General features: G+C 41.3%; 1 protein-coding gene and 1 long non-coding RNA gene across 2 annotated transcripts; one reads left to right on the forward strand and one right to left on the reverse strand.

The window, feature by feature from the left end:
* The first annotated feature begins 4,796 nt into the window (after window positions 1-4,796).
* On the forward strand, window positions 4,797-18,369 carry LOC113975958. The gene is made up of 7 exons (XR_003536966.1): window positions 4,797-4,958; window positions 5,556-5,660; window positions 12,195-12,292; window positions 13,204-13,327; window positions 14,927-14,983; window positions 17,629-17,764; window positions 18,294-18,369. It is a non-coding gene; the product is annotated as an uncharacterized LOC113975958 (long non-coding RNA).
* CNTN3 (contactin 3) lies at window positions 15,514-119,866 on the reverse strand. Its single transcript, XM_027700633.1, has 21 exons — window positions 119,750-119,866; window positions 93,788-93,920; window positions 66,614-66,709; window positions 53,431-53,634; window positions 52,481-52,583; window positions 51,313-51,497; window positions 43,381-43,517; window positions 41,155-41,284; window positions 40,171-40,321; window positions 31,584-31,711; window positions 30,041-30,216; window positions 27,430-27,547; window positions 26,115-26,273; window positions 25,869-26,018; window positions 24,924-24,994; window positions 23,821-24,055; window positions 23,551-23,666; window positions 22,712-22,898; window positions 19,416-19,528; window positions 18,325-18,493; window positions 15,514-17,746 (listed from the first exon to the last, which is right to left on the reverse strand). The coding sequence occupies exons 2-21, from the start codon at window positions 93,840-93,842 to the stop codon at window positions 17,646-17,648; spliced, it is 2,784 nt and encodes a 927-aa protein (XP_027556434.1). The 5' UTR covers window positions 93,843-93,920; window positions 119,750-119,866; the 3' UTR covers window positions 15,514-17,645.
* Window positions 119,867-144,179: the final 24,313 nt, after the last annotated feature.

The following is a 144,179-nucleotide window of genomic DNA, read 5'->3' on the forward strand; positions in this document are numbered from 1 at the left end:
GGCTTCAGAAAGAGCCTTTGATGAATTAGTTATTTATCCTGTCTCATCGCCCCTGTGCGCCGCTGCAATGTATCACCTCCCCGGACTGTGGGAATGCACCTTCCGAGCCGGATCCCGGCGCCTTTCATCACCGAGAGCTGAACTTGATTCTGGGAAGGTTCCCAGTGAAATCAATTAGGTTTTGTGCAGATCAAGGTGCTGCTGAACATGATTGCAGGTCCCAGAGCCTGGCTCTGGGTGACCACGGCATCTGCTCCGACCCTGCCGGAGCTTCGTGGCACCGGGCGAGGAAAACAGGCTGGCACTGCACTGACGTGGGATGGCAAAATAGCTCCAGTTTTTGGAGCTGCCAACTATCAGGCCTATAATATATGTCCTAAAGCAGTGAAAAGAGTTTTTATGAGTGCAAAAATATTAACAAATCGTTGGTTATTTAAAGGGAATCATTTAGGGCTCATCTGGCTAATGAGGAAGAAAAAACGGAGCTGAACGCTTCTTCTCAGTTGTAGGGAGACGTATGAGATCAGCTGTTGTAGGAAGCTATCAGTGAACACACCTCGTTAGCTCCCTTGTGTAAAACTCCTTATCTGCCTCTTATTAGTCTTTCATTAATTAAAGCTACAGAATTCAGTATTTTTTGTTGGCTGTTCCCTCAGCATGAAACTCGGCTAATTCTTCTACTGTTGGAAACAAAGCTCCGAGATTGAAGTTTATTCTTATAGTGTTCTTTCAATTATTTATTTCACATTGCTGTCATGCATGGATGAATTTATATGATGCTCTGATGACCTTTAGAAATTCCTCTGATTAAATGCTGTTCTACTTCATTATGACATTTCTGTACTTGTACTACCCGATTTGATGTGTACAGCTTAATAACACAACCAGACATGAATGCTAATAACTTTACAATTCATTGCATTGCTATTTTTTAATGTAGATGAATTTTAAAACAAGTTTCTCTTGCTGCAGGCTTACATGAATCATATAAATTAGAAGGTAACAAAAGAACATATTAGCATTTGTTAGCCTGGATGCACAAATTTTGTAGTAACCATTTTAATATGTACTACAACTTTTCCAGCCTCAAGTTTAATATGTACTACAACTTTTCACCCTCGATTTTTCAACCAACATCATAATTGAATTGGTTTCCTTCTTGCCTAAGGATAATGATTTTACACTGATGGAATCATTATTAGATTCTAAGGATTATACTGATGATGCCTGTTTTACATAGAGCTAAAAAAATTAAAATTATTCAACTGTAAAATACTGCTTTACACAAAGGCTATGTAAGTTGCAGATAAATGAACTAATTATTGTGTTTAGAGTTGTTGTTAATATCCAGCATCCATAACTGGAGCCAACTTCTTGCTGTAGCTCTGTGCAGGGGGTGCAGGGGGCTTTTGAAACCCCCACCCCATCGCTTGTCCTTGAAGTCTGGCAGGTGGTGAGTTGCTGTCGTGGAGCTGATGCTGTGCAAGCATGTGTTCATCGAGGCAGGAGATGGATTCCTGCAGATCTCCACAGAAACTGCTCAAAAAGCTCCTCATCTACAGGCACAGCCTCCAGCAGTGGGATGAGAAGCAGAAGAAAAGGTGAAAGGTGGGGAAAGAGAAGGTATTACTTAGGGAAGAAGCATCTTTACCGGTGTGGATCTGGTTATCAGTTCAGTCTGGGTTTGGAAGACACGTCCATGTTCCACCAGACCTTCCTAAGGGGTAAAACAGAGTTTGAACTGGTCCAGAGTAAGTGAGAACCAGCTCACCTGCATCTGCCACTTCTGTCTGAACATCCGAGCACTGCTCCCGGGATGGAGGGAGGGAAGAATAGCCCAGGTTAAGCATAAATGATGAATTTCTGCTATCCTGAAAACCGTCAACATTTCATGGGTAATTACACTTCAGGCTGCAGAAATAGCTGTTGAATTAATTGATTTTACAGTCACATCCTGAGGTGCTGAGTGGGTGTTGGTCTGTGTGGACGTGTCAAAATAACACCTTCAGAAGTCTCAGGGGTAAAAGACATTTACCTCTGTCTGTTGGGTAATCAGCAATTAGAATACAATATAAATATCTGCAACATTTCAGCTGAAAAAACAGGAAGAAAGACTTTATTATTGCCTTTAAATATTTTAAACTTTTTGCAATTTTTACTTGTCAAATATAGAAGTATCTGGAGCTGAAATTAAGCAAGTATAGCCCTTCTTGCTCTGACTTCTTCAAGCTGGAGGTTAACCTCAATTAAAAAAAAATTAAAATCACGTTTCTTTAAGCATCTATTTAAAATCATTTTAAGTCATAGGTGAGAGACCAGTCAGCATAAGTACAATGGACTGCTCTTGTGCATGATTTTTAAAAGCCTTTGTGCTTCATTACTGCAGCTGGGTGTCACCTCTGAGGTCAGGGAACATGATTGCTTCCCCACACTTAAGCTTCAGTCAGTTTTATTCACTACAAAAACAAGAGTAAGGAGCTGCACCAGTTGTAAACTTGCACTTACTCCACTAATTGTGTATAGAGTGATCAATATATGGAATCAAATTCCATGTCCGTGGTGCATTAAGACATTATCAAACTCCTGTGCTTCTCAGCTGCTTTAATATGGCTCGAGGTACAGCACAGAGCTCCCCTTGTATGCGGTTCAATAGTTTCTTTAATCTGAGATGTAAACTTGTCTTTGAAAGTGAAAAACAAGCTGACCTGAAGGTAATAGAGCTGCATTGAATTCATCTCAAACACATGTTAAATTTTCCTGACACCATTACCCTTTTCCTTGGGAAACTTCAGAGTGTTCTTGATTAATAATAAAAGTAAGGAAAAACAACCTGTAAAAGCAAACCAGGAGCACTTGGTGGCCCATCTACTTTCAACCTTTTGCTCTTTGTCCTGGGTATTCTCAGCAAAAGAAACAAAATCCCATCAAGCTCTTTTCAGCACTGCACAAGGATTTAGACTATTTCCTATGCTCAGCTCTTTGTAACAACAAAACAAAATAATTAAGGTGGTTCTAGCGATGTTAAATCAAGATGAGAGCAGGAGACAAGATCTCTGGATTCCAAGCCAGGCTCTCTGACTCAATTATTGAACAACTTGTGCTAAATTGTTTAACCTATTTGCTGCTGCTTCCCTGTCTTTAAGGTGAGGGCACATTAAGTTTTACTTCCCCATGGCATGACTTGCTGTGATTGTTGGTTTGTATTTGTGGGGTGCTTTTGGGACACAACACTCTGTAACATGGTAGTAAAGTGTGGCTCTGGCATCCACTTTGGGGTTTCCTTTCTCCCTGAAGCTTGAATTCTGCTAAAACTTGGCCAAATTTCTGTAGCTCTCTAGAGGAAGAGTAAAATTTGTTGTTGCAGTAAAGCTTCATTATAGATGTTTCACCAGGGATCAGTTTGTGAAGCAGCTGTCATTGCTCTGTTGGAGAAGGTGGAGCTGCAGAGAGGCTTTAACTTGAGTTTGGGGGATGATGATGAGGGAGTTGCTGAAGACTTGCCATGTGCTGTAATTAAAGGGCTGCTGTCAGAGGCCAAGCAGGCATAAAAATGTTCCTTCCTCGGCTGCTCTTCCCTCTGGTGAGTTCATCTTAATTTTCAACATTTGATGGAGAATTGAATTTTGAGGTGGTAAAGGGAATGTTTTATCTCAGGGATGCTGTGGTGACTCTTGATGCTGTTTTATGTGTGTCCAGTGTGTGCAGGTGTGGGGGAAAGGATCTGGGTCCTTGGTCTATCGCCCAATCTCCCAAATTATTGTAAGGCCTCTCCGGGGAATGTGCTACCAGCAGAGAGGGCAGGCTGTGCCCCAGTTGTTTGACTTGAACAACCAACCACACTGCATCACCACCAAGGAAATCTTGGACCACAGGCTCAGGCTTGGAGACAGCCCTGTCCCTGGCACAGCTTATCCCAACGGGGCTGTATCAGGTGTGTCCAATGGACAGAGCTGTTCCTGAGAACACGTGTCAGCATCGGGCAGACCGAGCTCTGGAGGTGTTTCTGTGTTGCTGGGGCTGTGGTTTGGACATGGATCAGCTGAGCAGGAGCTGGCTGGGATCCTGGGAGCAGCACTTGCAGAGTCCATCCGAGGAGCTGAGAGGAATGGCAATGTTTTAGCAATCTCTCCGTCCTGCAGGTGTGTGCTCGGGCAGAGAGAGGGCCACCACCAGCCAAAACTCATTTAAATCTGTGTAGAGCTGACACCAATTGCTCTCACAGGAGTGACTACAAATAGATATCTCCTGGAGCTCTCTCCCCACCAGGTCAGACCATGCCTTGAATAATCTGGGTGCGTTCTGGTGGACTTGGGGTCTCTCTCTTTCCAAAGAACAGGAGCAGGGTTCAGCATTTACACGAAGACAGACAGAAGAAAAGATTTATTCTCCTGTTGTTTCTGTCTAAACATTTCCTTTGGTGCAAGTGTTAATATTGACAAGTGTGTTTTATAATTTGGGAGCTCACTTTAGGCTGAGATGGTGCACTGGTATTTAATGCACAATGCACATAGTTTAGATGGCATGCATTAATCATATTCCTATTGTCTTTGTTATGGTAATGGGAGTAACAAGCTCTTGAGGTTTTTTTTTAATTTAAAAAAAAAGGAAAACGGGCTTGACTTTTTTTTTTTTAAGATACATTATATTTCAGCAGCTAATGAAGAGGAAATAATGATGAGTCTGCACTGTTATATGTATTAGAGCACTAATTAGACTGTAGCAGAACTGCTTACGGATGTCTTTGAAACACCTGCTTGGTAATTTTCAGCCCCATTTTCCTCCCTTTACCCGGGCAGGCATGATGGGAAGACAGAGTTAAGACTGAAATATGAAACAGAGACCTCAGCACCCTCCAGTTTTGTGTTTTGTTCACCCAGCTTCATATATGTTTAAGAAAAGGATAATGAGGATGGTCACTGCAGTGCCCTTTTTGTGGGCTGGGATTTCCATTGCCCGTGGTAGGTATAGGGAAAAGACTCCTATAGGTTGTTTTCTAACTTCCTTGTGACCATACAAAGGCAATATGGTTTCAAAACAAGAATTCCCAATTCAGGCTTTGGTCTTGCATGTTTATTAATCCAGAATATGTATTGCATCTCCAATATTTGCTTATCATTGCTTTAGTTTGGAGTGTGTTTTTGAGACCATTAAAAGCTGTAAATCTAGAAATAATGTTGGCCTTCATTTTTAAGCTGTTTTGAAGTTGTCTTCTTTTACTGTCATAAGAAACCACAAATATTCCCACTCTATATCTTATTTGCTTTTACATTTCTGTCAACTATGTAAATAATTGAATTCTAAACATGAATTGCAAATGTGCCCAAAATTACATACCAAGCAGGCTGAGTTCCTAACTCAACCATGTCTCCCAGCTTACACTGCAGCCAAGCTGGTTGTACAAAATTCACCTGTATTTTATAAGATGCAAACATTGGCTACATATTTTGTAGCCTCTAAACATGATTGTGTTGCCCACACTAATGAGACTGACAGTGACTGCTCAGTATTCCCCCATACTGAGTCTCTATGATGATTCAGCTTCTTTTTTCTCACAGCTTTTTCCAAAGGAAACTTTTCCTGGCTGCACCATTCGTGTGTCGGAGGATGTGGAGCTGCTTGTGCCTGAGAGCCTGAGCAGAGCCCAAGTGAGAATTCTAAAGGTGAGCAACTCTGATTCAAAGCTGGTCTGATTTTTCTTATTTTGATGATGAAAATTTTCAATGGGTGCACTAAATCCTGAGAGAGTCACATGTTTAAATGCAGTAGGACAACATTGCTCACGGAATAATGCATTTAAAAGTAAGAGGCAATATTTTCATTTATGGGTATATCAGAATTTTTTCTCTGTTTTGAAATGTTTGGTGCTGCTTGCAGTTTCATAAAACCCCATTTCAGGTGGTCACTGACAGCTACAGCTGATTTCATCCCACATGTAAGATCATAGATTGCAACCCACACAGAGAGGACAGAGTTGAAAAGAATTCTGGGGAGGTTCAGTTGTACTTGGTAGCATTTGAGTTCCAGAATAGGAACAGATTTATCACCTGCCTGAGGATGAGGTGAGAGGTAAGAGGTGAATGTAGAGGGGTGAAAAGTAGCATCAGATGCCATAAGCAGGTGTGGATTTGTCTGTTTTGGATCAGACCTCAGCAGATCCAGCCCATGGTGCTGTGCTATATGGTAGATGTGTAACTTGGAGGGAGACACATGGAATCTCTCAAGGTCCTTTGGGGCTGGAGCTCTTGGGTGGCAGAGCAAAACCCTGAGATTTCACAGTGCCCAGTGTTGTCCCGAACAGATGCCCCAGGCACTGCAGGAATGGAAGATGCTGCCTTTCAGTAGGAGGTTTACAGGCAGAGATAACAAAAAATTTACTCCAGCATAAGAAAAGGGGTTTATCTAGATACATCAAGTGTTTAAAAAACTAAACCAAAGCCCCAGGCAGTTTTGTGACGTTCCTCACCAGGATGAGTGGTGTTCTCTCAGCACACCAGGTGCCTCAGCACCGTCAGTGCTTGTGGAGGCAGCAGAGCAAAGCACAAGTGCATTCGTGCAAGGGAGCTGGGAGGCCAAAACCTGAGCCTGCCAAAGCCCCAGGTGGATGTTCTGCCTTGGTAAGCAAGTCTTGTGGCTCAGTGATGCCACTGAAAGTCCCCAGTGCCCTGTGTGACGCTGGTGACACCCCTGAGAGCTGCTGCTGTCAAACCTGAGCTCGCCTGTCAGTGAAGTGCTGAACAAGTACCTGGAGGATTTCTGAGTGAGGCACAGTTGTCTTTAAAAATTATATGCTTCTGAAGTTAGGGGCTTTCCTTCAGTTATGTGAGAAACCATGCCAGTACCATGAGGGGAAGGCAGGCGTCTGGAAACAGGTCTTTTTAAATCCCACTACGTGCAGTTGTGCTGGGAAGTCTGGGGGGGGTTTGCCTCTGCTCCCAGTGTTGGGGGGTGTGTCTCTGTTTGGGAGGATGTGAGGCAAATCTGTCCCCATTTCCTTCTCCCTCGTGGCTTCAGAAATTGTGCTGCACCTTCAGAGGGGATGGGACCATGTGCCATCTCGCCAGCATGAGATAAATGACCAGTCCAGAAGGACTGAAATAATCCTCTGGAGGGGTATCCACTGCTTTCTGGGGTTGGATCAGTCTCTCCAGGGGTCCTTCCTACCAGCTCCCCAGTGTATTTCAGGTCAGTCCAAGGATCTTGGCTTCTATTTCTGTTTAACTGCTCACCCACATCATGAGTATAGTAAGACATGAGCCATATCAATCTGATCATAAACCCAAACAAACCAGCAGCTGTTCGAGTCCTTTATCTCTTGGCAGGCAACAGCAAGCCCTCACCTCTTATCCACTCTGCACACACACAATTTTTCTGCAGCCTTCATCAGCACCAGGAATTCAACAGCTGAGACCAACATTTATCTCAGTAAATCCAGCGTGTAGGTCTGCCCCTCTGCTGAATATTCAGATATGCAGCCACATCAGTGCTGCTCGTTTGAAGGCAATGACAAGGGTCATCATTTTATTCTTTATCTCCCGCTTCACCTGCTCCTGAATGCTGAAGGGAAGGAGGAAACAGCATCCTGGGGAGCTCAGTGGTGTGCATGACAACCTTCCAATGCTGGACTGTTCATCAGGGTGCCATGGGAGGATGAGGAGGAGCAAAGGCACCACTTGAGCATCCGTGCCCACAGCCCTGGTGGTGCCAGTGAGGTGGTGCTGGTGGGAGGGAGATGACGGGTGTTAGCCCTGCCAGCCCCTCCAGCCACGTGGCACGAAGCCAAAGGGCACAGAAGTGCCTTGTCAGGTAGGAAACCTTCAGGCTGGTCACAAATAAGCTTGATTTCTGAAGATGAGAAAGGTTAAAATTGAGTTTGAACGTCTCGAACTTCCCTCAGGGCTGTGTTTTCTGAAAAGACTGGGTCTTGTTCAGCTGCTTTTCACTTACATGCCTAAAAAGATTCAGCTGTCATAGCCCTGACGAGCACTAAAAAGCTCTTGTTAAGGTCACGGGCATCAGAGAAGTGTCTCTCCTACAACATCCCAGTGAACCAGGGCCACTGGCACTGGGAATGGGGGCTGGCGTCAAGACACTGTTTGGTACAAACAGGACTGTGACCCGGTGTCCCGGCACGGCAGAGCTGCTGCTGTTCCCACTGCTCTTCCCGAGGGGAGCCGTGGAACACCGCTCCAGCTAAGTGCAAAAAAAAAAAACAACCACCCAACAAAAAAACCCTCTAAACATCCCTGACCTTTAAATTCAGGCTGCAGCGAATAGATCTGCTGCTAACCAAAAATCTGAGGTTGCTTTCATGTGTCTCGAGCGTTCAGGGAATAGATGTAGCTTAACATGCAAATGCTGGGCTTCCTGCAGCACGCCGCTGCTTTTCAAGCTCTCTCATTTCATGCTGTTACCTCCATCCCTGCTGTGTCTGTGAAAAGAGCCTCTCTGAGGAAAAGTTTCCCACAGACAGAAATCTGACTGATGTGGTAAAAAAAAAAAAAACAACCCCACAACCAACCACTTATAGTTTAATTTCTAAAATGTGTGGTGTCCGTCTGCAACCTGGCAACCAGCATCTTCTCTGCTGCTGGTGTGGAGAGACCAGCCCCTCGCTGCCTCAGGGGATGTGTTTTATAGATTTGTCCTCATCTGTTTAAGTGAGTAGGTTCTGAAGTTGGGAAGCAGGAGTCCTGTCCTAGCATAGGTGTTCAGAGGATTATTTTCCCCCAGTGAGCAGTGATGCTCCAGTGCCCTTTGGTGTGTTTACCTGTGCACCCATTTTCTCTGTGTTCAAGTTACTGTGCTCACAAAACTTCAGCGTTCTGCACAGATAGAGAAATGCATGTCTCTTCTTCCAGGTAACAAGGGGAAATGGCCTCAAGTTGTGCCAGGGAGGGTTGTCAAACCTTGAAACAGGCTGCCCAGGGGTCACCATCCCTGGGGGGGATTTAAAAGATGTATACATGTGGCACTTGGGAAACATGGTTTGTTGTTGGCTTTGGCACTGCTGGGTTAATGGTTGGACTCAAAGACCTTGAAAGTCTTTTCCAAACCAAATGATTCCATGATTCTCTTTCCAAACACTTCTTTTATCACTCATAAAGAATGCCTGTAAAGCCCATATACAGCAGCTGTTGGGCAGGTCCCTGCCCTGGAGGGTACAGGGGGAACTCACCAACAAATAATGTTTATTTGGCACTTCAGATATCTTCCTTGAACCACCTGGGCACCATCATCCTCTTCTGCCTTTAAAGCAAAGCACAATGGATTATTGATGGCTGAAATGCAGTAAATGTGTGGCATTTCTCTAACATCTTACATTTTTTGTTCTAATTTCAAGTATTTCCCATTCTATGCCACTACCATATAATTCAACATTTTAAGCATATTGTCCCTCATCGTGCCTGCTTATATTTTTAAGCTTGTCTGGCTATTTTGGCAGCAAGAGGCATCATGAATTATGTAAACAATTCCTCTTTTTAGGAGCTGGTCTCAGCCCTGTGCTGCCCCGATAAGAGCAGGAGCTGCTTTGGGAACAGCAGGACTTGTGTGCCTGCACCTCAGCTGGGCTGGGACCAAAGAACAGAGCACATGGCATGTTGGAAATTAATTGAAACCACAGAGAATTGGGGTAAAAAAATGAGATCCAAGCCTGATTTGCAGTAATTCAGTCTTGGAGCTGTGGCTGTGACCATGCCATGGGCTGGGTGTGATGGAGCCCACTTAGTCCATTATCTGAGACTAGAAATCACGGTTTCTTCATCTCTAAAAGCTGGGCTTTCATCCCAAATATACAGCTGGGTGTTCAGGTAGGTGTAAGGGAGGATTCTAATCCACGAGGCTTCATGAAAATCAAGAGATATTGGGTTAAAACCCCTTGGGGAGGGACCTGAATCTGACCTAGCACAAACTCTAGTTAAATAGAAAAGTAGCCACAAGCAGCAGCATCTTGGTTCTTTCTTGAACTCAAGAGCCCTGTGATGTCCTTGGAGGAAAGGGAGGTGCTGGGAAGCAAAGCCTCACTCCCCATCTCCTTACCTGGGCTTTTATTAGACTCCACCATGATGTTCCTGTTCAGATTTCAGCACTCTGACCCCTCAGTCACCTTTTTCATACAAACAATCATTACAGACCAGAATCCTGATGACTGGCAGCAGTTAGTCAGGACAGATGGCCTCTGCCTCTGACAGCTCCAAAACATCACATAAGCCTCATCTTTTCAAGAAGGCCTTTACCAGATGGGTCTAATTTAAAGCATGGCCTTTCTCATTTCTTCCTAAAGGACAGCTAATTAAGTGCAGAATGGATGTCTCTGCTATTCCCAGGGCAGGAACAAGTGGGTGTTTGATATGGAAACATTTATGGTTTGGTTCCAGCACATCAGTGAGGGGAGATGATGAACTCATTAGAATAAATATCGACAAGTGTATTGAACTTCCCATTTTTTCTGAGTTTACTGGAGCTGCCCCAAGAGAGGCCAATTCTTCAGCAGCATCTTGGGAAAAAATGTCTCTAATTTTTTATTGCTCTGCAGTGACCAACCCCAATTCAAACTGTATTATCTCTTATCAGTCCTGTTTTTAGTCTGCTGCCAAAATTTGTGGTCATGGCTGAGGAGCTCAGAGAGCAGCTCAGAAGAGGTTGAAACAAAGCTCTTATCGTGTTTTCCAGGAGCTCCAATCCAGTTGTTTCTGGCTGTTGTTTCCCACTCGGTTGTCTGTGGTGGGAAACTTTATTCTCTTTTCCTCTTGTGCATCAAAACAGCTCTGAGAGATTCTTCTCCTCCAGGCAGGAAACCCTGAAAACTCTGGATCTGTTCAATTAGCTGCATTACAAACTGATTTCCAGCCTTGTCTCTTCTTCTCTTACATGAGCTATAAAATCCCTCCTCTCCTCACCTCCCCAGTTAAACTAAAAATGGCTTAATTTTTTTACATCCTTTTTACAAGCGTGTCTACATGGTAGAAATGAGGAGTTCTGGCTTATCTTGTTATTATGTAAATATTTTTGTGCTTCTAGAATAAAGTTTTTCTTTCCCTTTGATCCAGCTTTCTTGTAGTCAGTTTAACCTCCAGAAAGAGTCAAGAGATTGGTGGAGATTGCCACTGGCATTATTCCTGAGGAAAACTGGAGAGAGAAAAGAAAACTCAAAATTACAGCTCATTTAGAAATGGAAGCAAATGAAAGGAAGAGATTGTCTTTCAGTCTTTTTAAAGCAACTTTTGCTTAAAATATCTGGGACCAGTGTAAAAATAGCATTTATATTGTATAACAAGATGAAAGTGGTTCTTTTCCAGGAGCCTGGGAGGTTGCTGTGCCCCAAACTTGTGCTGTGGGCAGGATCTCCAAATTACTGGAATTATTTTTATCCTGCCATACTTCTGGAGTTTTAGCTGATTGCTTTGGACTGTGCTGGCAGCAGGGGTGAACAGTCTTCCAAAAAGAAAATTTTAGGACAACTTCAAACTCCCACAAAAAGAAGTTGATTCTAGTTTCACCAATTCCAGAGAGTTACTTATTGTTAGAGTTATTTCATGGAGTTATTGTACAGAGTTATATTTCCCAATTATAAAACCAGGACCAAAGAACGAGTGACTAATGGGAGGAAAAGCAGCAAACACTCTGTAGTTAAAAATGTTTAATTACACTTAAAAGTGATTGTACAGAAGATATTATAATAGTAGAGACTATTTTGGCAGTCTTTGGGGTAGAAAGAATGACAGCAGAAGGTCTGGCTGAACTCAGGGTTCTGTGCCAGTGACCAGGACTGTCAGCTTGGTTTCCAATCTGGAGAAAATATATGTATATGGGATTTATATACAGGTCTTGTATGTGTGTTTGCCTGGATGTTTATTAGTTCAGCTGTTAGTACCTCTTCAAAAAAAGAGGGCACATATTTAAAAAAAAAAACAAACAGCTGAAGATGTTTTCAAAGTCATGGGTATGAAGGGAAGAGGAGCCACTGCACTCAGAGTTTCTGCCTGGAGCCTTCTGGAATTGCAGCCAGAAGTAAAACTTGGCAGAGCTTTGTTCTGCCTCGGTCCTCCCCTTGCTCAGAAGAGCTGATTGATCAGTCCAAGTGTGCTGAAATTGGGGTGAGGGTTTCATTAGCCTTGGATCAGGCCCTCAGCACTGGATACACTGGTTGCTTGAAAATAGGTAATTAATGGTGCTTTATTTTTCATGTTTCCAAGGCAACACAAGCCCCCAGGACATTGTTTTCCAGTCCATGAGCAGAAGCTTTTGGCTGCTGCAGAAGTTCCCCTCTGTCTCATCTGAAGCTGCTGTAAAGGTACCAAAGCCATATTTCCTGTCATTATAGTCTATATCCAAAAAGTCATGACAATCAGATGCTGCTGATGAAATGATCTCACTGCAGAACTCATTCAATCAGTGGAGCTCTGCTGTTCAAATAGATAATTAGTGTTGTGACAAGTGTGACTGTAAATGCCTCAGTTTGGTGGCAATGTTAGGAAGTGTGACAAAATTAAATTATTTGTCTGCCTTAAGCATGGCCCTCCTTGGACTGCTAATGAGGGAAATTCTTGTTAAACACATGTCCTTTTCTCATCAACTGCTTTACAGGCCCTCAGCTGGGAAAATGATTTATTATTTGGATCATAAGGGGCACGAAAGGCTGGACTTTCCCTTGTTTTCTCTGACTTGTTTCTTTTCATGTCTTTAGCTGGTGTAACAGGTCATTGCTTGTGTTCCAGCATAAAATGATCCCCTAAAATGGAATCACCAGGGAGAGAAATCCCAATGGACACCTTTCCTGCCTGTCAAAATCCCCTCTTTGGAAGGAATGGACACAGGGAGTGCTCCCATCTCAGGGGAACATTTGCAGCACCTTTCCTAGAGGTGACAAAAATTTCAGTCTGTTCTTCTACAAGGGCACACAAACCCTCCCTGTGCGCTGCTGGGGGACTCCAATCCTGCACCCTCGGCTGGGAATGGAGAGGGGAAGCAACTCCATGTCCCTCCTCTCATTCTGCATCCCAGGGAGTGTGGGATTTGGGAGGCTGAGGGCAGCAAGGACCAGGACACTCCAAAGTTTCTCTTTCTGATGGGTAATTTTGGATGTCCCGCTGTCCCAGGAGCTGCTTTGAGTTTAAATTATCATGGGCTGAATTAATGAGCATCTTAAAGCTGCACCCTTTCCCATGGCTCCTAACAGGATGCCTTTGATCCTTCCTTTTTCAGCATTTGCCAATGCCCTGATGTTCCCCCCACCCAAAGGGAATTAATGGCTGAGCTGGAATGAAGAGCACAGCACAGAGAGCAGGCATGGCCCAGACCTCACAGCACTAATTATGCCCTTAAAAGGGTAAGAAAATAATCTTGGGTACATTGGGAAGAAAGTGTCTTAGAAATGCTGCATGGGGTTACTGGCACGTCTCCTGTATTTGTGCATTTGAAAGGGGAAAAAAAAAAAAAAAGACTTTCAAAGATACTTCCTGACCTCAAAAAGATCAGCAGGGAGCTCAAGAAAGGAAATTTAATTCCAAGTGAGTTTATCAAGTTTTCCTGACCCTTAAGGATGGAAAAAGCAAAGGAAGGATGCACATGAAGGTCCTGCGAAATTCTAATACTGAAACACTCTCATGCACAAACTGTGAAGTCTCAAACCAGAGAGTTTAAACCCAAAGCAAGGAAAGAGCAGGGGATGAATTACAACAAGGGCCAGTGCAGACACTGCAGTGTGGCAGTTCAGGTGATGAAGAGGATCCATTAAAGGAAAGGTGAGTGTCTGTCAAAATATCAGAAGTTTTGGGGAGGGGAACTTGGTGATGCAACGAGGAGGATGCCAACGAGGTGCCCACACCCTCAGCTGACCTTGGGAAACGCTTCCAAGGCAAAGGTGAGACATTAACAGCACTTCTGAGAAGCAGAGCTTTGCTGAAGCCTCTTGGAGTAGCTTGGAAAAAGAGGAATTCTTGTTCTCTTTCCAGGCTGTACCTCCTGCTTCCCAGGGAGACTCAAGCTGTGCCCATGCCAGCTGTGAGCTGTGGAGACCCACCTCAGAAAATCCCTTTTCCAAGAGGGCAGACTGACCTCCAGAGCTGCAGTGAGGGGTGCCCCACATCCCCCATCCCCTGGCAGCTCCCACTGTGGAGGCCCCACATTTAAAGTGCCTCTTTTTATCAAGCAGCCTCGCTAAAAACCAGAGCAACGTGCACTCAGTTCTATCCCTGCTAAACATACCCCTTTTTATTGCTTTTCAGGAGTTCAAAACATTAGCATAAAACAATCCAGGTGGCTGTTTTCCCTAAGAGAGCGAGGGCCTGTTTACAAACTCGTTTTATTTTCACAATATTCCATTGTTATTTATTTCAGACAGAGAGCTGTCAGACTAATGCACTCCCTCATGCAGGACAGCTTGCTTTATTGCCTGTTATTAAGACATAACATATATAACCTGACAGGCACTGCCCACGTCTGCGTTCCACCACTGAAAGGCAAATTAAGTTGAAAATGGAGATCTCCAATATTTCTTTGGGCTGAAGTGATATTAGTTTTTAACTCATTTTGTATTCATGGAGGATCCTGCATATTTGTAACATATCCAACAGTAAGCTGTCCAAAGAAAAAGTTGTGGGTTTTTTTGTTTTTTTTTTAATTCTTATTCCAGCTACCTCTGAGAAATTCAGGCTTTAGAATACAGCTCTGCTTTTGGATAGGGAATTGAAAATAATTGAATTTACAGTAGTGCTTTACTAAAGACTGTGACTGAAATCTATCCTTCTTTCTTACTAGATTTCAAATAATAGTTGTGCCAAAGTGCTGTTGGTTTTGGTGGAAGTACAAGTCAGAGTGGAATGGCAGAACTACCTTCCCCACCATCCACACTTCCTGTTGTATAAGCAATGTTATTCATATTTTTCATTATTATTGATTCGTTTTCTTTCTTTTTTTTTCACCCCAGGACTGAATTGCTAATTTTGGACAGTCACAGGAGCTGCTCTGGAAATGCTTGCTAGAGGTAGGCTTATCCCTTTCCTTTTCCCTTTACTGCCTCTTCACCTTTTCCTCCTGTTCTTTCCCAATGACAACTTATTTTGTTCCAACTCACTGGAGAATCAAGTCAATTTTATTAATGCAAATAACCATTAACTAAATTAGGATGATATAAGAAACAGAGATCAGTTTAAAGAAGACTTATATGGACACTGGGGGAAGCAGAGCAAGGCAGGTGTGTCCACCTACAACCACCTGAAAGGGAAAACCCCATTTATTCAATACACTTGTGTTGGCATCATTATTAATCCTTATGGCAGCACCTGTTATGCAGGTAGAATCCATGCTTTAAAAGCTTAATCTGTGGTGCCAGGAAGAAGGTTTTTAGTGCTGAAAAGTCTGGGCTTTACAAGAAAGTGCAGCTATGTAGGGAACAGGAAAATGCAGTGGAAAACAGGATGTGCAGCTTAATGCTAAATAGTGATACACTGAATAAATTACTATAAAGAACTAACTCTTCTTCAACATAATTACATTGGGTTTTTTTTTTTTTTACCATTTCAAAAGAGAGGAAACAGCCTAATTGGATAGATGGGAAATGAAGCCAGGGAAAGGGAAGTGGCTTTTTGTCCACTCTGCTGTAAACCTGTGGACAGAGGCAGAACTCATCAGCTCAAGCACAACCATTTTTAGATACATTAAACCCCCCAAATATATAATAGGAACAAGCAATAATACTTTCAAATATTCTATTATCCCTCAATGTAATAAATATTTTATTAGAGCAATAGAAAAAAATGCATACAGATAACCATAGGATACACACACAACTGGAAATTTTAAGGATAAATTCTGAACTTTTCAATATGAAACAAGGTACCTGGTACATATCTCATGGAGATATATAACTAGAAATTAAATAATACAATGTAATTGCATGAGAATGGCAGTACAGGAACATGGACTAGAATTGTGTGAAACAACAGAGTCACCCTTTGTTGCATGAAACATAACTATATACTTACTAGGAACACCTGTATTTCCATCTCCCACCCACCCACCCCCCTTTGCATGTGTCTGAAAACAACACTGGTTTGCCACATGGAAAAGCAACTAGTCATTTATAGCTCTATATGTACAGTATATACAGCTCTTGCTCACTTCAACAGTTAGCACATAGTGTCAGCTGGAGCTAATCAGGTAATTTGCTATCTGAATGCATATCAAGGTATTTTTTTTTCTACAGTGCTACCATAATTTCATTAATCCTGGTTCTCCCTTTGTAGTTCTGTGTGTTGTAATAATGCTGTGAAATTAAAAGGAACAGTCTTTGAAAGGATATGCTTTATGCCACGTGAACATGTGCTGTTACAGGGATGTTGTGAGCTCCCTAAAAGGTGTCTAAAAGGCTGATTTGACTAAATTCACAAATACAGAAGTCAAATGGACCAGGTTTAATGTATCTTTAATATACTGCTATGAAAGCAAGCACAGACTTCTCTATAATAGCAAGCCTGAAGTGCTGTTGTGTAATTTTTTTATTATCTCCTACAGTATTGCCATAAACTTACCAGAATGATGTGACAGTGGTGGGGTGTGTCTGAGTGCCAGACCAGGTGAGATAGTTTTGAATGGGTTAAAGAGCAGCTGGAAGGAGAGTTCTGACTGTAACACTGAATTAAGGATGTTTACAGTGCAGTGTGGTAGGTAAAAGAGCAGGATAATTTGGGGCTGCATATCTGGAAGCACCACATCTCAAGGTAGGGAGGTGGTGGTCGTCCCTTTTCATAAGTCCATGGTGCCACTGAATTCCAACAGTGCTTCCAGCTGGGAACTCCTGTTAGTGGAACACTGACAGGAGTCCAGGGAGGGCAATAAAAATGAGCCTGAAGGTGGGAGAATTTGGTTATGAATGAAGAACCTGGTTAAGAAACATAAGGTGGGGATTTGAGGAAATGAACTTCAAAATTTACGGATGGAGAGGAAGGGCAGGTGTTTGAAAAGGTGCATAAACATCTGTGATAAAACAGAGAGGCCTCTCTGAAACACAGCTGTGAGATCATTTCTTAGGAGCAGCAGTGGAGGCCCCTCTTGGACACCCCAGCGTGGACTGGGCAAAACTAACACCCAATATTGAGACTTTTCCCTCCCTTCCACCTGGGATTTCTCGCTGGATTTAGAATAACTGACACAAAGGGCACTAGGAAAACTGATCCAAACCTCCTGGGCTGTGACACTGCCTTAAGAACAGCCACTTGGTCCCTGTGTTATCATCTGATTGACAACACCCTTGTCTCTGATTCCATCTTCTCTCTGTAGAACAGTATTGTGAAAATGGAGAACATCCCCAGAACAGTTCGGTGTCGCTGCAAAAATGGAGTTTCTCACTGAGCTAAGCTCTTCCTCTGACCATAGTGCCACTGCTCTCCCTCTCTCTTACACTGTATCTGAAGTATGTAATATGTAAACTCCTTTGGTTCAAGTATTAAGGCATTTCAGATTCCTTTTTAAAGGATTTGCTAAACTTTACATGGTATTTTTACTTCAACTTACAGTGAAATATAAAGAATTTAAAAACACGTCAGGATAGAAGAAAAACATGCATTAACCACTGCAGTTTTTTTTTTAAAAAAGCACTTTAGTAACCAATTCTTTTTTTTTTTCTTGCAGCAAATGCAAATGTATCATTACAACACTGAATTAAGGGTCAAGGAAAATACTGTTGCCAAGAAGCTGGACACACTGAAGATATTCAAGACTGATGGACCAGAACCTCTTGCATCCATACCTGTGACAAATGGAAAAGGTCAGGATTAAATGAAAGCATGACTGTGTGCTGTGCCAAACTATTACCCTTCCCAGATGCTAAACAAAAATTATTGTTTATTGTTTTTTTTTTTTTTACTTCTTACAAACAGCAGAAATTTACAAAAACACAGTAAATATTTTTAAACTACAGAAATGCCTTGCAAAATACTGAAACTGTATGAATGGTTTCAGTGCCCTGGTTTAGCTGACAAAAGGTGGTATTTGGTCAAAGGTTGGACTCGGTGACCTTGGAGGTCTTTTCCAACCTTAATGATTCTGTGTTTCTATGACTCTACTTTCAAGGTAATAATTTAAAAAAAAGAAAAAAAAAAAAAAGGAGAGAAAGCAAAAAAAGTTAACATTTTTAATACTAATTTACATGGTAATTTACCAGTTCAGCAGGATGGAGTTTGCCAAGCATAAGGGCGTGAAGACTCTTAATTGCTTTCCTTTTTATGACCTTGTTAACACCCGACGTATAAGTATTAATCTTTTTTTTTTTTTTTTTTGTTTTTGTTCCTGAAAAGACAAAGTTGAAGGGAATCAGCTTGAACTTACTGGCTAGTCTGGGGATGAGGATCTGCTCGCTGCTGGTGCCATCCCCCCCCTCAGTGGTGGCCTTCACCTCGATGATATAATCGTCGTTGGACTGGAGCCAGAGCTCGGCCGTCGTCTGCTCCGTGCTCAGCACGTTCACGCTGCTCTGGCTGCTGGTCCTGTACAAAACCTGCAACACAGGCAACATCCTCCTCTAGCACCTGCCCTGCCAGCTTTAGCTGGGCCTCTCAGAATCAAGGTTTCGGTCTTTTTTAAAAAGATCTGATTTTTTTTTTTAGGTTAATATTCTCGTGCGGAATTACATTTTAAGGAAGAAGGTAACATCAATCAACGGGTTTAATTAGAAATGGCACAGTGCAGAATGATAACACATATTATATATTGTTTTGATTACAATTATTATTATAGGTAATAACATAATTGGTGGTGGGATATTGGAACAAGCTGTAAACACGAATTTCTTGCCAATACAACTCAGATCTTCAGCCTAAATCTTTTAAGCGGGAATACATTGTGTGGGATCCAGCTACACAGAGCTTATCAAGAACATCCTCAGCTATTCTTTTACACACACTTATATGACAGATTTAAATACTTGTACATTTGTGTGCTGATCAGATTTAGAGCTGATGTAATTTCTATCAGGAAAATGAGCAAGTCCCACAGTAAGTAAGAAGAAAAAAGGGTTTAAAAGTATCAGTTTGATACATGTGGTACTAATACATACACCTGGCCATGAAGGGAAGCTGTGTCCACCAGGCTAAATCTTGGATTATATGGTTTCTTCTGAAGTGTTATATATTTAGGTATTACATATTTTTAGTAAGTGTTATAGATGTGATAAGTGTCCTGCAGGTTCTAAGATCCAAGTGTTACACGTGTGGTAAGTGGGATCCCAAGAGAAGGCACAAGGAGAAGGCATTAGTGTACATTAATGGTAATTAATTAGTGGTAGAAGGACCGTGGTTATGAGACATTGTTAGAATGTGATTAAAATCTGTAAGAAGGCTGTGAGATTGTGCATCCTCTGAACATGCAAATAGGCAAGAAAAAGCCAACTGTGGATTGCTTTCAGCTCTGTTTTCACTGACCTTATACCCAGTCACCTCGGACTCGTTCCCCAGAGCTGTCACCTCCTCCCAGCTCAGGATAACTCTGGAGTCAGTGACATTCCACACGACGTTTCCTGGAGGTTGACTGGGTGCTTCAAATACATAATAAAAGTATGACTTTAATTTAATTGGCATTAAGTGATTTATTCAACAGTAGGAAATAGTTCAGGTAATTGACTGTCATTACATTTTGGATGCAAAAGCAACTCAAATGCAGGTTCCTCGTTTGTACATGTTATGGTTCAGAGGCTAAATTGGAAAAATAGAAGGAAGGAAAAAACAGAATGCCACATAAATGTTATTTCTGAAGCTGAATTATCTGTTGATTGTCCTTCATTAAATGCAGCCAGATAGAAGCACATGTATTAGGACGTGGGTGATCAATTAGAACAAACTCTGAGGAAAACAATGGTGGTAACAGAAAATTTCCAGTTTTAGTGCAGTGCCAAGAACAAGAAAATTCTTCCCAAGAGATTGTTAGATAAATTTAGTCTTACTGACTATTCAAATCTACACACTACCTTGATTCACTTTAACGTTTGTAATATAGAAATACTTCACAGGCTTATTTTTTTTGTTCTCTTAAGATTCTGACCTGCAGCCCCTGCTCATGTCTGAGCTGAACAACAGTGGGTTTGGCCAAGGCAATCTACTGGTTTTTTGTTCATTAGCAACCTGAGCCTGTTATTTCCAAAGGAGCTGCATCCTTTGGGCTGTGCTTTCATATATCTTGGAACTGCCAAGCTCTCAGGGCAGGCAAAGGAAGAACAAACCTCTTACAATACCTCAAGTTGGTCTCCCAGAAAATGGGCCACGCAGTGACACAATCAATGATTAAAATCTTTTCTAAATGTATTAAGGAAAACAATTTACTGCTGCTGTCACCTAGTGGAGGCAACTGCTGCTTAGGTGGACTGGGCTGTGCTTTGATGCTGGAGGTTCAAGTACCAAGCACTAACAGTGGTTTTGAACACTTGTTTCCATGTGCTTCTGGTTTTTTTTTTTCCCTCTTTTCTTCTCCTCATTTCAATTCCTTCCCACAGGTGACTCCCTACCTTCTTTCCATGAGCAGTCAGATCAAAACTCATCTGATTATACTTCAAAAATAGACACAAAAATGTAAGAGCGAGACTTAAAGAAATTATTCTGAAGTCAAACAACCACTCACAGGTATTTTTTGCAGCATTTGCCTTGTTCTATGCACTGAGTAAGATTTAACCTGATGTACTAATAATAACCACATTTTGGAAATGTAAAAGGAGATTGTTTCACTCCTGAGAATGAAGTGTTACAGCATATATGAGTAGTTTTCACACTGGGATATTAAAGCTGAATTTCAGAAGAAATGAGTCATTCTTGAAATCCACAACAAAATATTAAGATGACATGTGAAAAAAGGAAGAATAATTATATATAAAAACTGTAAGCCTCTATCTATCACTTGGCTTATGGAAGGGATTCAGAAGGCTCCAATTTGCTTCAGACACCAAAATCTCCAATAATCTTCAGTGTTCAGAACTGCAGAGCTTCATCTGCACCAGGTCAGATCCTGATCCATCATGTCATGGAAACACATGTCCAGGGCTAAGGATGCAAATAGCTGCATGGATTTCTGAGACTCCTCAGATGCTTAAAGCTGGTCATGGACATGAATATTTCTCTGAATTAGAACTGACTGACAGAACACATTTGGTCGTACTTTAAGACTTTCTAAATATGAAATAATTGTGACACCTTGTCTTATAAACTTAGGCAAGTCTTCCCCAGTCACTTGCCATTTTATATAGCATATTTTATAAAAAACCTCCACCTTTTATTTTGGGCTTGCAAACAGGAATATTTCAAATATAAAAGCAAAGATACTTTATTTGTCAAAGACTCAATTTTCAGTCTTGAAATTTACTGCCAATTGAACTGAAGTATTTGTATTTCTTGATATGGCTGGAGTTACTGAGAGGTACCTTGTAGGCCCTGTGGGGGAATGTAAATCCTTCACGGCGAAAAACACATCCATCACAAATATTCAAGTTAAAGTAGAAATTGGGATTGATTAAAAATTACACCTTTGAATGAAAAATCAGCTGCTGCTGTAGCAGCAGAGAGAATTATTTGTCTTAGTCAATTCAACTGGTAGTTAGCAAGATCCTTCAGAGTGACATTGGACTGTAGTGCAATGGTTTTGCTCTCTTTAGTCACATGCAATTAATTTTTCCTATTTAATTATTCCAAACAGCAGCAATCTTGACCAAGGGCCTGATCCAGATCTGTTCAAACCAGTGTCCAGTTCTCACACATCCCAAAGGCAAGTGGCCACTAAAAAAGGACTGAAAATCCCTGAGCTAACCAGGCTGGCACCAGCCACAAAGATGATTAATTAGAGGAAAAAATTACTTATCACATGTCCTGTCCAGGCTACAGGCAGTGAATTACTTCAGATCAGCAATTCAGGGTAATTCTGCATACAATATATCTAAACTCTGGCAAATCTGAGTTGGTTTAGTCCTCAGTGACAGCCTGACACTCGTTTTTGCCTAAAATAATTTCTGATAAATTAGCTTATTTCATAATATTAATGACACAACTATTTCTGGTAGAAGGATGTTAATGACTATTCCAGGGAATCTGACCTTTCAGATATATTTAATTGTATGTTCTTGTGCCTCTGACAGAAATCCTTCGAGAGTGATGACCCTGACTCGGGGTTGTGTTACAATGCAGGAGCCCACTAAAAATATTTCCACTGTAGAAAAATTAGTGCAGCCTCTGACAATCTGTTCTCCAGCTTAATTTCTCCTTTGTAACAGCAAAGTGGCCTCTTGTGCAATTTGTTCAAGGGGAAACACTGGACATGAAGGATTGTTTTGCATGAACTGTATGAGGATCATTGCATTTCAAAAGCCATGCCCTAGAGAACTTATAAATATGTTACAGAACGCTGAAAAATTCAACAAGTCTCTTTTTTTTCCCACCCTTCTGAAGAACAGAGATTTTTCTTTTCAATTTCTTCCAGTCATTAGAAGCATAATAAAGGTTCTGTGGCAGAAATTACACATCTTTTCTTGGGTTCCACTGGCACGGCCGAGTTTTTGCTCGTCCTGCTGGAGCCACGCAGGGAGGAAGCTCCGAGCTTGATTTAATTGTGCTTAGAACTAAACCCCTGCCCTGGACTGCAGGAAAATTCAGGTCACTCACTCAATTACTGTGATTCCCAGTAATGCCACTGTTTTTCCTGCACACCATTAAGTCTCTCCCCACTTTAAATTCCAGATACTCACGTGGCTTTTTAGTGGTGGCATTGACGGTGGCACTGAAGGGCCCAGCCCCAGCACTGTTGTAGGCACGGACAGCTGTGTAATAAGCCAAGTTGCTCCTCAAACCCGTGATTCTTATTGATGTTTCATTCCCTGCAGCTTTTACTCTGTTTGAAGATTCTTCTTTTTGACCATTATTCCAGTACCTAACCTAGGAGATGTAAAAGCAAAACCATTTAAATCTTGCATGGAATGGACTGTTCACCCACAGCAATGCACTTGACTCTTTTAAGTGCGTTTTTTTTTTCTTTTCCCCCTCAGCTGAAAAAGGTAGAAATACATTAAAGTTTCAGAAATGTGTTTACTGTGCAAAAATAAAATATTCTTATCCATCTGCTTCTCACGCCTGCTGCTCTTTTTAGTGTGACTGTAGGAAAAAGAAAATTGAAATATTAGATCTCGCTTGAATTAAAGAATGACAAGAGGAAAACCATTACTTCATTAAAGAGAAAACAAGTTAAACTCAGGAAAATGTACCCTATGAAAAAGTTTCTCTGAAAGTAAATGTAATTCTGAAAAAATATGTCAGTTTGAAGATATGTTAGACACGTGACTATCCATCAGCACAAGAAGAAAAACACGATTTCCGTCTGTGATCTTTTTTGCAATAATAGAAGAAATTATCCTTCCTCTGGGTGTGAGGGGGCAGGAAGATTAAGATTTGGGGCAATCTTTTGTAAATCTGTGTGGCTGTCCCGCAGCCTGCACGACCCTTCTGGCCCATGGCCACTTACAAAGGGGAGTGTATTTTATTTAAATCAATGGGGGGAGTTATTTGAATATTTTTAGTTAAATAAACTCACCTCATAGCCCAGTAACCTCCCATTGCTCATCTTCCAGGGAATGGGTGCCCAGGAGACCTCGATGGCCGAGGAGGACAGGCTGGTGGCAGACACTCCAGAGGGGGCTGTGCTGGGCTCTGCATTGGGAAACCAAGGAAGGAGAGGTGACAAACAGAACTGGGGACTGTGCAAATAAACATGTGAACAGAAGATCTCATTTCTGTGAACTGTTGCTGTGTTCTCTGATGGAACAGCTCACAGTAAATATCTGGAAGCAACTCAATCCTGTACCTTCTTCAGCTGAAAAAACCGTGGTGACTGAACTGAAGGGCCCCTCTCCTTTATTGTTATAGACACCGACTTTGACTTCATAGGGTGAAAAGGGCAAGATGCTTTCGTTCCTGAACACGTATTTTGGGGTGTCAGGGGAGGTGACCACAGTCTGTATCCACGTTGTGGTGCCAGAGGGGCGGAAAGCAACGACGTAGCCAAAGCCTTCTCCGTTCTGCAATTCCTCAGGGATGGGCTGTGAGAAAAGCAACAGACAGAAATCTGTGATGCCACACACAGCACTGGGTATGTTTTGCAGGAATAAAGTGCCAACAGGCTTATGTACATGACTGCAACCAGGTTCTGGCACTGCCTTTGGCATCGTTCCATCAGCCAATTAACTGGTACAGCAGAGTAAAAAATGTGTTCCCCTGAACCTATTCTGAGGTCTGCACTTCAAGAAGAGAACAACTTTCAGGTATAATCTTTGTCTTCCACTAAGTCTTCTGCTTTAAGACACTCTTCAGTAAATACATTTTTTTTCATCAATCCACAGTTCATAAAAAATGAATAATTGCTCAGTCAGCTGTTACACAATCCAATACTACCTGAGTACAGCGGCTTAAAGCTTCCTCTGATGTGATTATGATTAGATAACCACACAGAGTAAGCACTGTAACTTACAGAATATTAACATTTTTTTAAATCATGAAGAAGGGGATATATAATATAAAGGAGTAGGTGAGTGTGTTGGTTAGCACATGCATCCAGAGTTAATGGTAGGAAAGCAAGAACTGCAAATTCGCACTGTAAAGCCTTAATTCTTCGGCTTAACCTTTCTCCCTCCTCTTGCCCTGTTCTCCTGGCCCTTTTTAGCACTAACATTTGTTTCAGAACAGGAGCAACCCCAGCCAAACTAACTAAATTTCCTAGGCATTGCCACCCAGCACAGCGACACGTGGCAGTGAGGGAGGGAAGGCAAACGTGCAGAGCTCACATCACACACGGCACCAAGCACAGACACATCCCAGAGGAGAAGCTGCTGCAGCCAGGGAAATTCAGCTCTGAAGAGTTTGAATGGGAACAATCACTCTCTGAAGAAAACTGCTTGCCAGCAAACTTACATCCCACGTTATGACCAGCTCAGACCTGCTGCCTCCTCCCCCACTGACCTCAGAGGGGGGAATTTCGGGAACTGTGGAAAGGAAACGTAGAGCTGTCTGCACAGTGTAGAGACAAGAGACCACGTCACATTAACCTCATGCTCTGAGTTCAACCCAGTTGTATTCATATTCCTTGTGCAATCAGGGTAAATGCTTTTGGGACAGGATGGGCAGTCCTGGAAAGCCCCAGCCCTGTCCCACATTCACCCTCCTGCTTCCCATCCCTGGGTTTTCTCTGAGCACCTAAAGAGCTCACAGACTACAGCATGTTTGCTGTGTTTATGAATTCTAAAAACTGCAGACATGCTTCATTTCTTTAACAGGGTTAACTTATAGAATCAAAGAATGGCCTGAGTTGGAAGGGACCTTAAAGACCATCTTGTTCCAACCACACTTCTGTGGACAGGGCACCTTCCACTAGACCAGGTTGCACAGAGCTCCATCCAGCCTGGCCATGAACAGTTTTAGGGATGTTATCCAGATAAATTGGGCAATGGCCATATTCCAAGTTAACTGGGGTTTTAATTGATGGGTTCTTCTGAGCCTTGTGCTCGTTACATGGAAGGTGTACACTGATCAAACACCATGAATGAAAAATCCCTGTCAAAATTAAACTCTTTCCATCCATTAATACCTTCAGACTCTGCAGCACTGCCTGAACTGGCAGCTTTTGGCATACTAAATACAGTTTAAATGGATTTAGATGTTAGGCTTCTGTGATGTTCAGTAATGCAACACAAATTGTCCCACAGCTAAATGAAAAAAATATGGACAAACTAGTTATAGGTTTTTATATCCGATGGCAATTCCAAGCTTGTCTGCAAAGAGCCAAAGATATGAACCCTCCTTTTTTTTTGCTAACATTCAAGATTCTTGAATTAAAAACAAATAGAAGAACCCACTAACCTGCCTCTTCAGTTCTTACTTTTTCTGAGGGTAAACTAGGTTCTCCACCTCCTATTTTGTTAGTGGCAACTACACGGAATTCATATTCAACCCAAGGATTTAAATCCACTACTGTGGTTGTGAACGTTTTCCCGTCGATCACATCTGGAACTATTAAATAGAAAGAAAAAAAAAAAAGGAAACTGAGGACATGGTGTCCCTGGTCAGAAACATTCCAGCAGAGCCTGTCACAAGAACTGTGTTTACCTGTTGTGGCTCTCTGCCATCCCACTGAGAAGGGTGTCCTGGCCTGGATGGTGTAGGTGGTCACTGGGCTGTGATTATCTGTCCCTTCCTGCCAGGAGATCTGAGCTGTGGTATCAGTTATTTCATCCACCCTCACGTGTTCAGGGGGCCCAGGTGAGCCTACAATCAGAATGAAAAAACCAGGCAGTGTTTTGTGAAGCCAGAGCCCTGGAAGTCACTACCAGCAGTATGGATTCCCACTCTGTCAGCGCCGTGGGAGGAAGGAAATAATTGAGCTTGGAATAGGAACACTTGTAATTATTGTTTTACCTTCACTAAACTTAACTCTGATCGTTTCAACCTGAAATACTCTCCACTGCAGAACAGATGACTGGGGTTTGGTTTTTCACCAAGAACCTTTGTTCAGCACCATTCCTTTATCTTTCCAATGTCTTTTCCTTTAGTCCTAAATGTCCTCCTTTAATCTACTAATACATCTCTGTAGTCTGCCAATTTGTTACCTACAGCTGTTTTACTGTACAGCACACTGGAGCAATTTTTCAGCCCAACATCTGACCAGCAATCCAAGCAGCAATTCAGTCAGACAAGCTTTCTGCTGCCTTCTGGAAAATCCTCATTCTGGGCATCCTGGCAAAAATGCCGGGTTTTGTCTCATCTGCACCAGCAAAGGGGGTTGAAATGACTAACAGTACACTGACAAGGAGAAAATATATGACATATTTTAAAATATATTGAGTAAGTGCTGATCACATAATGTGCTTTCCTAGATCAAAGCTCTCTCCCTGTAATAAATGTAGCTGTAACACCAGCAAAGAAAGCTACAGTTCTGGCTCAACTGTGAACATTCCAGCTCTGAATGAAAAGGAATAAGCCTCCATTATATGCTTTAAACTCCAGCATGTCCCTAGGAGAAAGCCTCTCCTGGGCTCTGCCAGAGGTTGCCCATTTCACAGGAAGGATTCTGGAGTCCCCAACGCTTCAGTTTGCAGAGGCATCAACTCACAACTGGCTCACAGCTGCCAGTGAGTTCCCTCTTGTCAGTGGCTCGAAGGACTGTCAGTGAGAGAAGATGTGAAGTCAATATTATAACCTCCAGCTCTTAATTTCTCTGGGAAAAATTAGGCTCCATCCCAAAATTGAGCTATAATTCTCCCTGACTGCATGGCAGAATGACATAATTCAAGCCACAGCCATTCATCACCTAATTCAAGTCATGGATTGGGTTTGTAATCTACAGCACCAGTTGTTTCTGTAATCTGCAGTATAAAAAAAAAGGAAGAAAATACGATTAATAGCAGCTGAAGCTGGAACGTACCTCGGACGATCAGGTCGGCTGCGGATGCCACACTGTCCACCTCTGTCTTCACCATACAAACATACTTCCCACTGTGTTTCAGCTGGATGTTTCTGATCATTAAATCCCCTGATGCACTCTGTGGAAACACAAAGTTCTTGTAGTTTGATATTAAGATTGTATTTGTAAAGGGAAATCAACGAAAAACGTCAAATTGCTCAAGAAGTGCAATTTGCTGTCCAGGACAGCAAGTTATTGCTCCATGCTCGTTGTCTGTGAGCATTTTCCTAGCAAACATGAGGTGATGTCCCTCTTTTTGGGAGAATTAACCTACACCATGGTGAGCTCGGACTGGGAACACACCTCAGGAACCATCAATAACATCAGTGCCCTGTGACCAACCAACCATTTGTCTCAAAGCCCCAAGAAAGAGAAAAACATGCTTTCTATGGCCATTAACCAATCTGACTTCTAGACAGGCTTTATGGAATTTATATCTAGACTTTATAAGCCAAGTTATGACAGATTTTTAAGGAACGTGTAAATGACAAAGCTGAATTTGGGCCATTCTACAGGTTATTGTGAGCACATTTTCATTTAAAGCTTGGGCTAAATCTCCCATTTTACAAGCCTAAGGTCTATTCTTTCTTCTTCACTGAATATTTAATCTTTAGGGGTTTTTTCCCCCATTGTTCTCTCTTATCATAGCATGTGGTTGATCTCCTGAGTCACAGGAAACAGACACAGAACTTGAGTGGTAACTGTAACTTCATCTCAGGGCTCCTTGTAAAATATTTGTTTTCTACATCACTGAGCACAGAACTTGATACCAAACCACTGGCAGTGTCCCTTAAAAAAAAAAAAATCTCCTCTTTGTGTCAGCTGAATTACTGCTTTAACCTCATTCACAAGGTATTTTCCATGTGAAAAACCTCTTAGTCAGATTTTGATTTCTGAAAGTTTTATATTTAAATTTTCTGGAGAAGCAGCATTTTTTTTGAGGACAGAACCCTACTTTGTGTGTATTTGCAGCTACTCTGGCCACATGACTGATTCCTGGGCACACAGCACTTTGGGAGAAAGGGAAAGACATGATTTTTAAGTTTATTTTAATCTCAGGAAAAAAAAAATTAATCTTTCCAAATGTTTGATTATTTTTCTTTGTTTCAGCATTACAATGTCTCAATTCTTTATTCAACAGAAGATGAAACCAATTGCCTGATTCCCTTCCATGTGTGTGCCTGGTCTTCTGTGAAAGCACAGATGGAAGTTGTTTGCAGGACAATTCAGTGCTGATTGCTTACAATAAATTAAAAGTTGGGTTAAAAGCAATCTAAAATCCATCTACTTGATTGGAAGTGGATATTCAGGGAATGCCCAACATCAGCAATGAATACAAGCAAATCACGTTCTGCACAAACTTATTTTAGCAAACTCAATTTAAGGCACCTCAACAAAGGGGGCTGTCAAATAGAACAGTTTTGCTTGAAATGAAAGCCACCGAAATATTAACGCTGCATTTAAAATACCTGTGGATATTTTGGGGAAGAATCTCAAGGTACCAGGGGAAACATGGAAATCTGCAGCAGGAAAAAGCTCCCCCCATTTCCATTGGGGTATCTGCATTCCTCCCTGCTCAGATTAAACCTTTATCAGTGGAGACAAGCCCAGGTCACCTTCCTTTCCCCCTAATACATGGAATATTAGAAATAAAGAGTATCCCATGCAGGAGGAACAACTTCTGGAATTGCCTTTGCTTCTCCCAGCTGCAGAACAGCCCCAGCCATTGCTGGGTGATACCCAGTTTAGAGGCAAGTCTGCTCAAAATTTGGGCATCTGCTTGGTCTGCCATGCTCTCTGTATAAATCACCTAACAAAAACAAAAACCCAGCAGTCAGCCAGCCTTGCATCCCATAGTTTTCTAACCATCTGGAAGACCAGGTGGTGATCCCGTAACATCCCACTGACTACAACGCTGGAGGCCTCAGGCAGGTGGGACAGGGACCTCCCAGACATCATTACATAGAAATCTATCTATTAAAAAATTATTTTCCAACCAAGAAAGCTGAAGTTATTTTTTGCAATGATATTTTCATCCAGCAAATACACACTGCGACTATTGGAAGGCTCAGACATATTTAGGCTTATTTATTTACCATGACCTGCATGTAACTCCAGATGAAATTATTCCACTGACCTTAATGTGATACAAAGTCCATAAAATATTCCTGAGGATCTCCTGGATATCTATGAAGTTTTCTATTGAAGAGCTTAAATCCCTCTTTACACAAACAAAAACTTTAAAAAACCCCACCCTAAATGTCTCTACTCCATAAAAACCACTATGTCCTTTATGACAAATTTCCAAATATAACATTCTAGATTCAGAATTCTGAGTTAGGCAATACTCACCCTGGATTTTTCTTCAGCACTGACAGAGCACGTTTTGTGAAAAAAACCTATTTTTTAATGCTTTATTTCCTCAGACATTAAAGCAAGGCTTTGATTTGGAATTATGCCTGTGCAAGAGAAGGAACTTCCTATTTTTATACGTTGAAAAAAGACAATAACTAAGTCAGTCTGTGCTGGATACACCTGTAAGGCAAATGAAGAGAAGGTGTTCTCAGCTTACCCCTCCAACCTTCTCAAAGTGGGAAGCATCTCTCTTGAAGTCAGTGAGGGTTCCATTGAAGTACCAGGTGAAGGTGATGTCCAGGATGGGATCGTGCTGAACCTGGCACGGCAGCACCACGCTCTCCCCAACGGTGACATCCATGTTGGAAGGTGCCAAGGTGATCCTCGTTGGCTCTGTGGGGAGCAGGAATATTGGGTTATTGGATTCCTGTGCTGCTGAGCTTTGCTTGCTCCTGATATTCCACCTGGTTCCTGACGGTGCAGCCGGGCTGGAAACGCCGCTGTCGGAGCGTTGTGTCCTCACACACTGGTGAGTGGGAGCTGCCTGACACTGGAAAGGGGAATTTGAACCTGCTGTGTGCAAACCAACACACTTCACAAAGCCAAACCACTGCAACCCACGGCCATTCAAGACGTGTGTGTCTCTCAGCTCTGTGTCTCTCAGCTTCGTGCCTCCAAAACATTCCTGTTTTGGAGCAAGAAGCAGCAGCCACAGGGAAGATGAAGAGGTGGGAATAATAAGGGAGCTAATAAAGTCCAGAAACCAGGGTAAATCCAGATAAGGTTGGATATTTAGGTCCATACATCATATAAAATGTAAACAGTGCCATTAAGAATAGCTGCTTGCTATTCCAGATTCATATTATTGGAAAAAAATGTCAACTACTGTAAATACCGTAAAAATAATATTTAATTCTAGGAATTTTGTATATAATTCTATTACTTCTATATAAAGGGACATGAATCACTTAGAATTATCTGATATCCCAGTGCATTACATATCCTGTATATCTCCTAGGTCCAAACAGAATTATTGTGTTCAGTGAATTAACAGCTTCACATTTCCAGTCTGTGCTCCTGAGTTTGGAAAATTTTTCAGATATTCAAATCTTTGAAAAAGAACGTTATGAGAAAACACATTCTTCAGATAAACTTCACAAACCACTGGTTCTTTTAATACATTCTCTCAGCCAGCAATGGATGACTTGGAAGAAGGGGCAAGACCCCTTTTAACAATTCTGTGTGCAATTTGCTTTTGACTTTATATTTTATTTGCTTGTGGAGTCCCTGAATGCTCCCCTGAAGCTGGAGTTTCTACCACATCTTTTTCCATAAGCAAACAGCACACAGACTTCCTTTGGGCTAAACAGATTTTCAACCGGAATATAAAATTACCTCAAACATTTTTTGATTAACATTTTTTTTCATAACAGATTTAAAAAAGCCCATGAACTTAAAAGCATAATTGCACTGTTTAGTATTTAGACAAGTGAGAGAAGGGAGGAAAGCGTTGAGAACTCCCTCACATCTGAAAATATCTTTGCCAAAGACAGAAAATCCCTCAGTCTCTTTCCTCTCTATAAAAGAGCTATCACAAATATCCTTTTATCTTTACAGACTGTTAAATGTAAAACTTCTCATACTCTTTACATTCCACGACATTTAGTAATTTGTCAATAAGCAAACTCAAGACTCCTGTCACAGAGTTTGCAATTCCAAGTCCATCCCTTCCCACAGACCCTCCATCCCAGTTCACCCACCAGTAACTATTAAGTTTGTTGAGCCACTGGCTGTTCCAAACTGGTTTGCTGCCAGGCACGTGTAGGTTCCAGCATCCACTTTGGTCACATTGGCTATTCTTAGTCCTCCATCCTTTAACAGCACGATTCTAAAGAATTATGAAGAGATTTTAAAATTTTAAAATACTCTACTGTTACCTCAGGTATATTAAATTGCATCAGAAGAAAATGAACTCTATTCCAGCTGAAACCAATCTGGTGCTTGAAAGCTTTATGACTATTCACTGACAATATACAACAAATTTGAACCCATTCATGTATTACTGGTTTTGGACATCAGCAAAAACAGTATTTTAGAGATGTATGTAGGGGGCTGTGTGTGTGTGTCTGTGAGAGAGACAGAAATCCCACACTAACTCCATCTTTTTCAGCTGCACCAATTGAAACTAGAATAATCTTCCACTGTTAAGTTTTTTACCTTGTGCAGTCTTGAACAGCAACTTTGAAATATGTCTCTCACTACCACGATGACACAATAGGATTTTTCAGAAGATTCCTCCATGGAAGGACTTGAAGGAAAGAAAATTCCCTTCACCCCACACAACCTCCACCAGTGAGAGCCGTGCCCAATGGACAGACACATGGAACAAGCAAAAAGGTGCTCAGAAAAGATGTGGACAAAAGAAGATCCACAGTAATGCACTGACAAGAGCAGAGATGACTTCCTTGACAGCAGCACTGGAGGGGTGCACAGGTAGGGATGATTTGCCTCCCTCTTTCCCCATTTCTAGTCCTCCCATCTATCACATCCTCAGCTGCAGGGGCTTCTACCAAGGTCCTGAAGACAACCTGAAGCACATGTACAACAAACTGCATATAAAATGTCCAGAATAATTAACAAAAGGTTCCTGATACATCCCAGTCAAGAGCTTCAGAGCTTCTCTCTCAGATCCCACCAACCCATTTCAGAGGCACCAGATGAACCACAGTGAGACCATTCTGTTGGCTCCCTAAGCACCTCAGCAAGATGGTGTTCGGAAATGCCCCAAATATCCACATGGAGCTACAGAAAATCAACAGAACAGCAAACAACAACCCTCCAGGCACCTCTCACTGCAGCAGTTGGAGTCTTGCACAGTTGTCAGTGTAAGTATCAGCTGAGAAGGCAGCAAATGTCATGAAACTCAGCACAGAAGAGTTGTGAGGACTTTGCCTGCAAGTGCTTCATTATTAACCTGCTTCTTCATTCAGTACAAAATTAATTAATTACACATGCCTGCTGCTCTTTTTATTTTTAACACACTTGAGGTAAAACGGTATCAATGGATCTCTGTAATTTCTCCCAGCTGAGTTCAGTTCTCTGTGGTTAAATACCTCTTACAGAGAGATGGGGAATTCTGCTGTGTTAAGTGGAAACTGGGATCACTGCTGTTCCTCATGAACTTTGTCCCGAGCATGGGATAAGCCCTCTACAACTACCTCAAAGGGGGTTGTAGTGAAGTGAGTGTCAGCCTCTTCTCCAAGGTAACAAACGACAGGATGAGAGGAAACAGCTTCAAGTTAGGCCAGGGAAGGTTTAGATTGTATATTAGGGAAATTTTCTTCATGGAAAGGGTTGTGCCCATGTGCCCTGGGCACAGGCAGCCCAGGGAAGTGGTGAAATCACCATCCTTGGAAGCTTTAAACCACGTGGATGTGGCACTTGGGGACATGGCTGAGTGGTGAACAAGGTGGTGGTTTGACAGTTGGACTTTTTGATCTTAGAGGTCTTTTCCAGCTCCACAATCCTATGATTCTGTAAGCAGGATGCTCACTTGAGCAAACAGGTTCCTGTCTCTCCTGGCGTTCACACCAACAGCTCAGTGAGAGCAATTCTCCCTGTGCAGCCCCACACGTGGGACAGCAGCTGAGGAAGGGCAATCCAAGCTGGAAACCACAGCTCTGACTCCAGGCAAACCTGTCCAGGCTTTCAGCACTGAGGGCAGGCACAGCTAAGACACTCCTTGGATTTAATTATGCTGCCAAAATAAACGCTGGCCCCTAAAAGGTGTAGCTTCAGTGAGCTGCACCATCATTCATTATTTATAGTGATTTATAGTATAAATAATACACAGCTACAATGGTATTTTTAAAAAGAGCGATTCAGCTGAATCTGTATTTCAGAGAATAATTCAGTGGGTAAACAAGGGCAACAGAACATGACTGGAGTCTCATGGGTTCAGTGATCTTACTCTTCACCCTTATCTTGTCTGACCCCCAAAACCACACTCCCAGTCCCAGATCATGAGGTGTCACCCCACCAGGGCTCTGTGGTTACACTGCCCCTCTCCTTTAACAGCAAGTTCACTTAATCCTCAAAGCCATGTGGAGACTGTATTTTAAACGTCTGAAAGCAGAAACCTGGATCCTTCCACAGCTGCACTGCTCTAACATAATTTTAGAAATCATAACATAGAAATAAGCGCAACTTTTAATTGTTGTTTTTTTTCTTAATTATTTTGAATTGCATTTTAGATTTCCTTAAAAACCGGAGCTGCAACACCCGGCGCTGCAGCTGAGACACTTCCTTTGGGCAAAGGTGGGACAATAATGAAATCAGCAGATGCAAATTACAGGAGACAACAAGTCACCCTGTCAGAAGGACAGACACAAGCATCTTACTGAGGTGAGAAAGGGACTTATAAATAGACCAGTTTAATCTTCTTCCGTTTGGAAGTAAAGAACTTTGAATCCTCCAAAGCATCCCGAGGTACCTCAGCCAGTGTGGTGGCATTTGGAGCACATTCCTGAGGAGGATGGGCTCCATCCACTGACCTCCCTGAGGCTTATTAACTTGTTTTGCAAAATTCCCAAGTCATATTTGGCTGCACTTTATGTTGGATGGAACATTTTAAATTAATTAAATTGGACCATATGGTTTATAGGTGTTTTAAATGTGTTAAAGACATGAGTAATACATTTTATAGGTAATTAGAATGACATTAAAAAAAAGGTGTTAAAATATATCAATTATGGTTGCAAGCAAACCAGTGAGTTGCATTTTCTAGCTAAGGCTTGTGTTGCTTCATCTACTTTGAAGCACTTTCCAGTAGAAAAAATACAACTAAATAAAACCCAAGTGTTGACAAAGCCTAAGATCAAACAAAGGAAAAAGCAGGATCAGGGAATAAACCTGAGAATGTCTATTGTTTAATTAAAACAAATCACTTTTAGAGTGCTCTGAGCTATTTGCAAGTCTAGCCTGCCTAAAATAATTAAGCAGTAGGCTTATTAAAACCCAGATATAATTAAGAATCAAGTTTTTTTCCCAGAGTTAAAAAAAAAAGAAAAAGGCAAACAACACACCAAAAAATCAATTTGAGAAAGATATGATAGTCAAAATAAAATCTTTAGCTGGTAATTTAGAAAAGAGAAACTTTTCACTTTTTCAATGACAAAACAGTAAATGCAGTGCAGAGCCTGTGGAAACCCTAAATCTAAAAACAGCTCAACCACTTCAGGACTTGGGGTTCCTGACCTGAGAGCCTCATGTTGGTAAAATTATTGCCACTAAAACTCGCTGTCATTAACGAAACTGTTAATGAATGCAAATTAGTTCATCTTCCCAAGACAATGCTTTATTACTAAAATAACAGACATAATCAAACTAAGGAATCACTGCCTTTTTCATTTGTCAGATTATTCAGGAAAAAAGCCAACTATTTTAGATCCTCATTGATATGATAATAAACATGAACATACTCCTTTCCAGTTCATAACACTTCAGTACAAAGGAACAGTGGAAAAGTGGGTCAGAACTGTCTTTTTATATATCAATCAAATTCCAACTAAATTAAACCAGATTAATTAACAGGAAAGTCAGCAGAAAAAAAATTCTATTTAAGTACTAGTAAGTAAATGCTTTACTTTCCACATCACGGCATTTCAAACTGTAACACAAAATGAAATAAAAATACTTAATTCAAAATTGTAGGGAAGATAAACTGAGTAACTGATACTTCTGAGAATCATGTAACTTTTTATCAGGAATTATTTCTTTCCTCCCTTAATTTGACATCACTCTGCCACAATTAAAGATGCTAAAACTGGAGTTTTCTTTGGAGAATTGCACTGTCAAGTCTCTTAGCTAAGTTTTTGCAGCATCTTCTCATCTTTTCCTTGTCTTGTTAAGTCTAGAAACTTCTAGGAATAAAGGTGGATTTGTTTACAGGTGAAACCTTGTTCTGCATGATCTCAAAATCCATTCCAGTAACCCATTCCTGGTCAGGTATTTGAGCACAGGATCCTCTATGGCCAATATGCAGCAACTTGTCTAGTACTATCTGACAATTAAAAATCATATACATACATAAAATATTAAGGAAATCTTTGAAGGGATTATGTCTGGGTCGCAGCATATTTTACTATGTCCTGTGTTTTGATGAGTTAAACCAGCATCAAGAGCACTTAACCCTGGTTAAACATCTAATCCTCCTTTTCTGGAGGATAAAAGAAAAACAGAAAGTTCACTCTTGTGGAGATGGAGATGTCTCAGGCCAGTTTTTCAATACACAGAGGAATCTGAAGGCAACTCTGGTTTGCAACCTCTGCTCTCTCTGCCTTGGTGACCCCGGGGACTGTGGTCTGCCCTCAGCAGAAGCTGCTCCAGGTAATTTGGAATAAACAAAACCTAGTTGTGGGCTTAATGACATCATTAAGTTTTTTAAAGGCCTTGGTAATGTCAGACGGTTGGCAAAGAACAGCCTGAGGAAGCACAAGCTGCTGGTGCAAACTGTGACCATAACATGGGGTGAGAATTGGCCTGTGCCAGGCAATGGGGGCACCCTCAGTGCCTGGTCTGGCAGCCATAAAGAGAATTCTTGCTAATTCTAAATTATTATACTCATTACATCACCCAAAGTTATTTATTTCGAGGGTCCAGTTCTGGTGGGAGACATTTCTTCCTTTGGCACCCGATTTCCGTCTTTCCTTTTGCATGTTACCCTATGCTTTCACTTCTCTCTGCATTCCACTGCTCTTTACTGTTTAGCTCTCTTTATTCAAGATATTTAAAAAAAAAAAATCACATACTTTGCAAAATTAACAAGAAACAAGATTGAATTCTTCAACGCTGAGCGACTTCTCAGCCCAGAGCTCATGAATCCATTTTGAATTATATTTTCTTCCCTCCACAAGACAGATCATATTCAGCTCATTTAATTAAAATTTACTGAGTCATTATCCAAATCTTTTACACACTGAAAACGCAGCACCATTTAAAAATAAATTAAGAATACAAGCAACAGTGCCATCAAAATGAAACTCTCTCAGGCTTTACTAAAGTAATGTGGTCAAAACCTCCAGCAAAACCTAAGATCTCTGACGACAGAATACACTGAATTAATGGAGTATTTGTGCTTTGTTTTTATCATTTAAATAGGAGTTTTATTAAAACACATCAACTCTATCCCTGCTGCTGCATCAGTGAAAACATTTCACTGCCCCCATTCTCGGACAGCACTGAGTAACTTCACACACCTCCAGCAAACTTACCAAAACCAACATGAGTATGGATTTAACTACTTGAGGGCACATGAATTTGGGAAAAAATACATGTATTTATCCAGGTGGGATATAGTCCCAGAGCTGTGCCCTTGCAGGAACTGACTTATGGAGATGAAATAACCTGCTGCACTTGCTCTTCAGAAGTAAATCGTAATAGCTGACATTACAGTTGACAACATTTGATAAGGGATGGGAGTCAGTCTCTGTCTCACCATTGATTTCTGGCTGTGTCTCCTCAGGAGGGCTCTGTGAGCTTGAACCCTTCTGTAGGGCTGAGCTCCAAATGCAATTAAGCTCCTTCTGCCCCTCCACCTCTCCCAGGGGCAGTGCCTGCTGGATCTCCATGACCAGCATTCCCCTTCTAGGAACTCATTCCTCCTGTTTTCTGCCAAGTAAATAAAAAGAAACCCTCCCCAACAGACTTCTCCACTGGAAATGTAGTTAATGGCTGAAAAACGTACTGCTAATTGGAAACCCTTTCCTGAATTGCAGGAATTGTAGAACTGCAAGAAATCCATGAATTGCAATTATTCACAGCAGACAGCAATGAACTCCAGTGCTTTCTGCAAAGAATTCCACTTCTGCTTTTCTCTGAAGGCGAGTAGACTTCATTTAGATTAATTTAGGATTACTGGCTTGTTATTGTGCTTCCTCTGGAAGCCATTTACAGTAGGTTGTCAAAAACATAGTGGGAGACACTCTGGGTCATATGTTGGAATTACCTGCACTTTTCAGAACTAAAAGCTGTAATTTATGTTCATAAATCTAAGTGGGCAGCGTCGTGTATGTTCAATTCATTTTTAGAAACTGAGCATTACTGCCTTTAGCCTGGTACCATCACTCCAATGAAACTGGTGGGCAGTGCTTTGGAAGGGCAATTCAAAGCAAGCATTAAGACCAGACAGGATGCTCAGCCAGAGAGAAAGCTCAAGGAAAGACACAATGTGGCTGAAACTCTTCTCCTGGAGATGTGAGGAGTCCTGCAAGGTCCAGCAGTGCCTGGAAGCTTTGACTTGTCATGACTTGAACCTACACAAGCTGATGATGGGCAGCTCCAACAACAGGGACAGGCAGGATTGGGAGGGATACCATTCCACTTGCCTGCCTTATTATAGAAGTGGTACAGGGACAAAACCTAGGAATTTTCCTAAATGGAGAAAATCAGGTGCTACGCATTTTTTGCACACGCTTCACAAAAGCAATCATAAAAATAAACCCCACTGAGAATCATCAAAAAGTGACAGGTATCACATAAATTTTAGAGATCATTGTGGTTCTGTGTTATTGACTTCTTTATTAATATGATATTATTTAATTAAAGGACGATGGGAGGTCTCACATAGAAAGGAGAACCAACCAGTGCTTTTGGAATGAGGTTTTGCTCTCCTGCAGGCCTGCAGCCAGTGAGTGAGGCTGTGGCACCGTGTCAAGCTCTGCCACAACAGATGCCCCATCCTCTGCCAAACTGCCACATTTGACAACACTTAACACCAGAGCACAAGAAAACTACTGTGATCCCTGTGAACAGAGAGCCAGGGCTGCACAGGCCAAGATGACAGTGCCCAAAGCTTCTGGGTACAAGGAGAGAGCTCCAGCCTTATGATGGAGCAAAGAAAGGTCTCCACTGCAGCCTCTGTGAGTTTTGATCTATCTGGTAGCAACTTCTGTGTTTAGAAATTGCAAAACCAAACCACAATGTGGTGTTTTACAGGAAAAAGACTAGGAGAATTTTGCCTGATTTAGAACTAGCTTCCTGATGACAGAGGAGCAGGGATACATTCCTTAAACCACAACACACTGCCATGTCAATCCTCCTTCAAAAACAAAGTGTTCTGCTTCCTCAGTCTCATGCCTGGACTTCTGGACACTCCCTGTCCATTAATTATCCTGCTAAGTACAGGGTGACACCAGAGTGTTCCAAGAGGAACGCTCACAGTCATCCTGTCCCCACTGCTCCCAGGCAAACACCGACTTTCCATGGCTGTTGCTGTGACTACATCATGTATTTAACTCAGATACTCCAGCAACCACCTGCAGAAAAGCTGACCTGGGGCAGCCTGAGCTCCCAAACAGTTCCTGTGCTCCTCTGAGTGTTCACAGCCTGTTCCATGCGCTCAAGTGCAGCTGGAACGTCCATAATACCAACTTGCCTAGTCTACAATAAATCAGATGTGGAACTACCTCAATCATGCCTTCCATCCAAGGAGCTTTTTTGCTGTCCCAGTTCACTACTGAAACTCTGAGTCTGTGTAAATGCTGAAATGTAAAACACAAAGCCTGAAGAGCCAGTAATCCCCAGTGTGGGAGAGATGCAAAGCAAACGGCTGCTCCAGAGCAGGGAGGAACAGTTCTGTGTTGTCTTATTATACAATTTAATCAGCAGACTTTGTGCAATTTCAGTTCATGACTAATTCAATAACGTTTTAATGGTTATTGTTGGGAAAAAAACGTTTACATGTTGTTGGAAATCAATAGCTGGGGATATGGGTGAATCACAAACTCTCCACTGGGAATTACTAACCCCAAAACACATTCACTATCACGTAAACAATGGTGACAGATATTATCACTGGTAAGATCATGGTTGCTTGAAAAGAACCTCTAAGTGCATTTTCATTTTCTTTTCCTGTTTTCATCTGCTATTCTCGACCTCCCAATCATTAACTTTTCTTTCTTTTCTCAGCCATATTATCACCAGGGCTGTGACACACTTCATTTGCCTCCTTGCCAACACTTTAAGAGCATTTTATTGAAGGCTTTTAGTACTGTTCTATAGGCTTTGCCTTTCCAGTTTTCTATCAGTACCTGGTTCTCTCTAAATCTGGCCAAACTCTACATTAAACTGAAAATAGTATCCTCCCCTTGACCTTAGAGAAAGCACTACACTTGCACTCTCAGTGCTCTGATACAATGACAATTAAAAAACAACTGAAGAACCCCCCCCAGCCAGCCAGACTTCACAGAAACTTTACAATTTTTGGATCTACAGATGACACTACAGCATAAAAGGACATAAAAAAGCTTCTTGTAAGATTAAAACAAATAAACCAATGTAACTTGATACCTTTCATTTTCGTGTAGCTGCTCACCTCCCTTCTTCCAGGAACATTTGGCCTTAGGGGAAGCTTTGGGTTTGCATTCAAAGTCAACTGTGCTGCCTATTTGAACCTGGATCAGCTTCTTCATCGGATTCTTGGAAAAGTCTGGAGCAGAAGCTAAAACAGAAGGGATAGTAATAGTGAAATAAAGCACTTTTAATTCCATTAGTGATAGATACTACCATTTAGCACTTACATGACACCACTCAGATTCCAAACATAATTAAAACCATCAATTAGTTCAAACTTACCAAAAACGCACGCGGCTTCTACCTACGCTAACAAAAGGAAATTCAGTATTTTAGGAGACCTAAAGGCTGAGGGAGCACCTGCTGATGGACTATAACCTTAACAATAAGAAAGGCAATAACTTGTGTCCCTGAAACACTCCTCTCTGACAGGCCTGGTTTTGAAATCAGCTCAGGGTACAAATCACACAAGCACGTGGAAGTGTGGAAGTCACAAGTTCTGTGCTCCCCTCGAACAAACACTTGCCACTGTTTTAGACCCAAGCACATGCTGATTGACTGAATGACCATTTCTCATCCCCTGGATCAAGAAGGGCTGCACACAGTGGCTTTTAAATGCCTGGGAGCCTCAGAGCAGGAGGTGAGCGCTGCTGACCGACTGCGGAGCCTCCACACCACGTCAAGGGTTTTAATCTCCAGGCCTGTGTCCAAACCCCCAGCTCTGCTCCTCCCCCAGTGAACGGTTTAGAACGTTCTGTTTTAAAGCAATGAATGATTGGCCTGCAAATCCTCTGGAAGCAGATGAGTCAACTCCTCAGCACTGCAGATAAAGACATCAGGTTGACAGAAATGTTTATTCCGGTGACAGCATCTGAGCGAGTTAAATTTGAGATCGTGAGGAGGTGGAACACGAGGCAGGTGGAGGGGGTGTGCAGGGGGAAAATGAGGTCTGTGTTTTAGTGAAAAGGGAAAAAGTCTTACCTACAACCCTGAGGTCTGCACTCGAGTAGATGACACCGTGTTTATTTTCAGCTATGCACTGGTATCTGCCAGAATCTGTCAGATTTAGATTTGATATTGTAAGTGCACCATTTTCAATTTGGATCCTTCCCTGAATATTAAGAAAAATATCTTTATTGATGATATATTTCCTGTGAAAAATTTAAAATAAGTAAGAAATATAAATAGGACAGCATAAATGCAATACATGGGGTAAATGCAACAGCATAATCATGAGAACAGTTCTAAAAGAAGTGACACAACTGCATCATGATCTGGTAACAGTCATCAAATAAGGAGGCTTGGCAAGACAGTGTATGAAAATGATTCCTACTTGCTCAGTTTCAGAGAGGCTTTGCAATCTCAAATACCCTTGTATTTCCCTGGAAATAGGGACAAAATCCCACCAGCCTCCTCAGGACAGACCAGAGTATCCAAACTATACAGATGGCACTGGCATTTTGTAGTATTTAGAGATTTCACACATGCCATTTGCTAATGAGCTCCCCGTAATACTGTGCAGAACAAATTCCAGCAGCCATTAAACACAAGACATGGACTTAAGTGCCTTAAAGCCAGCAAAGCCACTGAAGTATCTGGATCTTCCCACCTTGCTTATCCTTGGAAAACTGCATCAATTACAGTAAGAAGTGACTACTTTGAGAAGGGAGTGGTGGAACTGGGGAGAAAAGGAACCAATGACAACGACAAAACCAAAGGAGCACAACCTTTGGGGAAAAAAAAAATGGACCAGGACCCAAACTACATGCCCCAAAATATTTTCTAATAGCTTTTTTTTTTGATCTGGACATGGCTTAGCAGGCCCAATGCAATGGTATCACTCCCTGCCTTTTCCTAGGGACATGTACACACAGTTGGCCCAACACAAGGGGACTCCAGCTACATCTGGGCAGCCAGGACAGCTCAGTGTCCCCTCCCAGTTGAGTGAGAGGTGTTCAGCCAGTCAGACAAAGGACAAAACAATCCCACAGAGGAACAAGCCTCAGTCTCCATGCCTTGGTCCCCTCTCTAGCAACCCAAGCCACTCTTCTTGCTCTTCCTTAAAAAAAGATGTTTATGGAGAAGGGGAGCTGAGTGGAACAATCCCAGCAGGTCTTTGTGGAGAAGACCCAGCATGAAGGATTCTTGTAGTCAAGGAGCAAAGACACCTGACCACCATACAGAGAGAACTCCTCTTCTGCTGGCTTTCAGAGTTAGTCCTTCAGTATTTCCAGAGGCTGTCATGCTTCTGCTCTGACATGATGCCAAAAGACTGGACACCAACACCCAGAAGGGGAGACTGAATGATTCTAAGATGTTTCTGTACTTACTGAGGTAAAAAAGCACTTCACCTCAAAGACTCCGTGCTCCCTCATTTAACCTGTCCCCAAACCACCACCACTCCATGTAACTCCCTGAATGGTGAGAGATGTTCTTCACAGCATCCACTGAATTCACCTGAGCAGTCACTCTTCTTCAACTCTTTAGTGCCAGTGTTGAGCACAAGGCACTGGCCAAGGGCAAAATGCCTCCCTGCAATGGGCTGGTGCCTCTAGTTTATATTCCTGATAACCTGAACTAGGCCATTTTACAACGAAACAGTGAGATTTAAAATCAATAATTTAAAATCAATCTGCATTTCTGACCTGGAGACCAAGTAACTCCCATTCTAAGTTCAACCTCTTTTCCTTGTCACCAAATGCATCACTTGGCATTATTTTAACAATTGTATTAAAGCAAATACCTATGTTGCTGTTTATATGTCATTCTTTGCATCAAGTAATGGGAACCCAATGAATCTTTGGGATTTTTGTCTTTTTTTTTTTTTGTCAAGAAGTTTGAACATGTTTTCTTACCTTCAGTGAAATGACAACAGCAATTATAGTAAAATCATTTAAATTCTCTATCCCTCATTTATGGTTCTTTACGTACAACTTTATTAAGCTCCCTTCTCCAGTCATTCCTTACAGACTTCTTTCTATGCCTCTATTGTTGCTTTTGAACCTGCTTTTTTAGCTGGGATGTTTTTGTACAACATAATTTGTCTTTCTGTTGCTGGTACTGCAGCTTTTGAAATTTCCACCTGGATACTCTCAACAAACATACGAAAACTAGTATCAAATACTCCTCTTGACTTCTGAAAATTCTCACATTTGTATGAATAACGCTAATTTTACACCGTGTCACGTTTTCAAAAGAGAACGTTACCTCTATTGACAGTTGCTCTCCATTCTTCAGCCACCTGTATGATGGTTTGGGCTTCCCACTTGCTCTGCAATCCCAGTATAAGGTGTCCTCTACAGCAACTTCAACATCCTTTATGGTCTGGATCCAGTGAGGCTTTGCTGCAGATGAAAAACACAGCAGAGACCCAAAGAAGTTATTGTTCCATACCAGAATCTAAGGGTTAATTTACAGGGAACTCATCAGTTTTCTGCACAGACTGGTCTGTACCAACAGAGGTTCTTACTAGTCCTGCTTCAAGTCCCCTAATGAAACAAGTAACTTGCTCTTCCTTTTATACATTTTTTACTACAGCAGTAAACCAAAGAAAATTGGAGAGTACAAATCACTAAAGGTGGACCAGTGAAACCAACATTAAAATCACTAATGATTAAACAACACAACTTTGAAACGGAGGGAAATGTAAGAAAAGGACATTAATGGTGAGACTGAAATTAAATAAGTGATGTGGTTAAATCATCAAATTAATGCTGAAGAGAATCCTTTAAGTCCTTAAAAAAAATAATGGTATGTCAGCCTTAGTGCTAAATACCATTTAAATTGTTTTCTAATGTGAGGCAGCACTTAACAGGATGAATCCATGGATATATGAGATTGTTTTTGAAAGCATTAGTCTTGGTACAGCATTTGGGTGATGCAAACCAGTAAAAGAAAGTCCATAAAAATCACTGTTTTTTGAACAAAACTTGGATATATTAACATACATCCTTCAGAATTACCCAAAATATAGTTAAAACTGTAAAGATATTTAAAACATCTGTCACGGCTTTCATAGAGTGGTAGTGGGAGAAAGCTCACTTGGCAAATAAACATCAGTGCATGGAAGACAACATTAGTTTATTCTTTTATTCCTTTAGGGCTATTTTACACAACAGCACAACACTGTTTTACAGGTAATTTGTGAATTTTCTTTGAATCTATTCAATTTACTGGAAAGTTTATAATCTCCATATATGCTATTTCTCCAGGAAAAGACAAATTCTGGACATTGCATATGGAGAAAAGAGATAAAAGAGTAGGATGGAACTTGGCTGCAAATACACAGCTACAGGCAAAGAATTTTCCAGAGACAATTTGATTATCTTAAGTTAGTCATTTAGGAAAACCTCATAATGCTCTTGTATCAAAACAACTAGCAGGGAAAAAAGTCCCTGGTGATGCGGGAAAATATTATTTAATGCACGAGTTTTGGAAGCACAGAAGGTCAGATTAATTCCCATTGAACTTCCCACTACAATGGAGTTACACCAGCAATTAACTCAGGCCAGGGAAATTAATGACTTGCCTGTGGCCACAAGGGAACTCTGAGCACAGCTGAGAGCTGATCCTGTGCCACTGCCACAGGCACAGCACCAGCCAGCCCAGGTCTGGATGAGGGCTGGGATGAATTTAATTTAAAAAGATTCATTGTAAATAAAAAGATTCATTGCAATTCATGCGAATTTCCTCTGCAACGCAGCAGCAACACCTCGACGTGCCCATGCACAGTTCCATACTCCTGTGGAACAAGGTTTAATGCTATTTAAGATTTATGCATCCATACTTAGGATTAACTTCTTACAGAAGAATTTACTGAAATATATTGAGATATTAACCACTAATAAACACTGGAATTCAGCCAATATTTGCTGTGAAACCCTCAATTACTATTTTTTTTTGAGGATTAACACCCTTACTGATTTGGGGCTGATATACTTTTTGCACCTTCTTTATCAAGGTCAGCTCTAAAAGACAGGATAAGCTGAGCTTTGTGTCCCACAAATGTATTTTTTACTGGTATTAACTGTGGCTTAATCTTGAAAGTTCACGTTACAACACTGGAGTTCAAGAAAGAGCCACTGCTTTATATCACATTGTCATTTGGAGTATTTGCCCCACATGTGCCATGGAAATGAAAGCTCAGGACTCCCTCCATGTCTTGTGCTTCCTGCACTTTGCACACCTAAATATTTATGCAACGTTCAGCAGTGCTTGAATTACTGATGGATCCATACATGTGGAATATTTCACACCTGCTGCCTATCTCTACTTGAAACGAGGTTAAATAGTCTATTTTCAAGTTCAAGATCTTGGATTCAATTCCATTAATAAGAAAAACACTGTCTGCACCACAAATCATGTTTTAGGACTCTGTGTCAGACAGTCTCCATAGGAGGGTTTCCTGAGTTTCCACACAATAGGTTAAAGCAGAAATGCACAGAACAGATTCCTAAGGCACAATGTGAGAAATTCACGGTGCTTGTTCGTTCACAAGAGTGTTGATGGAGACTTCAGTGATTTCCTTCAGAAAGGCTCTTTTTCTCTTCAAATCACTGATGGAGGAATTCAGCAGAGAGAAAAATACCCTTTTCAACCTGCCACATCTCAAAATTTTTGAAAAAGAACAATTCAACCAGCCAGCTCAAAATTGAGAAGGCAGCTAAACAGGAGCAATTCCAGCTGGGAATACTCTGATTTGTGGCCAAGGTAAAGATGGTTCATGTTGCAGCAGCTGAGACATGTGCAGACAGAAGGTCACCTATCAGTAGCTCTAAATACCCTCCCAAAACAGAGGATGGATTTGCCAAGGCCAGCACTGCCCTTTTTGTTGAGCTCTGCCTGATGGTACCTAAATGATTCTGAAAAAAACAGCTTTATTCCTCTTGAGGTCTGGTCACTGTTAGGCAAATGTTACTGCTCAGAACATCTGGTTCCACCACTGCCACATCTGTGCTCCTGAAGGAACGCTGATGACTTGGGAACAGCCTCATTGTCCCATGGAACTACTGCATGGCTTGGTGTCCAACTTGGATCTTCCCGAGGAGGCAGGAAGGTATCACTTCTCCCTCCTCGAGCAACACGAAGACAACACATCTTCACTGAGATGAAAAAAAAGATGATGATCTGTAAACTGAGAGGTTGGAAGTTAATTTTAATGGAGTTTGTAGTTCAGGGTTTGAGACTGTGACAGGAATCCGTATTTTGTGGTAATATTAAGAATTCTTCAGAACTTGCTGTGCAATCGTCATGAAAGATTCATGTGAAGTTCCCTCAGGATGAAATGCTTGTAGGTAAGTGATTCTCTAAAGCCGTCAGCTCCATGGCCAGTCACCTGGAAAAGCACCAGCCTTGTACTTTGCTTCAGCTGTTTTAGCCTAAAATATTCCTTGCAATACTCACGGCCCCAGAGGCGAGAAGCGAACAAGTGTGTAAGTTCATAAAATTTATCCCAGAGAGAAGACTCTGCCATCTTTTTTTTTTTTTTGGAGGTTACGATGACCCTTTTCTTCCAGCTAGTTAGGCCAGGCACGTCTTCCTGAAGAAAACCACTGGTGCTTCATTACACTCCAGAGCATCCCTGTAGGCCACAAGGAAAGGAAGAAGCATCTTTTCAGATGTTTCAGAAACCCTCCGTGGTGTTCTGGGGGTTGATGTGAATGAAGACCAACATCCACGAGTGACTGTGAGGAAGAACTTGGAAGTAGCGGCTGGAGAAGTCGACACTTTGCAGCAGCCGTGCTGGGATTTGTAAATTATTTGTGGATTACGACGCATGAAAACATGTAATTTTAGATATGATTTCACTCAGAGTAGGGGTATTCAATAAAAACCTTCTTTTCATTCTGTAAGCCACAGGAATAGCAAAAAGGAAAGGCAGAGCTTCAGGCTCATGGCTTTTGCCTCTCCCAGAGACTACTGAGGTCTGTCATTCCTCTGCTGGGAGCCAGAGGACTACGGAAGCTCTTCCAGAACAATCCCTAACTGGGGCTCACACAAGATGCTTATACAAGTATCCTTCCTTTGCAATTTACACTCTGGAAGCTGGGCTGGAAATCTTTGAAAACCCTCTGGATGGCTCAGCAATAATCAGAGCTGAAAGGAACTTTCTGCAGTTCAAGAGAAAGCAGCTATGGAGCACACCAGGGGAAAAAAAAAACACACCCAAAAAGTGTAACCTTCACTTTTCCAGGAAGTCTATCTAAAGTCAGGCTGTGACACTCAGACTGATGCCTGCAGCAGTGATGAACCTTATTTTATCTCAAAACTCCAAGTGACTTGAAGCATTAGTGACTTTTTTTTCTGACAAAAAAACAGGGCCTAGAGAAGCATCCAGCACATCCCTGAAAACGTCCATTTTTTGACTCCCATTCAAAAATAAAAATGCTCTCAAGCAACAGGTAATTCCTACATCATTGGGAAAAGCTGTAGGATGTAAAAAGATGATTATTTGTCTGTGTAGCAAGGCAGTTATATTCTTAGATAGCATGAACAATTCAGTTCTAGGTTGATCAAACTCAGCAACTTATTGATATTTTCAGTCATTTATGACTTTGCAGTTAATATTTCCAGACATCTCCATCCACAAGACAGAGTCAGACTATCAGACAAGAGCTTTAAACAGGCTCTTCTACACACACAGTGGGGTTTCAGTAAAATTTTGCTGGGAGATTGTTAAAAAATAATTAACAAAATATACCAGTACTTTTTGATATAGTAAAAAAACGATGTAGAGTCTACATCTTAGTGAGGGGGTTCATCTTTGTTATCACAGTCCAGCACTGCAGAGCAAAAAAGGGGAACAGCAGCAGGGGTTTTTTTTAATCCCTGTTAAACATTTTACCTTGGTACTGTCAACCATGACTTCTGTTACATCAGCAAGTGCTAATTAAGAATATATTTTCTTCAATTATGCTTTAAATTAACTGCTTTACGTATCTTTACCATGCTTCATGTTTAATTGCATCTTAGAAATGTGATTGTTTCATCTCCTCTCATTTTTCTGTGCCATGGAATGTCTCCGTGGATTCTTTCTTCTTCCATTACCTCTCATGGAAAGGACTAAAAATGATGGCAAATGAACACACTAATAAAGTGAAGGCAAATTATTTATATATTCAGGTTTCATATTCAATCAAAGTTAGATAATCTTGTCCTATTTTTAGCACAATCTGAAATCCCCTGAGGAAAAAACTGGCATTAAATGCTGGAACTGTAAAAAGGACAAAAAAATGAACACTCAGTGTTGGGCTTCTCTTGATAAAATCCTTCATAAGAAAAAAAAGGAAGATTAACAGCCTGTGATTGTTATGAAAGAACCCAGAATACCTGCTTTAGAGTATCTATTTTAATTATCAATATCAACTATGGGTTGAGAGTTATATTTAAAACCCACAATATATTCAAAAAAACCCAGACTCATTTAATTTTTTCAGGAAGACAGTTACAGATGTGCACAGAATTTCTAAACCAAACTTACAAATAAGCATTCTTGAGAAAATGACTATGGAGATGATTAAAGTTGAGTCTATATTCAGGTGCTTTGTGGCTTCAAGACTCTAATTCATTATTGGACAAAGAGGCAGGATACCACAGAAAACGTAAGTGTGAGGGGTTTTTAACCAAACAATTTATGCATTGGAAAACCTGATTTTCAGATTTCAAATTTTCACAGTTTCAGCTAATAAAACCAACCAGGAGAACAGGAGTGTTTTGCTTCATAACACAGCAATGAATGTTTCAAGCTTTTGTTTAGGATTAACTTTATCATTTATAAAGAATCTTTAAAATCTGCAAAGAAAGGAAAACCTTCTATTTTTCAGCCATCAAATTTTTGTCAATATCTCCCCCCCCAAAGACTTATTTTTCACCCTATTTCACTATGACAACTTGGAAAACATTAACCCCACTTCCTCTTACACTCTTTTTTTGAGTGAGCCAGAAACATGCTGAGAGGAGAACAAATGTTGTCACTACTGAAACAAAAAGACATTTGTCCATTTGTAATGCTTATATTTTTCTATACATGATTAGCAGACACACCATTAACTTCTACAAACCAACAGCACTCACCATCCACTACCAACACCAGATTTGTGTCATTTTTGACAACAGTGGTACTCTCTAGCAGATGGGTATTTTTTCCTCTATGTCTTCAGTATATTGCATTAGTTACCCCCAAATCCTCATCTGCTTTTAGAACAACTCCCTTAAATATTGATCTTTTATTGGAAGACTGAGTGGGATGTGGTTAGATTTCTTTACCAGGCAGATTTTTGGGTTTTGGTATCAGGCACAGTGGCAATCCACCAGAAGAAATTATCTTTATTTATAGAACATCATTAATCTACGAACAGCATTAAAATCCTTCAAATTATCAAACAGAGTTAAAATGATCCTGAATCCAGACTTGTTGGCATTCTATCTGTAACAACAAAAGCAAGTAACAAAACAAGAAAGATTACTTAAATCTATTTAATTCTGCACAATGGGTTTCATGAAGCAGAACAAATGAAATGAAACAGTCGGAGTGCCATTACTGCCATCACAGGTCTCATTATTCTTTTTAAGATAAACATCCATATTAGGGATGACTCTAACATGGGCAGACATTTGTACTGGAATATGAACTCTATTCCAGGGTTCAGATCCTCTTCTAGATCTGCAATGAAAACGTTCACACTGATTTACTTGTCACGAAACCGCGACTCAGTTGCTTTTATTGATCAGCAACACCCTTGATCTCAGCTCTGTGTCCTTTTAATGAGCAGAACAGAACTTGGGAAGCAGGTCAGATAACTCAGGAATGCCCACTGTTGTAATCACAAGGACTAATGAACAAATGTCCTCTATTTTATATCTTGTTTACATTGATGTATTGTACAACTGCCCTGATTTAAAACTGGCATAGGAATGGTGACACAAACTGATGTACAAAACACAACCTGACTCAAAGTTTCAGGCAGCAATAAGGTCATTATAAAGTCAAATGCACAGAGTCAAGTTTGGAATGACAGATGACACTGGCAGATGAAGCAGCTTGGATCTTTTGCTCCATGTTATCCATAGGATTTCTATAAAAGTTGTTTCATTACAACCAGTATATGGAAAATTCACGTTGCTCCAAGTCTCCTGTCCAACCTGACCTTGGGCATTTCCAGCAATGGGGCATTCCTTCAGTGTAACTATTAACCTGGAAGTTGGCAGGGGGAGAAATCTCTTTTCCTTCTTCTTTATAAAATCTGTTGTGCTTTGAACTAAAATCTTCACTGACTAAAATCTCCAGTGCAGCCCCGTGTGTTCCAGTTACCAGCAGGTCCCCACACAGAAACAGCAAACAAACACCCCTTGCTCCAAGTTGCAGAGCAGCTCTGGGCCTTTTATACAACTAAAAAAAACCATCTCTTTGCTCAAATGTTCCTACACGAGGAAAACATTCCAAAGCACAGTCAGAAACACTGTTTAAACTGCCATTTACCTAAACAAAATTATATTTGCTGAGATCTGGCTTTAACAAAAACTGTCAAATACCATTTTGTTGTAAATCAACTCTCTCTTTACACCACCACCAGTGTGCTTTGCTGATACTCATTTCACTCTACAGCCTTAAATACACAAGAGACTCTGTCTTTTTTCCAGCTATTAAATCTCATATTATTTCATTTCCTATACTGGATTATATTCTCTCATTTATTTACTCATTTTAAAATAAAATTGGCTGCTTTGAAAGCACAGGATGGAGAATATCCATCAGTAATCTTTTCATAAAGCAAGATAAAATTTGTATTTCCTATAAATGTGAGGCCTCAATGATCCCCCAAATTAATCCAGCTGACTGAAAATTGAAGGTTTCACCAATGGACCAGTATGAAATGTTTAAAAAAAAGTCTTTCCATCACAGAAAAATAAGCACAAGCACTCTCTACACCACTCTGGGCAACCCTTTTGAGCCTTAAGACATTCCTTAGAAATCTTATGCAAGGAGCTGGTGCAGAAGTTCTCATTTTCTGTGAGTACTTAATATGCCACGGATTTTTAAGCACAAATGCCTGATGGTACTGCAGAAGCTGTAAAGCCCAGAGAAGTTTATATTTCATGGTTAAAGAAGAGTGGGAGAGAGGGAGCACAGAAGTTTCCTACCATAGTAAGTGAGGCGTCCTCTTGCAATGTTTTTTCCCCTTGAGTTTTCAGTTATACATTCATACAGTCCTGCATCCTCCTGCTGGAAATTAGGGATTTCAATCATGCCATTGGATTTCCTCAGCTTTATTTTGCTTGGGAACGGCAGACCATCAGTTCTTCTCCAGTTAATCTGAGGCACAGGGCTAAAGAGAGAGTAATGGGATTTTAAACAGCTTTGCCTAAAGTCTTTGATTGTCATAATGAGATACTTAAACTAAACTAAACTCAGAAGTGACTAAAGGCTTGTGTTAAAGCAGCAGCCACACTGCACAGGACAGATGGTCAGACACTGTGGCACCTGATTTCATACACTGTGCTGTTCCATACATTGTATTTGTGGGACCAAATTTTTCATGAATATCTGAGTGAATGTCCAGTAGCTGTAAAAATGTCTTTAAATTAGCACTGGCCTCCCCCAAAGATGGGTGACATCTGCCAGTGACTTCCACAAAGGCAGAATAAATGCAAGTCTTTTGAAATTCCCATCCTCCAACAGCCATTTATTTATTCTCTGATTTTGGAACTTTCCTTTCCCTCGCTGGGGAACCAAAGCAATAGTGTGTGATCGAGTTATCAATCTGATATGAGCACCTGACAAAGCTGTCTGCGAACAAACCACAAAGTGGTAAGTAAATACATTTACAGAACCATAAATGCATTCTCAGATCATCTGTGAAAGAGAAAAGATATCAGTTGTGTGTGAAGTATCATTCAGAGAAGGAATGAATTTTAAACTTTATCTTGGTTATAAAGGAAGAACAATATTATGAAAGCATCAAGGACATTTAACAGGAAAATTCAGGCAACATTCTCACAGACTTCAACTCCATTTGCTTCTGCACAGAGAAGGCAGACCCGGGTGAGAGGTCATAAGCAAACCCACACTGATCTTATTCAAGTTAATTTGAAATGAAATGTAAATTCCTGTGCTGCCAACACACACATTTTAATTCTAAACAAAATTACTCCACAACTCTTAACTCTCATATTTCAAGGCAGTAACTGTAAAGATCCAAATATGATATTTGGAAAACACCACCAAAACAACTGCCAGACCTCCACATCCCCTGTGCAGGTGAACCCTAAAGTGCTTCAACTTTCAGTAAGAGTGAAGTTGAAAACTTACTTTCCCAGTGCAAAGCATTCCAGCCTCACAGTTGAGCCTTTAGCTGCAGGAAGGGTCTCAGGAAACTGAACTTCTATTTTGGGTTCATATTCTCCCATCACACCTACAGGAGACAATTGAGAAAGGTGGTTTTAAATCTTTTAAGCCTTTTTTCTTTTCTCGGTGTTACATCAAATGAAATTCAAAACCAAGTTTATTTCTCTCACATTCCACCTATGAAGGGACCTGCCAGGGAAATCAATGTCAGGCTTAGGAAGAGGAGCAGGAATAGTGTGGCAGCAGGAGCAGGGCAGTGATTCTGCCCCTGTACTTGGCACCGGTGAGGTCACACCTCGAGTGCTGTGCCCAATTCTGGGCCCCTCAATTTAGGAAGGACATTGAGGGTCTGGAGCAGGTCCAGAGAAGGGCAACGAGGCTGGGGAAGGGTCTGGAGCACAAGTGCTGTGAGGAGAGGCTGGGGGAGCTGGGGGGGCTCAGCCTAGAGAGGAGGAGGCTCAGGGGAGACCTCATCACTCTCTGCAACTCCCTGACAGGAGGGGGGAGCCAGGTGGGGGTCGGGCTCTGCTCCCAGGAACCAGCAGTAGGACAAGAGGGTACAGCCTTGAGCGTACCAGGGGAGGTTTAGGTTGGACATCAGAAGAAATTCTTTGCAGAGAGAGTGATCAGACACTGGAAGGGGCTGCCCTGGAAGGTGGGGGAGTCACTGCCCTGGAGGTGTTTAAGGACAGGATGGATGTGGCATCAGTGCCATGCTCTGGTGACAGGGTGGGGTTGGGTCACAGGTTGGGCTCGCTGATCTCAGAGGCCTTTTCCAACCTGGTTCGTTCTGCGGGCAGGCAACCGAAGATATTTGTGTACAAATCCCTCAGCATTCTGACAACAGACGTGAGAGACAAAACCACTGAGTGACACCCGGACGTGTCAGCATTCCCAGTTGGAGGAATTCCTACCATCCGTGCGCAGCACCAGGGGGGTGGGCGAGCCCAGCACTTGGCTGTTGGTCACGGAGCTGGTCACCACACACGTGTAATTCCCCACGTCCGACGGCTCCACCTTGGCTATGTAGAGGTGTCCTGTCTCCTGGGACACAAACCTCCGGCTGTCCTCTTGGACAAACGAGGGATACTCATTGAAGATCCAAGCAAAGGACAGTTCTAGTTGGTAAGAAAGAAAAGCAAAGATGTTTGAGAATGCTTTTCATATTTTTTCCCCTCAAAAATCAATTTATGACTGTATTTTCTAATATTTTATTTTATACACATATATTATATATATGTGTATATATATTCTAAAATATTATATAATAAATATAACATAATATAAAATATATAATAAAATATATTATATAAAATAATATAATAAAATATATAAAATAAAATATACAATATATATTTATATAAATATAGTGATATATAGACTGTATTTTCTAACATTGTATTATATACACATATATTACATATATGTGTATATATATTATATAATAATACAATAAATATAACATAATATATAATATATAGTAATAAAATATACAATATAAAATAACATAATCAAATATATTATATATAATAAAATATATAAAATATAATATATATAATATATATAGTAATAGAGACTGTATTTTCTAATATTGTATTATAAACACATATATTACCTATATGTGTATATATATAATATAGTAATATAATATATAATAAATATAATATATAATAAAGTATATAATATAAAATAATACAATAAAATATACTATATATAATAAAATATATAATATATACTATGCATACATATATATAGTAATATTCATATTGTAATGTATATAGTAACATACATAATATATACTTTAATATGTCACAAACAGGACCAGAGAGCCAATGACTGAGAAAAATAAATTTGCCAAAGTGCCAGAAACCAGACAGAAACCCCATTTTTTCCACCGAATCTTTATCTCCCCCAGCTGAAGGTGACAAAAATTCCAAGCATTTTACACAAGGGTAGGGTTTTCTTCTAAATCTTTTTTTTTTTTAATCTATTTTTTTAAAAGACTTAATACATGTAAGGAAATAGGAGCAGACAGCAAAAACGAGAGCAAACTTTGCTAAAAAACAAGATTATTTGTTCAGTAGCTACCCAACAACTCAGGTCCATACTTAGCAGGTAGAAACAGGACAGGAGTGTCCATGTGAAAGGAATGCCAAAAGAAGCCTGAATTCCCAGCAGGGCTCCATCCCACAGCAAAACCATTTTTTCATACAAAAATCCATAAACACTCCATTAAAAAATTCTCTGTATGATATGGCAAAGTAGCCCTTGCTACCATTCATTAGGATCATCTGAATGGAAAATAAAAAACCTGCACATTTCAAGAAACAAACTGAGAGATCTGGCAAAAACTCCACTAAATTTGTTTTTTTCCTGAACACTCTGAGCTCTGTGTGTCCAATTTTAATTGGCAAAGCCCCTTCCTGTGCAAGGCCACGTGTTTGTCTCATTCATATCCTACAGTATCAAAGGAAATTAATTTTTAATGGTGTTTCTAGGCAAGAAATAATTTTTCACCCACGTGCCACCCAGCTGAAAGTTTATACAAAGATTACAGCTCCTGGAAGTGCTAATTAGGGACAATTAGAGCTTGACTGACCTGTCGTCATGTTGAAGTATCTGTAGCATTTGTGCTGCCCCTAGAAAATGAAGATCATCCCTTTTTGCACAGGTTTAATTTGAAGGTGCATAAATTTGGGATGAAGTCATGAAATGGAGAGTTGACATTTTCTGAACCCTGCCAGCTGAGTATCAATGTGCAGCCAGGATTCTAAAGCCAATTGTGCAACAGGACAATTTAACACAAGGGAAGGTTGTGCAGATGAAAAAAAAACACTGAATAAATGAAATGATTAAAATATTTATGGGCTGGTTAATGCAGAAAAAGGGCACCAAATGAAATGGCTCGTCATAATTGCATTTAATTTTCTTCTATCAATATTTAAACTTCTTTCATTAAGATAATTTTGCAGGAGTGGTGTGTACCAACAATTAACAGCCTCAGAGCTCTTCTCAGGAGTTAAACTTCTGTCATGGTTAGAAATACTTCTTATTGAGAACAGACACAGAACCACAGAACTGTTTAGGTTGTTAAAGACCTTGAAGATCATCACTTGCAGCAGGTGAAACAAAGGTTTTCACTAAAATTCCTTCCTACATCACTCCAGAGGTGTAAATAATTTAGGGAAAGGGAAGCTAACAAGAAACAACAGGAGAGTTTGTGCAGTGGGAAGCAAAACCTTATGATCAAGCTTGACTTAGTAAGATTTTTGAGATTTGTCAAAGAATATTCCTACAGTTCAGAAAAAAAATATTCTGTGTAACTCTTCTCCCTCCCCAAGTCCAGCACAAATCCCACCGTGTCAATGGTTTGCTGATGAACTGAGAGGGCTGAGTGAGCACTGACAGCAGGGAGGTGGGAGCTGGATGGGTCTGGCTGTGGTTTGGTTCTGCTCCCTCCATCAGCCACTTCCAACAGAAAAAAAATAAAATTAAAGCTGATTTTAAAAAAAGGAAAAACAAAAAGCGTACAGCTGAGGAGCCTGAAGGTGACTAGGATGTCTTAGACACTAAGGAGTGTATGGTCTTACTAAATGGGAAAGACTAGAAAATAAAGTATAATTCTGTTTCTACAGAAGAGCTGGATGGAGAGAGTGATCACAAGGCTGAGGGAGAGGCTGCACACCAAATTAGGTACCAATTCAGGAACTGTAAGGGAAAAAAAAAACATTTTCAGCTCTGCATCAAACTCAGACATCCATAAGACACAGCAGTGGGTGATGCCAGGCTTCACTGGCTCTGGTATTTATTGAGCTACTTGTGTTTCCTTGCTCAAAGTATTATTTTATGCTGAAAAAAATAAAAGGAGAAAAAGAAAAAAGATGTTGTTCAAAACAGTCAAAGGGGATGGACAGCTCTGGATATACAGCAGGAAAATAAGCAGCTTCATTTCATTCCTATTATATTGGGTTAAGTCAAGAGTAAACCCATTGAAATCAGTCATTATGATTATGAAAGCCACACAAAGTGTATTCCAGTTTAATTGGATCCTTCAGCAGCCTATGAATAAACACTCCTGGAAACCTCATTTCCCATTCAACATATATTTTCATCGACTCTCTTAAAAAAGGAGCAGGGTGTTTCTTTCCAGCCAATACCTCATTTTATATTTATTGTCCTTTACAAAATCGTATCCTTATTTTCCAGGGGGGAAAAAAAAATATCGTATGAAACCAACTTGTTGTGTGATTTATTATGTTTACACCATTTGCCTGTTGCTGATCCGAGGGCACCTCAAGGGACCCAAACTCACTCCCTTCCTGTCAATTACAAGTTTCCAGTTGATTTTCTGTTATAAATGGAAGTAATATGTCTCTCCTGGGCTTCCTCGGAGATCTGAGCCTTTGCTTTCCAATGCATTTTTTCCTTATTTGGGGCCCATACATGGATAAGGTATTGGAAATTACAGTTATTACTCAAATTTTTATTTGTTTACTACGTCTTGCTTGGCGGCTTCTCTTTATTTTGCATTATTTGATTATTATTTACTGTGCAATCTACAAACCACAACACACTCAGCATGTTCACACTGTTCTAGGCTTTTGTGCACTGAAGTGCTCAATTAAAAAATGTTTATAAAATTACCTGCCAGCTTTAAACTTAATTTTTTTTTTACACAACTCAACAATTAAATCAGCATGGCCCTTGAGATCGACCATGGTCATTTCTGTGAGCCTTAAAAAACCCAAATTAATGTTGCTAAAGGAAATAAGGGGGTAAGCCCTACACATTTAGTAGTTTTTAACTAGAGTCAAGGCTTTAAGTTCATGTACATCCTTTAAAAAATATTGCTTTTAATTATACTATATATTTCCTCTAAGAGAGACTGCAACCATTTATGGAACCAGGGGGATTTTATTTCTTGCAAACAGAAATGAAGAGACAACGGTAGCTGTGGAAATCCAAAACTGTAACTGAATTCTGGAAGTTTGCAAAGAAGTAGTCTTTTGGGAAAGAAAAAAAAAGGCAAATAGGCCTATGACTGAAAGGGCCAATTCATAGTTTATTTTCCTCACCAAATGCACAAATCCTGAGTGTCTCTTGCTCCTTTTGTTCTAGACCATCACTCCTCTACACCTGTTTAATGTATATCCACCAGCCCCATAATTCACACCTAAATGAGATTTCTAAAATAGCCAGAAGTAAATGATGTGAACAATATTCTTCTGAAACAGATTTCAGAATCAGAAAGGTTCAGAAAACTGACTTGATTTGAATTGGTCAAGTGGATGTTTCCATAAATAAACCTGATAAGGAGTGAAAATTCTTGATTTTTTGAGTGCATCAAGCTGAGTGAAGAATACTCAGAGGTTTTAAAAAAACCCCAAAAATACCAACTCAAAATTTCATGTCAATCACTGATAACCAAATCTTTATTATTTCATGCAGTTCTCAAATTCTGATATTATGATATTCTGTAACAGAGATACATGGGGGAAGCTGAAATATCCTGGGATTTTCTGGCTCCAACTGGAGCTCTGCCCAATCCATGGAATGGGATGTGGCTTCTGAAAAACTGTTTGGAAGAGACTAATCAGACAGAATTGAGCAATGACAGAAACTGCAATTAAAGACACAGAAGCAGCTATTTTGAATTATCTACCTCAGAGTTAAAAGTAATGGCAAAGTAACACTGATTTTGAGAGGATAATGACAGATTCCATAATTAAGGAAGAAACCAATTAGCTCATCATTTGGCCCAGTTTCAGCTCGAACTGTGATGAAATGGCAGAAAATAGAGCAAAGCCTCTTGTTCTGTGGATGAGCTTCACTCAGGAGGGAGGGAGCACTCAGGGCACAGACTCTGAGAATTCACGTGGGGTTTTGGGGGCACTCACCCACAGAAATGTCAATTTGTCACTGCTACAGCTCTGTGTGTCTGCACAGGAACCTCCAGGAAAGTGCAAACAAATTATTTAGAACTAGTAAAATAATCTGCACAAGGTAAAAGTGCATTAAACTCCCTTCAAACTTCTCCTTAACTACTTTTCCTTTCTTACTTTGGCCACCTGCAGCTACTTTACTCCACTGAGTTGACCCTGAGTAGTCCATCCTTCCCTGGGCAAGCCACCAACACCAGGCTGCTCTTGGTAATCCTTTATCTCTGCCATAAAATAAAGACCAACTCTTATTTTTTTGGCAAACCTTAAAAGTTGCTTTCCAAATAAAAATCTTGGGCACTGTAGGTGTTTATGTGCTCCAGTATGGGATCCCCAAGCATATGTGTAAACTGGATCTTAAAATGCCTTTGGTTGCCACTGTCAGGAATGATGATGCTTTGGCATTGAAAAAACACTTCACAGTGTTTACTTCATTTGAAATAAACTGTACATCATGTCAGGGGTTTGGGGTATATTCTTGAGCACATTAAATGCCCAACTGTCCTAAGTATGTTCAGCTGGGAAAAACAAACCAAAAGAACCCTCAGATCTGGATTTCCAGTGGGAGTCCTGGACTGTTTGCATTCAAGTAGTTCCATCACCAATACCAAAGAAGTCTTTAACTGCAGTCACACTCCAGAGTACAAACTATCTGTAAACTGTAGGTTGTTAATTTATTTTTGTTCATGCTTTCTATGTAAAAACAATGACAGGTATAAAACCTCTACAATATGGCTTGAATTCTGGCCACCAGGAGTAAGGTGGGACAAGAGTATCTGGTTCAAATACTGCAAAGTTTTCCCAACTTCTGAAATTCCCCCCAAGCTCTTCGGAGCAACTCTCTTCTTTTGGCTGAAGATATTTTTGTTTATGCAAGATGCAAATTGCACGATGGGAATCTCAGGCTGGTCCCAAAAAACTGCAGAACGTATCCTGAGAAATTAATTTCATTCCGGAGCATAATGGAAACACTCTGATTTGAAACTAATGTATAACATTAATTGTTTTGGCACAAAAGGTGAATTATTTTATAGCTAAAATAGAAAAGATCAATTTTCAGCCTGCTGTGCAGGTAATCAGGCATGCAACTCCTGTGTAGGGAACAGCCCAAAACAATGAGAGCAGTGTGACACACACGCGATATCTCGCAATTTCAATCTACACATTTAATGAGAATATTGAAATGTTTCAGCTGAAGTTGCAAGGTTCCTACTTCAGGCTAAAACCTAATTTTCATTTTTAAATGGAATACGGTGAGAGTCCACTCGTTTTGTGATCTGGAAATGAGCTGGTGCGATGTAAAAACAGAGGCAGTTCTTGAAACGCAGGAAATTGTGTTTTTCTCTGCTGTCCCCCAGCCTACAGCACAACCACAGGACTGGCCAAGTAGTAACTGCACACACACTGATCTGTCACCTTTGCACAGCTGCCACAGGGATGTAAAACAGCCCATTGAAGGCAAGTCATTCTATTTAATAATTTAATAAGAGCTTTTCTAAGTCTTTCAAAGCAGCGTCAAAACCAAAGCTCACCACTGTAATTAAAACCTAAACATTTCTAAGCTCATCCTTGGGAAACAGATGTTTGAGACTGGCAGTGGTACTTCTCTATTAATACCACAAAAGCCCCCTCCTGGTAAGCACAATTCCAAAGGGCACATTCCCTGGAAAAGCTCTGGGCAGCAGGGCCCTGCCTGCTGCCTGTTCTCCTGCCACACGAGGGATTCGACCATTAGCCAGGGCTGGGTTTCAAACTGAACATGACCTTTTAATATAAAACTGCTCCTTAACTGGCAGGTTAAATGTTCCTTGGCGCTCCCAAGGAAGTCCAGATGCTAATGAGAAAGTCTAACAAAATGCTTTTCTGCCTTTGGGTCCCAGTGCTGAATAAAAACCCCGATTTCCCTTCCCCCGTAGCTGTGCTGGAAGGGGATGGATTAGCTCCTCTTTATCACATTTCTGCACTAATTGTTTCAGACTCTCTGTGTCATTCAGAGTGTCCTGGCTCTGATCAGCCTGTTCCCACTCTGGAAGTGCAGGGAAAAGTAAGAAACTGCTTTAGGAAGCAATATTTAAATACATACCCATCAGCCATATCCATTTCAAGTGACAAATTGTTCTTTTAATCACCTCCCTAGAACTTTACATTTAATTGCTGAGAGCATTTCCAACTCTGTTGTGCTTTTTCAACAGTTGAAAGTATTTTAAATTGCTTCCTGCCTATAGTAATTTTGAGGGTAAAAAGACCACAGTTTAGCTTATTGCTCAACTCAAATAAATTTGATTTCTTCTGAATGTTAAATATTAGGGACATAAACTAAGGGAAACTAATGGAAAAACCCAAGAGTAAATTTTCAAAGGAATGTACTCCCGTTTATAGGTGGAAGCAGTAATTAGTGACAAATTTCATTTGGAACTCTTGCACTCATTTAGGAGAAGGTACTTGGTAAACCCTTGTGAAAAACAAAAATGCCTTTCAGCTCTCTTGTTCAGAGTGCAGTGATCAGCTGTGACTGTGCTGGGACTGCAGCCACCTCCCTCCTGCCTCTTCCTAATCAATTATCCTGTTCCCAAAGAGAAACTCAAAATATTTTAGTAGAGAAGATAATAAAGAGCTGGAGGAAAAATACCCAACAGTCACAATTTAGGGATAAAAATAAACTTGGCAGAGAGCCAAACCCATTTATTTTCTCCAGTTTTCTCCTCTTATCCCCAAGGCATAACTGAGATACCTGGGAGAAGGTAAGTGAAAAGGTTCAACCTCAACTTTTTTCCTGCAATTTGGTCCTTCCTAATCTACCTTTTCCTTTTTCTTTCCGTCCCCCCATTCTCCCAACAAATACCCCACCAACAAGAGGCAGTTTCCCATTAAAAAAAACTCGTATTTCATCTTTCTGCCTCTTTTAGTTTATTCAGGTTCAGGCAGGAGGGTTAATGAGAGGAGTATCAGCTTTAAAGTGCACAGCCCAGAGTCTTTCAAGGTCTCACCCCACAGTGTTCCAAGGTGTTCTGGAGTGCCCACACACATTTTGCAGAATTATTCCCAAAAAAATCTGCTCTACTTTTTACTCTCACTCAATAATCCATGATACTCAACTCTTCAAGGCTTTATATCCTGCTCACCACCTGGCCATGATCTACATCCATCCCTTAAACTAAGACAAAACAGACAGAATACCAAACATCTACGAAATAAAACAAACACAAATATATTCATGCATTCAGTGTTATTAATCTGCATAATGAGACGTGGAGTTAAAGAGTTCTGTAAGAATTCAGAGCAAGAAACTGGTATCTTCTGCTAAAAGCTTCTTAGGCCAGTTATACACCTCCACATCAGCTTAAAAAACTGTTCTATAAAGTAACTGAAGATATTTCACAAGTACATAAATAAGATATATTAATGTTAGCCTGGATTACTTCAGCCTGGAACACAGGTTTATCAAAAGGAAAAAGTGCTTCAGGAAGACTGCATTTGATAAAGTGCATAAAGGAGTGTCTCTGTAGCATTGGTCTGCTACTGGTGGTGAAAATAATGCCCTGACAGATAGAAATCATTGTAAAATCCAGCTGTGAACATGTATTATTTTCTCTCATATGGACAAATATAAGTGTCTCTCAGGTGCCATTTGACTTCAAACTGTCAGCTGAAATTTGTGCAGATGATGATGATGACACCAGCAGGACTATTGCAAAATATATTTTTAAATAAAAATGCCATTTCTCCTTGGCAGATTGAAAACAGCACAAGAACACTATGGAACCATTTTTAAGGCCATTGCTTTTACAATATTCAATGCACTTGTCTCCTTAGAACGTGTTTTGGTGCAAAACCTCTGCCAGGGTGATTGATTGCTCGTGCCCAGGTGAGTGTTATCCACAACCTGCAACAGAAGCAAGAATTAAAGGTGCAAACCCAGGATGCTTTTCACCTCCTGGAAGGAGGTTTAGATTGGATATTGGGAGGGTGGGGAGGCACTGGCACAGGTTGCCCAGAGAAGCTGTGGTTGCCCCATCCCTGGGAGTGTCCAAGGCCAGGTTGGACGGGGCTTGGAGCAACCTGGGATAGTGGGAGGTGTCCCTGCCCATGGCAGGGGGTGGAACTGGGTGGGCTTTAAGGTCCCTTCCAACCCAAACCATTCCCTGATGTGATGCTATGAAAACACACAGACAGGCACTAGAAATCATATTTTGCAGTTCTATCCATTTAGCTTTGCTTTGAGGGTATGAAACGTCTCCAAAGCCAAGTAAGTAAAACTAATTCAATTTACAGTTCCCTGAAAAACAGCACGTTGCTATTCTAGAGTTGCAGAAAAGAAGTAATCAAAAGCATCAAAATATTTCTGGCATCTGAGATGCTTCCCATGCCACGTTATTCATGAAGCACAGCCTTGCTGGAGCTTGCAGGTCTCCAAATGGCAATACAAGAGACACGAGCAAAAAATCTGCAAGTCTAAATAAGTCATTTGCAACAGACATGACATTATTCCTTGAATGATTTGTCACAGCAAACACTGAGCAATAAATTGGGATCTATTTTGCCATGATCTAATATTATTTCATATCAGCATGTCACAACTCCAGGATAATATGCTGTGAGCTGAATTGATCCCTGTCCTTCAAATACAGTCTCGTTTATTGATGAACTCTACATTTACCAGGGAATGATATAAAGAGCGAGGACCTTCCTGCTGCCTTATATATTCAGAATTATCCTTGTCATATTGCATGAAATAGGAACACATATCACATGAATTTAAGACAAAGGGAATTGCCTTGCAATTTCCAAGGAACACCTCGTCAGCTCCACAACACTGTTGTCATTCCCTGAAGTTCTCCTGGTTTATGGTCACATTCCATATAGGAACAAGGTAACAGGGAGTATATCCACCAATGTAAAGCTAATGTCCAGCTTCTCCAGGCAAACCAAATTTGTTAAAATGTCAAATCTTCACTCCTGCTGCTAAAAATCAACTTTTTCTCTGTGTTTAAAGCAGCCCTGACATCGCCCCAGACAACACAAAAGGACTAGGCCTCCTTCCTTCCTCCTCTCTCCAAGAGCAGAAATACCTCATAAATCCAACATCAGCGTCAGATGAGTAAAACTGACTGTACTAAACAAACATAAATCACAATATCTGGAAAAAAGAAATAACAGCTGAAGACAAGATACAGAGTAATCACAACACAAGTACAGTGGTAACAGTAGGTAAAACCCTAAAGGAACTTGCAGATTTGCTTTACTGAGGGCTTTGTCACTTGTTAGATGCTGATTTTGGAACCAAATCAATAGCAGAGAAAAATCATTTTTAGCTCTCCATATGTCTGGTCTTTTCCATTCTTGGCAGAATGGGAAAAAATTAGCATCGCATGAATGTTTTTTAACCAGCTGCACATTAACTGTGTCCAACGCTAAGTTTTGTACATTGAGATGTTTGTTGTATTGACAGTCCTTTAAAAGCATTAAAAGTATAACAGCAACACAGTAAAAATCGAAATAGCTGTAGAGAGTTAAGTACAATTTAAAGGTTATAACAACAGAAAAAGTAGCAGGAGATCTACATAAATCAATTTTAGATGTCATTCCCTCTTTTGAGTATGTGGGCGAGATGATTTACTGTTCTGTGGCAAAACCCAGAGTATTTTAACAGAGCTAAAATATCCAGGAGTATGGCCATGCAGAACTGTGGCAGATGACCATCTTAATTAACCAAAAAATCACTGTTCAATGATGATTCAACTTACAATAGTAACATAAAACCAGGCTGAATTAGTAAAATATTTGGAGGGGAATTCTTCTTACACAAAGCCAGTCATTTACTGAGTCTCCCATTCAGTGAATCCCAATTCCTGCTTAGAAAGGGAATGCCAGGAAGGGAAAATAGTCTAAGGAAAATATTGGAGTAGTTTGTGTTAGAGCTTGAGCTTTATGACAGAAATATAAAAAATATCTGTACACCCTCAACTGGAAATATAGAGCATCATCTTCCTCCCCTGCACAACAGCAGCCATCACAGAAACAGAGTGAAAATACAGGCTCAGCACATGAGCTGATGTGCAGGGAGTTAAATGGAGTTCTATTGTTGGTTTAAATGGTGGATGTCCATGCCCTGATGGAATTGGAAGTGAAGAATTCAAAAGGACAAAACTACTGTGAACTGCAAGAACAATTTGCTCCCCATTGAAAAGGGACACTCATATGACTTATGTAAATATCTGTGCTAAAGATATGCAAAGAAAAAAATATGCCAAATTGTAGAAGAGAGGCAATTCTCTTTTTCCATACTCTGAGCTGGCATTTCTTTGGGGATGAACATTGGTTTCTATTGTAACTGGAATGCTGTATGTGAAGGAATAATCACCATTTAATCAAGTCTCTTCTTGAAGACTCCTTACAGAGAATGCAGAAAATACGTGCAATTAAGCTGGTGAGATCTTAGAAACTGCACGACATGAGGGAAGACAAAAGAACAGTATTTGGGGTGCTGAGGGGGAAGAGAAAACAAGCTGTTTGAGAAGGTTTTTAGAATTAGCATTGTCTGAAATTATTTGACAGCTCAATGCAACAAATACAGTATCAAAGATTAAAAAAAAAGTCAGATCACTGATCTGGAAAGGGCAGAGCAGCCCTCAGGCCAGGTCTGCTGCTCCTAAACCATCCCTGCTCTGCCTAACAAACTACTTCTGCTTCATGGATGGGTATTTTATCTAAGACTTACTGACCTGCATCCTACCATGTCAGATCTGGGGGCACTGCATGGTTGATGTCACTGTGCTACAGGTTTATTTTAGTGAAGAAAGAAGGGGGACTTTTTTCACCTTTCTCCACGCTTGCTGAAAACTTCAACAGTTAATCCCTCCATCCCCTCAGACAAATCCAAGGATTTTAAGTAATTCTGGTACCAATTCTCAGTTCCATTTGGTAATCCTGGGAGCACTCAGCTCTCTATTTTCTGCAGGAATAACACAATTAGTGTGGGGGGTGTCAATCACATCCCATCTGCTGACTGCAGAAGGAATTCTCACCTCTGCCACGTGTTCATTCAAACCCCTGTTCTCAGCAACACGAGCATGTTTTGTATCACCTCCTGTTCAACACCTCACACTTAAACACTGCCAGAACCAGGCAGAGTTGCTGTCAGTTTGGTCACCACCTCTGGGTATAAACCCACACACAGGACACGAGGGTGAGAACAGCTGGGATCATTCAGACTTCGAGCTGCATCTAGAAGCAGAAATTTAATCATTCTAATTCATATAGATAGCTGGGACAATGACCCATTTTCTCAGCTGCTGAAAAGACAAAGCTGTTGCAAGGCTATAAAGATGATTTAAGAGTATGTATCAGTTTAGGGAGAAAAAAATTCTGCAAGCTCAGACAGTTGTAAAATTGCCACTTTACGGCTGTGTCTGCTTGGACTCTGCCAAATTTATGAGGCCACAATACCTATATTATTGAATACAATGTCTAGCTTATACTACCTTGTCTTTGCCATCAAATCTAATGTTTAACCTCCCAGCCCTTCAATAATGACACTCCATATCAATTAAAAACAATAAAACCAGTTCCTTTCAAATATTACTTGAGGCTCAATAGCAATTAGTCAAAGATTGAAGATGCAGAATGAGGGATTAAATGTACTTGTAACTTTTGGTCCACCAAGAATCCATATATCCAGTTTATATCCAGTTTTCTCATCCCCTCAATGCAGCAGTGGTTTAAATTACACCAGAATCATTACATTACACCCCAGAATGTCTCCATGGTAAGAAAACAGGCAGACACCAGCATAATTAAAGACAACAATCTACTCCCTGCAATTGTCTAGTCACAGAGAAAAGTAGATTCATCGAGGCTTGGCAATTGTGAAATTGGGCAGAATTTAACTCCAGAAAATACCCAATTAATTACTGGAAATACCATAAAAATCAGACACATTAAGTGCACAGAAATTACTAGGAACTAGAAAGGATTCCAAGATAGAAGTAAATCCTCTTAAGTACTCCCCTCCCCGTCTTTTCTTTTTGGTTTCTTTCTCTCTGTATTTAGTTCAGAAACCAGATTTCATTCTTGTTCTCTCTGGAGGATCTCTGTTGGGAATTTCCAGGGCTATTCCCCTTCTCCAACAGCTCCAGCTGAAGGCCAGAGGGTCCCTTACCTCCTGCCCGGGGGGCTGGTCCGCAGAGCAGCACGACCCCCTGTCCCTCCCTCACCGACACCGCGCTCCTCATCTTCGTCCTGGAGCTCTCGAGGTCTGTGTTGGAAAGAAAAGGGGATGTGGATATTAGGAAAGGCTCAACAGGCAGGAGATTCAAGTTCTCAAACCCTGATCTCGCATCTCTTACGGAAATAAACCCAGCACGTTCGGTGGAGCAGCTGCAGAAGTGTCTGTTCAACACGAGGGAGGGCGACAGAATTGGGACTGAACTAATTTGCAATATAATTTGACAGATCCCATGGCTAATTTTGTTAGGCTTATGCTACCCTAATTTTGATAACCAAAAAGGAGCCATAAGTGTAACTTAAAAACAGGTCCCTAAGCCACTGCTTCTTCTGCAGCGAAGGCTCTGATGAAAACAGCACCAAGACCCCACTGAGCTCCTCTAACCAACCATAAAATAACAACACAGCTGTTCCCAAAAACAGAGATACATCTTTCCAAAGAGAAAAGGACAATCTCCCTGCAGGAGAATCCCTTGGAACACTGCTAAGCTCTGCAGAAAGCAGGAGATTTGCACCTCAGTGTGTTGACCCCGTGATCTGTTCTGCTTGGCCTCAGGTCTCTGTGATCATTTCTGCACAGGACCATCCCCAAGAATCCCACCACGTGCCTGACAGCACTGTCCAAATGCTTTCTGGAGGGGGGAAAAAATGCTACAGAGTTTACACAAATGCAAATATTTTATCATAAATTTATATTAGCTTTCCCTCTAACCACTGACTCAAGATCCAACAAAGTATGGCCTCATTGTATCCTTGAAATAAGCCAGATTTAACATGCAGAACAAACTAAGATTGAGGTTCTACACTAACAAAGGCTCTTCCATGAATAAACCATGTTATTTTTCCATAATAAAACCAAACAGAAGACAATTTAAAAAGCCCGTGTTTGTTTATAACCTTGTACAGGACACTAACACACAGTCTTTAAACAAGGCTGTCTTTATAACCAAGTGTAATAGCAGCAGTGAGTTGACAAACAGTAGCTATTTTCCCAAAATACAGTATTTTTTTTAATACTGAAAAGCAACAGCTGTTACAGTCAGAACACTGAACAAGAGCCATTAGAATTTCAATGCTTCATTTAAAAAAAACCACACTTAATGCTGCAGCAGGATATTGTTGTGTTATCCTTTGTTACTGCACACAAAGTTCACAGGAACATTTCTTAAAAGGGCTGTTTTCAGCCTTCCAAGTGAATTTCCATGGAGGTAGATCTCAGAATAAACTGCTGGACATGAAGTGGAAGTCACATACAACCCCAGCCAAATGAAATTCACTTCAGGCCCCCAGAACATTCCAGATTCATCAGCTGCCCCACCAAAACTGCCCTGAGCCATGGAAGGAAGAACCAAGAGGTGACAGCACCCCTGAGCACACACACTATTCCAGAACAGGATGAAAACAGCCGTGCCATTTGGACTTTAAAATAATAACTGTTTTGGTAAAATTTATGTACAAAATGAATTCAGACCACATTTTACCCATTTACATCACAACCACTGCATGCCATAAATCTCACGCAATACACAGAATTTCCATAGCTAAAATAAAATGGTTTTGCAGTGCTTTCTAAGCACTGGTGTTTTATGGGAAATATAGACCTTCAGAACCTCAACAGACCCTATGAGCATGGGATTGGGCTGGGAGCACCTTGGGAAGGGATATGCCAAGGGATTTGGAAGGCACATCCTCGTTATCCCACAGGTATCCAGCTCTCTGTGGTTTGAACTGTTCCAGTGTTGTACAGCAGAAGTTATTAATCACTGATTGCAAGTGAAAATTGCTGTCACGGGGGAAAAAAGGTTTTGGGAAACAAGAAGCAACACAAAATCCATCTGAAAATGAAGAGTATGAGCCATATTGCAATAAAAAAATAACTTTTCACAAATCAGCAGAGAGCTCTTCATCCTGCCTTCCAGTAGTAACAAACTAATCACAGAGCTGCAAAAATATCATTGCTTAATTTATTTATATACATCTATGTTCTCTTTACACATTGTCTGGCACTGCTTTGAACATAATGGAAAATCAGCATGCAAAACAGTAGCAGAGTTCTTTATTAGCATTATACAATGAAATCTGAATATCTGCCCTTGGAAAGTACTGGGTGCTTTTAAACAAGATGCAGGTCTGATTTTCAGGTGTTTCTGTGGCACATTCAGAGTACTGAAGGTCAAAGCCAGGCTTGTTTGGAAGAATATCAAGAGTGATTGTTTATCCTTGGGCTTTTTTTTTTAGGCTTTTGTTTGGTTGGTTTTTAATAAAGTATCCTGAGCACAATAACACCAGGGAGTAGAGCTGTACCTTCTAACAAAACTGGCCATTACATGAACTTACTGGAGAGGGACATTCAGTTCTCAGAAAACTGGCAGGGTAAACAGAACACCTCAAAAGGTGGGCTAATAATGGCAAGGCTTGTTTATTTTTACAGATTGACTTTTATCTCTGAGATCAGAGGCTCTGATCCTGTGGAAATGTCTCAATAGACAAAAACATAACTGGAAACAAAGAACCAAGATCAGGACAGTACAGAACATGGTTTTGAGAAGTGATGAATCAGAACAGGACTGGCTTTTCAGTGCCCCATGGCATGAAAATACCCCATTGTTTAGTTTGATAGAAAAGGACACAAACACATATGAAGTATTTCTGTATTTTATCTACTGGACTACAGATTGTCTTGTTCATCATCAGATTTTTAAAACTTACCTACTTTCTCAAACTGGTCACCAAAAGAAAGTGTTTTCATTAGTTTCTCTCGCCTAAATCTTTTTTCTTCTCACTTGCATTTATTATGCCTCACTTGTAATCTCCTTTCATCTAAAATGCAGCCACTCATGGACAAAATGAACAACTTTATTACTTAACTCTACCAGGCAAAGGCTCTAATCATACCACTGAAAAGTATTTTGGTAAAGATGCTACAAAAAACCCTGACTACAAGGAAAAAAAAAATCCAACTTCAAAACCTATCTAGAACTGTGTAATTTGCAAATTAAATGCTTTTATTGCCTGCTTATAGTTTGCCATACAGAAGAAAGTCGAAAATTAGCAACTGAGAGTTTCTGACTCCTGAAACAGCATTTTCTTCTCCCTTCCCCTGCTAATACATATATTTGCCTCATTGCTTTAGCACCAAGTACATAAAATTATATCAACTGAAATACAGATGCCATTGCAATAAAATGGAGCGAGAAAATGTAATTCAGCTTTATTGAAAAGTCTTTGATTCTGCCCCAAAATGAGAACAAGGAAACGTGTTCCTGCCAACACAAACAGCAAGGATGTGAAAACTGTGTATTCCACTGGGTTCTCTCCTTCTGTTTAATAAGGCAAGTTTTAATCTCAAGCACTAAGACTTAAAGTTGCTGAGAAAGAATCCAAAATATGGAGTAACAGTAACATGAATATCAAACCTGCAATAACTGCCTGATACATTTGGAAGAGCAGCTTTTAAAAGCCCATGTGATACCCTTGACAATTAAAAGACGTGGATTTGTGAATTCGTGAGGGGAAATCAGAACCTGAAGCATCTGTGGAAGGTAAAACAGACTAAAACCAGGCTGACATTTTTATAACAGAATAAAAATGAACTTCATCTGCAGAGCGCCCGCCTGGTGACCACATTCCACTGCATTTCACTGCAAGCACCTTCTGGGATGTTCCTGGTTTCTGTAATCTTGTGTAAGCAAGGAAAGCAAAGCAAGCAGCTCAGGCAAGATCAGATCAAATATTACAACCCTGCTTTGAAAAGACACAGAACATCATGCTAGGAAAAACTCAAGAGAATTTCTGATGACAAAGCTGCTCCAGACACACAACTCCTGGCTCGTGGCAACGCTGAGTTATGTCATATTTTGCCAAGAAATCTGTGTGATGCTTCACCTCTAGACACACATACCTGTATGCAGGAACTTCCTAAGATTAGCAGGCACTGCTAGAAATTATACCAACTTCTATTTATTCTTTCAAGTAGTCACAGGACACATTCACTGCCAGAGAAACAGGATTCACTTTTTTTCACCTACTTTTTTTTTTCCCAGGTTTCCAAGTCCAAGCATTGTATTGCACTTGTACCAATTGATGTTTATTGTCAACACAAGTTTATTAGCAATTCTACCATGTTTTGATAACTGCAGAACAAGGATTCAAGCTCTACAAACATAATTGTCCCTTAAGAGCCACAAAAATATTTATTCTATTGCTTCATTAGACTCATTGTTATTCAGAGCTGCAGAACTTGTTAAATATACTTTATATATAATTCTGTATTGGTAGGATGTTCAAGTACCTAAATGAGTCAGACAACCAATTCTAAACTGTTTTCTTGAGTAGGTAATTCTGAAGAGGGGACTCTGTTTGATGTCAGCCCATAATGAAGTACTAATTCACAACCCGCTGGCCCTGGTAAAAGTCACATTATTAAAAAGAAGGGGAATTCCACTCTCTCAGCTCTTAAGGACAAATAACAGCCTGTGTGTGTTGTAATAGCTGTGTTGGTAATGACAACTACTGGAGAAAACAGTGTAACACAAATTTGTTTCTTTAAAAAACCAAAAACCCCATTATCAACAACATAAAAAAACCCCAACAAGCTTCACCACCACCACCTAACACACCTATATTTGCACAAGCAAACCTCATTCCCCACCCTCTATACCCCAAAATTGGCCATACCAAGACACCTCTGTGATCATGAGTTTTATACTTCTTTAGACAGATTGTACATTTGGCTTAATTAAGTTTCTTAAAAATACCTGTGTAAGCCCACCAGGATATTTGGGATACACCCCTGTTAACCCCAACACATGGCCTGCAGTGATTGAGCACTAGAAAACATCACAAGTGAGCTGCACATGGAGCCAGTGAGACCTTCTGCTGCCTTCCCAGGGTCCAGATCAAGGCTGGGAGAATCATATTTAAGTAGGAGAGAAGGATGAGGTCAAAAATTATCTCTGCAATCATTTACTGTTGGATGCAGAGAGGATAAAAATATTCACAGCGCAGAAACAAACGCTACTCAAAGCAGCCAAAGAGTGGGGGAGATTTGTCACATGAAAAGAGATTCAGAGCCTGCTGAGGAACCATCTCCAGGGTTTCATTTTGTCAGGCTGGTGTTGCAGGGAACTCACAGAATTCTACAACAGCCTGTACAAAGTCCCTCAGCACCGTGACACGGCGCTGAACTTCTCATTTTATGGTACCACGTTTACCTGGGCACAGGCAGCAGTGCAGCAGGTTACACACACTGCAGGGGGGTTTTAAAAGCCCATTTCTATAAGAGGAGCAGCTCTGGCCCTGGGAGTGCCCTTTCTGCAGCACAGGAGCTGTGGCATCACCTCTCCATGCTGAGATGCTGCCCACAACCACCTGTGTGCCCTGCAGACCCCAGGACAGGCAGAACAACCCCCCACCCTCGAGGCACTTCTTAGTCACAACCCAAAGTACTACTGAGGCAATTGTTTAGTTTTTATTTTGAAACACTGCCCCTGTTTCAGCTCACATTACATTAGTCTCATCAGCAGAGCCCATCTCAGTGTTTCTTGCATCCCTAAAAATACACCTAATAAAATGCAGCAAACCTCTGTTTAGAAACCAAACAACCCTTCAGGTTGTTTCCATCACATGAAAAGCTGAACATCCAATAGGTGAGTCATGCTGGGATTATATATATATATATATATATATATATATAATATATATATTTTATATATATGTATGTTTATATTACATTTATGTTTATATATACGTATATTTATATTACATTTATGTTTATATACATGTATTTATATTACATTTATTTTATATACATATATTTATATAATATATAATTTATGTATATGTATATTTATTTTATATATATATATTTTATATTTTTTTAACTCTTCCACCTTCACTTGAGGTTCACAAAAAAAAAGAAACAGGGGAGAATTAAATGCTCTTACTACAATTAAAGGAAAATCATTTAAAACTTGTGCAACAAAGTGTGTCATAGAAACAGAAAAAAAAAGACTAAAAATAAATTGGCACAGATGCATCAGGCTGTGGTGAACAGGAGATGCCAGCATGGAAAGAGGTACGAGAGTCTGCAGTGATGAGGGGAAAGATGGATGGGGAGAGGAGAGATGAAGCACTTTGTGGCTTGTGTGGAACTGAAGGAAGAGAGCAGAGACAGCAGAGAAAGGAAAAAAAAAAACAGTAAAGGAACATTAATAGCATAAATGTTCAGTCAACATCTGATGAGCAGGAAGTATTTCTGTTTAAAACAGGCTTTGCACTGGCGAAAATGCACTGAAAGAACTGGAAAAAAAGCCCCAGCGTTACCAGGGAAATGCATGTTTTGAAAGAAAAATGTTCTCCAGTAGGTATTTCCAAAAATATGCCTTTCATAAATTCGTATTATCTGGGAATTACCACTCAACTCAAGGCAAACACAGCACTGAACAAAGCAATTCAAGCAATTGGAGAAATATCTCAGGAGGGAAGGATGTTTGCTCAAGGAAATTATCCTACAGTCGAGTTCTCAGATGCAACACTGATTTTTTTTTCCCCCCCTTAACACTTTCCCAAAACAAACCCTAAGAACATCCTGACAATGACATGAGCACCAGCTCTCATGACCACAAAGCAGGTTTAACGTTGAAGAACAACAGGCTATTCACATTTTAATAGTTAAACAGATGGCTAAAGGCCTGCCAGATCTAGGTCTAATTATCTGAAGGTTTGTTTATTTATTAAATATGCAGCAGTGTTTCCAAAAAGCCTCTCCTCAATAAATAAATCAACGAAAGCCATCCCAAAACAGCTCATTTTTTAAGCACTGGGAACACGCTGGTGACAATGGCATTTTTTTCCTGCCACTTCATCTTTCCAAAAACAGGCACTTTCCTTAAAGAAATGGAGAGATTTCCCACAAATAATACAAAATATAGCTGTTTTTTTCCACCAGAAAGCGTTGTCAGGATACAGGTAACCAAAACCTGTCATTCTCCTCATCTCCCCAGGTATGGAGCACCTGGCAAAAAGCCTCCCTGCTCTGATGAGGGCCATGTGGACTGTAACAGATGTAATGATGACAAATAACAGACACAGCAGATGAGTGAGTGTCCTGTCAACAGATGTTCTGCCACAGCTGCTGCTTCACACCCCAAAATACACCGACTCGTCAGTCAGCAGAAAAATCCGATATTCACATGCCTTCCAAATATTTGTGTTCTCATCAAAACACGTGTCCTACACGGCTTGAGCAAAATCATTTTGTTGCTTGTGCAATGAAACAAGTCATCTGCCCATCCAGGAACTCCAACAGTGGAGCAGTTTGCCAAGAATAAGAGATCAAACCCTAAACCATGACTTACCCTGCCAAAATCACCTGTGCCATCTTCTCCAAAATCAGCTGGGTTTTATCTCCAGCTCCAGCTGCTGTTCATTATTTTTAACTGGACCCATTAAACATTAATGGATTTTTATTTTTGGTGTTTATTTTAATAATTCTCCTGTTTACTGTTTCTCAACCTAAATAAGATGGGGTTGTCAAGTACATTATGCCTCACCTTTTTCATAAAATATATAAGGAAAGTTAGAGAAGATGACTCTTTCTACACACAGGAATTCAATAACCCACTTGAAATAAGCTGTAGAGGGGATAGAGTGCAAGGACAGATTAATACCGTAACAAAAATAATATTTGCAGAGGAATTCAGAAAAAATTAAAACTTTTAATTCTATTATTGAAGATGAAAAATGCAGAGGCAGAAATAAAAGCAATCCATTTTCATGGGAGCACATTTGCCTGGTTCCTGGAGAGGAAGAACTATTATTTCACTGTACTAACTACTCATATGACAATTTTAAGGAAGAGGTAAGCAAATTTTCACATCTGACAAATAAAATATCTCAGGCTTAGTATCCTGCATACAGCCTTTGGTAGTGACATTAATTGCTTCTGTGATGTTCAAATCCCCCATTTCTGAATCAAGGATATAATAAACTCTCTTCCTTGGGTGCTTCACTCCAACCACAGCAATATCCGAGTACAAAGATGTCCCCACAGCATAAAACAGATCCCGGAAAATTGCTGCAAACATTTATGACTATAAATCTCTAAGGTTACTAGCTGGGATTAGACTACATTAAACAGGCTCAGAAGGACAGCATAGATAAGAAAAATGATCTATTCCCATCCAGGCACCGAAAGCAACACTAAAGTTGTAGCTTAATGGATGTTCAGGAGCACATCAAAGCAAACCAGAACAGATTCTGTTCATTCCCTTTACAGTATCAAGAAGTGGCTAAAGCAGATGGTCTGTAGTTACTTTCCTTACAGACTTGAGGGAACAGGAATGCAGTGAAAAAGGCATTTCTTACCCTGATGTCATTTGCAGCTGACAAGCAAAACGGGTATTTTCTGCTGCAGATAAGGCAGGAAAAAATGAAAGCAAACCCACAGCATTGCATGCTGACAGTGGAGATGTTTAAAACAATAATGATTTGCCAGGTCCACATAAAAAACCACAAAAATGAAAAATAAAACTTTATCTCGAAGAGACAGGACATGGGACAGTCCTTGGGGCAGAACCATTTCTTGAATGCTGAAACAAAAGCCAAATGATGAAGTGTCCCCATGAAGCCACATCCCCAACCTGTGCACAAGCACGAGTTGTTAATTATTTAATGAAAAGCTAAAACCCATTGCATAACCTAATTCAGAGTTCTTGTGCAAACATATTACTCTGTAGTCCCTAATAAAATTAAAAGAACATACTGAGGTTGCAAACTCAATTATTTGGAGGTAGAAAATGCCAGAATTAAGGTTGCCTAAGATCACAGATATTGGCTGAGAATAAAACAGAAACCCAATCAGTAAGATTTCACCCATGATAATGATTCACACCAGAGTTTCCTGCCATTTCTTGTCTGGAAACCTCTTAAGTGCTGCTGGTGTCATTTCTCAGGCAGGACAAACCCAAAGGCTGGAACTGTTACCAAGTAAGTCATATTGCTTTAAAAAAAAAAAAAAAAAAAAAGAGTTTATGCAGTAGTAGGGGAATATGTTGAAAAATTCTTTAACTTTAGCACAATTTGATCATTAATGCTTAGTTTTATACAAAGTTTAGTACAAATGCCAGAGACTGATGTAGTTTTGTGTTAACCCCCTACATCTGTGACTAATAGTCTTGTGCCAGTCAGTGCTTCCCTTTTTACCCACACTGGTGATTAATATGGACTAGTAAATGTCTTACTTCTGAGAACAAAGACTGTGTGCTGGACCAAAGACAGTAAGAGAGATATCTCAAGTATATGGTCAGGGCATGAGGTATTAAAGATTCATCAGAAGATCTGGTACGATCTGGAAAATTTGGGGAATGGAAAGTTCCCCAAACAACCACCAGAAACCCTCAAAAGATCCTGACTCAAATCCAGATAATTCCAGAAATATTTAGCATATATGCACATATCCAGGAACTGCAGTGAGTGTGTGGTGAATATGCAGAAGTTTCATGACTGTGACCTGGTTTGTTGGGTTGCTGGAGCGATCCCAAACAAATGGTCAAATGCTACAAAGTCAGGTCAAGTTTCTAACCCAACAAACTGGTTGGAGAGTTTATTTCCCGGTTTTCTGTGACAGATCCAGATTAATTCATTTAGAATTAATCTAATTAAGTTAGAATTAAAACTCCAAGTAAGTTACTGCAAACTGGGTAAGGATTAACACACAGGTGTTACCCAGTGAAACTGTGCTGTGACACCCAGGAGACCAAAACAGATCATCCAACAGTTCCTTCTGATCTCCCATCCTAGAAGGACATGAATGATCTGTGGCACAGCTCACTTTCTCAAGTCTGAAGTTCTGTAAGCACTATTACCCTGCTGAAGAACCACTCTGCTCCTGCCAGCAGCACAAACACAGGTCACAAAGCTGTGCCAGGGCAGGGTCAGGTTGGATCTCAGGAAAAGGTTCTTCCCCCAGAGGGTGGTTGGGCACTGACCAGGCTCCCCAGGGCAGTGGGCACAGCACCAAGGCTGCCAGAGCTCCAGAGGTGTTTGAACAACACCCTCAGGCACATGATGGGCTTGCTGAGGTGTCCTGTGCAGGGCCAGGAGTTTGACTGGATGATCCTTGTGGGTCCCTTCCAACTCAGCATATTCTGTGATTCTAAGATTCTAATCAGCCTGGCTGGAATGACAAAGTCTACCCACTGCAATCAAACCAAAATTCCATTTGCTCCATCACACACCTACTTCTGCCCCTCATACCCCCTATAAAATCAGAACAGCCTTTCCAGGACACATGGTAGAGCTTCAGTTGGGACACAAAACCTCTCTCTCAATATTTAATCATTGCTCTGACCCAGATGTAAGACAGAGACATTTCAAACCCAATCAGTATAATCCCCATACAGATAACAAGCCCCATGCTTTGCTTTATAAAAGCAGGAACGACAATCGTTACACAATTAAACAAGGGGGTAAAGAGATGATAAAGCTGCATTTGGCCTGGCTCAGGCTGAACTGGGATCTGATACTGTCTGCAGGAAGAGCAGGAGACCCTTGCAAGCATGACTTGGAATAAATTAAATTCATTACACAAAGCAATGATTTGGGATAAGAACTCAGTAACTCGATCTACTCGGTCACCTTACACAGCGACAAATCAATGCCAGGCGGGGGGTGTGGAGACAAGGCCACGCTGTGCCCGAGTGTCTGGTGTTCACTGAGAACTCTGGCAGTGCAGAGCAGCCCTTTTCCAGCCCCCAGACACAGACCAAGGACCTTGGGATGGAAGAAGTCAATTCTACCCTGGCCGTGGAGTCAGTAAATACCAGAGTCGAAAGGATGTGTAGGTCCTAAAATTTCAGACAAAACTTGGACCTGGAACCTCCAGGCAATTTTTTTTCAGTAAAGAAGGATTTATTATGAGGCAAAAAAAGGTTTCTTGAAGGAACAGGATAGTAATTCCACTGAATCCCCATCAGGAAAGCTAGGAGAGAAAAAATACAGCATGAATAAGATGGAACTGGCTTAAGGAGAGGCTCTAGTTACTTTTAAGCAAGCAAGAGTTATACAAGAAGATGAAAGGGTAAATAAGAGTAGCATGGGTTATTGGGAGCTGAAGTTGTGAAATACTAGGGAGAAAAATGCTACGTTTTGTTAACCAAGGAAGCAGAAAAATTCTTCCAAAAAGAATCTGAAATAAAACCAGAAGCAGAGATGTATTAAAAAATCAGATATTCAAAAACAGCTGAATGCAAAGGAGTGTAAACAATCGATCAGAACATGCAAAACACTACTGTTAATATCAGACTTTTAAAAATCAGAAGCATCATATCATACACTTATTTGATACTCAGTGAAGCCTCCTGGCACATCACACACAAGAGTTCAGGGAGCAGATGAGAAACTGTGGCAGTGCAGAACCAAGAAACCCAATAAATCACTGACTCATTTGATTGTTTAACTTAATTACCAGGTCAAACAGCGGCACATACAGTAGAAACAGTCAATATAATCCCAAATCATTAGATGTTACAGTGACAGCAAGTTCATAAAGAGAAGCTGCACTCAGTGACATGACAGAGCTGGGGTTGGAATCGATGTCCCCAGACACCAGTTTCAGACCATCATCTCCAAGAGCTCATTCTCCACATCAGTTGTGAGATCACAAGGCTGTAACTGCACTGTCTGCAAATCACTGACACTGCAAACGTTAATATGAAGTTGGGTGGGTGTGGTTTTTTAAATGACAAATGTCTTTGGACTAAACACCTGTTAAATTTCAGACTTCAGTTATTCCTGTACATCATTAATGTTTAAACCTGGCTTAGCTCACTTTGGGTAAAGAGGTTTTGACTTGATTATTTCCATGCTAAGTCATTTTAGGAAAAAAACTCTATAACCTTTTTGTAAAAGGCTATAAAAATAAATGCAGTAAGGAAACAAATAAATGTATTTGAAACTCAAGTGGTGAAGAGAGCTTCCCACCCAGCTGGTGAGTTCATCCCTCCAGTTTGCTCCATCCCCCAAAAGCCAGTCCAAACACACTACCTGGGAGCACTTTCTCTTTTTGCTCTTCTTGCAGCAAGAGAGCAAAAAAAGGAAAGCACAGGGATCATCTGAGCACATTAACCTCCCTGGAAGAGAAGGGAACGAGACAAGATCTTTAGAGAATTGTATTCTGTCTGCCTCTGCAGTAATGGCATTACACTTGAATGAAGGCAAAATTATGTGTAAGACTGTTGGTTTACTGAAGGGTCAAAGAGATGACAGCTGTGGCAGGCGGTGGTAAACCTTTAATATGCCATGATGTACCAATGTGCACATCCTTCAGTGGGTGAATAAATGTGGTTGAACAAGGGATTACACCTGAGCAAGCAACTGCATAGATTAATAAATTCAGCATCAGACCATTCAACAACAGAAGCTGCGGGTGTGGGAAAAAGAAACAACTCCTGAGAAATACCTATCTGCTCTTCTGCTACTCCATTTCTAAAAAACAAATACAATCCCAGTGTTGCTGAAGAGAGTTTAATGGATTGAGACATGTACATAAGGAGAAAACCCCCAAAACACAGTGGGACCTCAAATGTTCTTGTTGGTATCTGAGCAGAATCGTTACGTGACAGATGCTCCACGTGCAGACTGATCCCCAGCCTAAAGCCAAATTGCTCCTTGCAGGGTGATGTAATCCTCAAAAGTATATTGTTAACTACGATTTAATAAAAAGTCACGGGCTCAAAAAAATACAGTTTCATTAAAAAAAGAGCGAAGATGTCTCGCTGCACAGGGCCGAGAGAGGTAATAACAGGAAAATAAAATCAGGCACTGCATCTCTCCTCGTAAGCAGGGAGAATTTCCCTGGTTATTAAATGAGACTCCCCACAACCCACAGCCTGTGCTCTCTGTAACTACTCACTGCCTTATTGTACAAGAAACACGACACAAATACGTAATCAATACAAAAATAACCAAAGAAGCAATGCAGTATAATAGCAGATGTTCTGCAAGTTCCATTGCTTTGGTATTAAGACACCTACTTTGCTTCCCAATAAACATCATCAGGAAGCAAAATACGCAGGTTCGTAGCAAATCAGAGCCTGGAAAAAGTACATTTAAAGTAAGGTGATACCCAGTGAAGACATTTAAACTGCTATTCTAAATCCCTCCTAAATCTGATATTTCTTGTGTTGCAGCCATGGGTTACTTCAGTCAGAATTTACTGTATATTTATATATTCACTGAATGCAAGTATAACTGTACATCACAAGATAACTGTACTTGTTATAGAGTGACAGGATCATTTAGTTGGACGAGACATCAAATCCAACCATCCCCCAGCACTGCCAAGTCCCACTAAACCACGTCACTAAAACTCCTCTTTCAAGTGACCTCAAATGCATTATTTGAAGAACAACACCTTCAATAACAAAGTGTTGTCTAAGACCACGCCAGGGCACCCCAGATGTCAACACAGATTGTTAGAAAAACACTCAGTCTACTAAATTATCAAGTCAAATGCTCTCAACATGCCAAGCCATCCATCCAAGCTTTCCTTATTTAAAGCTCCTCATTATACGCCTTTGTAGCAACACCGTTTTTTCTACATCAGAACTTGGGGCTGTAAAACACAATCCAAGCTGATATTTTAAGTATATATTTCAGTTTGAGGAGGCTCCAAACCCAATAGTTTTATTAGCCATGAAGGGTGGAGTAGGACACAGACAGCACAGACGTGTTTATGTCGACTGAAAAACGTTTTTCGTGTTTGATTTTGTAAGTTGTAAAGCCATAGTTGGAAGATCAAAGCATTAAATTCCTACTGAACATTCCAATCAACATCAGTGGGCTTTAGATCAGGCCCTTAATGGGGTATTAATGTAATGTAAATGTTTTTAAGTATTATCTATATATTATCAGTAGCATGTTAAATGGGCTAACAAGACCCCATTAGAGTGATTCTGACAAACAAAACAAGGGCTGAAATACTTTCCTTCCTTAGCAATGACCTGCTTTGATTCTTCGGTGAATATAAGCTCTGTTTTTCTAAAGAATCCATATTCCAGAGGTTTAAGAACAGTCCCAAACTATAAAAATCCTAAGGGATGTCACTGCTCTTACACAGGAAAAAAATTGAAACCAAACACATACACAAAAAAAAAAATCTGCAAGAATTAAAATGAAAATATGTTTTGTTTAGAGCTCTATCAGGTGGGCAGGTGAGGGGACTGCACAGGAAATGCTCAAGTTGTTAGTTATTTATAACAATTCTTACACCTCCACAATTGAAACCAGCACTTCAAAAGGCTCCTGTTAAATGTTTCAGAAATTAGGCATAAAGCCTAAATAGCTAAAAATACAAAGGGATCATACTGGTGTCCATTGTCTCCATGTCTCCATTGCACTTCAGACACTTATTACATTAAGCAAGTCCAATCAAGTGAAATATTTAATATGAGAAAAAGATGTAGAGAGACGGAGCAACAGCTGCTTTTTTCAACCTCACTTAATGCCTTAAAGCAGCAAACAGATGCACCCGAGCATGTGCATCCTTTTGGACAAACTGGTTTTCTACTGGGATCTGGAGCCTCATCCCTGTGATACAGAGGATTCCAAGAGCCTCCCTGCTCAGGATCCTCCCAGTTGTGGACCACTGGTCATGAACCACCAGGCAGAAGAGTTGGACTCAAAGCTGGGGGTCAAACACAACACCCTAAACCCCTGCTGGCACTCAACTTTCTCCTCAGAGATTCCAAGTTCCATGAGGAGCAAAATCATGGCAAGTGAAGGCTCATCTTCGCTGCAAGTGGCACTTTTCCACAGTTATATAAACCATAATGTTACAGGACATTAAGTCTGTATTTTTGGCTGGGTATGGAGGTTGGACTACAATTTTTTTAAAAAGAGTTATGCTCACACTACTTACTAAAACACCAGCAAAGTTTTAGTCTTCAGGAAAAAACTACACAGAAAAATGATATAATAAATAGCTTTGGGGGAAAAAAAATCTCTCTGTCTCTCTCTTGCTCCAAAATATGCTTTCCCTTCTTTCCTATGCCAAAAAGCCTCTTCTCTGCTCTCTCCTTGCCACACTCCCCTTCTTCACAAGCTATTCATGCCCAAGCTTTGAAAGATAGTAAGAGACAAGCAGATTTACATCAAAAAAATAAAGAGAGATAAGGTTGCTATGGGAATAAGAAGACAAAAACTGTTACTTAATCCAACATAAAAAGGATGAGAACTGGAGAGAACTCAAATGGAATTGGAACTGTCACCCCACCCGACGAGGTTATGATCTGAAACAACTGCTTTTTCTTCCTCATTTCCTCTATGCTTTTATGCAATTTCATTTTCTCATCAGAATCACTTTACAGAATACAATATTTCACGTTAAGATTCAAAAAACTTTAAAAAATGAATTAGAAGTAATATTTTCCAATATGTTGCTCGCTGCTGTCACTCACTTGTGAGCTCTCGGAAAAACTGAAATATGCCCCCTCTGCAGCAATGCTATGGATGCAGATCTGGAATTTTAGATGGCTCTTTAGATTTTATATATAAAAATATATATAAAAGATTCAGCCATGCAATTTTCTTTCTTTAAACTACAGTCTATGGCACACAATAAAGTTTTACACAGGCTAGTAAGCAAATTCAGATTTAGGTGTTTTTCTACAGCTGCAATCAAAGGCAACTCTTATAAATTCTAAGGCAGAAAGAACTGTCACACGCCCCCTATACCCAAAAAGTCAAGGCCCCATTAATGTCAGTAGTTTATCTCCAAAAACACTGTTTTTTATCAGTGCTTGCTGGAATCGCTTCCCAGCCAGCACAAAACATCACGGAAAGGAACGAATCTGTCCCATTTTAGAGCTGTTGATACAGGATAAATGTTTCTTCTCAGTTTGAGAAGTGTAGGGAAAATGTCTTTCCTTCCATTACACACCCCCAGAGCTGCCTTGACTCATTAAATAATGGCCCATATGATCTCCCTACACTGTGAGCCTTAAAAATGAGAAATGTGATGAAACCTTAAAACACCCAACCCATAAAGCCCCTACCCATGGATGATCTCTGGTCATAAAGACCAGAAAATAACCTGGAATGAACTGGCTAAAACCATTTCTTGAACAGGCAGCACAGCTTTAGAAAACCAGCTCTTATTTGCACCTGAGCTCTTCCAAGCTACACAAAGGCCTCCTAAAAATGACCAAGGAGCAGATTTAATGCTCATTTAAGATGCCACTGCAAGATTTACACTGGGGTATATTCACATACATTCACATCAGAGTGAATCAAATCCTGTGCCTGGTACTTAGAGGCTGTTCATGTCACAATTTGCCTGTTATCTTCAATATCAAAATTTGCCCATTCAGGTGTTTATCAACAGCAACACCTTTATCTGTCACCTCCAAGGCAGAGAAGAATCCTTAACTGAATCCAACGTTGAACTATTTGGGGATTTTCCATGTTGCTTTCGGAGTTATAAATAGCTGTATGAGGAATCGGGATAAAATGTGCACTAATTACCCTTGACTATGCAAATTAAGCTATTTTTAATTCAGGTTTAAACCGTTTTGAAGTTCTCATTGCACAACAACCGCCAAAGGCAAGCGAACGCCGTGTTTTTCTTTGCAATCCTTTGCTCCTTGCAGCACACAGAGCACCCCAAGTTGAACTGAATTACTTTGCAAAGTGGATGCCTTGTGAGCAAGGTGTGACTCGCAGCTCCCTGGGGACAACGTGGCATTTCAAGCCTCTCCAATCCACAACTCTGGAGTGGAAGCACAGGAGCAACACTTTCTGCTTATTTAAAATGGGATCCTGACATACTCCATGTCTCTATGAAATAAAATTGATGCTAATCCACCAATTCCTCACACATGGTACTTCTTAACAAAATGACACTTATGATATGAGAACAAACCCTGATGTGTATTTAGGACAGCGTGGTGAGTCTCAGTTTTATGACTCTTTTCCCCCAGACCCCTGGGACCACATGAAAACTTGTCATTATACTTTTTCCCGGCAATTTGAATGGAAATTTGAGTCACCTGCACAAGGTCACAGCCACCACTATTCCAACTTGGGTCTCCTCAAAGCCCTGCACCCTTTGCATCAGGCTATTCCACATTTCTGTGTCCCTACCCCTGGCAGGGGGCTGGAACAAGATGATCCTTAAGGTCCCTTCCAACCCAAACCATTGTGTGATTCCCATTTTACACCACAGGAAAACATCCAGCTGGCTTCAGTATAGAGTCCTTAATTTACAATGCATAAAGCCACTCCTTACCTCCCCTTTTTCACTGACTTTCTGTTCCCTTCTGCTGGAGTAAAATACTACAAATACTTGTGGTGTCTGGTTCAAATACAGTCGTTTCTACGTTCAAATATTTCTCCAGTCAGTTCTCAGCTCCTGAACACCTGAGCCCCAACTATGGAAGAGCAAAGGATAGCCAAGCACAAACACATTTACCTACATGGCATCTTCTTTCTATTCCAAGACTTCTTTCTATTCCAGCACTTGTCTAGGAAAAGGTCTGCTTTCCTGCCCCAAGGCACGGGTTTGAAATGCCTTTGTTAAAAGACTCCTAAAAAGTCAACAAGAAAGTCATAACTACTTGTTCCAGCCAAGAAGGAAAAAAACATCATGCTACATTAGACAGCTATATTTTAATATTCTGTTTATAGTTATGGAAATCTGGTTCATTTTAGCATCAATAAGTTCTGATTGTGCTAATCAGACAAGAATATAAATGAGCTTTTATTCACTTAGGTTTTCAAACACGTAGAGTAAATATGGTGAGGTTAAGCTTTTACTTTACAATGTTGTGTTATTTTTTACTGAAAAAACCAGTGTGTAAACTGTGTTCTAATCCCTGATAAATACTGATCCCTGAAATCTCATCACCGATATGTACACCCTGTATTGGAAAAGCTAAAGGCTGCTATTATCCCATTTGTTATTACAAAAGAAACTGGAAGGTTAATTACAGAACAAATAAAGCTTCTGTCCAAGGGGACAGCAGCCACATATTGAAAATCACCAAAAACTGAAAACCTAGAGCATTCGGTTTGAACATGATCATAAAGAACGACGACAAAAATCAGAAGAGTTTCTACGGAAAAGCTTTTTAAAATACAAAACAAAGTATTTATTTTCAGTTCTGCTGTTTTCCTGAACATCTGCCAAATTATTCAGCTTTAGATTTCAACCCAGTGCACCTTCCCTGGTTTTCAGCTGTCATTCACAACCGCTTTAATCTGGTTTTTCTTTTCCTCTGCAGGGTTCTGAGCTTCCCAGAGAAGAGGCTGATGCAGACTGTGCTCTGCACAGCAAACCTCCCAAAGTCCTTTTTGCCTTGTGTTCCCTCCCCAATGTCTTTCACCTTTCCACTTGGATAGAAGAGGGTTCCCTCTTGCCTGCCTTGGTATCCATAGGATGATTCACCTGCAAGACAGTGATATCCCACAGCAATGACATCCCTGCATCTGTTTTGTAGGGAAGAAATACAAAATTAAAGGTAGTTCCTGGGATTTTGGGTGCTATCTCACTAGATGAGATTTCTTATCCATCTTTGGTCATCAGCAACAGCCAGTGAGACACTTCCCAAGGCACTTTAATCAATGATGGCTGGACAAAGCAAGCCCAGGGTGCTTCTGTCGAGTTTAACATCAAAAGGTCAAAGGAATAATAGGATTTCTCTTCAGGTAGTAAGTTAAAAATTCATCTTCATGTCATTACACAAAGCAGCAGAGGACAGGCCAAACAGCCCAACTAAGCTTTTAGCTCTTCAGCAGGGAGAGCCTGGCAAGTGCAGAGGAATAACTTCAACAGCTGCTGTTGGAGGACAGGGAAGAAGAGACAAGGTGATGCTTTGAAGAGAGATCTCAGCTTGCAGAGCCTCTCAGAAGCTGCTCCCTTGTACCACCCTGGGATGAGATGGGAGGTGGAAAAATGCACTTATAAGACCTCGCTACTTCTGAAACTTTGCCAGTATTGGGCAACCTGTGGGGAGGCTCCTGTCTCACCCTTGTCACAAGGCAGGTGTGCTGCATTCCAAGGGAAATGAGGGAAAGCTGGGAATCTGCAACAGTTCCTTTCTCCAAGCTGTCTGGGACAAGAGGCTGAAGTCACACAGCAAATAAGTAGCCATAAACAAAACACCAGGCAATATCCACTAAAACCTTCAGCAAACAGAAGTTCTAAGGCACTGAGAGTTACCACAATTCTTACTGAATAAATATTTAGCTTGTGGATTTCAGCAAGTCTTCTGGTGGGGGTTACTATTCAGTGTGCCCAAGCTCTATAACCTTTCATAAGAAATACATTGAGTTACTTGCTCTATTGTACTGCAGTTTGAACTGCAATGGGCAGAAGAACCATGAAAGTACAAATGTATGGCCTTCATGCTCAGTAATATTTGCAATAACAAAATTTTACTGCAGGATAAAACGCCTGAAAAATCCTTCTTGGTAATTTATGCAAAAATCAGAATTGCCACTACAGCCAGAATTTCTCCACTGAAATGTCATAAAATCTGCAGTAAGTTTAATTAATGAAGAAAAAGATGGCATTTGTCTTGTTGAAATGAAGCATTAATTGTCTGAAGGTGAGGATTAAGCTTTAAGGTTAGACAGTATCTGCAGCAAGAAGTAGCTGCTTTTCAAGAGGAGGCTTTCTTCAGCTTAGAAGATAAAGCAGAAACCGAGGAGACTTTTCACAGGTATTTAAGGTCTCTCTTCAAAAACAATTTTAATATCACAGCATTTTCTGTACTTAGGGAGTTAAATATTGTAACTGATAAGAGCACACCCACCACAGCAATACAGAAATCCACTGAGCCTGGGGAAAGGCCATTACATCAATAACAGCCTTTCCATGGCCTTGCACAGCCCCAGGTTTATACACAGCTAACAAGGAAACACAGATCTCCTGAAGGAGACTGTTTCTCCCCCTCACCCAACTCCAAGTGAACAGATTAAACTTTGTTCTCCATTGCTGCTCATTTTGCAACAATGCTAAAAAGGGTGAAAAGAAGCTCTAAAAAGCCTTTTCCTAAATGGGTGTGCTCCACTGGCAGACTGAAAGCAGGAAAGCTCCCAGTGCTAAGACACAAGTGCACAAGTGCAGCTGTACTGAGCCCAAGAGCTGCAGGGGAAGGCAGAGCATGGATTTACACTGGTGTGTGACGAGGGGAAACTGGGTCTGCAATAAGCTCCCACCATCTGTCAGCTTAAAACCCTGGGGGTACCTGCAGCAGGACAAATTCCCTGCCTCCCAGGGCTTGGATCCCAGGCTGTGTGTCCTGTGTTCACCACCAGAGATGAGTTAACCTTGATGGTATGTGCAAAGGGAAACCTCCAACAGGCGCCTTTTCAGATTTACTCCAAGAATTCTGCTTTCTGTTGACAGATCCTGAAGCACCAAACAGTCCAACGAAAAGCAGAACTCTAAGACTGGTTCCTCATTTAGTAACTAATTCAATGAGCAAACCAGATTTTCTATCAGTGCAATGAATCTTGGTAGCCACACACAAGCAATCCCAGCTAAACAGTTCTGACAGTCACTACTGGCATAGATGCATTATGACTATACATGTCTAATGCACAAAAAGGATATTAATATCAATATGCAAACCCATTATGCATTAAGATACAGACTGGCTCTGTCTGAAGGCTGTAACTCTTAATGAAAACTGAATTCTAACAAGAGTAGCAAGGGATGATATTTATTTTTTTTTTTTTCTACAAATGGATTCTCACCCATACGGAAACTCCTCACCAAAGACTAAATCAAAATTATAGCAGGTTTGTAAGAGCTTTATCTGTTTCACTCAGGGGAAGGTACTGTTGGCATTCTGCCAATGCCCAAGAACTGTACTAGGAATTACACACTGATGGCAGCAAATACACTGCTACAGTTCATCAGAACTGCACTGACAGGACAGGGGGAATGGCTATAAATGGACTGAGAGTAGGTTTAGATGAGACACTGGGAAGAAATCCTTCCCTGTGAGGGGATAAAGCTCTGGCACAGGTTGCCCAGAGAAGCTGTGGCTGCCCCATCCCTGGAAGTGTCCAAGGCCAGGTTGGATGGGGCTTGGAGCAACCTGGGCTACTGGAAGGTGTCCCTGCCCAGGGACTGGATAAGATTTAAGGTCCCTCCCAAACCATTCATGAAAAAGTCAAGCCTATCTCAAGTTACACTGGACACCAGAATGAACAGGAATATTGTTCTTACCAGATCCTGATATTTGAGATGCAGGTGAAGTGCAATGATAATAAAAAGTGGACCCATATCACACTGTTTCCAGTAGGATTCCCTTTCCACTTCAAATCAATATGGTGCACAAGATACAAGGGCAAAGCAAGAACCTGACCATGACCCTCTGCACATGCACAAGTCCCTCACCCCTCATAAAGTGGTATTGCAAGTGCAGAGATCCAAAAGTTCCATCTGCAGAGGATATTTCTACTTTCCTCTGGCATGATTTAATCACAACAACAGATCAGTAAGAACACAGAAGGTTTGTTTTCATGCTCTTTTGGAAAATAAAGAAAGAATCATGCTTTCCAATTTCCTAAGTCTCCTAAACTTAATACTAATAAAGAGAAGTGTGAATCTTACACATGACATCGCTGAGCCCGAGGGTTTAAAGGTTTATTTCTGTATCAGACTGAGGAAACAAAATGAAAAAATGAAAATGAAAGCAATAAAAACACCGGAATTGACATAAAGAAATACATTTAATATGATCTAGTTTTAAACTCAAATGGGCTGTTGAAAAAGGAATTAAATAGAAAACCTCCCTGTTTACAAATTTTAGCGTAAAGGGACAGAATAGAAACCAGATTTCAATGTCCAAATAGTTTCTACATGTTATAGTGTTTTGGCTGGAGGTTTTGTTTGTTTGTTTGGGGTCTTTTGGGGGGGGGGTTATTTGTGGTTCGTTATTTTGTTGAGGTTTTTTTTGTCAAGGCTCTCAATGGCTGGAGGGAAAAGTTTAATAATGATTGGGTTTGTTTTTCTCTATTTAAATAAGTGCAGTAAAGGCAGACTTAGGATACACTGTTTGTGGTGGCAGTGAATTAGAAGCTTAGAAGGGGAAGTTAATCCAAGTGGTGTCTCCAGGTCTCACCCTGGACACCCTGTTTGAAATGTGCCCTTTCATCTCCTGAAGGAGAAAAATTTTATGCATTTACACAGAGTTCTCCTTGTTTCCTTTCTTTGAACCTTCTCTTTATTCACAGCTGTCCTTCCCCTTCAACCACCCTTCAAAAGTTGTTTTTCCTCTAAATTCTCAGGAGAAACTTTAAAAACATACCTTTCCAGGGGAGAACAGAACAGTCAGTTTTAGCACTGGAAAATTATGAGAAAGCAGAATAAACCTCTGCCTGTGCCCACAGTGGGGCTGCTGTGCAGGGCTGGGTGAGCTCTGAGACTGATGGAGACACAGCTCCCCCAGAGCTTTCCTCTTCCTCTCCAGTTGAGCAGGAAAATAAAGCCAAAATTAGCAATAGCGAGAAAAGGAATCAGGAGAAGTTGAAAGAAGTTACACCTGGAATCAATTCATGACTTCACCCCCAGCTCACAGCTTAGTTTTGCACTTTTAACTGTTCGTGTTGTTTTGCATATTTGATTGGCTTTTATCTTTGAAGTTGCTCTTCAGAGTAATTTAAACACAATAATGCTAAAGCATGTGTTTTTAAATTCCTTTCCTAACAAGGCAGACATTTTGAAACTCCACATATATATATATTCAATGCTAAGTAATCACCTTTTTGCTCCCCAAGGTAAATGGCCAAGAAGACCACAGCATCATTAGTCCTGCAGATATAATCACACATCAATAAACAAAAGCCCCAGGGCCATTGTTTTTTTTCATTAGATGCTCTCACATCCCCCTTTTGATGAACTATGAAGATTCACATCAGATAAACGAAAAGCAATTCAATATAGGACACTGCAATAAGGGAACCAGTTTGAAATACATTATCTGCAAAGACAGTGTGTGTCAAGGTTTATAAGCCAAGATCAGTATCATCTCCATTTCTGCAGCTATGAAGTTATTTCATAACACTGAACTGCAGACAGGTCTTAAAAGAACTGTCTTTTTGCTTATAAGCAGAGAGTAAGAAAAATTGTTTTCTATAGGGAATCACAATACCTGCTGATCTATCTTAATAAGAGGTTAAAATAATATTCTCCAAAACTGTTTAACAACTTCTTTTTACATCTAAAGCACACTCTTACTAAAATCTGGCTTGAAATCAATTCAAGCACAGGATTCCCAAGTGGATTTTAGAATTCTGCTGTTCCAAAGGTCCCCCAGTAACATTCATGCAACCAAAGCAAACAGGTGATGTTAACAGTGAGCACATGCCCAGTCTCCAAATATCAGGAGATTTATATGTCAGGATTGAGACCTTCTGCAGGGTTTTGAGTGAGATGGGTTTGGCAGCTGGAAATGCTCAGTTCACACTGTTCAGCAAATTGCATCTGGCTCAAAAACTCATCTCTGCAAGAGCTGCCTCTGACTCCAAACAACATTCACAAGGATGGCAACTGCACAACGTTAAATCAGGGCTATACATCCACTGTGGGTGCTCAAGGCCTCCAAGCAGTCCTGCTCCACCAAGCCATCTGGCCTTTGGAAATATGAAAAAGAGCTTTTTTGCCTGACTTCTTGCTGGTCCTCCAATCTACCAACTCCCCGTGGCTACCAAGCTGACATTTGGCAGGTGCCCAAGTGCAGAGAGATGACCTGAAACACATGCAAAGAAGGGCTGGAAGGACGAGCACAGGAAGATGAGTCTCACAGAAATGCACTTCAAAATATTAGCAATGTTTTCCTTGTTACTGCAATGGTCATTGGAAATTAAGTATTCTACCAGTAATTAGCTGAAAACCAAGCATTTCTCCATTAGTAAACTCAGTGACAGTCAATGCCAACTTTGCTGTTGAAAATATTGAGCTCAGAGATGTGAACTGGGGAATTTGCAGCTAAATCATCTCTTTTATACTGTCTCTTTTTTCACAGTTATATTTGCATGGAACTACACGTTTCTGAGTAGATATTTTTTCAGGAAGACATTTGGTACACTTGGAGTTCACTCAGTTTAACATAAGAAACCTTCCCATCATCCTGGATCCTTAAAGCTTCTTCATAGGCAGCCAAAACAAAACTTGCTTTCATCTCTGTTGCTTTTAAATATAACCCAGAAGGACTGAGATGACATGAAAAAAATGCAGGCAGGATGAAAGGATAAAAAAAAAAGGAGTCCTTCAAGAGGTGAGTAAAAAAATATTTCATCATGAGGGAGGAGGTTCTGTCCCCACAAACCACTGCCAAGGTGTCAGAGATGAGAGCAAAGCTTTGGGGGTGTCACACCAATAGTTCTGCAGATGTTGCTGCTCACACTCCAAACACTGGTTTGGGACTCTCCAACGGGGGATGTTCACAGATTTGTCCATATTACTGCTCTCAACACACCAGCAGTGCCTGGGAGACGAGGAGAACTCCTGGGTCTGGATGTTACCTCATGTACCACTTCAAAAAGTTTTCAATTTAAATAAAGAGCAGATTTAAATTCAACACACCAAGCCACAAGACTTCAATGCTTTGCAATTTAAAAAGGTACAGCTTCAATAAGGGTAAAGTGACTGCTGTTTTGCAAAAAACCCATTTGTATGTTACCTATGAACAAAATATTGGGGGTTTAGCTTTAGCTTTCCCCTCTATACCTGTAGCTTAGATTTTTGCTGTGATTCAAAGCATAACTATTAAATTGTACAGATCAAACTGAAACCTACAGCAGGATAAAATTATTAGTCCTCATCATCCTTGGATCAACTGAAAAACTTACAGAAAGACATTATTTTTAACAGATTAAAAACCAAGCCTCTTTTAGCATCAATACTCATCTAACACTCACACAACCACAAATATAATGAAATCATTCATTCTCCTACAAATAATGTGCAGAATGCCATCACCAATAGACGTGATTTATTGCATGAAAACTATTCATACATCTTAGTTAAGCACTCCAATATAAATGCAACAAAAATATCCAGCAAATCAAAACCAACAAGACCTAAAAAAAAAATAAATTTTAGGTAGACAACGATTTGTAATGTTTAGATTTTACCTGAAGTTTTATATAAGAGATTCAGAAGTGGATACACACATTCTGCAACAACTAATTGTTTTGCTATATTTATAACACCAAATTTTGCCAGTTCAGACATGGCAGAGGTTAAATGGTCTTGTAAGTAATTCCCCAAAGTTAACAGAGATGTAGCAGCAGACATCAGAGAGGGGGTTTCCATATTTCAAGTATTTTAAGGCTATAAACACCTTTTCAACTTCAAGTGTTTCCAGGCACAGCTCTGACTGGGATGGCTCCACTCCCCAGCTAACACAGGGTGCTCACAACATCCCCCTCCTGCCCCACATTCCTGCTGCTGAAGAGAGCTGGGAATACAAAACTGGCATTAAGGAATGCCATGGATACCATCTCTAACCTTCCACAGGGAAGCAGCTCCCTGCCACACTCTCCCTCTTTATTTTGGGATTTTCATGGGGTCAAATGCAATCCCAGGATGGGCCACACTGACACAGGGAAAGCACAGACCCAGCAGCAAGACAGTCCCTACTCAAAAGAAGTACTAAGAAGGGAGTTCTGCTCCCATCAGTTTAATGGACAGAAAAGCAAATCCCCTCTATTTCAACTAATAATTCTGTGCAAGTCTTTGTGTGATTGTTTCAGTGGCAGAAATGCCCATGACTTCTTTCAGAAAGCAACCCACAAAGTAGTCCTGAAGGAGAAAAGAAAATTCAGTCTCTTGGGATTTTCCTTTTTCTGTAGAGAAACGTTTGGATTTGATAAAGACAACATTAGCACCTTTCACTTTACAGATTGGTTTAACAACGTCGTTTCCCTTTCTTCAAAGTTCTTGACTAAGCCAAAAGCAAATCCCGGCCTTCTGAGCCTCCATATAAAGCTAAATCCATATACTTTGCTCACAGCTATGTTTTAGTGCAACTCATGCAGGAATCCAATCCTCCTGAGGGCAGCCAGGGCTGGGCACAGGAGGAGAGGGGATGAAGGAAGAGGCTGGCACAGCACAGGCTGCAGCATCAGGAGGTGATCACAGCCAGGGGACTGCACAGCCCAGCCACAGAACTTCCTCCTATCCATCCCTGCCCTAAGAGTCCTGCAAGGAAAAATGGTCTGTTCACAACAGACCTTGGGAATAAACCATTTGATTCACATGCTGCAATTAAAGTACTGCCCCCCTTCCCAAAGCAGCACTGACCGTCCTGAAGGGGAGGCAAGGAGGGAATTTGGGCACTATCCTGCTCTTGGCAGGCCTGGCACTGCCAACAGGCACAGAAACCACCAAGAGTCCATCCCTGAGGACAGAACAGGGGCCTCCCCTCTCCCCCTCACACACACCTTGGCATTACTGGGGATGCTGAAGCAGAACAAGTGCTGAAAAAAAAGAGATCACCAAGAAAAACCTGGGACTTGTGCTGCTGAGAGCGAGCACTGACCTCAATAAGGCACAGAAAAATGACTCTGAAGAGCTCATGTGGCACCAGAGAGGAGACCTGGACAGCAGCACAAGTTCCTACCACTGAGAATTGCCTGGCACAGTAAGAAAAACAAAGCTCTGAACTGCTGAATTGGTGCAGCAGTAACACAGTGCTGCTGCTCAGGAATAAACCCCCTTCCAAAGCAAACAAAGTTTTGACAGAAGCTGCAGGAATCCTTCCAGCTACAGCGAGAATCTGAAGTTTCCAGCTGAAGACAAACACATATTGCAGCTCTTAAATCAGCACCACCACCAACACCCTTAATGCATTTGAATATCTTCTTCTTGCCCTGAAAGCACATCCTTATACAGCAACTTTGGAGCAAAAAGGTTACTTTAGTTCACTCACTTAATATTTTGTATTATTTAAGATATCTATTGCATGCTTGGTTTCTAAACTCTACATAACATTTGCATTTCAAAGCCTCTGTGGTTCTACTCCTCAAGTGCAGTTCTGGAATCTGGGAACTTATGCTTAGTTCTAAAGCAGAAGTTAGAGATGATTGTTACCTCCAAGGCAGCCAACAAATGATACCAGGAGCAGCTGTTTCCACAGCAGCAGCATCTTCAGTCTCCTAAATTCAGTAACTCTGGTTCTCTCAGGGAAGCTGTAGGTTTAGTCCTTCAGGTGGCAAGGTTTAACCTGTTAAAAGAAAAACATAAAATTGAATCCCTGGATGATCTTTAGGAACTGGTTTCCTCGTTAATGGTTCTAAATAAATACAAAGTTGACAGATCCTTTAATGTTCCTCTTTTTTCCCTATGACTTAATCCCCAACAGAAGGGTACATGGACACATCACACTTAGCTCTATAAGGTGTTAGAAGTTACATATTCCAGCAGGAGCAGAGCTGACAGGTAAGTTGATTTTGTAGCTCCTACTTCCCACCAAGCTCCAGCACTCATTTATTTGTAAGATACAGTAGGTTTAAAGGGATAGAGAGTACGAGGTACAATCAGCAGCTCAACACACTTGTCACAGAGCAGCTTGTGCTGCACTTGCCTTGTACACACTGTGCTGGCAACAATACAACGTGTGCAGGAACTGATTTAATTAAAGCCATGCCTAACCCCTCCTTTTTTTTGATGCACTTGTGCTCACTGATGGTTGTTTTGGTTTTAATTCCTCTTCAGACTTCAGGATCAGGTGCAATCACAGGCAGTGAACTAATTTGCTGCCACTTCTACCTTTTGTCACTGGCCAAATGATTAACCCTGTGCCAAGGTCTACTAGCCTGGGTATGACATTGTTATTTTACTTGTAGTTTTTTCCTAAAAAAGCTTTACAGTTATTTTTCTTTAGCTGTATGACAACTGTGGCCTTTACATGCTTTTTGTGTCACTTCCACAGCATCCTCTCTCTGCAGAGGAAGGGTTGGGGTAGTACACAGACCAGACTAAATGATTCCTTCTGGAATTAGTCTACAGATCAGTGCACAGAAACATTAAGGTCAAGAAAGCAACTATTAACTCTGAGGAGCCAAGTCTGAGATGTCTGAACTTGATGTTTCCACGTGAACTGCCTTTTACATTAGAGTTAAGGTTTTAATATTTCTGTAAATTGAGTGTTTGAATTTCAAACCAAGCACCTCAAAAAAAGAGTTCATACAGAGAGTTTCTGCTATGATGCATCCCCAAATCATGATTTGCTAGAATTTAATCTCCTCCAAAACATATCAGATGGCCCTTTCCCACAAGAACAGTGTTTTTTCCTTATCCTGCAATCCCTGGCTCACACAGGATACAGTCAGTCACCTCCCCCAGCAAGGTGCACTGTGCTGACAGTGGCATCCTCTCCACTGTACTGTTAAAGCTCTTGCTTTCTGATTTTTTCATGTGTTTCTAACCAGAAAATAAGCAAAACCAAGCCCTCACATCTCTATCAAGTCACAGGTATCGATCACCCAGCAGGTACCTGCTGCCAGCAAAGCTGGTACAGAGGGAAGCTTTCCTGCAGGGAACAGCAATTCCCAAGCACCTAAAAAGAGGAGGGGAAACATCCCACCCCCAGGCAGCTCCCTGGGTCCAACAGTTTGAGGAGCATCACTCAGTTCTCACAGACCCCAGATCCAAAAATGTTAAGATATGCAACTAAAATGTTATTGGTTTCCAAAGGGAGTGATGCAAATCCAATGAATTCTGTTCATTTTGCACGTTAAAAACTTCACAACAGTGCTTTGGCAACATTATAGTTCTTCACAGAATCACAGAATACACCAAGTTAGAAGGGACCCACAAGGATCAGAGTCCAGCACAGGACAATCCCCAAGAGTCACACTATGTGCCTGAGAGGGTTGTCCAAACTTTGAGCCAAAAAAAGAAAAAGAGTCAGGTCAAATGCACACACAAATAAAGGCAGAAACCTGTTCTGTAGTAGATCTGCAGTTTATGACTTAAATTTTCTCATTTTCTGTTCGGCTTCTGTTTTGTTTTGGTTTTTTCCCCTTAGCAAATCAAACCCACAAAAAACAAACCCAAAAGGAAACCAAAACAACCAAAAAAAAAATAAACCAAAGAAATAAACCAGAAACTTCTTGCTGAAACCAGACACTTGGAATTGTCCATTCCCTGCCCCGTGTTTCCAAGGGCCATCTGTAAAGCCTTCCCCAAGGGAATGTTGTTATCCATGGACATCCAGAGGCAGGACCATCCAAGCATAACCCTGGCACAGGAGCATCCCAGGACACCCCCAGTTTGGGCTGCAGGGCTAAATCCTGCTGGACCATCCCCATCCCAAGCCCATGGCACCGAGATTTTCCAGCTGCAGTGTTTGCCCTGAGCAGTGAGGACAAGCCAGAAGGGCAGGAAGGGAAAAAGGGAGGAGGTGAAGCAAGAATATTAAAGTAGGTCATCCTTATGTGTCAGTTATCTTGCAAGGAAAGGGGAAAAAAATATGGAGAAGCTAAATTAATTTCGTTTTGTTCTTTAGGTGCTCTGGGCAAAGCAGAACATGATAGATCCATTTCAGGCCAGAAAAAAAACTGCTTTGGTAGAAGCTAAAAAAAAAAAAAATGAAAAGCTTTGTGGGTATAAAATTATAAAAATACATCCCAACCTCTGGCTGCATTATATTTTAATAAATTTTAATATCTAAAAGAGGGAATGGTAGTTACTAGCTAACCTTGTAAGATTTAAATGACTTTAAACACTTCATTTTCACTCTGTTCTGTAAGATTTTGCTAATCTAGGATCTATTCCTGAATACCAACATTTCATTTTTAAAGCATGACACTTAGCAGCGTTCAAATTTACAGCTTTAAGCCAGATAAAGGTATCTTTATGCTCCATAACACATTGGTTCTTTAAAGAGATGCAAATCCATATGCACACCCATTGAACACCAAAGTATAAACTCACTGAAGTCTCTCCTCAGTTCACTGATGAGCAACAGAAAAAATAAAGCCAAGAGTAGGTTTTCTCCCTGACTTCAAGCACCAAGGCCAAGAGGTTGTTTATAGACCCTGGGTCAATTTTTGGCACTGGAGAAAGGTTCTTCCTTGGAAATTGCTTCCCCCCCCAAAAAAAGTCAAGTATTAAACACCACTGCTGCTCAGCTTCACTGCAACCTTCTCTTTCTTATTGTGTTAAGCTAAAAATCAGATCCTCATCAGAGGTAACAACCAAAAACCCATTATATTACAGTCACTTGTCAAAATATACATATTCTGATAATCCAGCACAAGGAAATAACTTGCACAAAAGAAATTCACTGCCAATGCAGGGATTCAAAATCTGATGACAACACTCAGCGTCTTCATCACCTTCAGAGCTCCTACACAACCCTGGTCATTTTTTGGGTCATCCAAAGTTCAGAAAGAGAAGAGGAAAAGTACAGGAAAAAAAAAAAAGATCATTCCAGCCCTTTGTCTCTTGATTTTGCTTCCGAAATGTCACATCTTACAAATGATCTTACAATAATTCTATAATAAAAGAATAATTTTGCCTCCCCCTTTTGCAGAAACAAAGGGGCAGATCCACAGCATCACTTTGGTGCTTTTGGAAACAGCTGGACTTAAATTTGCTCCACAGAAATTCAGCACTTTGTCTGCAAAAGGAGACAGGATAAAGGATGTCCAGAAAGGATAAAGACAAGCAGCACCTGCTGTGCTTGGAAAAGATAGGAAAGAAACAAAGGGAGTAATACCCACAGAATATTTAAAAGGAAATATATTTATATTTTTAAATTAGAAAGTTTCCCACTATTAGATAATGCTCTGGTTTTCAAAAGCCAAGGATATTTCAAAGCAGTCAGAAAGCAAACCTGTGAAGTGGTGCAAACACACCAGGAAAAAATACCAGATTTCATTTCTTTATTATATATTTCTTTATTATATATTCCTTTAACTTTCAGAGATAAGTAAATTCTCATGAGTTCCTCCAAGAAGTCCACTGAAGGAAGTTAGATATGAATAAAAAAAGCCCAAAACAATCCACCAGCCAAACAAATTAAGTAGGATGGGAGCACACACATACAAAGAAATTAAACTTGATTCTTCTTCCTTCAGCATTAGCCTTCTAAAACCTATGCACTCACAGACCATATAATTTAGAATGTGATGTACAAGAATGTCTGAAAGCAATGAAAAGTTTGGAAAAGGTTCAAGAGTGAGTAATTTTATTCAGTGACCTTAATTTTTACTACCCAGAGTCGAGTGTAAAAAGCAGTAATTCCCCAAAGGTGGAATTTTTATTCCTATATATAGAACTGGAACTTGTCAGATCTGGCTGACAAGTTCATATTAAACTCAGAGTTTGAGCTAGAGGAATTTGTAGAGTCACTGAGACTAAATTAATCAGGAATTCCTGGAACTTAGTTGAGCTAAAGAGACCTAGAACCTATTTTTCAGTATCGATCCCAAACCACAGCACAGAAAATGAACCGATGTGCTGACACTAGAGGTCAGTGTATCTTTGCTGAGGGAGGGAATTATTAGAATCTCATAGAATCTAAAATCATGGAATTGTTTGGGTTGGAAGGGACTTAAAGATCATCCTGTTCCACCCCCTGTCCTGGGCAGGGACACCTTCCACTAGCCCAGGTTGCTCCAAGCCCCGTCCAACCTGGCCTTGGACACTTCCAGGGATGGGGCAGCCACAGCTTCTCTGGGCAACCTGTGCCAGGGCCTCACCTGGATAAACTGTGGAACACCCCACAACAACTTCAAGTAGCCCTTTTTATTTATTTTTTTTGTTTCCTGGGGGGAGGGATATCTATTTCTAATTTCTCTCAAAATAAAATTAATAGCTGTGAAAAATGACCCAAAATAATGGTTTCAATGAGGGATACCTGTGGGGTAGAATGTTAATCTCCCACATCAGTGAATCAAGCCTCTGCCTCTTCTAATCCCTACTCTAAGTCTGACAGGAACCAGTGCCATGATGAAACTATTCTAGCTTTGCATGGTAACTGCACACTTGCTTCTTCATGTTCAATAATAAAAAAAAAAATAATTAGAAAAATGCTACAATCACAGGCTTTTGAAAAAGAACGAGAACAAAACCACTTGCACAGAATTTATCAAGCCAGTCTTCCCCTGATACCAGGTAATCTCCAGACTTTGCTTCAATACCAAGACAGCCCAGTTCACTTGGATCTGTCTCTGTTGAGATGAATCCAACTCAAAAGTGCTAAAAGTATATGCAAGTATCAAGACAAGGAGAGACCTGTCCAATGCCAGAGTCGACCACAAATTATTTCTGAAAAGCAAGCTTTTAGCTGTTATTAGCTCCATTGACATAGATATGGTGCCAGCTTAAGATATGAATTTAGAAGGGATTTTTATCACTTGAAGGAAGCAGTTAACTCTGATTCACAACAGCCAAATCTGGAGAATAAGATATCTGAGTAATTTAATGTTAGAGATTGGGAAGGCTTTGAAGAAACAAAACACAGAGGAAATATTGAATATCACAGAGCCAGCAGTGGCAGCATTCCTCTGAAAGAAATACAAGTGCACCTAATACACCTGAAAGGCTGTAAATAAAAAAAAGAATTGAGCAGTTAAAAGCTAAAGCAGCATGACAAAGAACAGGGTTAAAAACCCACTAAGCAATACTGAGGCTTGTTCCTGAGGAAAGTTTAAAACGGTGCTCCAAGGAAAACTGTGGTTGCTCCAACTCCTGTGGGGTCTCATTAGATCCTTGTTCCAAGCCTGCACAGCAGCACCACTCATTAGGAAGCTGCTTGCCAGGTAGCCACTGTGAGGTGCCTGTGGCTCTTCCTCAGCCTCCCTGTCCCTGCAGGGGCAGTGACACAAATCATCCTGTTCCACTCGGGCTGCCAGCACAGACAGGAGCAACAAAGTTTCCCAGAAACTTCTCCATTACCAAGAGCTAAGCAGGATTAAACTTCTCTCCCCGGTGTGTCATTAGCACAGACCTAGTTAAAAGCATCATTTTATACAAAATTCATTTACAACTGCTTTATACAGAGGAACCAACAACTGTTCTGTGCAGAGTTTTATTACAACTTCTCTTGTCTCGCTGCATTTATCAACACTCTGAGCCACATTCCCCTGCTCCACCAGCTCATCCATCCTCTGCACTTGATCCAAATCTCCCCGGGACACGGATCATGCAGGTGGTTCTGGTCTACAGAGCATCTTCCCCAGCCCTGTTCTTATTTTAGTCCCTCCTTTTCCCACTGCAGCAAAGAGCATTTGTAGTGATTGAATGCCCACTCTCCCCACATCCTCATCTTTCTCCACCGAGTGTCACAGCCCATCTCTGCTTTATTCCTCTCATCCATCACGACGTTACAACCCTCTGAACACACCAACTGGGCTTTCTGAGCTCAGTACCTGCAGTTATTCCATCTCACAACTATAACCACTGAAAAAGCTTCAGCTCAGCTGAGCCTTCCCCACGGGGAGTTACTCCATGTCAACAAAGGCAGTGAAGTTACAAAAAGAAAATAATTAAGGGATGACATTTATCTTGAAGTCCTCAGGAATCCTACCCTATTTTAAGACCATCACACCTTCCACAACTCTGTGCACCAACTGCTCAAGAGCCTCTTTACATCTTGCCAGGGGTCTTTACTTTGCATCCCCTGCAGGGACAGCCCACCTCAATCAGTTTTGGGATGCCCTCGGGAACACTTAACAAAAGAGCCAGCTTTGCATTCTTCCCAAAGTTTACAGGGAAATGTTTATCAGACTCTCTTTAGAAACTCCTGCTTTTAATCAGTTACATGATACAATTTGAATTTAGTGAATCCTTGAAGCAACAGCAACCCCAGAGCCAACACACACTGCAGACTGATTCCCAACACAGTGACTCAGGTCTCATGATGTGTTTAGTTACTGTCATTAGAAACTAAATTATACCTATTTGTGGTGTTGGCACAGTGAAGGTGTTACACTGATAGGGGAGGTTAATTTTTCAAATTCAAAATACAGATATTAAATCTGAATTATACTGCCCTTTTCTACATCACTTAATGAAACAACCACACGTTGATAAATATAAGAGTGGATGAGACAAAGTAGATTTCCACAGAAGGTTCATTCTGGAGGACTTAAAACATGTCTTGATACTGTTTGTTCTTTCTGTCCAGCCAGTCATGACTTGTGATCAACCAGTTTATCAGAAACAAACTGATAACAATATTTTTAAGAGCTCTAGTTACAAAACCAGACCTCTACTCATAGAATAAATCAAATTAAGACACCTATTAGCACTTACTAGGACAATATTAACTGCCCAAGCATAAGCCAAGACAGTTGGTTTCAACTGGCAAGATGGTCCCGACACGGATGCAAGCACAGATTCCATCCCTGCTGCCCTGGGATGGCTCCTGTGCCCTGAGGAGCAGCTTTGCTGCAGTGTTCATCTGCATAAGACTTTGTGTGCCCTAGTTATCACCAAACTCACTTCCAGGAGCCAAGTAAAATCTCCATTCAGTGCCAGAACTGCACTTCCCAAACATACACAAGAAAAGGATGTAAAAACCCGAGTACTTTCAAGCTGCAACGTCTCGGGAAGAATTCTTTGCCTGTGGTAACCCACAATTCTTGCCTATTTAGCACAAAGAGAAGTTTGAGATTGCCTACAAGTGTTAATAAAATCTAAAAATATGTATTCATATTCAGTCACCTCCAAAAGCCAACTGCTGCTGGTATTTTAAATAACTCCATTTATTACATTGTACAAATGAATTTCTCTATATTTCAGTAATTATTAAATGCCTTCCCATCCCGTGTTACACGTCAGTGCAACAACCTCCTGCATTTAAAAGCTCTAAGATTAATGTACCATCATGTTAAAATTGCAATGCACCCTTGATGACACAACCTCTGCTCTGTCCATTAATTCTTCCTTTCTTGGAATAACTATTTCCAACCAATAACCAACTTCAAAAAATCCCTTTTTTTTTTTTCCCCCAGAAGAGTGACCTGTCACAAATAAAGTATTTCCTCTGTTATTTTCAGGCCCCTGTTCTGACAATTTGTATGCCTGAGGCTTTCCCCTTGTAACCTACCAATTTCAGACACCCTTTTGATAACACATACGGGTCATCACCTTCAACCAGGCATTCCAAGACAGGTACTTCCAGAGGTCAGAAATTCTTTAAACCCAGATGACAGCAAGTCACAAATCACTTCAAAATCATCTAAGGCTCTAGAATTATGATAAATAAATCAGAGCTACTGGGGAAAAAAAAAAATCAAATATGAAGTTGGATGAACTATGCCTTGTGTAGCTGCACTGGGGGAAAAAGGGTGAGACCTGATTTATATTTCCATAAGGGGAATGACTATAATTTCTGTATTTGCATTACAAGCTCTCCAGGGCTGCCAGAGGACTCACTCACTGCCCATCAGCAGAGGAAGCCTTGGGATGGCAGGAGATGCTGCTGAGGAGTCAACACCTAGTCCCTGAAAAGAAGGATGACCATTAGAATCAGAATGGTTTGGGTGGGAAGGCACCTTAAAGACCATCTCATTCCACCCCCTGCCATGAAAAGGGACACCTTCCAGTAGCCCAGGTTGCTCCAAGCCCTGTCCAACCTGGCCTTGGACACTTCCAGGGATGGGGCAGCCACAGCTTCTCTGGGCAACCTGTGCCAGGGCCTCCCCACCCTCACAGGGAAGAATTCCTTCCTAATAACTAAAACTAGATTTCCACTCTTTCAGTTTGAAGTCATTCCCCCTTGGTCCTGTCACTCCAGGCCTTTGTCACTCTCCATCCTTCTTGCAGGCTCCCTTCTGGTCCTGTAAGGCCACAATGAGGTCACCCCAAAGCGTCTCTTCTCCAGGCTGAACAATCCCGTCTCTCCCAGCCTTTCCTCCCAGCAGAGCTGCTCCATCCCTCTGATCATCTTGGTGCCTCCTCTGGGCTCTCTCCAACAGCTCCATGTCCTTCCTGTGCTGGTTCACCAGGGCTGAAGGAAGCTCTACAGGTGGGGTCTCACCTCAGGGGGCAGAAGGGCAGAATTGTCCCTTCCCCTGCTGCCCATGCTGTGGGATCAGCCCAGGATACCTTTATTAGCCATTCCTCATTCCCACACAAGCAGTCTTTGTATTAACATATGGAGAGAGGTCTCTGGTGACGTACAAACAACACACTATTTCTCTCAAAGCACCTTTGGTTCCTTCTCCTACAAATCGCAGCTTCAAAAGCTTCTTTTATCCTGCATGGTTGCCCCAATAAAACCCATCACTTTCCATTGCATACATAATTTCCCTTTGATATTCCTTGGCCAGAACAGAGTTGATCTGTGCATCCCACGGTGTCCCAGCGGGCATTAACATCCACCTCCTGCGTGTGCCCAGCGAGCCCCGGGAACGCTGATCGGAGCTGCCCCGGCTCCAAGGGTCACCTGCAGCAATTTGTCAGTAGTTCCCTCTTCATCAAAAATTTAAAGACTGCTGAATTTCTGATGATCCTACTGCCCACAGTTAATACTTCAAATATCTTTTTTTTAACAGAACGTGCCGTTCTCCCCCATCTCACTCCCATAAACAAGAGCGGCGACTCCTTAAAATCACGGGATAGGACAAGCAAGACACATCCTGCCCTTGAGATGGGCTTCAAATCCCATTTGGTGAAATTCAGGCAGTTCCATTTACCTGGAACTGAGGCATCTAGGGAGCAAAGTGCCACAGAGTAATAACAGACCATCTTCAAGCACTTCGGAAAATAGAACAAAAAAATCCAACGCAAACCTGAAGCCTTTCCTAAGCTCTGTCCCAACACAAAAAGATTAAAAAAAAAAAAGAAAAAGAATTAAAAATGAAAAACAAAAGAAAAAAACCACAGCTCACTAAATGACACCAGGTAAAACAGCAACATAGTCAATCCACTTAAAAAGTGTTGACAATATATTACTCTGCAACTCAAAGGCATATAAAACTCAACATGAAAATACTCTCAACGTCCAAATACGCTAAAATTGACAACAATAGGGCCCTTTGTTTAACTAACTTTGCGTAAAGAAGTAGTTATTTTGATTTACAGAACTCCCTATAACAAGTATTTCTGCTCTTAAGCCCAAAACCACTCATCAGAACGTACACTCCAGCCTTTCTGGTGTCTCTCACTGCAGGAGAAACTCAAACTCAATCAGACCAGACAGAAACAACATTTCCAACCCACTAAACTTCTCCTATACTGACAATTTAAACTGCAGCATATGAGAAAAATCATTCTGTGTTGAATACCTTTACAGCTGACAAATTAACCAGTCAGTACACTTTGGGCTTCAAAAACCTTTGAGATTTTTTAAGTAAAACAGTAAAAAGTGTTGCCAGCTGTGAGTATGCATACACGTGTACATACACAAGTATTTACAGCTAATCTATATAGATAAAATATATGCAGCAATCTAATAATGTAAATTAAACAGACAATTGCAGAAAAATCCCTTCCTTCTTCCAAGTCTCATTAAGGCTCAAGTGCCTACAAGAAAATTTATCCAATTATAATGGCATTTTTGTCATACACCCAACTAAATACAGGAAGAAATCCTCAATGCACAACAATGTCTTTAAAACACCCAATCAAAACTTAAAAGATGGCCTGTGTATTGCATTAACCAGGCATTTTCCAGGCAAAGCAGTGCAGTTACTTCTCTGTTTTGAATGGAAATGGAAAAACAAATCCCTAACAGATGTGAGGATGAGCCTCTAAGTGCCTGGGCTCCATCTCTCCCATCCAAATGCCATCACGGGCCTTGTGGCTTCCCACAAAGCTCTGGACTCAACTTTGCTCTTAAATGGAAAAAAGCCTCCAAGATTTCATATTTTAAAACTCTTTAATAATGCATTTCCGTGCTGACTTTTCTGGCCAATTTACTCAGAGCAAGACAGGGCAGCCTCTCCCAGGCGGCCTTGCAGGGGTCTGATGGCAAGGCCTGCTGGGTTGGGTTGGGTTTGGGGTTTTTAACCACTCATTCAGCTTTCTACAGAACTTAGCAGGGAGCCATTACAAGGAATTTCTTCCTGTATTTAGTTGGGCGTATGACAAAAATGCCATTATAATTGGATAAATTTTTTTATAATTGCATAAATTTTCTTGTAGGCACTTGAGCCTTAATGAGACTTGGAAGAAGGAAAGAGAGGGTGAGAAGAAAGGGATTTTCCTGCAATTGTCTGTTTAGTTTACATTATTAGATTGCTGCATATATTTTATCTATATAGATTAGCTGTAAATACTTGTGGATGTACACGTGTATGCATACACACAGCTGGCAAGACTTTTTACTGTTTTACTTAAAAAATCTCAAAGGTTTTTGAAGCCCAAAGTGTACTGACTGATTAATTTGTCAGCTGTAAAGGTATTCATCACAAACCCAAATAAACAAATGTATTCAGTGACTTTAAGGGAGATGCTTGTCCTCTACGTGGGTCCTCTGGCACATCTGTGCACTTACACACAGAAGGGAATTCAGTATTTTACTATTACACTACACATTTGTTTCTTCTTGACCAACATTAACAAAATTCCCTAGACCAAAACTTGTGCAGACTTGCTGGTGGGACACATTGCTCCACATTAACCTTTCTCTTCTTTCCCTAAGCCTCACATACAAGGTTTCTTTTCTCTGAACAGAAACAAGCCAAGGGGAAGAGATGACCTACAGGCAAGCTGACCTGAGACCCCACAAGTTTATTTTCTGTCTCATGGCCAGGTGAACACAAGGGCTCCTTTGTTGTCTCTTTAGCTATGAGACATCCAGAGTTTTCAGCACAAGGGTGAGGTGTGACATGTATCACTGAACTGGCAGTAAATCTTGTTTTTAAGGTCAGCACACACACACTTGAGTACAACAATCTTTACACCAATATGCACAGACTGGATAGATTTTATGGAGAACAACTCAGTGAGACATGGGGCAGTTTGGGTGGGGAAGCCAAAGCTCCTCTGGAGAGTCTTCTCCAAAGGTCAGTGCATCCTTCAAAGCACCTCCAGGGATGGAGAAGGTAAGTGAAACACTGGTCAAGGTAATTCCTAACTGTAACTCCCATCAAACCACCTCACAGGGCTGAAGGACAAACACAGCACCACCAGGATCCCTCACCAAGACCTCACCCACAGGAATCCCAGAATCACTGAGGCTGGAAAAGCCCTCCAAGGTCACCGAGTCCCCCCTGTGCCCCATCCCCACCCTGTCCCCCAGCCCAGAGCACTGAGTGCCACATCCAGTCCTTCCTTGGACACCTCCAGGGGTGGGGACTCCTAACCTCCCTGGGCAGCCCCTTCCAAGGCCTGACCACCCTTTCCATGAAGAAATTCCTCCTGATGTCCCAACCCCGTTGCCCCACGTGCTCCAGCACACCTGTTTACAGCCTGACATGCAACAGGTAAGGAGATGTATTGTCTCTGCTTAACGATAAAAAACAATTAATTCCCAAGAACTAAGATACCACGAGGGCAAAATGGCATAAATGCTTCTATTATATAAGTAAACTAGGGGAATAAAGGTAAAAGCGTGAAATTTACATTTTATACACAGTTTTCCCAGCATTTTTTGCTTCTTTTGAAATATCTCTATCCTGGGAATGGAGGAGCTCGAGAGAAGAATTCACCAATTTCAGCAAGGAACTGAGCTTCAGGAGATATGGCCACAGGTACCCTTAATCTATCCTGTCTGTGATTATCTCACTCCAAGTCACATGCAAGAAAATAATCCCCTGCAGCACAGAGCACTGATGTGAAAGGGAAGAAAAGCTCAGAGTCACAGCTGAATGGTTAGAGCTGAACCCATTTCAGCACTTTTTTTTCCCCCCTTCTACTTCTTGAGACCAGGGCAGCTTAATCTGCATTGATGTCTATGAAGTTGCACTCAAAAAGTTATTCAGCCCAAGAGAGTTTCCTCTCTTATAGCTGGAAATGAAATGCTCAAATATTTTTATGCAAAGTTTTTTTTCTTTTTTCTTTTTTTGAAAAGAAACTATGAGACATTGCCTGAAAACTTGAATACTGCTTTTCAGCCAAATTTCAAACAAGTAGCACAGTCATTAACCCAAAAGTGAGATTATAAGAGGAAAAAAAAACACACCAGAAGGCAAAATAATACCCATTGGAGACAGTGCTAAAGCCATTACAGATGTTCAGTTGATTAGTGTGGCTGATTTGCTTGCACATGTCAGTACAATAACATAATCAAACCATTTTATGGTTACTATTAAGACCACAGAATATGGGAATTTATTCATTATTTTTATTTTGACAGAACACTTCACCACCTCCTGACTTTCTCTCTGTTTTGCCCCCCCATTCCTGCTCCCTTTCATTGTTCCAAAATTAATTCCAGTATTAATTTAGATACACACTTGCTTTGTTAACTTACTGCTGGAAGAGGACAGTTCTCAGATCCCTATGATGGGAAGGGGAAGAAGGAGAAAAGAAGATGAACAATAAAATGACATCAGTTAATCTCATTTTTTGCATAATTTAGATATTATAATTATTATTTGGGCATATTTGTTCCTCATGTCTCCATAATTTGGAAAAAGTAGAATATTAGAGGTTAAATTTCCATTGAGTTCTCTTTCATTGACACTAAAAGAGGGTCTGTCCCAAGATTAATGTGTGCAAATACAGCTGATCCACCAAAAGCAGTAAAGAACCAGACTTGTTTGCCAAACAACTCTGGAACACCTTTTATCCTTCATCTGTAACGAGGCCTCACTTTTAGGGAGAAAAAAACCAATCCAGTGTTTAAACTACTTAACAAGATCTCTTTAAATATCAGCACAAAGTTAGATGTGATAAAGACTATATTGGCTTTGCTGGATAAGTTTGACAGCTTTGGTCTAAGAGAAAAAACCCAAACAAAACTGGAAGGAGCAGAGAGTTCCACTGAGACAAAATTCAGTGGGGATCAACCTAAGAATATCCAAAGTACTAAAAAAACAACAACAACAAAATCAATTTCTTGATTAGGAACTAAATTCAAATTAGGAAATCTCTGTCTGGCAGAGGTTTGAAAAACATGGAAGGAAAAGGAGACGGGGAGAGAGGTTAATTGGTTTGTACAGTATTAAGAGTACCAAGATACAAAATGTCCTTGGCAGGAAAACAAATCTGCAGAAGGGTGACACAGAGCCCATGGAAGGGGATGGAGAGACAAACAAATTTAATTTTTGAGGTTCAGGAGTTTTATTTCATTCTAATAATAATAATAATAATAATATTGTTCTGAGGTTATTCATGGCACCAAAGTATGGCTGAAATACAGCTCCAGAAAACCTACACTTGGAGCATTCCTGACCAAAAATCTCCACTTCCCAAATATCCCTTTACCCATTCTTCAGAGAGTAACAATTCTTTTCCACCATGTCTAACAGCAAAGTAGCAACAAGCCCCAGGCCCGAGAAGATGCTGTTTTTCTTTTGGATCTCCAAGGTTCACTTCATGTCTTAATGCACTTGGTGTTGCTCTCGCCATTAATCGTGTCCTGCAGACCAAGAGAAAGTGCTTTTCCAGAAATGACCTCAAACGAAATTCATAATTCTTTAAAAACCAATAAACCCACTGAGCCAGAAAGCTCAGCCCTTCTGCAGTGGGCTACAGGCAACACGAGCTGCTTTAGTCCCTTCAGCCACAGTCCCTTCCACCTTTGATTTAAAGCACAGAGCGGGAACTGTTCACACAGTTTAACACCACACCTGTGTTCTGAGCCAGGAAAGGAAGGAAGGGGCCAGAAGACACCAGAAGTCCTTCAGGAAGGACTTTACACTACTTCACACTAGGGACATGCTACATAAATTTAATCCATCACTAAATTTTGTATTTTTCCTGTGCTAAAACCAAAGGAGCAAAGGCTGCTGGACAGTCCTAATACTTCTCCCTAAACCTCTCAGACAGCATCCCATAGCATTTTCCAGATGTCCCTCCAGAAATCTAGATTTTCTGCATTACATTTTTGCCCTTATCAAAAGAAAACATGCTCTCTGAGGAATGGATATATGTGTGTATCAACACATGGATTACATGAGTTCTCACTCTTCCTCGCAGGGAGAAGCTCTCAGTTGAACATGAAATTTGAACAGTCACATCTGTCACATATGACATGAAAGGTGCTGCAGTTGCTAAAATATTTGGGACACCTCTGCATCCTTCACTGCACAGGAGAGGGAAGGTAAAAATCAGGACTTATGCTGAAACAGAGACCTAAAGAACATATTATGCCTGGCTTGAAGTGGTACTAATAAAGCAAGAACAAAGTATGAACTCATCTACAAAAAAATCCCTGGACAAGAGTACTTGAAGCTGTGCCTACAATTAAGTCATAAAAAGTAATTTTAATTCTACAAAGGCTTTTGAAGAGTTTTTTTGATTAACCAGACCATTAAATTCACCTGACCACAGTGAGTCTAGGAAGTAGGGTTTTTCAAAGCCTAATATTAAAAGGGACTTTCAAAACTTCTTTCATTTTCCTATAATATTAATTGGATATACATATATTTGACATCATGAAGAAGAAAAATATTATAATAGAGCTTTGTCAATTAATGATAAAGCCTTGCTGGGATTTGGGTTCTAGAAGTACCAGCATCTTTCAGGTAGAAAAGCCTAAGGTATGTAAAATACATCCCAGTGAAACAGAGGGCTGTATTTTTCAGAAGTCCCCTACACAATGCAGAGAAAATACGTGGAATTTATCAGAATAATACATCACTCAGGAGGATTTGCAAAGGAACCAGATAAATAACAAATAACAAGCGTGCCCAGAATTATAGTTGCCTGCATCCATAAAGCAGAGAGAGGAGAACAGGGAAAGGCTGAAGGAGGGCAGGTTTAGATTGGATATTAGGAGGAAATTCTTCACTGTGAGGGTGGTGAGATCCTGGCACAGGTTTTCCAGAAAGGCTGTGGACTCCAAATCCCTGGAGGCTTCTCAAGGCCAGGTTAGATGGTGCTTGGAGCAACCTGGTCCAGTAGAAGGTGTCCCTGACCATGGCAGAGGTTGGAATGAGATGAGCTTTAATGTCCCTTCCAACCCAAACCATTCTATGATTCTCTATTTCCATACCTTCATTATGAGTTAAACTTAACCAATGTAGAGTGTCAATGAGTTTTTCCATCACTGCAACATTAACATTCCTTTTGTGCAAATAAAAAACCCAGAGCAGCTCCGTGTTTGTAGCTCAACTTCTTTTCACATGAGCCATTTCACTACTTCAAATCCCTCTGCAATACTATTTCCCAGGAAGCACAGGAATAAATCAATCCGAGAACGGTGTGTCCATTACCAACTTTAATTAGGCTTATTGGACAAGCTGCTGAGTCTTTTGGAAAGGAAAAATGTGGATCCTTACAAATGTAGAATTAAAAGAAATTTCCATTAGAATTGCAGGCAGTTCACTGTCTGCAGTGCTTGTTCCCCAGACTGAGGCACTTGAAATTTTTCTGAAAATATGGAGGAAATGCTGATTTTTCTCTCCCCGCTGCAGGGAGGCAAGGGTTGGGAGAAGATCAGCTTTGTTACAATACTGTAAAGGGGCATAAGGATAGAGAAGATTATATTTCTTCTGCTTATTTTGCTAAGTTACCTGCAGAGAATAAAAATAACATTTTTCCCTTCTGGGTGATGTTGTATGCACCAACTAAAAATTCCAAGCCTGGTTCTCTTAAAGATGTCACTCCAGACATCTGGAGTGCTGGAATATTATCTGCTGGAAAGACAGCATCCTTGGACACTAAGGGGAAGTTTGTCTATGTCATTAGGGATTTACATGTTTGAGACTGACTTGTAATTCTTTTCAAGTTGGAAACACCTACCATGACAGCATCCACGGTTCTCAAAAAGGCAGAGGATACCTGGTGAGGAATTAAAGAGATTTAACAACCCAGATCAGAACTCGTGCCTACTCTGCATTAAGTAATCAAGACTTCATCTAAGAACAAAAACAGACTGGAGAAAACTTCAGGTTTGGGATTAAACCTTATCACTGCTTTCTATCAGTTTCATACATTTTACTTTTGTGTTTTAATTTTATATTCACAACTATGCAAAGGCAGCTTTTCGTTCTTCTGGAATAAGACAGAGGCATGAGCAGGTAACCAGGCAGGTTATCAAAATCTGTAACATCAGGATGTTCAGATGCTGGGGGAAGAGAAGATTGTATGTTAAAACAGCTCAACAGCAAGAAGAACGAGGTGGTGGAGCTTTGCAACTTCCTTAAGCTGCTTAGCTTTAGATAAGGAGCTTATGCAACTTTCTTAACTCTGGAGAACACTCAGCAAGTGATATCAAAACTGTTGAAGTTACACTTGGGACAGATACTTTATGAGCACTGTCATTCTGCCCTCTTACCACTGAAAGAGTGAAAAAAAAAATCCAATTCCCCCCAAAAAATCCACCAGCCCACTCAAGTCAGGTAAAATTTAACAGTGGTGAGTCCCACAATTGTTTTCCTTGATGTGTGCCATACATGACATGGGACACAGCACAGTAAGCCCAGCTTCTGAGCAAGAGATTATTTCACATTTCTAAGTGGAGCCTGACAAGGAAGAAGCTACTTTGTGGTCATCTAGAAGTACTTGTGGAAATGACTATAAATACTGTAGTTGTTCTAGTCACCAAACAGACTGATGGTAAGTTGTTTGTATTTTTCATCTGAAAATAAACCAATCAACCCACCATGGATCTAGTCAAGAGTCCTCATGAGACAGGACGGGGAGAAGTTCAAAGCCTTGAAGTCTTACAACAGTCTTGAAGAAGTTCCATCAAAGCTGGGAACTGAACGAAGAAGAAACAGGAAAGACTCTACAATCCTTTGAGGTTGTTGAAGAAAAACATGGAAAAAGCTGAGAAGAGTCCCACGATCCTTTTTTGGACCTTGGTGACTTATGGAGAGGCAGAAAATGCCACCATCACTTCCAGGGAACACCCCAGTGGTGTCACATACCAGGCCAGGGCACCACTCGTCCCTCCAACCACAGGTTCCTGAGGGCTGTGGTTTTGAAGAGGATGGTGTGTTTCTTCATGAAGGTTCCACTTATTTCAGCTGCATCCACAGAAAAACTTGTTTCCAAATGCACCCAATGAAATACTGGAACTTTCTAGTACCTGGATTTTAGTGTGTGAGCCACAGCTACGTGGCAGGGAAGATCTTGCTATAAAAAGTGCCAAGCAAAACCCACTATCTCCTGTTATTCTTGGAGAAGAGGGGAGGAAACTCTACTTAGTCTTCATTTAACAGTCAGAGAAGAACAGCACTTTTAGATATAACACCTTTTCTGTTTACGTTTTAAGCTTATCAAGGAAAAAAGGTGCTCGAGGAGACTAAACTGCAGCTTTTAAAGCATTACAAACACAGCTCTTTTCCAGAGCCATAGCAATTTGTATTTTCTTTAGCAATACGACAGCAAAAATAGTCAATGTGAGATTCAAAATCCAATAGTTACAAAAATTATAGCGAGAAATTGAAAAACTGCGAGATCTATAAACAGATTAAGGTAAACATCTAAAAGGAAAACTACGATATACATGGAACCATTTCAGCAATTCTATTTGATTCTAGGAATTGTCTGCCAGTTCCCTCTAAGGCTTCATGGCTTTTTCCACTATAATTTCAACAGGATTTTCAGAAGAGGAAAGATGTGAGATGAGCAACGAGAGGAACAGCGCTGTGTGAGGAGGCAGACCCTCAAAAACAGGGGAGAAGAGGAAAATAACTCTGGTTTACATTAATTTAGCTACTTCTGGGACAACAGCTGACTCTTGCTTAGTCAAGAGGAGAAAACAGACAAACAAGTAAATGCCCAAGAATGGGAGAAGGGTCACACATGAGCAGCTGCTGCCCTTAATCTTGTCAAGAAGAAAAAAAAAACAACAAAAAACTTAAGTGCACTTCCAGTGCAGCTGGGCAGGGATGGCAACAGAGCTCATGGGGCTGTGTACAGAGCTCTGGGCTAAGCACAGGGCCAGGTAAACTGGCACCCAGCCCAATGTTAGGGGAAGAAAAAAAGAGTTTTCAGCATGAATTTAACCAGCCACCTCCTACCAGTTTTAGCAGGGAGTTGTTTGATCAAGTAAACACACACACACCGAGGAGATCTTCAGTCCAAAACAACAAGACATATTTTCTCTGGTGTAAGAAGTTTAGTGTGCAAACAGATGCTTTTCATACGCCACCTACACACCCACCAACCTAGTGAGTGCACAGAACAGCTCTGCAGCATCGATAAATCTCTATCCACAGGAGAAGCACATTGCTAAAAACATACATTTAAACGCTCAAACTGATGTGAGGGACTGCACAGCTGAAGGACCACAAACCACAGGAACTCGGGGTTATTCTGATATTAATAACAGAAGGGAAATGCACATATTTGATAGGGTGTGTGATGATGGCTCTTCATCACCAGGGTTTTTTTAGAGCATTTGTTTTTAAGAAGTGCAACAAACATTTCACTGTTGTTATTTCATTTTCCAGCAGGCTGTTCCCAGAGCACAAGACACTTCAGAGGTAAAGAGGTGCTGGTGGTCAAGCAGTGACCTAGCAGCAATGCTATTAGCCCATCATCTGCTTTATAAATTACCCTAATAACACATACATGCATAGACAGCCCTTTCTTTTTATTGTCATTTACAACCTACATCAACACACTTGGCTGAGATGTTAAATAACCCAGGATGCTGCAGAGAGCTTTCCTCCCACTCAGCTCTGCCCACACAACAACCTGCACCACACTTGCAGCAGTAAGCACTTAAAAGTTTTCATTTAAATGAAGAAAGAAGTCACAGAAGATGCTGATATTTTAGTCATGAGCTTTTGATGTAAGAACTGCACATGTATGTTCTACCAACACACAGTCCCACCACCTAGGATCACCAGGGACTACTATAAGATGCTCCAGCATCTCATATGAGCAAAGGAAGACCCTGTTTTCATGATTTTAGAAACAAACTGTTCTCCACCAGCAGGACAGATGCACAGGCAGCACAGACACATCCAGGTGAGTGCAAATCAGCCTTTAGAAGCCGGGATGAAACCAAAACATTTCACTACATTCAGGAAAATAAATGATGGTTTCTGCATCAACCATACCAGCTGAATTTTCCAGTTTCTCCTTATAAAATATCTCCACAGTAATACATCATTAAAACACTGTTTTTCATCTCACAGGTCTTACTGGCAATGCCAAGAGACCCCAACTTCAACACGTGGAGTGTCTGCAAAGCAGAGATGCACGATTGCTGCAAATGAACTATGAAAATCAGCATGCTTGCAAAGCTAAACAGAATTCATCATTTACTGACCTGCTCTGGATTGGATTAGACAGGATTGCTCCTTATGTAGTCAAGCACTGCAGCACGTTGGAAATTACTGTCCTGACCTCAGCACAAGCACAACAGAAGCTGGCCATGCTTTACATTAACTCAGACTGTGGAAAACCAGTTGATTTTCCCTACCAGTTTACTCTACAGAGAGATTTACAGCTCCAAACAGCTGTAATTTATTATATTTTAAATTCCATAAGAGACCTAAACATGCTGAGCAATAATACTCTTCAGAATTGTCAAGGCCTATTGAACTGAAATACTCTTCCCTCATCAGGACCAGGGCAGTGGGATTTCAGCAGGGCTAGAAAGACAGGATGGTTTGTTTGTTTTGTTTTTTTTTTTAAATGAGTCAGTACACAAAACACAGGATTAAGGAGAAGTGCATGTTTAGAATAGTTAATTCCAGGATAGCCCATTACACTTGGATTAAAGTGGTGATGGAAAAGTAAACTGAATTTAACCACACGCTTTCAGTGAAGCTCAAACTACTGTTTTGAAACTACAGTAAAAGTCAAGACTTCTCAATTCTCCATTATAATTGAATGTACAAGTGTGTCTATCTCCAACTATATGTATCATAACCAAAGGAACAGCAGATAGGAATAAATCTGCAGTAATAGGTGGGAAACCTGCCCATACCTGGTGCCTCTGGTCTCTGGAACCAGCTGGACTCCACAGCTTCCCTGGCACTGCACTACACAAGTGACTTACTGTGGTTAAAAAACCACTTTATTTAGTTTTCTTCATTTAAATCCAGTGTGGAGGGACTAATTTGTAACAGCTGGCCCAGTTTAACCACTCTGGACTGCAACCAGAAAGCAGAGACACCTGCCCTCCCCAGACACACCTGGTGGAGAGGCAGCACAGGAGTTTTGCTCCATCCTCAGCTGTTGGAATTTGAACATATTAGGGAGCACACAGTTTCCCAGGGTGGCAGGGAGGTTGGTGGCACTGTCCTGTAAACCAGATTTCCTTAAGCCCCTTGCTGCTCACACCTGTTCACTCCCTGCCATCACAGCCTGTGCTTCCCCCTCCAACTGCAGGTCAGAAATGTAGCATTTGTATTTTCCAGCATCCAATACTTGACTTAAAAGAACTTCCCATACAGGTCTGGTCATCCCTGCTGTTCTCTCCCTATTATCTGACCACTTATTCCAAAGCCTTTTACAGCCCATGTCGCTCTGTCTCATTTTCTGGGGTCCCACCATCCTGGTAACTCTGGAGTTGTAAACACTCCATGATCACAGCCAAACACAGATAAAGTTTCTCCTGTGTGCAATCAGGATTAACAAAACACTAAAACACACGTCCAGGTTTCAAATATTGTCTGTTCCCACTAAATAATTTTCTCCAGGAGAGCACAAGCAATCTGCAGGTGTGATTGTTCAGGGCTGAGCACAACTTCAGGAGCTCCCACTGCTGTTTCCCCCAGCTGGAAACGTAACAACTTTGCCAGTTTATTATTTTTTATGTTGATCAACAGACATATTTTTCAAGAGAAAGATGCTTGGAAGTTATATAGTTTGGGGAAAAAAAAAATCCCACATCAGTTATGCCAAACGAAAGTATCACTGATTATAAGGAATATCATTACACTTGATTACATTTAAAAAGTGAAACTTCAGCAGTATACAAGTGCTCTTTCAAAATAAAGGCAATGCTATAGACACCATGAGCTGTATTTCAATTGATGTTTTCTCAGACCAAATTTCAACATGCAGACTTTATATTTACAAACAAAAAAACCTGCATTATTTCATCAGCTGCCCACCTCCTCCACTCTTCATTCAACCACATACAACACTGAGAATCCATAAGAGTTTTGAGCTCCTGGCACTCCCCTTCCCTCTGTATTAGCTCTTTTCTTTGTATTAGAGAGCACACTAAAAATAATCTATGTATAGTAAATTTTAGCTGATTGTAGTCACAGCTTTTTCCACCCTTCCCACTTCTGTTACCCCAACAGTGCTCTCCTGGATACGCTTTTGTTTGAAAGACCATCAACTTTGATCTGGTTTTCATCTGTCTCAATGGACAAGAGAACAGTTGTGGCCTTTGGAGCACAGAATCAGTAGTTGTGAACAGCAAAACACTTCTCAGTTTATGCAAACCTGCAGTCTTTACCTAATCCTTCCCTAGTTAAGGCACATTACCAGGTGCCACGGATGATTCTTTAATTTTTTCCTCTAATTCATTCTCCTACACCATATGCTATACAATGCAGATATTCAAATCTACTCTGAGAAGTTCAGGCTATGACTCTAAACAGCTTCACTAAACCAAAGGTGGAGATGTCAGCACAAGAGAGGGCTACAGCTCCACCAGCTTCATTTTTCTGCATTTTAGTTGGTTTTTAATGGGATAATCACTGACTGATCTTTCCCTGGTTTGGCTGAGAGAAGCTGTCTCTGAGGAAGACTGCAGCTGTAGAGCTGTAAAACACCAAACAGACACAAAGAGCTGGGACACAAAGAACTGCTGTCACCACAGGTATGTTTTGTTAAGGACAGCAGCAACAAAGCAACCACTTCAGAGCATGAGCACCAAGGCAAATCCACTTCCAGAGGCTCCTTCTGTGACAGATTCAGGTCTGAAGGACCAAACCTGTAAGTTCCTCAACTTCTTCAGGCAAAAGTTGATTTCAAAATATCTTGCCTTTTAATCCATCTGGACATCACCCATGCACAACATGAGCTTAAGAAATGCTTCCATTACAGAAGTCCCTTGAATAAATCATTTCTCAGTAGTGTTCAACTTTAATGAGTGCATGCATCCCAGGGGACTATAATCCAGTGTTCACTGGTTTCCAGATATGAACTAGAAGGTTATGTATTTGCTATGAGAACAAGACAGACCTCGCTGCCAAGCTGAGCACCAAGAAGGGTGAAAACTAACACACGCAGAAAGTAACTTTACAGACGAACAAACTTCGCCTTTTCCTTGCTTTTCTAGTAAATCAAGACCCATTTTGTAATTATTTCTCGGGTCATCCAAAGTCTTCTTTATACTCAGGAGGGATACTCACCTCCAGCCAGAGTCATTCCTCATCACTAATAACTTCCCTCTCCCTGCAGGCTTGCTCAGACAACAGCCCCACACTATCAGAAATGCATGAAAAATCTTGTTTGCAAACTGCAGTTAAGCTGTGTCTTCTGGTATCAAAGTAAACCCTGATAATCTCTTACATACATACAAAACCATCAGCTTATGTCACTTGTAAGAATCAGCCTCTTCCAGGAAGAACAGCAAAAAAGACTGACTCTATTTGCAGAAATCTCCCGCTGCAGTATCACAACATTAAGATGTTCTTGTGGTATCGCAATGGGAAAATTCCCACAAGAAACAAGAAATACCACAAGAACATAAACACAAACAACATCAAAGACAGCGAGCCTTGCTCAGAAAAAAAACAAACAACCAAACCCACCGCCCCTGCAGAGCAGTTGGAAGCGTTTGTGGGTGGAAACTCCAAGAGAAGCATTATGGAAAAGTGACATGAAAATATGGCATCGCTCCGTGGCTGCGGTGACGTGATCTCTAGGAATTTAAAGGACGAGTTGCTCTGGTAGGTCTGTAACTTGCACATCCACAAACCCAGGGATTTGCCAGCTGGACACACACATCAGCTTCTGGATGAGACCCTAAGTCAGGTCACACCAGCATCAGAGCTGAAAGAGTGCCAGAGCTTGCCACCATTCCATAGTGGATCTGAACTCTGCAGGCTCTCAAAAAAAATCTCCTGGTTTAACATAAAAGGTACCATGTTTCAGATTAATCAGGCAACCCCTACCTGATGCTCTATTCATTGAGCAACCAACCAACTTTGGAAAAACCTCATTGCAAATGCCAGTGCCAACTCACAGATCCCCTGCTCCCTCAACACGGACCCGAGCGGTGCCTCCCACTGCTTTACATTCCCAGAAAACACCAACGCTTCCAGCTCTGAGCCTGCAGTTCATTCCCTGCAGTGCCAGGCAATGCTGAGAGTTAATAGAGAGAAGCAAAACCACTATCAAGGCTGTAGGAGCCCTGATGAACAAGGGAAGTGCCAACGTGGCAGGATAGAGACCTCAACTGGGCATCGAGGTGAAACTTCAGCCCCAACACCAAACCAGCAGCGTTTTAGCAAGAATTGTTCACCTTCCCCCAACTATTCCCCTCAAATGCTTTCACAAATTTATTTGCCAGATTAGTATGGCAAGTCTCTTGCATAATAAATAACTTTCTGGAACAATTCCACGTGGAGTACACTTTTAATGCTTAAAAGTTAGTTTGGCATTTCCATTACTGATTTTAATAATTTGTTCATAACCTTCCATATACATTAAAAAAATAGATCACTGAAGAAACCTGGCATGCAGCTTAAACCATAGTTTAAGTTTCTCTTGCAGAATACCACAGTCAATACTTTGCAGAGTTTGCCTGCCCTTCATAAGGACCTGAATGTTATTTTTACATTTTTGCACTCATAATAATGACAATATTCCCCTCGTACAAAACAAGCACTTTGAAGACAGCTAGAAATCAGCACGGAAGTCATTTTGGGGATGTGTCAATGCCACCAGGAAGGTAATCATGACTAACCAGCTTGCACCCAAGGCTACTGCTGGATCATTTCACATCAGAAATGATCTCTCTCCGACGCATCCAACAAAATGGTGCTTGGATTTAGGTTAATCACAGCCAGGCACCACGCTTAATTGGCAACAAGGTCACACAGCGATGCTGGGGACATGAGCAGCTCATACGCAGTCAGGTGTGAGTCATAAAAATCAAAAAAGTTCCAAAAGAGAAGGCAAATCTCTAGTTAGAGAAGGAACAGAGCCGGCAAACCCTGCAGAGAGGATATTGCAGAGAGCAGAGGGAAGCGGAGCCGGCAGCTTTGCCGAGCCACCGAGACACCGCAGAAACTTCGCGTCCAGCTCCATCTTTCCCCCCGCGTCCGAGGGGAAAGTTCTGGTTTCGTCAGGATTTGGTCAAAACTCAACGGCCCCGAGTGACGCGCGGAAAGGGCAAAGTCATTATTCACGACGAAAAGGAAAAAGCTTTTCAGAACGCCTTCTACGGAGCGGTGTGGGAGTTCTTTTAAACCAACACGCCAGATCCCCACCGATACCAGGGCTGGGGGGTGGGAAGCTCATGTACGCGCCTTCTCGCATTCGAGACAATTAGTCCTTAATTAAAAGCAACGCCAGAGCAGCGCAGCTTTAGAACTTGAGCAACTCCAGACTCGCTTAACACAATTTTCAAGGAAAAAAAACCCCAAAGATCCAAAGACCACGCCAACCACGAGACTACCCAGACCGCCGGCCGTGGCAGCCCCGGGCGCTCTCCCACCCCCGGGGGGCCACCGGGAACCCACGGGCGGCTCACGGAGCGCTCCCACCGGGAAGGGGCGGCGTCGGGGGAGCCGGGGGAGACGGGACGGCAGCTCCCGCAGTTCGTACGATCAGCGGGGATCGATCAGGCGCTGCAGGAGCACGGACCGAGCAGGACCTGGCACAGCATCCCCTCCGAGCCCGGCGCGGACCCTCCCTGGGGGCACCGCTGCGATCCCAGACACGGAGCCGTCTCCGTGTCCCCGGCGCTCCCCCCGGCAGCGCTCGGAGCATCCCCCGGCCCCGCTGCCCCGGCCCGGCTCCTCCGCTCCGTCCCTCCCGAGGGATGCGGCGGGCTCGGCGCTCCCCCCCCAACCCGCACCCCAACTTTAGTTCCCCGGAGTTGCCCACCTGCCGCCGAGCCGCCCCCGGCCGTGCCCGCAGCCCTTTCCCGGCGGAGCCGCTCCGGGTAATCCTGCGGCTGCCGCGGCTCCCGGCGCCTCTTCTGGAGCGGCGCTCGCCGCGCTCCGGGCGGCGGGGCGGGACCCACCCGATCTCCCGCCCACCCGCTCCGCACCCACCGCCCCCGGGCCGGCAAAGCCCAGCCCAGCCCAGCCCAGCCCGGCAAAACCCAGCCCAGCCCGGCTCAGCTCCCCCGGGGATGCGCTGGCGGCTGGTGGTGGGTTCCCCCAGAGCCCCCTCTGGAATCCACCTGGGGAGGGTAAATGCGCTCCCGCAGCGAGCTTAGGAATGACGGGGAAAGTTGACGCGTTACAGGCTTAAATAAAAACTCCCATCTAATTTCTGGGCTGGAAGCCCAGGGAAAGAATCAGGTTCACGTAGGTCGCTGTGCAGGAGCCGGATGGAGGTTTTATTGAGTCTGGCTCCAGCTCATCGCGGTATTAGAGCTGTGCTGCTGTAATTAAGGCTGAGCAGAATTTCTTTCAGTTCCCCCTCCTTTTTTTTTTTAAAGCGGGTTATATAACAAATAGTACTAAGTTTCCTGAAACCTCTATTATCTTTCACCATCCCAAAGCACAGGGAAGAGTACATTATAATAAAGTGTGCATTAGCCTGCTGTGCCTCAGTGGAAGCCAAGTTACACCAAAGATGGCTTTGGCTTTGTAGCCACGGTGAAGTGTCAATGCAAGACAATTAATCACAGCACCACAGAATGTTTAGCATTGGGAGGGACATTAAAGATCATCTCATTCCACCTCCCTGCCATGGGCAGGGACACCTTCCACTAGCCCAGGTTGCTCCAAGCCCCATCCAACCTGGCCTTGGACACTTGCAGGGATGGGGCAGCCACAGCTTCTCTGGGCAACCTGTGCCAGGGCCTCCCCACCCTCGCAGGGAAGGATTCTTTTCTAATATCCCATCTAACCCTACTCTCTGGCAGTGTGAAACCATTCCCCCTCGTCCTATCACTTCAGGCCCTTGTAAATAGTTTCTCTCCATCATTCCTGTTGGCTCCTCCAGGCACTGGAAGGCCACAATTAGGTGACTCTGAAGCTTCTCTTCTCCAGGCTGAACAATCCCAATTCTCTCAGCCTTTCCTCCCAGCGGAGCTGCTCCAGCCCTCTGATCATCCTGGTGGCCTCCTCTGAACTTACTTCAATAAGTTTATGTCCTTCCTGTGCTGGGGACTTGCCCAGAAGGGAGAAAGGACTTGATGACTGTCCTGTGGTACACAGAGGGATCTTGGACAGGGTAGCAATGCTTTGCTCTCTGGGCATTGGAGGGAAGGACATGGGAAAAACAGTTTTCTTCTTCAACGAGTAAGATTTAAGTCACTGCCACCTCTGTTTCCATTTCTGTCCATTTTTGTTGTGAATTATTGAAATGTGCTGGCTGGGAAGTGGTGACAGTCTCCTCTGGGGACTAGGAGAAACTTGCACGGCATCTGTTGACCCAGACTGAGTGCAGGAGCCCTGACCTGAAAAGATGTCCTTACTTTTCTATGCATGTGCAAGTCTGTAATTAAGGAATGTCCAGCACTGAAATGTAGCCACTTCTGTAATGAAATGTGGCACTGATCTGAGGAAGGGATGTCAAAAAATAAATTATCTCAGAAAAACAGGATGCATTTTTAATTGGCAGAGCGTGGTCCCGTTGGACTCATAGAGCTGATAGAATTACAGTGATTTAACGAGTTACTGTACAGGAGCTGAGCACTGAGATTTGTACCAATACGGTTCAGCTCAGCCCTGGCACGGAGCAGGAATGTGCACTCAGCCTGTTTGTGTAGCTCAGCTGCTGTATTACAGTCTGGTGGCTCCACCACATCCCTAAACCTCCACTTTGGGCTTTTGCCTAGAAGATAATATTAACTCTTGGCTATGATGGCACAAAGAATTATGATAGGACTGGGGTCAAGCCTTAGTTTCACAGCAAACTCCAGCTCAGGTGGGAGTGTGGTGGCTGTGGACGCCTCTGTGGGGCAGTGACAGCACAGACCCAGGAGCAAAACCCGAATGCAGATTTGGCTTCCTCAGAGTTCTGCCGTTCAGAATTCATGACACCCGATTCACTGGGGCTTATGAGAGCTGACAAGGTCACGGCCCTATGGCACAGCTCTCCACGTGGAAATATCAGCTTTAGCTGTGCAAGGCCAGTGTGAGAACGATAGCCTGTATTTTTATGCTTGACCGACCACTGAGGCTGTTAAAATTTTGAAAATGCATTCTGCAGTTTGCCCTCCCTGGTGTCCTTTGTCACCTCCAGCCCAGACCCACAGTCGGACTGCTGCGGCCAAATAATACATTTTTTCAATTTCAGTTAAGTCAAGGACTTCAAATTCCTATCATAGGTGTCGAGTTACACCACACAAGAGATGCTTTTATTTTAAGTTTGTCAGAGAGGCACTTTATGAGATTGTGAGGTCGAAAAGATGACTCTAATCTTTGAGATGACAAGTTAAAAAGGACAAACCCCATCCTTTCCCTCACCTATTTTCTAGCAACCCAGGCGTGTAGAAACAGCAGGTTTGTGAGTGTTTTTCCTGTATTTATTTCAGAAAACACAGCAAACCTGCAGTATCCCCATATACCTACTGAAGGTAAGCAAGTCGTAGACAGTAAATTCTCTGAGGCTGCCTGGCATGTTTTCACACAGTACCTGATCCCGTGATGCCCTTCTGCCATCTGGGGCTTCTGGACCAACTGCAATATCCATGTGCAATAATAACAGCTTAATTGCAGGTCTCACACTACTTCCAGCTAATGATTTTTTTTCATTTCCACTTGTCATTCAACCATCCCCGTCGACGTGTCTCTGAAACGATATGTGAAGAACAGGGATGCTTCTACTCTAGTGGTGTGTAATTAATGCTTCCTAAGAATTAAAGTGGGGAAAAAAGCACTTTAATTTATGAGCACAGGTGTAATCAGGTACATTAATGTCATATTTAAACTTATTTAAATGAATATAATTTGTTTTGAAGACCCAACTTAACCTTGGCCATCCTGATGCCAGCTGATGTAGACCTAAAATATCAAGTGAGCTCTTGCTCCTATTAGCTGCACCTCCCTCACTGCTCTCTGGCATAGTTGCTATGTCTATTTTATATATTTTCAAGTGATATTTCTCTTATCACGTTCATGTTTTCAGCACATGGATTTCCTGTAGAACTCTTTGTGTCCTACTTTGACGAACCTTATTTTTAGATGGGAATTTAGCCACCAGGAACAAGTTGGCTCAGATACACCATAAATTCCTCCAGAAAAAAATCAATCATCACTTATCTCCCACCTGCCTTAGCTTTTGAAGACTTTTTCATACCACTGGCAGAAATACCAACTCACCTCAAGCTTAAGTTGAATTTGTTTTGTAAAACACCTCTAGGACATTGTCAAAGCAGGATCCAGTCAATGGGACTCAGTGGACCACTAGTCTGGTCTTACCACTGACAATCACTTTCTTTGACAGTTTCTTTGCAGGTAGATAAATCAATTAACTTAACCTGAAACAGCCACTAGAAAGCAGAATATTAAAAATAAATTCAAAAACAGTTGAAAATTTAGTTTTCTGTCTTTCTGTGTGTAAAGGTTGTAGCATCCCACCTTTTCCAATCATACTTTCAGGCATAATAATGTCAATGACAAAAATCTATGGACAAAATATGTGATGCTTTGGATGCAGTTAAATGAGTAGAAAATCGACTTTTCCCATTTATACTTATGGGAATCTTATTTAAAGATAAGTGCTTAATGTAAATTTAATCTTTCTAATTTTTAAGAAATGGTTCTCTCTTTAAGCCAACATCAATATCAACTAATCTGAGGCTTGATCTGCAGGCACAGTTAATAGATTATGCATTTCTTTCAAGATCGAAGTCAGCTGTAGTGGCTGGATGTTTTTTTGAATATCTGTATCACAAGACAGCATTCCAGTTCTACAGAGCACAGGGAGATTCCTTGTGGTGTTGGTGTCACAGGAAAAGCTGCATCCACTCCTGTGCCTGGTCCACAGTCACCTCACATCTCACAGCCTTGATGTTCCCACCACTGACACCGATATCAGCCGTGCTCCTCCTGCTGCATTTTGTCCCTATTTTGGAGAATCTTGTTCTCCATGGGCTTGGGAAGCATTATGTTAAAAATGATACTGTTCTCAGGAGCATCCAGCGATGCTCTGGTCCAATTTCACTGAAGTCAATGGTAACACTTCTCTTGGCATCAAGTCCAATCGATTTAAAATTCCCATTTCATTGTCTCCACGAGCTCCAGCTCGTGCTAATAAATGGAGAGTGTAACTGGTGTTTGGAGCAGCAGGAGGGAAGGGCCGGGGGGGGGAGGCTAATGAGAGGCCCTGCCTGTATTAAGGAAATTAATTATGTGACTGGATTAAACTGCAGCACTGGAAGCCTCACTTTGCCCTGACACAGACTATGTGCATTAAAGGTTTATGCTGCTGTAATAACCACAGCAGTGGTGTTATATGGATGCAAATGTCCTTAATGCAGGCAGGACCTACATCAGACCACAGTGACTAATCCAAAACCCATAAAAGAAAGTGAATTATGGGCAATTGCGCCGGAGAGCGTGGCACAGAAAGAAAATGATAATAGGAAGGTTAAGTGCCCAGCGAGTGCAAACTGATATACAATATCTTGAAATCACAGAGAAAGAAAATTAAAGTGGTGAAATGATTTCACGTATAGGTAGATGGAGGCATAAAAGCAATCTGTGAACTCTGGGAGAGAGAGTGGAGTGAGAGTGGTACTGTCAGAGGTACAGCCTTTTGCCTATTAGAAATAAGTGGTGGGAGGCCAATTCCAATAAACAGGCAATTTTAGTTTCGTCATTATTTCGGGTTTTTGTTTGACTCTGCTTTTGTGTGTCATTGAAATATTTGTGTATTAATAGGTACCCATTTTAATAGCATTACAGTAATTTGAACATCTGCAGCTCCTAGGCATTAAGACACGATTAGTCCCCTATATTTCAAGTTATTTTCGCAGCACTTCTTCCTGATTTTGTCGTATCTATTAAAATGCAACAGATCAGTTCTTATCATTACCTATTAATTGGCAACCTTGAGCTGAAGTGTTAAGCAGAAACCAGCCTGATTGCCTGGAGGCCTGGCTGGCAATTCAGTGGAAGGCAAAGGCATTTTATGGCTGTCCTGAAAGCTGAATCATGGGCTGGGTAACTTTCCTAATCGAATACAATTAAATACAAAATCATATACCCACCACCCATGGTATCCTTTGTTCCAACAAATTGCCTGATGTACTATTCAAGATTACTGAATATAGAACATTTTCAAGATGGGAGGTTTTAATTCTACCAAAAACTCAGCTTAGGTTATTAAAGACATGAGATATTTTGTTTAGAGTACCGAGGAGCTCTCACAGGGCAGGAGGACTCTCTCTGGATGAGAAATGACTCCTCTCCTGAGCTCAGACTGACTTTTGAGGAGATGAACACACAGAACAGAAATTAATCCAGAGCATGTCTGTGAGTTTGCTGTTAAGGGTTAAGAAACCAAAGCAGCCATTGTGAATAAAGATGTGGTTTGCAAATCTTTCACCAGGAAAGAAATACTCCTTAAAAGCTCTCTGTGATCACTGCCAATATCATGTTAAGGAGGGAGGAGGAAATAGCAGGCTACTCCTCCTTCCCTTCTTAGTGTGACAGGGATTTTTCATTCTATTCAAAAGAACTTGAACCATATTTTTAAAGTGATCTCTCTAACGGGACAATATTTGTTTGCAAATGTGATGCTGGGGTTTAGTTTTGTCCAAAGCTTTCAGTTCTATCTGGGAACACACAAACCTTGGGAACTGCCTTCATCATATCAGGCATCAGCTGTTCCTTGCACAGCCCCCTCTGTGCATCCATGGAGTGGTGCTCCAGCAGCACAGTTCTGTGTGCAGAATTTTAAAAACCGTCTGACACTTTCAATTTTAAAATAATAAAGTAGGTTCAGGTTTTAGTATTATGCAGTTGCATTCATGAGTTAGCTCAGGCATCCCAAACCTGTCTGAGGGGAAGAAAAGGGAAGTGCATTTAAGCCTAAACTTTGTCAGCAGGATCAGGTGCAGCCAGATAAGACAATGAGAATAAATAACAGTGACCTGTGAAGAAACAAAATAGAAAACAGCACACCTGAAAATAAACAAGGCAAAAAAGGGCCCCAAGAGCTTTGATTTGGTGAAGTATTTCAGCCAGTATCTATGTTTGTCTCCATAAGAATATACACTTTAATTCCTGTCTAGGTTAAGAATACTTTCCCAGATCAAGTACTAATAATTTTGAGATCTATAAATACCCTGATGAGAAAACCCTACAGTAATTACCCCATCAGTAATGAATACAAATGACCCTGAGAAAATGCCTTTGAACAGGAAAAATAAGGAAAACAGCATATCAGTGACCTCCAACCAGAATGTTCTTGCATCTCAGTGTGAGGGGAGTTGTGAGTCTTAACATATCAAAAGCAAATTTTAAGATATTTAGAGATTTTTAAAATAAAAAGGAAGATTCTAAGAGCATTCAAGTTGATAATATTGTTGACTACCAACATCTCCTCCAAATTATGGGAATTGTGTTGGAAATCCTTAAGGATGACATTGCCAGTCAACTAACACACCTCCAAATACAAATGGGAGTCACCCTCTAATCAGCACCACAATATGTCTTTTTTTTCCTTCAAATTTCCAGTTGCTTTATCTCCAATTCTTTACGAGTTCATTAGTTTCAAATTAAAAGTTCTTTATTGTGAATGGTAAAGGAATAGTAAGAGGGACTGTGGCTTGAATGCAAACCATTGGTTAAGGAGAAAGTCCTGCCACTCCTGCAGGACATGTGGGATTTTATGGCTTGAACCTAAAGGAATGATTCTTGTGAAATTGGGCAAGATCCTCTCTGAGTGCATTCCCATAGCCCATGACTGAATAAAGCCAGTTGTTTACTGTTCCTTTGTCTTCCCAGCTGCTCCATGTTTCCCAGGGTCTGTAAGGAGCTGCTAGAGGAGGATGCTCTGCTGATCCCAAGGGGCTGGAGGACTGTGATTATCCCACTGCTTAAGCCAGTCACAGGGATTAAAAGCATTTCCAGGAGGGAAGAGGTGCCCAGACAACTGTTTGTTATTGTTTTCAAGCCAACATTTAGAAAGTCATTGTAGCTTTATCTTGTAAACACATCTGAGGATTGAGGGAATTTGGAGATGTTGGAGCTCACATTTACTAAGGAGGTTTTTAATCACTCTGACTTACCCTGCACTCAATTAGCTGCACAGAATACTGTAAGAGAGACTGCCCACATGAGGAATAAATAAACCAAACAGAATAGGGGTGGAAGGGACCTCAAAGCCTATCTCATTCCACCCCCTGCCATGGGCACGGACACCTTCCACTAGACCAGGTTGCTCAGAGATCCATCCAACCTGGCCTTGGATCCCCTCCAGAGATGGGGCAAAAATCTCCTTTTCATCTGCAGCTCATCAGCAAAAATGAGCGACAAAGCAAAGGGAATCATTTTACATTGTGAAGGGAAATTGGTCACAAACTTAAAAATTGGGCTGAAAAGTTTACCCAGTCTGTGCTGAAGCAGCTCTTCTCTAGTACAGGAATTACCCACGTTATTCCTATTATCCCTTCTAAGCTCCTGCAGAGCCAAGAGGCTCTGGCTCAGTTCCTGATTCAGCCAGAACCTTCCTCAGGATGGTGGGGTGAGGACTTGATACTTTCAGCTGTGTTGATCCTTCCTGTGACCTTCTCACAAGCACCATTTCTATCCATGGCTGGCAGTTTTCTGCATTCTTCAATAATTTTGTCAAACTTTTTCTGCCAGCAATGTGCTGGTTGGCTGGGAGATAACATCTCTAACTTCAGCATTAAAATCAATCCAATATCAAGTTCCCTACTCACTGAAATCTTGCACGTAGCTGCCTTCAAAAAAATTAAAGATGTTGGGCAGAAAGGGGAAGAAAATAAGTTTCTGGTTTTACTGTGTTTTATTAAACTTTTTCCCACTGGATACTCTTTCTGTTAATTAATTTTTCCTTTACAATTTCAGGTAAGCTATTAATCTATTGACTTGAGGATTTTTCAAAGCCTTTCCAGAAATAAACCCTGGGATGAAAGAATCATAAGATATGCATGAAAAGTACTACTGTTGTTTTGTCATTTTCAAGCCCATGGTTTGTACCAAGTCTCTCTAATTCCCTTTACATGGATGTCAGATGGAATAATACAATGAAAAATTACCCCAAGATTTGGTTTTCCATTGCAGAGGTGCTTTTGTACATAAAGTTTTTATATAAAATTTGAATAAAAAGTCCCAAACCTTCCAATTCCTATTATTTAAAAGCACCAATTAACAGGGGTTTGGGTTTACATTAACACTGCTTTTATTCCAATCATGCACTTCCATCTCATTATTTTTTGTTCCCTTGATCCCATTGCCCAAAATTTGCTTTCTGATAGTGAACTCGACAGGAACACTCAAACACTCTTGCAGTTCTGGAATGCAAAATCATTTAAATAACATTCTTTTTGCTATTAGCAGTTCCTGGATAATGCAGCCAAATGCCGTGAAATGTTCATTATTGGAAATAGATGTATTTTTTTTTTCCTTTGAATTTTTAAATTGCCTTTATTATGGCACACTGTGTATGAAATAAATGTGATTTAAACAGGTGTGCCCTCTACTGGCATAAAGGAAATAATGAAAAAAGAGAAAGCAACACCGTATTTCCAGATGTTGTATCAAAACAGAGTGCCAAAATAAACTTTTTACTGTTCTTTTTGATTTTTTTTAAATTGTGCTTTAATCATGTTTGAAGGCTAGATTATTCTCATCATTAAATCTAGACGCATTAATTGCTTCCAGATTATTTTTTTTTTAAATAAAAAGCCCATTTATGCTGCTAAGGCAGTATGAAAAGGCCTTGCCACAGATGGACATGATGGTGGGGATGGTATGTTTACACCATTAAAAATAACTTCAGATTTATGAGATTTTCAGGAGCTGTGCCATCAGCTAGAGAGCATGAGAACAAAGCTGTGTGACAAAATCCTTTCCAAAGTTCAGAGCAACTTTGGAGCATTCATTTACAAGTCTGTAGGAGTTGATGTGTAATGTAGAATATACAATTTCTGATAACACAGGAGAATTAAGACCTCACCCTCTGCTGAAAACACTTCTAACCCATCCCTCCCTTCCTTTTAAAAGAAAACTTAATATTTTCTGTCCTATTGAAGTTGTCGACTGGCATTAAACTTGAATAACAAAGAAACAAAACCATCCCCTTTGGTAAGAAACTCTCGTACTGCAACTTCCCAGCGTGGGCAGGATTAGTCACAGATGCTAATTGAAACACTAATTGGCATATTTATACCATCATATAAAATCCATTCAACACAGTGGCAATAATGTTGGTGGCTAAACCAGCTGCAGCATCCACGTGGAGAACAGCCACTCCACACTTTCAGCCCATTAGGAATATTCCAGGTTCCACGATTTTCACCTTTTATAAGGTGTGGTATTTACAGACTGCAGGTTAAATGGGTACCAGACAACATGGATCAGAGAAGAAGAGAAAGAATTACCTTCCAGAAAACTTAACAATCAGCAGATGAAGGAGCCAAAATACTCTTGCCCCTTCCTTTGGCTCCAGCGTTGCCCCTGTGTAGTGAAAAGGAGTTTGTTTAGCAGCAGAATCAAAATCATTAATCACAGAATTAAGTTAATATGTCCCCTATAACTTGCTTTATTAGTAAGTAACTGAATCTGGAAAAGAAGTGGGTATCAATAGCGTGGGGTCAACCTTCAGAAATCTCAGCCACTATTAAGTGCTTCATTGCCAGAGAAAACTACACTGGCAAAATGAGCTGTAATCACACATGAAAGCAGAGGATAGACTTGTGCTTACAACACAATTCTTTCTGCCAACTTCTCTGGACAGAACTGTTGTAATAAAAGTAAATATTAGTGTCTCAGGCACGACTATTGCTTTGAACTAGAACGTGTTTCAAACACGTTTAGCTTCATGGCAAAGTCTTTTTTTGGACCAGAAGAAAGCCTTTAACATTCTGTGTTAAAAATCTACTGTGTGTCTTTGTTGAATCAGTGGAAAGCAGAATACTGTTTTATATATCATATCTCTGAGCCTGGGAACACCAAACCCTCCCCATCTCCAGGCAGCTGTTGCAGAGAAATTCCCTCCTTGCTCCCATAATGAGCTGCATGGGGCAGTGTGGACTTCACGAGTGGATTCCAGCTTACTAATTGGTTACAACAATTAGCCAGGGTGCCCAGGTGTTTAGTCACCTTGGTTACATGTGAGTCAATTAGAGTCTCATACCTATTCATGCCACTTCATCCTCACACCAAGAGCTGCTTCCCTGTTCCTCTGCCCGGCTCCTTCTCTCCAGTGCACACCCAGCCCTCTGGGAACCATCAGGGGAAAGGAGTTTCACAGAATCATTAGGGTTAGAAAAGACCTTTAGGATCATCAACCCAACACCACCACCATGCTCACCATTAAGCCATGTCCTTAAGTGCCACATCCACAGATTTTTTCAACACTTCCAGGGATGGTGACTCCACCACTGCCCTGGGCAGTCTCTTCCAATGCTTTACGACCCTTTCCATGAAAACATTTTCCCTAATATCTATTCTAAACCTCCCCTGGTGCAACTTGAGGCCATTTCCTCTCCTTCCACATTTCACTGAAATCAGACATTTGCTGTGGCTGTAATTCATGTGGTGGAAATGCAGATAAAGGAGATCTGAGAGGGAAGCACTAAACCAACCTGGCCAAACCTCACTAGTGTGTTAAGAGGTAGAGAAAGACCAAGCTGGATCCCTGTCTGCAGTCACCTGGCTCAGTAAATAAACCACGGAGCTTTACTCAGTTGGTTTGAGCACAGAAGCATCTCACTGCCAGTAACACAGGGCCACCTCTGAGGTGATTCCTCTTTTCTTATCTCTTTAATAACATACCTATGATTTTACTCTCACTGTGGTGAAGCTGCAGTTGAACCACCCCTAATGTGAGATACACACACAGTTGGTGAGGGCAGTGCTGGGCTGTGATGGAGCTGCTGGGTGAGTTCCTCAGAGCACACACCCCTCAGAGGAGCTCAGATGAGCCTAAAACCTACAAGCAAACCTAGAGGCTGCAATATTGTGACCATTCAAACCTCAGTTATGGACACAGAAACCACTGTTGGAGTTACTTGAGCAGCCTGTAGCACTGCCCTTGGCCTCAGGTGAGCTTCAAAGCACCTGGGGGAGCACCTGGAGATGGCAAAAACCTGCAATGTGTCACAGCATCTGCTGCCATGTCCTAATCAATGACTGGTAAAACTTGATCTCTAAGAACTTACTTCAACTCCTCAGCTACCTTCAGCTTGCTTTCTTCCTCTTTTTGTCTGGTTCTTGTTTTATAATTCTGTCCCTTTCCGTTGCTGCGATTTTGCTGTTACAGGAACTTTGCAGAAGAGAAAAATAAACAGATCACTGTTTGATGTTGTGCTCTCTGTTTAGAAGTTTGTTTTCCTTTCTTCTTCCATTGCATCAATATTAACATGTTGATTCATAAGCCAAATAAATAAAGTCTATAAATACATTCTTTCTTTTTTTTTTTCGAACTGTGAAACCTCAAAGTTACAGTTCCCACAGCAACTGCACAATGTGCACGTACATTAAAGGCAGGGATATTGCCACCCAAGGCAGCAATCAAATATGCATGAGGGACTTACTTGCACATGAGGACTGTGCAAGTTTGAAATCCCAGAACCAAGAAGCACCTCGGATCTGTCCATGTCAGGAGGAAAAGGTTTGGAGACGTTGGTCCTTACGGGCACAGTGGAACTGGATCATACCCTGTGCAGAAGGGCTCATGGATAACAGGGGGGTGGTACCTTTACCAGAGCTAAAGATGCTGTGGATAAAATAATTACTGTTAATTAGCTGAAATGCACAGCCAGAAGGTGTCATAACAACCAAAGCATTATGAACAGAAATCATTGTTCACAGTCCTAACGCTCCCTAAATGCTGTGAGCGAATTTCTCACCGTTTGAACAGGAATGAAGGGTGCTCTGTATGTTGGAGAAGTTCATGCCACCTAATGCTGTATCTTTTACAATCCAAGAGATTGTTTCATTTAATAGAAGGTTGCTCAGCTTCCTGATTTCTGGTTCTCCACCAACAACTGGCTAATCAAAGTTTATTTTTCTAGGTCATGAATTCAACATCTCAGCCCTAAACCATGCCCAGCACTGCCAGCTGGGATCTAACTTCACACTATTGGCTGCTCTTCCATAACTGATGTTCTCCTCTCCCTCTCCTCTCCCTCTCCTCTCCCTCTCATCTCCTCATAATTTTAAGCTCAAGTTTTCCAGCAGTGCTGTCATTGTATCCTGGGCCAGGAATTTGGGCATCTCCCTTAGCAAGTCTAATGTTGCTTGGTAATCCAATGCATTCCTCCTGCTGACTAAAGAAAACCAGCCTGGGGACCCCAGTTCTCTGTGAGGTGCCTTAAATGGATAGCAAAGTCAGATTTAAAAATTCAACAATACAGATTATTTTCTTTTTCATGGCCTATTATCAAAAATAATAGAAACTGTGGGCATCACATTTCAGGGATATAAAGAGAAGCAGCATGTCATGAAGTGCATAATGTCTTGGTATTATTAATCTCCTATAATCTAGTAATTAAAAGGAACTGGAGGATTGCAGAATTTGAAAAGAGCCATTAGCATGTTTAACTATAAGCAGTCGGATATTTATAGAAAAAAATGGGCAAGTGCTTATTATTTTTTAGGCATTTGCAGACCATCTCAGCTGCAGGATTCCCACTCTGGCAGTTTTCCTCCAGAACACACACCAGAGAGGATTTATGATCCAAAGGAGAGCCCTATCTTGAAGTGTCACCTTGAACTTGCTCGTACAAATGGGGTTTTGCATTATCATCTATATCCCTTATATTTAACATCAACATGTGCAGCGTTTTGTGAGAGTACAAGAGCCTGTGTCTGCTTCTGTAGAGAATGCATCAGATTTGTTTTGATAGAAATAAGTGTGATTAGCATAAATTTACCTTAACACAGTAACAAAATTTGAAAGCAGTTGTATCAAAGCACCATCATTTCTGTGGAGCAAATTTTAGCTGCACTGTGAAAGATGCCTTTTAAAATGCTTTTATTTCTCTGAAAAGCAGCAGGGATAGCCAGACAGATAATTTTTCAAAAATGTTCCAGGATTTCTTATGGATATTAATTTCTGTTTAAGCTTCTCCAAACTTTGGCAGAAAGACAAGTTTCATTTTTCTTTAACAAGTCCTTTAGTTCTGCAGATGTTGTAGCCAGATTGGCAATAAATTTTGCTGGAACAGTTAACTCAAGTTAGAGAAAGATGCTGTTATTTAATATTCCGTTTCTGTCTCACCTTTTGAACCCTAATTTATAGGTGATGTCTTTTATAGTTAGCATTCCATACAAGTCTGCAAAGCTTATTAGATTACTGTGTTCTCTGCCAACGAGAGTCTGATTGTTGTTCTAAATAAGTATCTTCAGAAGTATGAGCATTAAACATGGTGTAAAGGAAAGAGACCATTTTCTGTCCCATTTCCAAATGGATACACACATTTTGATTACACCTCTCTAATTTCCATCAGTCTGTTTTTGTCTCCTCTTTATTGGCCTGATTAAAAGCTTACTGGAATGAGTGGGAAGTGAAAACTCTCATTGACTTAAGTGGCTTCGAAGCAGTTTTCAAATAGTTACTTCCCATTGGTTCCTTATTACACTTGAGAAAAGCTCTATTTTTCCCCATTTTCCATTTTGCCTTGTCACCAGTATTTTGCCTAAAGTCGGGAATCTATCTTTACACTTCCATAACCCCGAGCATCTGCACTAGTAACCACCCGTGAACTTCAACAGTTCATTCTCAGTTCAGAGAAAGACCTTCTGACTGCAAAATAAGTTTGGTATTCCTGTGAAATGGAGTGTGGCCTTTACCCTGGGCGGTGTCAGGTCTCCCTCAGGTCAGCTTTGGCTGTTTGGGAAGTGATGCACAGGAATTGCCTTGATTTCTCCTCTCCCCGTTCAGCACACAATCTAGTCAGAGATTTTTGGCATCTGTCCTACTGACTGTTGGGGGTTTGTGTGCGACTTCTCAAGGCAGCAAAGAAACCAAACCTGCTCCCAGTTAGCCCACATTCACCAAACTGGGCTCTGCACCCTCCATGGGATGTATTCAGGAGACCCACAGATCCCCAAAGCGCTCTCCTGGCTGTCCTGTTCCTGCCTGGCTCTGTGGGAGCTTTTCCTTGGCACCTGCCTTAGGCTCATGCCCAGCTGATGAAGTTCTGGTATTTAAGCTGCCAGTTTTGGCAGCTGTCTTCTGTAATTCAGAGACAGGCTTTGAGTTTGGGGTTATGGATGTTTGACCAGCAGCGATACAAAATGACAAGCAATCGGTGTAATTGCACCAGAACACTCCTGACAACTAACATTTCCAAAGAGCACATCAGAACCTCACATCTGACCCAAGGAGTGCCTGTCCCAGCTGCAAAGCCTGCTTAGCTTTAATGGCTGGGTTTGCTGCAGCAGCCAGACCTGCCATGGTCTCAGGGAACCTGCTTTTGCTTCAGCACCTTGGTAAGTACAGAATCTATCCCAAACAGAGAAAAACACCATTATTGCTGCAGGCAGAGCAATCCCATGGAAAGAGGGTATTTGCATTCCAAACCCAAGCATTTCTGCCAGTTTTTCTGCCCTGTGGGTTTTTCTGTCATATGAAGGATGCAGAGTGAGGATTGTGCTGGAGGTTCATCAGTCTGGTTACACACAACTAGGGGATACGACCCCAAGCAGTCCCAGGAGAGCTCTCCCTCTCTGTGCTACTTGCTTTCCTGGGTAGGGACCTCATTTTTGTCTACTTGAGGGGCTTCTTCTCCCCTTCCTTCCCTCTACTCAGACCTGGACCAGCTCAGTTATCCCCAGTTCCTCTGCAGGTGACTCCTCCACGATACACCTATCACTAGATTCCAACATTTATCCATTCTGTGCATCCTTTTACTGCACCTCTGATCCTTCCTGCCAGGCTGTTGGACAATCCCACAATGCTCAGCTGAAATTCAACCAAATTTTGCCTGGAAGTCAGGTGGATCCAATGTTCAGGATACTAAGACTGTGAGAAACCTTGGGAAGAATATGGTTAAGAGTGAAGTTGGAAGTTTATATTTAGCTATTGCTGTCAGAGTTGCCAGTGAAAGCTCGCTCAAGGGGAAACAGCAGACACCAATAACTGTAAACAAACAAACTCCAGCCCTTGGAAATTATGGGGAAAAAAAAAAGTTACAGTGCTGCTGTAGTCCCCAGCCAACTTCACTTCTGAGGCTCAAAAAATAGCAGCTTCTCACCTTAAATACTTGTTAGCTGTTGCAGGGATTTAGGGAAGCTTCCATGCAGATCTTGCTTTGGACACACTATTCGTCTTTGCAAATTTTACAAAGGCCTTTTAGAAAAGCCAAGAGACAAAAAGGGAAGGTTTCCTAAGTGGCAGATCACGTTCTGTTGCACTGCAGTAAAATGGTTGGCACTGAATGGAGGTAAATTAATAAACTTCTTTATGATGGCTTGAAGTTACTGCTGCTATATTCTGGAGCAGGCAGATAATTGGAGTGGCCAGAGTCGTATCTGCAGTGCTGGGAAATTGGTGCAATAATTCCGGACCAGAAATTGTCTAAATAGAGGAGAAAGCGTGAGCATATGCATAATATATCTCCTGGAATTCTGCTGAGACCTCCAGGGAATTGGATTGGGAGTTAATAAACTGTTAATTAAAATTCCCATGACAGGAAAAAAAAATAATTCATTAACTAGGTCTATTGACAGCTTCCCTGATAAGGTAAACAACAGTCCATAATCATTAACAGCTCGTGCAGAGATCTGCATGGGTTTGCTTATGTGAGCTCTAATAGAGCCATTGGGAAGGGATTACAAACCCAGGCAAAAAGGACATAGCTCTCACATGTCACTTTTTATGGTGTTGATTTGTATTTTGATTTCTCTGGCAGTGAAGGTTGCTGAGAGTTATGGCTGTCTGAGGGTCAACAAATTTGAGAAGGAACCAGTCCCCTCCATCGGCCTGAAACAATCCCAGAACCTTCAGCTCTGGAATTCGTGACACCCAGACGGAAAAGTATCATTTGCTGTGATTTATTCTGACAGGTACATTATTGGGTGCATGTTAACCAGGACAAATGGCTGTACAGGACAGGAGCACAAGGAGCTCCAAATTACACTTTTTGGAAGTTTTCCCCGCGCAGGGGGCTGGTAACAGAGAACAGCAATGGCTTTTCATGGGCTGAGATATCACCAGCAAGCTTGAATCCATCACTCCTGGGTTTCCCAGCAGTAAATAAGGAGATCATACCCAACACCCACTGCCAAACCTGCACACCAGGCTGTTCCATCGGGCTCCTGAAGGCTTTAACAACATAATATGTTTGAATGCACAGGGAGCAGAAATACCAAATATTAATGGGGTGTCACTGTAGTTTCTTCTCTTTCATTACTGTTGTGTAATCTGGCAACAATACAACCCATTGCTTTGTACTTCCTCTGTATGAAACATCCCTTTATGTCAAATTTGGTTTGCAGACTTACACTCATAGAGCAATTCCTCTCACCCAGAGAAGCAGTGGGAGAGTGTGAGGTTGCTGGCATGCCTCCAATACCATTGTTAACAATTATGACATGACTGTCAAACCTTATTATCAGCTTTTAGGAATCTCTGCGAGATCCTGTAAGCACAGCTGCTTGGCTTTTCCCTGAAACACTGCTCCTGGAAGGCAAGAGAAGAGGGAATGTGTTTTCCCTTTAGGAGGAATCACTGAGTGCTTGCACAAAGCCACAGCAATCAGGATTTTTGGGGTCCACTCTACCACTGGTTATGTTGGAGTCCCATAGTTTCATCCCTAGCCTAACAACAGCTTGGTTGCTCTTCAGATCCCTGCAAGGGATATTTTGGCAAGTGTCCCATAGCAGCAGGCCAAGGAAGGATGCTGTCCCAAACTGAAATGTCTAAACTGGAAAGGAGGCGGGTGTGGAAGAGGAGGAGAGGGTTTGATAAGGGCTGTCCCTGCAGGAGCACAACTAATGCACACCTTCAGGAGCTGGGCATTCAGCCCATGGGAGAAGACCAGCCCTGTTTTGCAGTTCAAATCCCCAGGAACAGAGCAGGCACCAGGCCCCCACACCAGTGGATCTGTCCAGGGTACACACCAGTACCTGTGTGCTTGGCAAGACAAAACACAGACCACTGTGGTGGAAGAATAAGAAACCAGCAGTCCTCGGGTTAAATAGGGAAGCAAAATAATCTATTATCTATTTTATCTTACCAATTGTATATTTTTTGTCTTATTGCACCCAAAGGAGGGTCTGACAAGGGGTTTGAGAGGCTGCAGTGGAGAAGCACCACAGTTACCTGCTGAACAGGGAGGTAAATGTCTGCAGCCCTCACCAGTGGATCATCCCATGCACGTGTCAGCTCAGCTTATTTGCTTTGGATCATCACCCCTAATCTGCCACGGGAGACGCGCGCCGGAGTTTTAAGGTGAGACGTCCAGCAGGCCCCCGTCTCACACCCCAATGGCACAAAAAATACTAGATATTACATTTCACATGCTGTTTCTTTGAGTCTGGAACATCCTGCTCCTGCTGGCCTCATCAAAACTCCCATTGTAATTGGCAAGTTTTCATTTCAGTGGGAATCTTGGGGGGGGGTGTTGAGGGGAGGTCATTGATTTCTCACAACCGATTCAATCTTTTTACATGCCTGACTGCCCTAAATCACTACAAGTAGGAAACTATTTTCAAAATTTCTCAAGAGCCCTGAATGTATTGATTGAGTCTAACTTTGACTTGAGACGTTAAATTCTTTCTTTTCCTTGAGAAAAACAACCCCTAACCTTCTATAAGGCCACTTGTTTTTAGTTGGCCATCTGTTCTTGCTCCATTTATTTATGCTCTTCTCAATAGTATCCAGATTAAACCTTTGATAGCTTGTTCAAAATTTCCTTATTATCTTTTTCACATTTGCCAGTGGAAGTTAATTTTATTCGAATTTTCTCTCTCTGTGTTGGTTCAATTACCAGCCCCAAACAGTTGTTGTATTTTGTGCTGAACAGTAGCATATTGCCTGTGTAGTCATGTTTATAATTATTTCTCCTAAATTCCACTCTCCCCAATTAAACTACAAGAACTTTGAAACTTAGAAGTTAGTTAATGGGGGAAAAAACCTTCACTGTTGGATAAATCTTTTTGCTAATATCCTCCCTTGCCTTTATAAATATATCCTGAGAGTTAATGCACTTAGCACCAAGATTAGTGAGAACGTTTTACCTCATTTCCCCCAACCTATTACAGTGAGCAGCTAAATTAGAATTGTAGATGTGGTGCATCATTTTAAGGACCTCCAGTTTGGGGTTTGCAAGTCATGCAAGTGCTCAGCACACAGTGGCACATCTGGAGTCTGCAGTGTTCCAGAGCCAGAAGCTTTACCAGCTTAGACCTTTGTCTTTTGAAAAAAAAAAAAAAATTAAATTACTGTACGGAGCTTACATGGAATAATTTACAACAAGAGTGGAAGCAAAATATAGATGAGAACGAATTCTTTCTTTCAATTAGGTTAGAAAATCCAATCATGTTATAATGTGTTTGTCACTCAGAAAGCTGAAAATTGTTCTCCAAGTCATTATGTCACTAGTTATTTTGGGGGGAAAAATAAAATGCCTGTAACAAACAAGGAGCACACATTGAAGAAAGCCTGTCCTGCAGAATAGAGCCTTAAGTTGGCCATACGAATTTTCTTCTTGTGCTCACTCTTTCCGGTGGAGTTAAGCCAAACCCCAATTATCAGATTTATATGCAATTAAAAAAAAAAAGTAGATGCATTTAAAAATATCATTTGATTACTTTTATCAAAAAATAGACAAGTTTGGATAATCAAAGGTATCTTTTCCCAAGGAGGCTGTGGCTGCTCTGTCCCTGGAAGTGTCCAAGGCCAGGTTGGACAGGGCTTGGAGCGATGTGGTCTAGTGGAAGGTGTCCCTGCCCATGGCAGGAGGTGGAACTGGATGAGTATAAAGTCCCTTCCAATCCCCAAACCATTCTGGGATTCTGGGATTCTTGCAAGGTGAAAAATTGTAAGATGAAAGATTTCTACAAAACAGCTTGAAAATTTGAGGAAACACCAAGCCTCTGTTCGTGCCCCAGGGCGCTGGGTTATACATTTGGGTTTTGTGGGTTAAAACCAACTGTTTGTCTGTATAATCATATTTATTGTATTATTTTATTAAATTGTTATTCTGACTTATAATCTCTCCTTGAGAGTTGAGTTCATTTCCCCTGCCGGTTTACCTTTAAACCAGCACAACCTCCACAGGGATAGCACAGCTCTCCCCTTGCCGGTGCTCACACCCTGTCCTCCCCTTCAGCACCAGTCCCTGTGTGACATCCCCGTGTGACATCCCCATGTCCCTGCCCAGGAGCCACCACGGTGCTGCCACAAACAGCCGCGGCATTTGAGTGGGAGAACGACGGCGTTGCCTTCCAGTTGACAGCTGCTCCCCGTTCAGCCGTGGGGATGTCACTCCTCCTCCTCCTCGGCCCCACGCTCTGGTGACAGTTAATAATCAGATCTCCAGGTGCAATAAAGCTGTCGAGTGAATAATGCCAGGAAGGGGCCGGTTGAAGTCCAAGGCAGCAATTCCAGCTGCAGCGAGCCAGCCCTCCTGCTCTGGGAGCTGCAACGGGGAGCAGAGGAGATTTCTCACGGTGTTTTGCTCTGACTTTAAAAGGCTTTGAGCACACACACACAAAAATTAAAGCTGTCAGAGATGTGATAGCCACTTTTAAAGGACAGTTGTTTTAAACAACTCTGTGGAACTCAGACATTGAGCAGAAGTTCCTGAAGAGGAAGGAGGAAGCAGAACAAAGATTTAGTTTTCTTCCTTTGCCCTGCATAATCACATTTTATTTTTTATCTTATTTTTGGAGGAATGTCATTGTAGTAATGAGATTTCTTGACTGCCTAAGTTTTGCTTTCAGGTTTCTTTATGTTGAGGTTTGCAAGTTTTATTTGTTTCTTTGTTTTAAATAGGGTTTTTAGGCTGTGAGGTTTCATCAGAAAGGAAGAATACCACAAGGCTGCAGTATTGTTATTTTCCAGGGACCATTTTCCAGGCTGGAGAGGGACATTTCACAAGGGCATGAAATGATAGGACAAGGGAGAATGGCCTTAAGCTGAAGGAGGGTGTGTTTAAATTAGATATGAGGAAGAAATCCTTTACTCTGAGGGTAGGGACACTGGCACAGGTTTCCCAGAGAGGTTGTGGACACCCCATCCCTGGAAGTGTTCAAGGCCAGGTTGGACGGGGCTTGGAGCAACCTGGGCTAGTGGAAGGTGTCCCTGCCCACAGCAGGGGAGTGGAACTGGATGGGCTTTAAGGTCCCTTTCGACCCAAACCATTCTGTGATTCTGTGACTGAGAAGACACAAGTTTTAGTCTCTGCTGCAATTGCTGGCCAATCCTTTAAACTCATCTATCCATCTGAATCCACTGTAACAGGAAGGAAACGGATCCTGGTGGTGAGCATCCACTGAACTTGTATCTGTAGCTTCAGGAAATGAAGCATCTTTTGCCACCCAGGCAATTCTTTCCAGCAGTGAATCACAGTGTTTGTAGGAAGGTTGCACATTGAATCATTTTATCCTCATGTAATGAGGAGCTGGAGAGGCCAGAGCATACTTTATAGCATTGGACAAATAGTTATCTAAACCACTTCCATCTTCTCCATCCAGAGGCAGATTTTGGAGAACGTTGCTGCTGTCTGTAAATCTGTGTATACAGCAATAGCCCTGCTCGGGTGTGATCCCAGAGGCTTGCAGGTGCCTTTACCTGCAAATAAAAGAGATGAGCACACACTGCAGTTTACAGGGCTTGTTTTATGGCTAAACTTGAAACACACAGACATCTTTGCAAAAAACGTTGTCCCAGTGGGAAGCAGTCCTTGGGAGCACTGTACACACAGTGCCACAACACCACGGAATGAGCTGCAATCCCATGGTGTTCTGGTAACTTTGATGCAGAGACATAAAGCCTGGAGGAAACTGAACTTCATAAAAACAGGCACTGACACACATACACAAGCTGTAATTTCCTATGAAAGTTAATCTTTTCTATTACTCTTATTCCATTTGTAAATGGAATGCTGCTTTGAATTATGGCCCGGTGCGGCACTTCTTTTACGCTTCAGCAGTCGTTGCTTTGGGATTTCGAGTATTTATTGTAGAATCTTGTCAACTCTCATTCATCACATACCTGCACACACCAGTCCTGCACGAGGAGAGTCTGGAACCGCAGCAAACTTACTGGTGGGGTATTGCAAGTCAGCATTTCTGTTGCCTCTCTGCAAGGCATTAATTACAAAAACGTAACCAGCAAGTACTTAAATAGGTGTTGGAGCCAGCAGCATTATGGATGTGCTTAAATCATGGAATTATTAACCTTGGAAATTACCTCTAAGGTCATCAAGTCCAACCATCAACCCAGCACCACCATGTTCACCAGCAAATGATGTCCTCAAGTGCCAGGTGTAAGCACTCTTTATGCTGTCAGCTGAACCCTGTCGTGGTCATAAAATATCCTATACCAAACTGAATTTTGCCTTACATATATGATAACGTTTATGCTATTTTTATTATCTGTCATCTACATGAAAATACAGCTTCCTTTTTGTGCAGAGAGCTCTTTATTCCGTGGGTGCTGTGGAGAATCTTTAAAGGATCCCTGCTAGCTGCCAGTAACAGGGAGCAAATCGATGTAATCTGCATTACAATACTTGCATCATGGCTTTGAAGAGGGACTGAACTCCTTTGGCTGGCTGTGCATCCAGAATCACATCAAAAATCCCTTTTCTGACATTAAGGGATGTCTCTGGCTTTGTTCCAATTCATTGCGTCGTAAACTGAATTCAGAGGCAGCAACACCAGCACTGGCACCTCAGTTCATATCACACAGAATTCATGGTGGCACAGAGCAGGTCCTTGCACTGGGCTTAAAATCCAGTTATGCTGCTTTGTAGGGAGGCAGAAAGGGTTACAACAAACCTCCTTAACTCTATCACACATGTTCCTAAAGGCTTGCTGACCCATAGAAAAATCCCTGCATGATTCACTAGAAAACCCTCCAATTTATCATAATTTTTTAGAGGGTGGTGATGAACCACTCACTACAGAAACAGAAGACAGAAGTGTCACATATTACAGGCATTAATATCCTCCCCAGACCCTGGAAAAATGTATAAATGTTCTTTCATGCACATTCTATAGTTCACACCTTCCAAACACAAACATAATTCCAAGGTTACGGGTTTAGTCTCTGTATGGGCTGTTCCCTCAAGAGTTGGACTCAATGATCCTTGTGGGTCCCTTCCAATTCAGAATATTCTGTGACTCTGTGAAAATAATGCATGCAATGTTACACTGAAAACTGTTCACAGAAGGACAGAACCATAGACTATCTTGAGCTGGAAGGGACCCATAAGGTCATCAAAGTCCCACTGTTCCTGCACAGCACAGCCCCAGGGATCCCCCATGTACCCAAAAGCCTTGCCCAGGCACAAAAGCTGTCAGAAAAAACACTTTCTCCTCTGAGTTCCACCAAGCTGACACCATCATCATCATCTTCCCTTCAAGTTAGCTGTAATCCCAGAGCTCTCATACCCCCACAAAATTCTCCACCACATGCAAAGGTCCCCCAAAGGCAAATCTAACCCAACACCATCACTTGCATTGCTGAGTCGCTGCTCACACACCTCCCTCTTATCCAACCTCTGGAAAATTCACGGGGCATCCCAGCAAGTAATTTTTCCAGTTTCTGCTCTTCAATGATCCTGGTGAGGAGAATTCCCCCCTTGGAGCAGCCGGGGTTGGGCACCGTGTGAATGAAAGCAGTGACAGCAACAACCACCACGAACCAAACATGTAAAAACCACTCTCTCCCCTGGAAAACCCTCTGTTCCAGGAAACCTCCTTTTGAGAGCTTCAGGTTTTCCATGGCAACCCTTTATCGATTCTGTATAAATAGATCCTTCTTTTCGTCAAACACTTATTATCCTAATATCTCAGCAGCTCGGAGAGTCAACACGTACGAAGAAAAGCCATTAAACAAATTCACTGTTGGAAATCTCAGAGTGCAGGGAAACGTGGCATCAGCCACACTTTTGAAGGTGTTGATACTTCTTCTGACAGTTTATGCATCAGATTTCACCTGAATTAATGCAGCAAGGAAATATTTTGGTGGGTTAAAAACACGGTAAGGGAAGCTGTCCCTGCCAAACAAAATAAACCTTCAGATTTCTTTGGTAAATAATCTTGGCCTTTCTAGCACAGATTACTTTCATGAAGACAAGGGGGCAGAAGAATTTTTTATGAACTCTTTACAGGCATTAAGGTGGATTTACTGAGGCTGAAAACCTTCTATTGTCTCTTCGTGGACAAGTCAAATGTATTAAAATGGTAATTCTTTCCCATATTTTTAATCCTCTCCACATGTTTTCTTCACATATCCAGTATGAACCAAAGATAGCAGGATTTAACAGGACATTTGCAAATTTTATTTTGGCGTATTGTGTAATGCAAGTTCAAGGTAATGGAATAAATTACAGATCCCTGAAGGAAAGAGAACATTGTCATTTCTGAAACTCTACTGTTCTAATTGGGCATCCCAATTATGTATAATCCTGTATGAATTAGTAACTACAATGGTTCCACTGAATAGGTCAAAACCACTGCAAAGAAGCAGACTTGTGCTTGGCACTAATTTATCCCTGCTTTTATGAAACCACCATGAATAAATCTGGGCCATTATTTATGGAGTTACCTACCTGCCCATAAATTTCTTTTAATCACAGTTTTCAAGTTATTCTGTCCTCCCATCTTTTCCTCTACCTCTGACTTGGCAACCTTTTCCAAATTATTTGTATTTCTTCATGTTTAGATTTACCATCCTCACTTTACAGGTTCTTTCTCTCAGAAACAGCAAACCAGAGCATTTTTTTCCATCATGGTAAAATTTTGATATGCTCCTAAATGTGCATGATGTACTATAATTTTTTTTTATTATTCAGTGAAAGAGTACAGAATAGTGAACTTTAACTCAATACAAAGTCTTTGGGAACCACTTTCTACTCGAAAAATTAATATTTTCTTTAGTTTGAATCTATATCAACCTCACTGAAATGGCACCATACAGATAGTTTTGAAAAGGTGATCTCAGAACTCTATGTGCTGATTGTTTTAAAACCTAAAAT

The sequence above is a fragment of the Neopelma chrysocephalum genome, unplaced genomic scaffold (assembly GCF_003984885.1).
Source record: "Neopelma chrysocephalum unplaced genomic scaffold, ASM398488v2 Primary Assembly neopelma1_147, whole genome shotgun sequence".
Taxonomy (NCBI): Eukaryota; Metazoa; Chordata; class Aves; order Passeriformes; family Pipridae; genus Neopelma; species Neopelma chrysocephalum.

Bases quoted from the DNA above. Each gene is read 5' to 3' on its own strand.
- CNTN3 (XM_027700633.1), bottom strand. From the start codon at position 93,842: ATGCTGCTGCTGTGGAAACAGCTGCTCCTGGTATCATTTGTTGGCTGC. The intron at 43,518-51,312 runs GTAGGAAACTTC...TTTCATCTGCAG, and splicing joins AGGACGCCTCACTTACTATG to CAAAGCCTCACTGGATCCAG. The intron at 23,667-23,820 runs GTACAGGATTGA...TTCCCAATGCAG, and splicing joins GGTTTTTTCAGCTGAAGAAG to AGCCCAGCACAGCCCCCTCT.